The 144179-nt window shown below is 42.6% G+C and overlaps 1 protein-coding gene across 7 annotated transcripts; it reads right to left on the bottom strand.

Annotated features, from left to right (window-relative positions):
- Window positions 1-30808: 30808 nt before the first annotated feature.
- Map3k7cl (MAP3K7 C-terminal like) lies at window positions 30809-119851 on the bottom strand. Of its 7 annotated transcripts, none has more exons than XM_076549145.1 (5): window positions 119787-119851; window positions 68721-68829; window positions 54290-54351; window positions 41291-41406; window positions 30809-31912 (listed from the first exon to the last, which is right to left on the bottom strand). In XM_076549145.1, the coding sequence occupies exons 1-5, from the start codon at window positions 119826-119828 to the stop codon at window positions 31732-31734; spliced, it is 510 nt and encodes a 169-aa protein (XP_076405260.1). In that variant the 5' UTR covers window positions 119829-119851; the 3' UTR covers window positions 30809-31731. The 7 variants fall into 7 exon arrangements, with proteins under 7 accessions (XP_076405260.1, XP_006987995.1, XP_076405262.1 ...); XM_006987933.4 differs by lacking the exon at window positions 119787-119851 and adding an exon at window positions 71437-71707; XM_076549147.1 differs by lacking the exon at window positions 119787-119851 and adding an exon at window positions 71174-71248.
- Window positions 119852-144179: the final 24328 nt, after the last annotated feature.

The raw sequence follows: 144179 nt of genomic DNA, 5'->3' as shown, positions 1-144179 counted from the left end.
TGGATTAAGGAAGCAGGGTTCTAAAGGAGGTTATTTAGGCCATTGTAGGTACTGCCCTCAAAAGAGATGAACAGAGTTTTCCTGGGTCACTAGCTGTTCCCCAAAATGCAGTGAGCATAAAGAACATGCCTGGTCCCTCCCTGCATACCGGTTGTCTTGCCCCATGACCTCTGCCTCTCTCTTGTAATTCTGTCATGTCATTCATGGTGTGACACAACCAAGAGACCCTCACCAGCCAAGCATCAGGCCCCCAAGCCTCCAACACTGAGGGGGAAAGTACCATTTTTCTTTATACCTTAAAAAAACTACAGTTGATTATTTGGCTATAAGTGCTACCAAATATGCACCTATTTATAAAACTATCATGTCAGCATTCTTACTGCATGTGTGTATGTTCATTTTAATTCTTTTGACTTATAAACAATCTGCAGGGTATAAAATTTATAAGCGCTCTTCATGAATTTCTTAAATAAGATCTCAGACATAGATTCATTCAATATTTTTGCAGTTTTTGTATTTTACGACTTTACTTTTTATTAAAAATAATCTTCCAACATTCTGTATTCTCCTAAAGTGGGGATGTAATTCTTGAATGGCAGGATAAGAAATTGGCCTATCATGTGCTTTTCCATGAAAACCATGGAATCTCTGGCAAAGATTATCAAAATCAAATTTGAGCTCTAGAAATTAAAGTGTTGCAATATTGCGTTGTATGTGTGCGTATTTATGAAAAGTGACTGAATCTTGGTAAGAAGAATGCTTTGTGGCATTTTTACTTAACATAACCCCTTCTCTTCCCCCTAACTCCCTGGCTGCAAAGAGTGTGATAAACCAAGATCCTCGAAGATAGGGGAGCTGTCCTGGTTTGTGTTTGTTGTTGAGATAAAACACCGGCCAAAGGCAACTTCAGTTGGAAAGGCCTTGTTGCATCTTACAGATGACGGTCCATCATCACCAGAGAAAACCAGGACAGGAACTTGAGGCAGGAACCTCCAGGAGGCAGGAGCTGAAGAGAGGCCATAAGGAATGCTACTTACGGGCACCCAGGCCCATCTACTTAGGTATGGCTGTGCCCACAGTGGCCTGGGTCCTCCTATTACCATTAGCAATCAAGAAGTTGCCCCCACAGGCATGTCCATAGGCCAGTCTGGAAGTGAGGTTTCCTCTTCCCAAGTGACTCTAGCTTGTGTCAAGTTGACAGCCCAGCTTCTCAAAATAGCTATGAGAACAGGTAGTCAACAGAGTGATTTGAAACCCCCCAAAAGCCCCATAATGGACAAAAACTTACCTATGCAGCTGCTTGTTGCAAAAGAAAAGAAAAAGAAGTCAATGGCAAGCCAGGTTCAGTGGTACATGCTTCTAGTTCCAACTACCCATGATGCTGAAGTGTGTTGCTTGTTTTTTCTCCCTTATGGAGTATGCCACCCAGCTTCAAATATATCACACATGAAGGCTTATTCTTTTTTTTCTTATTTATTTATTTATTTATTTTGGGTTTTTTGAGACAGGGTTTCTCTGTGTAGCTTTGCACCTTTCCTGGAGCTCACTTGGTAGCCCAGGCTGGCCTTGAACTCACAGAGATCCGCCTGGCTCTGCCTCCCAAGTGCTGGGATTAAAGACATGCGCCACCACTGCCCGGCATGAAGGCTTATTCTTAATTATGAATGCCCTGCCTTATTTTTAGCTTAGTTTTTAGTCAGCTTTTCTTACTTAAATTATTCCATTTTCCTTTTGCCTCTGGGCCTTTCCTGTTCTCTTACTTCTGTAAATCTTACTCTGACTTCATGGCTTGCTGTGTAGCTGGGTGACTGGCCCCTGGAGTCCTCCTCCATCTCCCGATCCTTCTTCGCTTCCCAGAGTTCTCCCTCTATATGTTCTCTCTGCCTGCCAGCCCCGCCTATCCTTTCACCTTCCTTGCTATTGGCTGTTCAGCTCTTTATTAGACCATCAGGTATTTTACACAGGCACAGTAACACAGCTTCACAGAGTTAAACAAATGCAACATAAACAAAAGTAACACACCTTAAAATAGTATTCTACAACAGAGGTGGGAACACATGATCTTAAGAATTTGAAAACAGGTGATGGAGTGAGCAGGACAAAGAGACCCACATCCAGGCAGTCCGCCTAGAGCTTAGAGGACAAAACATGAGCCACCCGGTACCTCGAGGCATCAGGAAGACGGGCACTATTATGATGAGCAAACATATGGTGTGGTGAGAGAGAGAGAAAGAGAAAGAGAAAGAGAGAGGGAGGGAGGGGCGCACGTGGGGAGGGAGGGAGGGAGGGAGAGAGAGAGAGAGAGAGAGAGAGAGAGAGAGAGAGAGAGAGAGAGAGAGAGGAAATGATTCATTTCCTGTAGACAGAAGCAAATCTGAAGAGGTCAAAGTGGTGAGAAGCAGGCTGCGGTGGGTGACTTGATTGCTACCCAGGGCCATAATGATGTCTGGGCCTGGGCTACTGCTCGGGCCCATATCTGGGTTCATGGCCCTGATGCGACCATGGTCTGTGATGATGTCAGTGGCTCCTGATACCACCAAAGGCCAAGAGGATAGAGCTGCATAGAGTTGGCCCCGCCCCTCACTGGCTGAAACACTGGGGAGAAACGGTCCTGCCTGCCCCTGTCTGGCTGAAGCACTCAGGAGGGAGGGTTCTACACCTCCCCTGGGCAGCACAATAGAGCTGACCCTATTCACAGGGGCATGAGCAAGCTGGCCTGGAGGGGGTGAGAATGGGAGAGCATGTTGCACCCCTCTTATTTGTCATGTGGTGGCATGGGTGAGGGAAAGATGCCCTCCTTCCCTTGTCCCATATATGTGGTGGTATTGTGTTCCCCAAAATATTGTGCACGCTAATAAACTTATCTGGGGTCAGAGAACATAACAGACACAATATTAAACATAGAGGATAGGCAGTGGTAGCACACGCCTTTAATCCTAGCATTCCAGAGGCAGAGATCTACTTGGATCTCTGTGAGTTCAAGGATACAGCCAAGCATGGTGACTCACGCCTTTAATCCCAGAAAGCGAGCCTTTAATCCCAGGGAGTGATGGCAGAAAGCAGGAAGGTATATAAGGCGTTAGGACCAGAAACTAGAAGCATTTGGCTGGTTAAGCATTCAGGCTTTCGAGAAGCAGTTCAGCTGAGATTCATTTGCATAAGGACTCAGAGGCTTCCAGTCTGAGGGAACAGGATCAGCTGAGGAATTGGCAAGGTGAGGTAGCTGTGTTTGTTCTGCTTCTCTGATCTTTCACCAGCGTTCACCCCAATAACTGGCCTCAGGTTTGATTTTATTAATAAGTACCTTTAAGATTCATGCTATACACACACACACACACACACACACACACACACACACACACACACACACACGGGTTTTATGGGGGGAAACAGACTCATTGATACAGGATAAGGTAAATCCAGTTGGAAAGCTGGAAACTGATCACATGCTTCTTCACACTGCCTGATCCCGTCTTCACCACCCAAAAGAGTGTGACCCCCTTTCTCCTCCCTTTTAAGTGGTCAAGTAGGCAGACAAGAAGCAGTCACATATCAGGCCAGATAGCCCAAGATCATGAGCAGAGCGAATTCCCACTTGACACCTGCAGCAGGTTGGGGACCTGACCTAACCCCTCACCAGCTGCAGCACTCAGGAGAATGGGCCCTGAGCCTCACCTGGACCACACAGTAGAGTTGACCCTGTAGATAGGCGTGCGGGGTGAGCCAGCCCTGGGAGAATGAGGGGGGCATAGCTGGTACTGCCTCCCTCATCTGCAGTGTGGCAGGGGTGAGGGAAAGATGCCTTCCCCCCTTGCCCCTACCACCTCCAGATGCCACAGTAAACAGTTGTCACCGGGGCTTGATTGGTTGTTTGTTGAAGACAGGTCTTGATATGGTACCCCGCCTGCTTTCAAATTCTTTATTCTATGTGTCTTTCACATCATGCATCTTGATCCCATTCATTTCCCATCCCTCCATATCTGCCGTCTACCCTTGCAACGTCCCCCCAAAAATAAATGAAATAAAATTTGAGAAGAAAGAAAACAAGGAAGAAAGGAAAAAATCTTGTCATGGAGGCTGCAGTGTGACACAGTGAGTCACGCAGTAAACCCCTTACCTGTATATCTTTACCTGCAAATGTTCATTGCAGAGAATCACTGGTCTGGTTCAAGGCCTATGATTTCTGCTCCACTATCGATGCTGGACCCTCACTAGGACTCTTCTTGGATATCCTGTTGTTGCCCTGTGTCATGGAGATCCTGCAGCTCTGGGTCTGCAGGACCGGCCCCTTCACAGGCTCCAGCAGATCATAGATGGGGTGGGCCAACTCATAACCCTGGTTCTGGGTCTGGATTGGTGCAGGGTTGGTCAGCCCACCAGCTCTCCCCTGTCTTCACTACCAGAATGAGCTCTCCAGCATTGCTCAGGCTAGTTCACCCCTTCAGGCAGCAGTGAGCAAGGGATGGGGCCAATTCTCCTGTTTTCAGGCCCTCAGGGTCAGCTCTCCCACACCTATACCTTCAGGGCCATCTCTACTGTGTTGCCCAGGTGAGGTGCAGGGGCCATTCTCCTAAGTGCTGCAGGCGGTAAGAGGCAGGGACTCCTCTCCCACTCTTATGACCTCAGGGACAGCTCTCCCACCTGCTGCATGGTGGGGGAGCATCTCTCCCTTGCCCACATTACCATATGGCAGATGAGAAGTGGGGCCAGATCTCCCATGCTCATATTCCCAGACAGTGTTGCTACTCGGCACTAGGAGGAAACTGGCCAGTGCACAACTGAGAAATGAGAGGTCTGCAATGATCTGTGAAAAGTAAGCACATGGTAAGTCACAAGCATCCATATGTAACTCCAGTCCAAGGGGATCCAGTCTTTTCTTCTGACTTCTGAAGGCAACACACACACACACACACACACACACACACACACACACACACGGAACATATACATACACCAGACAAAAACTCATTCACATACAATGAGTAAATCTAATAAAAATTTTAAGTCACTTGACTGTATTAACAAAAATGTGAACTATTAGAAAGGGGAATCAATGACTTTGATAGTGCAATTGAGATTATTATGTGTCAGAGAGAACAAAACAGGAAAAACAGGCCTCAGAGACCTATACCTTATGACAGTTCCAGAGGTGAGAAATGGATTTTAATAAATAACAACAACAACAACAAGGAGAAGATAAGAAATAAGCCAAGTATGGTGGCACACATGTATAGTTTCAAAACTCAGGAGTTAGGGGGAGGGAGATTGTAAGTTCGCAGCCATCCTGGGCTTGTCTCAAAATGGAAGGGAAATCTTGAAGAAGATAAGGGCTCAAATTTTCCCAAATATGATGAAATATACTCACCTACACATCCAAGAATGTCAATAAATTAAACTCAAAGAGATTTGGCGTGCGACGGAATTGCAATCAGAGTACTGAAAGACAGACTCTTTAAAGAAGTGCAAGAGAAGGACGCATCGCATGCAAAGAATTCTCAGTGCAGCTAACAGTCGGGAGCTAGAAAAATGGCTCGGCAGTGAAGGTCGAGTGCTGCTTTCCCAGAGGACCTGAGCTGGGTTCCCAGCACCCATGTCAGGCAGCTCACAGGAGCTCAGAACTCCAGCTCCTGGAGACTTGTTGCCCTCTTCTGGCCTCAAGGGGTACTGCACTCACGGGCATCTAGCCTCATATAGACATATACACAATAATTTAAGTAAAAAATAGTTAAAGGCTAACACATGATTTCTTGTCAGAAACCACTGATATTTGAAGGAGGTGGAGTAATATAGGCAAAGTGCTAGAAGGAATAACTGTCAACTAGAACACCTTCATCCTGTTCACCACTGAGACCATCCTTTACCCATGTTTTCCCACTTTCCCTATTTCCCTAACCCTAGTGAGAGGTAATTCAGTCAAGAGGCTTAATGCACCCTCCCCTTCACCACAGCAATCACTGTGAGAAGTCTTATCACCTCCAGAAGGTTGGCTTTCTGTTGGCTGCAGGGACACCTCACACCATCCTTTAGAACCTCAGTAAATGGTGATAAAAACATCCCTGAAAACAAAAGTGTAAAACTTAGTCTACCCTGTGCATCCCCCGGGCACTTGGACACAGGCACATGCTCACACAGACTGGTGTGCTGCTGAGGTTTTACTGTCAACTTGACACAGCCCAGTGTCACCAGAGAGGAGGGAACCTCAACTGAAAAACTGCCCCCATCAGATTGGCCTGTGGAATGGGGCTGGGGGGCATTTTGTAACTGCTCTTTGATATAAAAGGGCTCAGCCCACTGTAGGCGATACCATCTCCCAGAAGGTGGACTTGGGCTATGTAAGAAAGCTAGCTGAGCTGGCTGCAGGGAGCAAGTCAATAAGCAGAATTTCTCCATGGTTTCTGCTTTACGTCCTGCGTGAGCACCTGCCATGACTTCATTCCGTGATGAACTATGACCTGGAAATGTAAGCCAATGAACCCTTTCCTTGCCGAAGTTGTTTTGGGCCACAGTACTTATCACAGCAACAGAGAGTAAACCAGAAGACACCCATAAAGGATGCATACACAGAAAACAGAGATGGCGTGCCCATTTCCGGGCAACCAACCAGTGTTATCTTACTCAGCCAAGGGCTTTTGATGTCTGTCCTTAACTCTACTGCTACTATTTTTAGATGAATGGATACCTACAGAAAAGCTCTGGGGGTATAGACAGAAAACTTAGCTCATGTGACCCAGAGCTAGAAAGTGCCACCCCAGCACAAGAGGAAGGATGGAACAGGGGCTTTCCTGGGGTGTGGCGACACCAAATGACTCATACCACTTCCTTGTTCTAACCCTTTCCATTGCTAGGGTGGAGAAGACTCAGACAGGCTGGGGAAGCGCTCTTATTCAAGGGGTGGCCTTGGTGTGGTGAGAGTTTTCTGATTTCGTCTTGCAACAATGCCAGGCAAGGAACTAAAACTGCAGAGCGAGATGGTGCAGCTTCAGAGCCATGGCAGATATAGTGCTTGGAAAATGCCTTCTCAAAGTGCTGTGCCACGCTAAGTACTTCCAACTAGAGGATGTTGGCAGCCTTCTGAAGCAGTCTCAGAACCTCCCACCTTCTTCCCTGAAGCATATCCTAAAAATGAGAATTCCTCTGCCCCACAGCAGGTGATGGAAACCAGAACCAGTTTTCATGAAGGCAAGGCATAGAGAGATAGCATGGTAGCCGTCTCCAAGCTCTCTGTAGGAGTGAGACATAAATAAAGGCTCTAGCCTACCAAATCATAAGAGCTCTACTCCAGAAGGGGCCTGCCATGTGCCCAGGAGGAAGGGATGATACACATCCAAGAAGATTCCCAACAGGCAGGTCTCAGTGAGTCTCCATACTTGGTATATTACACTCTTTCCACACATCAGTCCATTCTGCACTGAATCTAAACACACACACACACACACACACACACACACACACACACACACACACACAGAGCCATCTTTTCTGAGTCTTGTTAAATAAACCTCCGGTGCTTGTCTCTTATTTTGCCTTTGTTACAGGAATGTCAGCCATGACCCTTGTGAAAGACTCGAACCTTTTCACCCCAGCAGGTACAGGAGCCATCTCTGAGATCAGTTCAACGCGTTCTAAAACTAGTTACCCACTGTGTAGATACAAATTACAAAAAGAGTCAAGCGCAGCAAATTCCTCTTTGTGAAGCCAGGGACCAAAGGAACCTCAAAGCTCACAAGGCAGCTAGAGAGCCCAGACAAAGGAGACAGGAGAGAGGAGAGGGAGAAGAAGAGGTCAGCCTCCGTTAGCTTGGCAACCGAGGGAGCGCAGGGGCCCTCTCAGTGCCCCCAAGCAAGGTTTGATTTGCAATTTCATCCTGTGACTTTCTGAGATTTTCTCTCTCGACGGCTAGAGAAGATAATGGTTCCAGACACTAAATCTGTCTGAAAGCAAACCGCTCAAGTGCTCGCTCTGCTCACAGGCAGAGGAATAATTGGGCTCTTTATACCTCGGGAGGCTTCCAAATCGCCAGAGATTAAGCATCAGCAAATTATATAAATCCATCCATAATTCAAAAAGAATCCAAGCTGTTGAGGAAACCAGAGCCAAAACAGAATGGCTCTTTACTTCCATGGAGCCACGCTGCTTTTGAAATGCTATTATTGAGCTCATTCAGTAAAATTTGCTTGCTTAAAAGCTCCTTGTTGAAAAGAAGAGCGGAGAGTAAGGAAATTATAAAATGCTGTTTCATAAACAGGCTACGTGTGGGTATAAGGGAAATTACATTTAAAATTTTTGTGTGCGACACCTACTGCAGTGTGGGCACCTAGGGAGGGACCAAAGGGACGTGGGTGCTATTGTTATTGTGCTTTTTATCGTTGTTTTAACTACAGAGGTGGATTTATGAATTACAAATGCTCTTCAGTGGCTGTGTAACTCACCCAGACGGCTCAGAAGGCTTACAATTGACCTCGTGGTCCACAGAACAAACTAAGTTCTACGAAGAAGCTATGTCTGTATTAAAGATCCCGCAAGTTGTTTGACCCTGGCTGCATAGGATATCATGATGGCAGAGAGTGTGATTTCTGTAGACCTCATATCATAATCATCTTGGGCCACATTGTGACCTTCAGTGGCCACTTGCCTTCGTTTTTTTTTTTTTTTTTTTTTTTTTTTTCACGGACATTCTTGTAACTAATAGATAAACTCCTCAGGTAGGGATCACAGAGCTCAGCAGACGTCTCTCCTCTACCAACACAAAGCCAAGCCATGTTTTAACATCTGGCACCTTAAGGACAAATGTTCCCATTTGGCTGTAACCCTGATGATCCACCAGCATAACTGGGAAGCATACTGATTTATTGCTTCCTTGGTTCTGCGACTATGAAGATTCGTGTAACACCTTGCATGGTGAAGCACGTCCTTCAGTGCGGTGTGGATCCGTGTTCCTGGGTCACTCTTGATTGGCTTTGAATAAATGATTTTCTTATTTCTCTTAGCGGAGTATTTTATATTGGTACATATGGGGGAAATGTAATATTCATGCTTTGGACCAAATTATAACTAATGCCATGCCCTCAAAGGAATCTTTATTATTATCTAAAAATAATTACAACTTCACATATCTGAATGTATTATTTTTTATTGTAGGAATTCCTTATTGTGAATGTCTCTGACCTAGAGGAGACCAGAATACAGCCACCTCAAATATGCCGCTTTCTTGTTGTTTTGTTTGTTTTTTTTTTAAAGAGAGAGGGGGAAAAAAAGAGTGTGGAGTTGTATGAGGAGGGATCGAGGGAGGGAGAATCTGGTAGAAGTTAGGGTAGGGAAAAGTGTGATCAGAATACATTGTATGAAAAAGAATTTTCAGTTATAATAATAATAATAATAAGCCTCATCTCCCTGGTGCTTTAGGGCCAGTGTGAAGTCTTCATTTTTGTACCAGGAAGGAATGGCTAAGTCACCAGACCTTCTTATGAGTGGAAGAGGCACCAGTTTAAGCTATAATTCACCTCTGTGTTCTAGTTCAGCAGAACAGCAGCCAAACATGACTACAAGGCCGCATCTTTGAATTCCTGGGTATCCCCCATGCATACACAAGGTATACCGTTGCTGTTACACTAATAGACTGGTAGACTGATACTATAGTAAATGTGTACTAATACACTATCAAATTACTGTTGTTTTCTTGTTGGTGTGTCTCTTGTTTTACGGATCTGACCCAGCCAAGCACTCGGAAGTATAAAGAGGAACTTAGGTTTATCGCCTATAAATCCCAACAACTAAATCCATCCATTAGTTAATTTCTATCTTAGTTACCATTGCATAACTATCAGACATACCGAGAGTATCCTGTAAAGAAAAATTATACTAAAGATGTGAAAGAAGGGCTGTGGGGAGATGGCTCAGTGGGTAGAGCACTTGTTGCACAAGCGTGAGGACCGGGATTTGGATCCCAGTGCCCACATAAAACCCCGGGGTGGGGCCATGTGCAGACTTGTAACCCCAGTGCTCTGGGGAACAGAGACAGGAGGATCACTGATGGTTACTGAGCCCCCTCCTGGCTTCTGGTTCAGCGAGAGACACTATTTCAAAGAAACTATGCCGGAAGTGATAGAGCAGGACAACCAATATGCTCCACTGGCCTACACTCGCGCGCGCACATACACACACACACAGAGGTGCATACACACAAGAGGTACATATACATACACATGTGTACACACACACATACACACACACACACACACACACACACACACACACATGCACAAGAACTCTGTGAGTTCAAAGCCAGCTTGGTTTACATAGTGAGATGCGATCTCAAAAAGAGAAAAGTAAAAGAATTTCAAATGCACTAAGTAATCTGTATGGGCTACCTAAGAGTATTTACTCTTACTAGACTATTTTGCAACCCTTTAAATATACAAATTAGAGCTGGGGAGATAGCTCAGTAGTTGCGAACACTGGTTCTCCTCATACAGTTCTATTCCCAGCCACGACTTGGTAGCTTACAACTGACTGCAACCCTAGTCCCAGGGAATCGGAAGCCCTCTTCTGGCCTCTGCCAGTACCGGGCACACAAGTGGTGCACACACATGCCAGCAAAATACCCCTGATATAAAATAAAATAATTTGGAGAAACTAAAAATAAGCATAATTTGGAAAATTTTGATTGTCATATAAATAATGTCTGTGAAGAAATAAAAATTGGATTTTCATATCAGCAATACCCCAGCCTGTGACCTATAGGCCACATGTGTCCCAGGATAGGTGTGAATGTGGGCCCAACTATTAGATGGCAACATTACATCACAATGTCAAAAGTGCGGACACCTTTGACCTAAATAGCCATCAGACTTACATGGTTCACTCAAAAACAAATTCACTTTCTCTCCAAGGCCAAAAGCAGTGTCCTCCTTCCTGAAGCTTCTGAGTATTCGTCATCAGAGAATCTGTCCATCAAAGGCGAGTGACTAAGTTTATGGGGTAAAGAGCTACACCCTGCCAATCATGACCAGCATTTCCTTAAACGAGAAAAACAACGGCAATGCTTCTAAGTGTCTCGGGGGACATAGGTAAGCCATGAGCAAAGGAAGAAAGGAGGCCGCCTTGCAGAGAGGAGTCAGAAGCCAGACTTTATCTGAAGGATGAAGTCATATCAGCTCATCACACAACAGCATTCAAAACAAAGACTTGGCTCTGTTTTGAGAAAGTAAAAATATCAGAACTCCACTGTGGCTGTGGTTCACACTTTGCCATTGCAGTTGCATTTTTAAAATCACAGAAAAAGAATGATCCAGAAACTTTGCCCTAGGCGACATGTTGCTGAAATGTTGAGTCCTTGTTTTTAAACTTTAAATCTTCTATAATTACAGAACTTAACATTTTCCAGCTATAATGTCATTCTAGTTATGGAACATTTTATGCAGTTGAAATAATTATACAGGAAGGATTTAATTAGCCCATCCATTCAGCCATTAATGTCAGTTATAAAGAAACTTAAAATATATGCCTACATGACTGTGTGGTGTTTCTGACAAGAAAGACACCAAGTTATAATTTTATGAATAGCTGCTGATTCTAAATGATCATTATTTAGTGACGCAGCTAGTGTGTGATTCTAGGGAATGCTGGATAGGGAAAAAAAACCAGAATTCTGTCTGTGTGTTCAGTGAGGGACACTCAATGGAAAAGGGTGGAAAGCTTTTGATAATTAGAATGTCCTATCATGTCTATTTTAATTATTTAACTATAAAATTATCAATAATTTAATTGATAATGTGTTGATATTTCTTTTTAAAGGGCTTTTTAAGTGTGTGTGTGTGTGTGTGTGTGTGTGTGTGTGTGTGTGTGTGTGTGCCACTTGTGTGCATGGACACCCTCTGAGACATCTAATCACCTGGAGTTGGATTTACAGGTGGTTGTGAGCCACCTGATGTAGGTACTAGGAACCCAACTCAGATCTTCTTGGAGAGTACCATGAGCTCTTGAACACTGAGCCATCTCGTCTGTCTGCTATCTCCTTAGGAGTATCTGTCATTTGCTGCCTCTTCCTAAGGTGATCAGACAGTGAGATAATGCAGTCAACACTCCTCAGACATCTCCCTCCCACAAAGCTATCCTCAGTGTCCACAAGACAGAAGCATACATGTCCTTCTTTCTGCTCCTAGTATATCTGTGACTACAAAAAAATGGTGGCATTTGGGGGACAATATAGATGTGGAACCACACCATGTTTGGATTCCAAAATAACTAATAGCTTTTTGGGGGATTATAGATGATAAGTCAATATTGTGACTCTCAACAAGAGGTACATTTAAAAGGTTATAGTTAGCTGGGTGGTGGTGGTGCACGCCTTTAATCACAGCACTCAGGAGGCAGAGGCAGGTGGATCTCTGTGAGTTCAAGGACAGCCTGGGCTACAGAGTGAGTTCCAGGAAAGACGCCAAATCTACACAGAGAAACCTTGTTTTGAAAAAAAACAAAAAATAAATAAATAAAATGTTATAGTGTTACCATATAATATATATACATATATATTATAATGGCATTATAATATTGTTGTGAAGATCAAGGGCAATGCCATATTGCCATCTGGAATATAATAAGTGATCAATAAAGGTTATTTAAGCATTTCCTTCTCTTACCTAATCACCAGTGAGCTTTTTAAAGTATTACATTATATATATATGTATAAATATATATATATATATATATATATGTTTTTATATTTTTTAACTGTACGTGGCATGTGTTACATGAGGGCACTTCCACACAAATATACTTTGATCACTGAGTACACGTCTTCAGCATTATATATGTACTGTCTAAAGCTAGGTGGTTGCTATAACAGAAAATGGGCGCCAGTGAAATGACAAGAATCCTCAGAGTCACATCTCTCACACTGTCACCTCTTCGTTTGCTAAGCTGCTGTTAGAATTCACTTTTTCCTCAACTTCGCTCCTCTGATACCAATGTTTAAAAGCACACACACACACACACACACACACACACACACACTGAGCAATTTATAATGCTTGCAAAATGTTCCTGGCCTTTCCTGTTCGCTGTTTACAATGAGGGACGGATGTTCAAGCCTAATTAAGTAAGGAGAAAATATTTGCCCAGGGAGAAGGATCTAGTTCTGCCTGTACATGAAGACAGCGAAGGGGCGGAGGCAGTGATGCTCAGGAGGCCAAGACTGCCGAGTGGGAGGCAATGCCAGATCCTGCCTGACCATTCAGCTCCACGGTCACCCCCCTTTCACACACCTGTCAAGCCAGAGCTCAGCCAGCCTTGAAGATGCCGTTCTGGGTGCTTGTCACATAGGGGTTCTTCTCCCAGAACCACCCTTCCTTGCATTTTGACCTGTGATCGTTGCAAGTCTTTCTTGAGTCGCCTACTTTTCACCACTATCCCACCCTTCTCTGGAAGGAAGAGGAGGGAAAAAAAAGAACAGAAGTAATGTCTTATAGCCCATCTCCTTCACCCTAGAGATGGTAAAATATAGGTGGTCCCATCACATGTGAATTCTAGTAAGTGATAAATGATGTGTATGATGAGTCTGTCTCAGAAATTCCACAACAAAGCATGTACTACTTACTTGAATTCAAGTTTCATTTGGCACTCTGCATTTTTATTTGCTCAATCTAGCCTTACTGTTGCCCCTTGCTGTGGAATAATATTAGGCAACTTGTCCCGCGTAGCATCATTCTTTGTAAATATTATCATACTACGGTCTCTTTGAGGCCAGGAACTCTTGTGTCCTCACTGCTCTTATCTCACCCACTGAATTCCCGTAACACCGTCTTCAGTGTTGGGAAAGCAGGGATGGGATCCCCATTCATTCTCTCACTCCTTTGCATTGAGAAACAACTGCTAACATCTGACCAGCTGCCAGGCACTGGGCTGGTTCTGAAGATAACACTTTCAACAGAATCCAGCATCAAGAGGTTGCTCCCAGCTCCAACAGGAATGCAGATAGGTCAGAGCTCTTCCATCACTGTGTGAGCTTCTCCACCAGGGTGGTGATAATGCAGGTGAAAGACACCAGCTGCACTCTTCCAGGAGGGAAGAGCATCAGGCTGAGACTTGGTAACTCATGGCAGTTTACCAGAGAAATGGCAGAGAGAACAGCATGATGAAAGCTTGCAGATAGAGGCACGGAGCACCGATGATTGTGAACCCAGCTTCCTCTTATTTCAAGCTTGCGCTGACTTGGGACATCGCTTACTGTCTTGGAGACCTCAGGCTCTTGTTTGTTGTTTTCTTCAAGTACTTCCAGAACAATGGCTCTTCTGCCCTTCCATATCTTCCTCCTCTGAGCACTGGGCTGCTTTCTCTCCCTTCCTACAGTCTTGGCATCTTCAGGGACGCAGGGCTGAATGCTACCAGGTGTCTTTCCGGGCCTTGCCTCTCTCCATCCATCTTCCCCTCACTGCTCTATCCTGGATTCTTGTTTTCCTTTACTCCCTCCACCTCCCGTGGCCTAGCTGAAGCTGATTCTTGTGCTGCCTTCTGATCTTTTGAGCAGCACTGTCCACCTTTCATTCTGTATTTCGTGCATCAAAAAACCCCACATCTCAACGGTGGTGGACAATGCCCTTTGTAGGTTCCAACTCTAAAACTGTAGTCACAAGAGAAAGTAAAGCACTTCTCTAACGAGAGGCACACAATGTACAGGAGGAAGTTCTCAGGTAAACCTGTTAAATGGCACTTCCTAGGCCATGTCCTTGGGACGAGCCAGCTAGCTGTCCTTTCTTACCTGTTCAGTACTGACCTGTCTGTGCCCAGCACAAAAACAGCACCCGCAAAGCTGCCGATGCAAGAATTTACATGTAATTAAATCTTCAGTCCTAATTAAGTTGTTGATATAATTAATGTTCAGTGATGGCCAAGTGATAGAATTAAACAAATAACGAACTGCTTTCTGTATACTATGTGTTGAGCAAAATTTTACAGGGTTTGAACTGAGGTCTTACACAGAACCCAGTAAAGCTGATCAATTTAGAATCTAATCACAGCAACTAGACTCTCTTTGGCTTCTGGAGGGCCTGTAGCCAATTAACTAATGAAGCTATAAATAATTAACAGGTTAGGCTGTAATCAATTGTGTGATTGGCTGACTAAGCTGGGACCAATTAAGTTATTTTTCTGTGACATGCTTCTGTTTTCCCATAAATGCTATCAGATCACATTGTTGGGAGAGTTCCTGAAACCTGCTGTGACTGTCGCAGCTGCTGCCCAATTTGTGAATCAGTTGATTTTTGTTTTGGCGTGCTAAATGTAATTAGTCTAAGGTACTTTCATTTTAACATGGGGAGCCAGGAATGTTAAGTGCTCTGAAGAATTTGTGAGAAGAGGGTGTCTATGGTGGTTAATTTCACATGTTAGCTTGATGGTCAAACAATATTCTGGATGTTTCTAGGCGGGGAGTGTTTTTACATGAAATTGCTGGTATTTAAATAGGCTGAGGAAAGCAGGGTCCCCTGTCTTGGGTGGTAGACTTTGTTCAAAACAAAAATGCTAACTGTTCTCTGCGTATATAAAAACTTCCTCCTTGCTGCCTTCATAGAAGCCATGGGTATCCCCTGAGTCTTAAGCCTCCTGGTCTACAGACAGGATGATGCCTCTGGCACTTCCCAGTCTCAAGCTTGCTGACAACTCTACACACAGCAGGGCTTGAGCACTTTAATATCTATAAGCTAAATCCTTTTTACAAATTTATGTATGTAAGGCACATAGATGGTAGATGATAGATAGATGATAAATAGATAGATAGATAGATAGATAGATAGATAGATAGATAGATAGATAGATAGATAGATAGTCTTAGTTAAAGTTTCAATTGCTGTGAAAAGACACTATGACTACAGCAATTCTTATAAAGGAAAACACTTAATTAGGTGACTCACTTACATGGTAGGAAGCTAGGCAGCGTGCAGGCAGACATGGTGCTGGAGCTGGGAGTTCCTACATCTTGATCTGAAGGCAATAGGAAGTTGTAATCAGAGGCTTTTCTCTGTCCCGCCTCATCCTGCAGCCATTTCCAAATAATCACTCAGAAGCTTATGTTAATTATAAATGTTTGGCCAATGGCCCAGGCTTATTGCTAACTAGCTTTTATAACTTAAATTAACCCATTTCTATTAATCTATGTATTGCCATGTGGCCATGGCATTACCGGTCTGCTGGCATCTTGCTTCTTGGGCAGCTGGCTCTGGTCTCTCGACTTTGCCTTTCTTTCTCCCTCTATTCAGTTTGGTTTTCCAACCTAGCTATATTCTGCCTGGCTATAGGTTAAATCAGCTTTATTTGTCAACCAATGAGAGCAATACATATTCACAGCATACAGAAAGACCACCCCACAGCATTGGAAGTGATCTGAGACACTGTGGGTGGCTTGAACATAAATGAGTCTTCAAAGACTGGCTCTACAGTGACACACTTCCTCCAACAAGACCACACATCCTAATAGTGCCACTAGCTTTAGGGACCATTTTCTTTCAAACCACCACATAGATGATGATGATGATGATGATGAAGAAGAAGAAGAAGAAGAAGAAGAAGAAGAAGAAGAAGAAAAAGAAAAGAAGAAAGAAAGAAAGAAAGAAAGAAAGAAAGAAAGAAAGAAAGAAAGAAAGAAAGAAAGAAAGAAAGAAAGAAAGAAAGAAAGAAAGAAAGTAAGTGGTGATGCATGGATAGATATTGTAGCTTTACACATACACATACACACATACACCCTATTGGTTTTATTTCTGGAGAACCCTTATGCAATCTTGCTGAAAGCAAAGCAATAAGAAGCCACTTTGATTAGAAAACTGGTCTTTAATTTGACTGACAAAGCCTATTTTATTCTGATAAGCCTATCTCTCTTGGCTTCTCCCAGTGTTCACCTACACCAAATGCAGATGATTTCATTTCAATGAGTCATTTTTATTTCCATATTCAATGTCAAGGACTTTGGAAGAATATTTCTAATTAATTTAATCCTTAGCAATCCCCTAACAATAGGCAAATAAATATTTACCACATGTATACCTAAGACTTCAAAGTAGGCTAAGGGACAGAGTTGTATTTGAAGGAGTCAAAAGACAGGACAATATCTGTGAGTTCTGATATTCAAAAATCTAAAGAAAAAATCTGGGTAAAGCTAATTGAGACTTTCTCATTAGACCTCACAGTCCATGATAGTTTTTTTGTGTATTTATTTGTTTGTTTTGCAGAAGTAAAGGTTTTGAAAATGATGAAGAAATGAGAACTCAATGGGAGGGATGAGGGGAGTGCTGAGTAAGGTCTTCAATGGGATCTGGGTGCTAAATGCATTTCACTGAACAGCATCACTTTGTAGATGCGCTATAGTCAGATGGGTCCCGAATGGGCCAAAAGCTCTGCCACTGTGCTAGGGTGCTGAATAACATTTTAAACACATGACCTAATTTTTCTTTGTTGCACTGGGCCCTGGAAGTTTATTCAGCTTTCCATCTCACAGTGAGTTTGATAGCATACTAATTGTAAAGTAAATTGAGGTCTCACAGTCTCCTCATTCTCTCCACAGTAGGAGGAACAGCCAGCCAGCCATGAGAAGTCACCAACAGGAGCTATGTCCAGTTAGCCTTGTGCAGACATGAGAAGATTTGGAGTACCTATTCCCCCTTTTTACAAGAGTGTAGAAGGCTGTTTCCAAAAACCAAGGAGTGACATCATCTGCCACTAGTTAGTGAAATGCCTTTCAAGTCCCCAGTCTAGAAACTGAGTGATTTGGCAATAATATCCAAGCCTTCCTTTGTCACTCTGTCATTCCTCACCTCTGACAAACTTATAGCAACAATAAAAGGAGTAAAAAATTTGGTCCGTGTGTGTGTGTGTGTGTGTGTGTGTGTGTGTGTGTGTGTGTTACTTGATATTCAGGGGCAATCACTTTTAATTCCATACCAGGCTGAAGGCAGATCAAATAGCCTATTTCCATGCTACACAATTATATCAGTGAGCCAGGGGCAGTAGTTTACTTTGTAGAGATGTTCGTTATTTTAAGTACCTTGGATGTACAGTAAAAATGAGGGAGTCTAGGTCTAAATGATGACTTTATGAACTTTGATGGTGGATCAGAAGGCAACGCTGCTACCTGATATAATATGTAGACGCTCAGACTTTTAAGGTGACAGACTCAACCGTCTCCTTAAAGTAAAAGAATATTTGAGTATCACAGCTGACTACTCATGGCTACTCTGAAGGGTGTGAAATCTACTCATCGCACACATACACACCACACAGGCATACACATGGAGGGAAGGAGGGAAGGAGGGAAGGAGTTGAAGTTTGAATGTGGACTACAGCTGGAAGTTTTCCTGTGTCCCAGCCAGCTGGTGGTTGGGACAAATCTCTCTCACTCTCATCCCCCAAGTAAACACACAGAGGCCTATATTAATTATGAAACTGCAGCATTACTAGGACTAAAATAGCAGCTTTGGCTGCTGGATCCACCCACCTCAGCTTTCTAACATGGTAGAACTACATTTATCGCCAGCTCTGGGAGAACCATGCCTCCCAGAGACAGCGGGTCTATGCTTCCATCCAGCAGTGTGTAGCCCAAAAACTTTTCCTTTCTCTCTCTTTCTTTCTTTCTTTCTTTCTTTCTTTCTTTCTTTCTCTCTCTCTCTCTCTCTCTCTCTCTCTCTCTCTCTCTCTCTCTCTCTCTCTCTCTCTCTCTCTCTTTCTTTTTCCCCTGTACTACCAAAGGCTAAATCTGCCATGCAACGCTCTATGTAGCTTGGAGACGCCACTGTGTACCGAGATGGGGATCCACCATGCTGTGCTCAAGTCTGAATGCTGCAGTGTCTCACGACCCACATGAGACATGAAGCAGGAGCCTGTTTTGGGCTCCATTTAGAATCGCTTAAGTATTCTCAGGTTTCAGGTGGAAACTCGAGCCATTGGGTGCCATTTATAGTTGGATGTTTTCCTGTGTCCCGCCCAGCCCCCTACAGTCCAGACAAATCTGTCTTGTCCCCAGTCCTACAGCTAGCTACTTATAAAACAATCATTCAGAGGGTTAATATTATTTATAACTAACTGCTTGGCCATTAGCTCAGGCTTATTATTGACTAGCTCTTACACATAAATTAGCCCATAATTTTTATTTATGTTTAGCTACATGACTTGGTACCTTTTCTCAATTTTGCCCTGTCATCTTGCTTCCTCTCTGTCTGGCTGGTGACTCCTGACTCAGCCTTCCTCTTCTCAGAATTCTCCTTGTCTGCTTATCCCGCCTATACTTCCTGGCTGGCTACTGGCCAATCGGCATTTTATTGATCAACCAATCAGAGCAACACATTCACAGCATGCAGAGCGACATCACCCATCAGTGGAATGTTCCCCACAGGCTCTTGTTCGAACACTTGGTCTCCAGTCACTGGTGCCATTTTAGAAGGTTGTAACACCTTTTCAGGTAGTGTCCTAATCACATAAGATTCTATGCTGGTTTTATTCAACTCTGGATGGGTACTCCCTGTACTCTTGGAGACACATTAGAGAATGTCGTTTGACCAAATAACATGTGTACATCGTAGCTCAGTGAAGCTGACATTTCAAATTAAGCATCAAAACCCTGTCACTGGAGGCATCCTGTAGCAGCTGACAAGATGGCTGTCCCATTCTTCTCCAGCTTCCTTTTCTGGCCTGGATGATGTGCAACTAATTTGGGATGATAAGAGAGACAGACATCCCTCACTAAAGGCAGAGATACTTCAAGCCCAGAAGACTTCATGCAGCACAACCTGAAGATTGGTCCCAGATTTGACATCTCTCTTATTTGCATAAGAGAACCAAGAAGTGTTATCTGTTTAGAACACTGCCCTTCACATCTAACTCTCATTCCTTTTCAAGACTCCTACTGCCCACAAACCAGAATTATAGACTGGACAACAAACTAGAGGAAATACCTCTGTTCAAGTTTCATTTTTTATTGCTGTAAAAGAAAAAAATCCTAAAAACAAGCAAGCCAAGGAAGAAAAGGTTTATTTTAGCTTAGAATTCCAGTTTACAGTCCACCAATGCAGGAAAGTCAAATCCGCAAGAGCTAGCAACAGCTGGTCACATCACATCCACAGTCACGAGCAGAGACAAATGCTTAGTACTCAGCTCTCTCTCCTGTCACACAGTCCAAGGCCCCAAACAGGGAGTGTGCTACCCACTTCAGGCTGGGTCTTAGGGAAATTAAAAGAGTCCCCCCTAAGACATGCCCTCAGGCCAACCTGATTTTAGATAAGCCCTCATTAAGATGAGATGTTCTTCCCAGGTTCTTGGTTGCATAAAATGACAATTAGAACTATCACAACTATATTGTGACCAAATATAGAGAAAAAGTAAGACTGTCTAGTGAGGAAGTATCCCAACTGTACACAGCACAGTAACACATACACAGCCCGTCACATCGTTTCATATCGTCTCAAAGATGACTATAAAGAGCTGGCTGGTGGGGTTTTTTTTTTTTTTTCAATTAAAATTTTTTTTTCATTTTACATACTATCCCCAGTTTCCCCTCCCTCCCCCTGCCCCACCCCACCTACTTCTCCCCTTTCCCATCCCCCATCCACTCCTCAGAGAAGATAAGGCCTCCCTTGAGTAGTCAACAAAGTCTGGCATACCAAGTTGAGGCAGGGCCTAGCCCCTCCCCCCTGCATCAAGGCTGAGCAAGGTATCCCTCCACAAGGAATGGGTTCCAAAAAGCCAGTTCATGTACCTGGTATAGGTCCTGGTCCCACTGCCATGGGCCCCACAAACAGATCAAGCCTCATAACTGTCACCCACACTCAGAGGACCTAGTTCAGTCCCATGCAGGTTCCCCAGCTGTCAGTCCAGAGTCCGTGAGCTTCCACTCGCTCTGGCAGCTGTCTCCTGTGGGTTTCCCCAACATGATCTTGAGACCCCTTGCTCATAGAATCCCTTCTCCCTCTCTTCCACTGCTCTCCAGGAGCTCAGCCCAGTGCGTGGCTGTGGGTCTCTGTATCTGCTTCCATCAGTTACTAAATGTAGGTTCTATGGTGACAATTAGGGTAGATCATCAATCTGATTATAGGGGAAGACCAGTTCAGGCACCCTGTTCACTGTTGCTAAGAGTCTTAGCTGGGGTCATCCTTGCGGAATCCTGGGAATTTCCCTAGCACCATGTTTCTCTCTTGCTGGATAATGTCTCCCTCTATCAAGATATCTCTTTCATTGCTCTCCCTCTCTGTCCCTCCCACAGCTCAGTGTTTTTATTCTCATTTTTTTCTTTCTGAAGTGTTGATGATTGTCCCTGTTTTGACAATAATTGGGTTGTAATTGATTCTGCATAATAAGATAAACAAAGCTATTCTGTATCAAGCAAACAATCTAATATCCTATTAAATGGAAGGCTATCACTTTGGAATCTCTTATGGTGAGTTTTTAAAGCATCTTTAATGCATGTACATAAGCCCTTAAGGCAAGATTAGAAGATGAAGATAAAATTCTACTTTAGCATGATGGACGCCAAAGTGACTATGTTCAATTTAAATTGTATTTTAATGAAGACCTATGGTCACAGAAAAACAAAGACATGGTAAAGCCTGCTGTTTGTTTGCTGTGGTGGTTATTGTTACTGTTTGGTTCTGGGAATCAAACCCAAGGTCTGGCTCACCACTGAGTGATAGCCCCAGCATTTGGGTTTCAAACAAATTAAACACAATTATTGATACTCTGATTCATGTTAATATTAAATGCCCTAGAATTTCTCACACTGTGAGAACTCTTTTATTTATGTGATAGTTTTAATTTGACCATAAAACAGGGTTTGCTTTTTTCTTTCTTTCCTCCTCCTTCTCCTTTTTCTTCTTTCCAATATTCATTATCAATATTTTAGGCACTAGTGTTGAGAACACACATTTTCAGAAATCCCCTACCATACCCACTTCCAAAGGACTTTCTTCTCACCAAGCACAAGCCGGCGTAGGAGGCTGTGCAGGGACTGACATGATGACTGAACCTTCTCCACACTGGCCCCTAATTAGCACTGCTTACATTTATTAAAATGTACTGTTAATCCCACTCATCAAGAATAAGACAACTACCACAATTTTGAGCCAAATTTGAAGCAAGCTTTAATTAAATGCTGGCCATGCCGGGTGGCAGTGGTGCACGCCTTGGGAGGCAGAACCAGGTGAATATCTGTGAGTTCAAGTCCAGCCTGTCTCAAAAAAAAAAAACAAAAAAAAACAAAAAACTTAAATGCTGGCCAGAAGGGTGGGCTCCAGCCAGGAAATGGTCACAGTCACCTTTTGCAGAGGCTTAAAAAAGGCAAAACCACAAGGTATTTCCCACTAGATCCAATCAGGGGCAAGCATATATCCTGAGGTACTTCCTGCCTGCATACCTCCCACCTACATCCAATCAAGGGCAAGCGTACATCCTGACGTAAGTACCACCCTCCAATATTTGATCAAGCACATCTGGTGCAGATGAGTGAAATGACACAGGACAAACAGGGACTTATTCTTAACTGTTTTGACAGAAAACAGAACTCTTAACCTGCATAAGAGTTACATTTTCCTGTTTGATTTCATAGTACGCCGGCCAGTTAAAATTGGTTTTCAAATGAAGAGTAAGATCTTAAAGTAGAGATTTATCCCAGGCAAGATTGGGGACATAATCATACGAAAGGCATTAGCTACTGTCTGTGTGAGTCCTGGGATTTTGTTTTCACTAAACAGGCTGTATTTTCTGTGCCAACCCCACCTCTGATTGCCCCAAGAGCTGCTTGCCTTCTTCATTCAGTCTTGTGTGTGTAACAATGCTTTAGTACTAAAGGCTGTCACAGGATCAAAAGTGACAAATCTGAGCGTCCTGCCTTTTTGTTTGTTTTGGTTTGCTTTTTGCAAGTGTCTGCTTCCCCTGGCCGTCCTCCTGACTTTTCTGGTGCTGGGATTAGAATGGGCACCGCTGGCTGCAGCTGGCTCGTGTTGTGGACCCTTGCCACTGAAGACGGTCCACTTCTTGGAGTTGGTCTGTGCTAGAGATGCACCACGTCCTCTGCAACTCTCTCCTTTACCTTGCTCGGTGCCCGGCCGAGAAGCTGCTTGGGTTTAACAACCAGGCTCCTGGTCCTCTTGCTCTTCTTGGTCGGGCTTGGCCAATGGGAACCACCCGGAGAAGATTTCAAAGGGCAGAAGTGAGACAGATATTCATCTTCTCCTTTTCTCTTTGCAAAACCCTGATAAGCTGTAACTCTGCTCCACCCAAGGTCACGTTCTGGAGGCCGGTCAGTGGCCAGGGTGGGGTCGGGAACCCCTCCCACAGGCACGGCTCAAGCACAGCCCTCAGGAAGCTTCCTCCTTTGTTCGCCCTTGAAGGCCAAGCAACTTTCTCTGCACAGCCCTTCTGATCTCCCTGACTCTACGCCCCGTTCTTTAAACAGTCCTTCCCTGGGGTTGTCCTGGACCACCCCTTTGTGACCGTCCTCCTCTCCCTCTCAGGACCCTGACTTTCCTGATGGGACAGATGTGCAGCTGCGATTCCCAATCTCAACCTCAATCCTAAATGGCAAACTCACTCCTGGTGAAGTCACACACAGGGGGTACCAGCACCTCGATAACCACAAAGGAGGCCTCCCCCTCCCCACCATTTCTGAATGAATCGGAGACCAACAAATGCCCTTTCCACTGCATAGGCTGAATGCCAAATGTTGTTATGATGCTGGCCAGTGTTATCACCAGCATCCTCAATACCACATTTAGATTGAATGGTAGCTGTCGCCTTGGAGGTGAGGACCAGTGTTTTTAAGTGCATTCAGTGAGCATCTCCACAGAGGAGAATACTTGCCTGTGGACCGCTTGACAGGCTGGAGGTATGGGTCAGGGTAGGAGGGTGAGCCTTGCCTCATGCCTGGGGTCTGAGGTGAGACCAGCAAAAATTCAGTGTCCCTCTTCAGAAAGCCCAGAAAGCCCTGAGGTGTGGTTGTGAAGCTGTCCACAGAACACTTAGACATGAGGAAACTTACATGAAAAAACTGAAACAAACAAAAGAAGCCATCGGGAAACTCTCCCCCTGGCCCCCACACTCTGCCCCAAAACCAGCTATTTTTAAATAATCAAATCACCGTAGTATCTGTGGCATTTGGGAGGTTGCTGGGACTGTGAGTCATATCCGTATTTACAGGAATGATGGGAAGAGACGGCTTGTTCAGCAATCATCCATTTACGAGACGTGAACAGCAATTAAAATGCTGGGGGTGGGAAGAAGATGGGAGGAGAGGGAAGGCGAGGGTATTTCACATGCAATTGTACCTCGTCCCAATCCCTTTATCTTTCCCTTCTCAGGACTCTGACCCGAGAGAAGAGCCACTGCCCAGATATGTATGGTGACATGGTAGTCACCAGCCATCCTGGAATTTTGTCTCTGCTACAGAAACTTTGGTTCCTCCTAGGACACCCTGACTCAGTCCCATATGCTTAGGATGTCATTCCTGGCCCTCTTTGCCCGTAGCACCTGGTGAAAGTTCGTGAAATTCCGACTCCTGAGGGGAAAAACTCTGTGTTCCAGGGTGTGTGACTCAGGTGATCACCTCATGGCACAATCAGAGCCTCACTCAGTAAACAGCCCTCATAAAAGTGACCTCTTATCTACCTACCTTCCGAGCTGCTGGAGCAGGACATGCTTGAGAGACCCAAACACAATGTGTCCAACCTCTCACAGCAACCCTCTCCCCTTCCCCAAGGAGAGAACTGGCCTATACGATGAGAAATAAAAGAGCATGTTCCCACTTCGTAAGAGCAGAAGGTTGGAATAGGGAGGGGTCCAGAGCAGCGGAGGAGGAACGCTGCTGTCAGCAATGTGCTGTTTCCTTAGCCCGGGCAGGCTTGCATTCGCTGACCCAGGCTGACCTCAAACTCACCTCCACCTTTGCACTTTTGTACAGGCTTCCTGTGCTCGTGCGTGACGGTGTCCGTGTTCCCAGCTCTGACAACCGTCACGCTTCAAAAACAGCAAAGATGACAGCTGGGTGTGTGTGGGGGGGTGCAAGCCTGGAATCCCCGCACTTGGGAAATGCCCGCATTTGGGAAAGTGAGGCAGGAGATTTTAGGAACAGGAGGATTATGGATATCTCCACATGGAACATTGCTCATGGAAACAACAGAAACTCAAGACTCTTTATTCTGCTAGGCAATGTGGTGTTGCTAAAGGCTCATCTGTTCTCTCTAAGAAGTGTACTCATTAACCGACTTTACAAAATGCACATCAGTTCCGTCTTCTGTCTGTCATCCACCCCTCCATCTATCCACCAGAATATATACAGTACAAAAAACTCCACATAGCCTTCTAAGTAACCTAAAATGAGGTAAACTATCAAAGAAAACCCTTAAAAATCCACTATCCTAGCAGTAACATAACACACTTGAAATTCTTGCATAGTGCCGCTTTGCTGTTAGGATTAAGACCAAAACAAAAAAGCAAACAAAGCCCCATTCGGAAAATGTGGTTTGATCAAATCCACTCCCCATCCCATTCCATCTCCTTCAGTTCTTCCTTTTCCCTCCCAACTTCAAAGAAACAAAGCATGGAGTCCATTTAGTGTTGCCTGTGTACACATGGTGTGGGGCTTGATGGCCTCTTGGGGGACACATCTCTGGAGAAAACTGACTTACCTTTAGCAGCCATCAGTTACCAATGGCTTCTCAGGTAGTGGCTCATCTACACTGGCCTACCATCAACTCTTTAAAGTAGTTCAGGGCCTTTTCATGGGTGTCGGGGTTATTTTTGCTTGGTTGGTTGGCTTTTTTTGTTGTTTTTTCTTTTTTCTTTTCTTTTTTTTTTTTTTTTTTTTTTTTTTTTTTTTTTTGCGGTCTAGATCTTCTCCACCTGCCTTCTCTGCCTCCATAACTCTTACTCATCCATCAGATCTTATCTCATTACTCATTACCAAAGCATCAAAGATTCCTCATCTCATCCCTACTCCCTTTTTATATGCACTCATAAATGATATCTTTTTTCCTGTTTGGCTCTCACCCCATTTGGCATATTCCTTATCTTTTACCGATTAAACGATCACCCCAAAATTTAGTGGCTTAAAGCAACAAGTATTTACTGTCTCAAAATTCCCAGGAACCAGGAATCTGGAAGCAGCTTGCCAGGGTTGTGCTGGCTCAGTCTTTGATGAGCTTTCTGGCAGCCTGTAGACACCTGAAGTCCTGCCTAGGGCTGGAGGCTCTGCCAGGCTCATTTGGTCATTGTCAAGGACATCAGTTCTAACCCCTGGGCCTCTCCACTCTCAGCCCGACTCTTCACAGCCCAGCAGTATACTCACTGGGGAGAAAGGACAAGGATGTGGAGGCCACACCGATGCCTTCTGTGCTGTGTCTTCCAGTCTGACCCCTCCCTACATGCACACTTCAAAACACATTTTAAGTCAAATGTATACCATCAGAAAGGAGAATTGGTGTCCACTTCTTGAGGGAATTTTTTAGAAATATTGTAAGCTGCCCCACATGATTACTTAAATGAACATGTGTCTTCCTTCCTGGACTAAGGATTTCTTGGGAATAGGACCTCCTACACACACCACTCCCACTGTTCTCTGCCCGAAGCCCGAAAGTACATATGTATGGAAGGAAAGAGGGAGGGATGGGAGGCAAGGACAGAGAGATGGGGGTATGTGGGAAGGACATGAGTGAGAGTGGAGGTGGTCTCTATGTAATTGAATCCTAGATCTAGAGAGTTTTGTATACACTATGAAACTTTAATTTTCTAGTTTGAGTAAATGAGTATAAATATAGCCACTTGGCAGGGACATATGCAAATGGCATGATGCATCCGATACGACAGATATAATTTCTCTGCATATAGCATGAAACACAAGGGGACTCTAAGGGGGGAGGGTGTCTACAGGAGAGGGACAGCAAAAGAAAGTAGTTAGAGGGGAAAAATACAGAATTACAGAATCTAGATTTAGTTATGTATACTCACAGCTACATAGTACGTGTATGTGTGGGGGTGTTGTGTTTCATGACATGAAAACACAAGGGGGGTTATTCGGGGGTAGGAAGGGGACCAGCCGGCCACAGGAGAGTAGGAAGAATGAAGAAGCAGGGTAGGGAAGTAAATGTGAGCAGAGTACAATAAATGCTTTATCTATTTCATATGAAAATATCATAATAAACTCAGTATTTTGTGTTTAATTTGAAATTACTTCAAAGGTGTCTCTGTTGTGCAATATATAGCATAACGAACTTGTGAAAATTCTCCAAGAACTAGACAACACCCTGTACTTAAAGACACAATGTAGAACACCAGGTATTGTAGCCAGAAGTTTCTCAGTCCCGCCTGGAACTGCAGTCCCACAGCCACTTATAAAATAATTACAAAGAGGCTTATATTAACTACAAATTGTATGGCCTATGGCTTTTGCTTCTTGCTAGCTAGCTCTTACATCTTAAATTAACCCATCCCTATTAATCTATTTGTTGCCACGTGGCCATGGCATTACCAGTCTGCTGGCATCTTGTTGCTCCTTGGGCGGCAGGTGGCATCTCTCTCCACTCTGCCCTCCTTCTCCTCACTGTCTCTCTACTTGGATTTCCCACCTGGCTATAAGCTTTCTTTCCATAGGCCAAAACACCTTTATTTATTAGCCAATGGGAGCCACACATATTCACAGCATACAGAAAGACACCCCACAGCAAGGTATAGTGGCACACACCTTTAATCCCACCACTAAGGATGCAGAAACAGGCAGATCTTAGTGAATTTAAGGCTAGCCTGGTCTTCATAGTAAGTTCCAGGCCAGTCAGAGCCTCATAGTAACACCATGTCTCAAAAATAAACAAACAAAAAAGATAAGAATCTGACAGAGAGAGGCCACTGAATCTTGCTCTTCTCCTGTGTTTAAATCACTTATACCATCTATTTGATGTGGATTCCACTTCTGGTGTATTTCCCATCCCTCCCATCTATTGATACATTTCCATGGCTACCACTCCAGGACCCTTGCATATTCCTGTGAGCCTCCATCAATTCCTCCTCCTCCTCCTCCTCCTCCTCCTCCTCCTCCTCCTCCTTCCTCCTCCTCCTCCTCCTTCTCCCTCCCTCCCTCCCTCCCTCCCTCCCTCCCTCCCTCCCTCCCTCCCTCCCTCCCTCCCTCCCTCCCTCCCTCCCTCCCTCCCTCTCTCTCTCTCTCTCTCTCTCTCTCTCTCTCTCTCTCTCTCTCTCCACGGCAATCAACTCACTACAACCAGACTAGTTATCTGTAATTCTTTACACCATTTGCTTTTGCAGTCTCTTTTGCTGCTGTATTTGTTAAGTGTATAATAGATCTCAGGGGTGAATTGCACTTGGATTTCAAGTCCATTCTGTTCCTTGTTTGTACTGAATTGATAATACATCCAAGCCCTCTGTGACTTAGAGAAACAAGCTCTGCCAGTTCCAATAGATATGGCCACTAGCTATATTTGATCACATTCTTTTCATGTCTGCAAAAACTAAATGGCCCACAAATAGCAGATCTGTTAGTAGAGCAATTGCAAAACATAATGAGATTTTCATCGTTCTTTAATTCTAGCTCTAAGGCAAGCACCTTCACACTATTACTAATAAGGCCTCTGTGTTGATTTTTAACATTCTGTAATATTAACAATATTGCTATATTGGAATTCTTTCATTCTATTTTTCCTTTTTGTGTTGCTGGGGATTGGCCCTAGGGTCTCACTCAGTGCCTGGCAAGTACTATACTATGGCTTTCTAATGTGAAGATGGCAAATTCTCAGTGAACTGTAGTAGATAGATAATATGTGGTGGTAAGTAAGGTTTGTGGGAAGTTGTCAAATGAATGACAAATTCTGCCTTTAGGCTTCTCAGACTTGCAATAAAGTAGATGATATTTCATGTTTTAATAAACTGGAATCTACTGAAAATTCATACACTCAGGGCAAAGTTTGCTTCTGAGGAACAAATATGTATATTTTGGAAACATTGGATAAAGGTTCTCATTGAGACTAGCAGGGTTACAGGTGTTATTCATACAGTGATTCTGGGCCATAGCCTCAGTGACATCCTGTGGTGGTTTGAATAGGAATGCCTCCCATAGGCTCATAGATTTCAATGCATGGTCACTAGGGAGTCCTGCTACTTGACAGAGATTAGGAGGTGTAGCTTTGCTGGAGTAGGTGTGGCCTTGCTGGAGGAAGTGTGTCACTGGGGGTGGGCTTTGAGGTTTCAAATGCTGAAGTCAGGCCCAGTCTCTCTCTCTTCCTGCACCTGCCAATCTGGATGAAGAACTCTCAGCTCCTCTCCAGCACCATGTCTGCCTGCATGCCACCACACTTCCCGCCATGATGACGATGGACTAATCCTCTGAACTTTGAGCCAGCCCCAATGAAGTGCTTTTCTTTTCTAAGAGTTGCTGTGGTCATGCTGTCTCTTCACTGCACTGGAACACTGACTAAGACATATCCCAACAGTTTTGCCTCCTCTAATCCTCATCCTGCCAGAGCGGGGACTTGGGAGCTATTTCCCTCATCTTCTGCATGAGGTCACAACTGCATGCAGCGACTGAGATCAAACGCAGGGTTTGAAGCTTAGTGAGTCACTCTTCTGCTGCTGCTCTGTGAGCCCTAAACTGTGGAAATTTGGTGTGCAAGATCTCTTTCCTGTTAGTGCTTCCAAGCTTCACAGTTACTACAAAACAAACAACGAAAATAGGGTCTAGCCAGAATCACAAGGGCTTTGTTTTGTTTTGTTTGTTTTTTGCTTTGGGTCAAATACTAAAGCAACAAAAGGTGTTCATACTTCACAGTGGTAACGACCTGCAGAAAAGCTTCACTTCTGTAAGACGGAGGCCTCACAGCCTCCGAACCACATATGAAGGAGCCTCTGGCTACCCATTCTGTGCCCAAGATCCCCAGTGATTGGTTCACCATGAGGGAACATTGCTCTTTATCCTGTTGACATGTCACTGAATGGGATAACTCTTTTCAGGGAAGGCTGCCCTGAGTGTGGTATCATTCTTGGGCCCTGGCCTCCATACCAGTATTGTCCTCTACCCTAACTGTGGCGACCAAAGAAAAGGGCCAGCACGATGGCTCAGCAGGTGATTGCTGCCAAGCCTGAAGACCTAGGTTCAATTCCAAAGATGTACAAAGTAGAAAAAGAGAAGTGACCCAAAAGCTGTCCTCTGACAATCACATGGGCTTGATAGCACACACATACACACATTCACACACGTGTGCAGGCACATAAACACACAAATAAATAAATATATTTTTTAAAAGACAGAAATGTCTCTAGACACTGTCAAATATCCCCTAGGGGACCGTCATGCCTGATTGGGAACCACTATCAACATCTAAGGTCAACTTAGTACCTCATAGTATTAGTGCTCTAGTATTTTAGTGCCCCGTGGTCACTGTTAGTACTCTGAGTATTTTAGTACTTCATGGTCAGTATTAATGCCCTGAGTATTTTGGTACCTCATAGTCAGTATTGGTGCTCTGAGTATTTTAATACCTTATGGTCAGTATTAGTGCCCTGAGTATTTTGGTACCTCATAGTCAGTATTGTTGCTCTGAGAATTTTAGTACCTCATGGTCAGTATTAGTGCTCTCAGTATTTTAATATCTCATAGCCAGTATTAGTGCTTTGCGTATTTTAGTACCTCATGGCCAGTATTAGTGCTCTCAGTATTTTAGATGAGAACCTAATTGCTTCCCTGGAAAAAGACTTCATTTCTTTTTCAGCACATGCTACTGAGAATAAATTCTAACCTGGGCAACTCCTAGCACAAAGGGCTTAAGAATGAAACAAGACTCGGGGCTGCACTTTTGATCCATGTTTAATGAAAAAGAGGTCACGTGACTAGGAACAGACACAAAACAAAGATGGAATTCACAAGCACGTTCCTGTCAGTTACTACGGACCTAGCACATTTCCGGAAACCCCAAAGACCACAATAGTGATGTCATTCCACTGATATTCCACGGACACAGACCAGGGAGTGTCTGAACAGCCTCTTCCCATGTTCCCCAGGCCCAGAGCCCCAAGACACACACAGCCAAGGCAAATGTAGCCACTGGGTGTTGACACGGAGTGAAGAAAGGGCAGCCTTGAGTCTTTATTACACAGCAAATCAGCACTGGCCAGTGAGCTTTGGGCATGGACACAATGTCTGCTAACATTTTCATGAGAAAGCACTTCGGCAATGCCACCCACCTTCTATTCTTAGGACAATCAACCACTGAAGAATTACATCTGACTCTACCAACTTCAGCTATGTGGAAAGAAATTTCTATGGTTTATAGTTGAGTAGCATTGAAATATGAAAAGGCATAAAAATTTAAAATGCACAGCTGTGGAACTACAGTGAACATCCTACTTGTTTTATGACTTATGATTTTCAGTGGGACTAGTCAATATTCTACTTTTACTATTTTTTACTTTAATGTATACTATGATCATATCTTTCTAACTAAGATATATATATATAAATCTTTGGAAAAGAACTCTGATCTCTGAAGATATATACTGGTGATAGCTTTGCATTAATGACCTTGCTTAAAATAAAATATCCCTCTCTCAAGCTGGAAGCGAGTCAGCACTAAACTCATTCTAGACATTTGCCATGTGGGTAATAAAGAGAAGCAATACATTTTGCTCTCTGTCCCTTTAAGATACAAATTTTGCTGGCCAGCGCGTAACAGCCAGCAACCTTGTATGCTCACATTTCATCATCGGCTAGAGTTAGGAGGACCCTTGCCTCTTCTGATACTGGATTCTGAGTTTTTCCAGTTGTTCCACACACTGAGACTGGGCCATCTTCAGCGTCCGGTTCTCCTCCGTCAGAGCCTCAAATTCCCGAACCAGCTGAGCAGCATCCAGCTTCTGCTTTTCCGCCTGGTCCAGCTTGGCAATGAGCTCCTTTCTGAAATGCAGGGCACAGGGCAAGAAGCACAGGCTTCACTGCAAACATATCCAGAATCCGCACTCACACTCTGCACCTCTTGGTGCTTACCCTTCTGGCTGCCAACGGCATACCTTTATTTTCCCCTTCTTTTCTTCCTCTTCCCTTCTCTTTAAGTATCTTTATTTTTTTCACTAGTTTACAAAGCAGCAGGTTTCCTTTCACAGGGGATTTTCACACCTTTCTCACTCTCCCCTCATCTCCCACCCTCTATCCCCCACTGTACCCTTTGGCCCCCGGGCCCCACTTCCATTTTGTTCTATTGTCTTCTCCACACTTCCCTTAAAGCCTTTTCTTCCACTCTCATGGACCACTTTCCAGGTTCCTGGCCTTTACACATTTACGTCCTACCTGGATGTGTATATTTAACAATCAGAAGTTAGGACCCACAGACACTGTTTGTCCATCTGAACCCGGGTAGTTAGGACCCACATACAGTGTTTGTCCTTCTGAACCTGGGTAGTTAGGACCCACATACAGTGTTTGTCCTTCTGAACCTGGGTAGTTAGGACCCACATACACTGTCCATCAGAACCTGGGTAGTTAGGACCCACGGACACTGTTTGTCCTTCTGAACCTGGCTTACCTTGCTTGCTATGTTTTCCGGTTCCAGCTATTTTCCTAAAAATTTCATAATTTCATTTTTTCTTTACAACTGAATAAACCCCGTGTGTATATGAACCATCAAAATGACCTCTGAAGGAGCAAAAGTTAAATCAGAATAGAAATTCTAGTATTTTCTTCCCATGCCCAATAGACTCCCTTAGTGACTCAATTTGGTATCGGCTGAGCAAAACCAAGCATTGTAGAAGAAGGACCCAGCAGAACCGAAGGGGAGGGTGTGGGACACACAGGCACATACACTAAGTTCTTGGGCTCCAGCTGATCTCTGGATCTTGTAAGATGTTTAAAATAGAACAGGCTCCCAATAAATACTTGACGAATGAATAATTGAAGAAAAAAAAAAGTACTTCAGGGAAAGATCATTTATATCTTGAAAGAAAGGAAGCCTAACTCAAAGTGTTCCATTTAATTAAAAAAGCCACACAGCTAATGAGAAAAGGCAGAAATCAAGCCTGTCCTGACTAAATGCTTAGTGCTCTGTGTCCCTGAGCACAGTGAAAGCAGAAAATGCCGATAATTAAATATTGATTAGTAAAAGTTCTCTTGTAACGATCTCAAAGAAATTAATGAGAAAAAAAAAACTACATGGGGTTGCAAAAGAGAACTGTGGCAAATCCTTCACCTATCAGGTCATCCCTGGTCTGCCTGGGGTTCCCTGCCCCCTTTAAATTACCTACATCACATAAACCATTTAGGTCTAAATAGAGTTCTGCTTTCACCGCATGATTTGGGGTATAGTACCAGGTCTACCTGTGGCGTTTTCTTAACTCCTTATTTGACTTCAGTTATCCCCTGATGCCATCTATCTGTCTTTGTTTTGATTTTATCGTTGACCAACCACAGAATCATCAACTTTATAACTGCAAGGAATGGTTGAGACTGTCTCCTTCCATCTCTCTGCACTGGAGAATGTCAATAATAATTTCTTCTTTACTACAATCAAGAAGCCTCAGCTAATAGGTTTCTGAATTAGCCTCATGTAAGTAATTATATTGATAGCCAATAAAAACTGCCAAGATGTCTGCAGTCTCCTGTTTGGGACTTATTTATTTAGACATATTTATGTTCATCCATTAGCAAGTTGTGAATGAGCCTCAGCACATCAAGCTACTGAAACTATTTTATAAACGGATGATTCCAAGAAGAACTCATTATTTATAATGAGGTAAAATATGGTCCCAACTTTGATTTTCTTTCAGGCTACTATGTCTGTCACTCATACAGTGTCTTATGATGTGGGGTGGAGGGCCGTAGCTATAGGAATCTTGCTTTTATGCTAAGAATAGTCTATGTTGATGGACCTTAGCAGTCTGAAGGATCTTGTGGTGGTATTGTGTTCCCCAAAATATTGTGCATGCTAATAAACTTATCTGGGGTCAGAGAACAGAACAGACACAATATTAAACATAGAAGATAGGCAGTGGTAGCATACGCCTTTAATCCTCGCATTCCAGAGGCAGAAATCCCTCTGGATCTCTGTGAGTTCAAGGCCACATTGGAAACTGCCAAGCATGGTGACTCACGCCTTTAATCCCAGAAAGTGAGCCTTTAATCCCAGGGAGTGATGGCAGAAAGCAGAAAGGTATATAAGGCATGAGGACCAGAAACTAGAAGCTTTTGGCTGGTTAAGCTTCTAGGTTTTGAGCAGCACAGTTCAGCTGAGATCCAATTGGATAAGGACTCAAAGGCTTCCAGTCTGAGGAAACAGGATCAGCTGAGGAACTAGCAAGGTGAGGTGGCTGTGGCTTGTTCTGCTTCTCTGATCCTCCAGCGTTCACCCCAATACCTGGCTCCAGGTTTGTTTTCATTAATAAGTACCTTTAAGATTCCTGCTACAGGATCTACCACAAATCATCAGGTGTCCCCATCCTAAGCCACATACCTGTAAAAGTTTTACTTGTAAAGAAAAAAAGAGAGAAATAAAAGTGTGAGTAAAGAAAAGATTAAAAACATATGGAAATTAATTTCAAAATGGAGGAAATTCTTTAGGTTCCAAGAAGTTAATTCATTGATGGTACAAATATTTTTTTTTATCTAGAAGAATCACAATTGGGACTGGAGAGATGACTCAGCTATTAAAGGCTAGGCTCACAACCAAAAATACAAGAGTGGAAAGATCACTATCATGGTCCTCGGTGCTTGCAAAATTAATGAAGAATTTTTATGGAGAAAAAGTTAAAATTCTAGACAGTTTGGCTCTAATGAGCTAATAGGGTAAACTTTATTTTAAAAACATTCAGATCCTTGAGCTGGTGGTGCTTGTATGTTCAGAGGCCCATATTTATATGGGAGTAAAAAAGCAGATGCTGCAAGATGATTGGAGGATGGAAGATCTCACCTTCCCTTTTTTTTTATGATGGAGAGATAACAAATGGTGTTGAATTGAGGATTCCAAAACTCAACCTGCCAATGGTGCTAAAGACTCATGAATCATAAATGCATACATGTATTAAGATATGAGGAGGCAGAAGCGTGGCCAAAGGACAACACTGTACCATTGTAGGGGAGGAGGTCAGGGAGTGGACTGAGTCTAAACAAGGGTTTGTGTAATTTTAATATGATTGACCATTAGACCTGAAAAGTCTGCCCTAGACCATGGCATTACAGGAGGCTTAGCATCATCCTTGGCTTTCACTCACTAGATGCTAGATACAACTTTCTCACTTCCTGGTCATGAAATCAGACATTTCTCTAGATATTAGCCAGGTCCTGGGTTGGAGGTTGGGGAGGACAGTCCCCTTGTGAGAAACACTGCTTTAAGTAAAGAAAGCTGCAGGACTCAGTCTATCAATCACCCTGAGATGATCCTGGGGTGGGGGATAAAGTAAAAGGGATGATGTTTTCTTCTTCTGCTCCTCTGGCGATTGCATTGGCTCTGCCTCCTTGGGAAAAGTAATAACTAAGATATACTCACTAAGGGTATATAAATGTCATGTCCCTTTTAACAAGGTCTCAGGAAGAGGATGAGGAAATGAAATTCTAGTCAAGAAACTGGACAGCATCGGGTTAGATGGTATTAGAGAAACAATCATTTAAAGGAAAATATTATCTCACAGCCAGATAACATCTGGAATATTGATATTTAACACAGAACTAGCTATTTAAATGAAAAAAAAATTCCTTTTGCCCTTCCTCTGCCTCCTCAAGCAAAGCCTCCAGCAATCAATTTTCATGGTCCTCTAGTCACTTGCTCAACAAGTATTACATAGGCAGTGTGTCTATTCTCGCTCATGGGTTGGTCTCGGGAACCACACCCTCACTGTTGGGAAATAAACTCAAATTCCACACTTGATCCAGGAGGCAACGTGCACACATCAGACTTCATGAGAGAAAGAATAGATGTTTACCTCATGGGCCTACCTATTATTATAAACACCCGTGGAAAATTACTTCTTTATTGTTTTTTTTTTATGACAGTGAAAACCTAATTTCTAGACTGAGCAAATGTGTTGAGACCCACGTGCTTGGAGGACAGAGAGAGGTTTAGTTCTCCATGTGCTCACACGACACAAACTTTTTTTTAAACCTCACGCCCTGAGTGGAATGGAGCCATTCAAACTGGCCTTTCTTTGTTTGCTCTATGACAGTGGCCTGTTGATATCCTCTCCATTCCCAAACTTTGAGAGAATTTCCCCAGAACTTGGCTTAAAAATCTCTGCCTTTGACAATAATCTAAAGCAACAAATGTTTCTATTTAAATACAGACATCTCCAGTGGCAGTTTCAGAATGACAAAAGCAAACAAAAAAAGGGCTATTTATACATTAAAGTTTTACAAGTAACCTAAGTACCCCTTCCCACACTGCAATGTTCCCCTAGAAAATCACTTTTTATTTTAATTAGACATAAGCATGCAGGTCTTGTAATGTTTGTGGCTTCCCAGTACAAAAAACAAAAAACAAAAAAAACTTCTAATGGTTCACCTGAACCCACTAAAGTTATGACTCTTTTACTCAATTATAAAAAGAAAAGCCCTTAAAATTGGGCAATGTATCTAAATAAATATTTCTCCAAAAAAAACCATAGAAATGGCCCAAAAGTGCATGAAAAGTTGTGCAACATCATAACCATCTGGGAAATGTAAATCAAAACCACAGTGACACATCATTTCCAGCCACTAGCATTGGTATCATCAGGACAGACCAAGAACTTGCAGAGATGGGCAACAATTAGACGTTTCCACAAATGTTGATAGTGGCATTATTCAAAATACTAAACAGTACAAACAACCCAAATGTTCATTAACCAATGACAGGCAAATAAGACGTGGACAATAGAAAATTATCCACAGATAAAAAGAAGGAAGCACCGGTGTGTGATACATGGATGAACTTGAAGCATTATACTCTGACAGTATGAGAGTCACAGCAGAAGCATGTTACATGATTACATTTCATTTAGAAATGTCTAGCAGCAAGCTGATAGACACAGGAAACAGGTTTGTTTGCTAAAATAGCTAGGAAAGAAGGGCAATAAGAGGGACTGCTCCAGACTACAAGATCTCCTTCTGGGCTGATGAAAATCATCTACAACCATGATAACAGCCACACGCCACTGGAACCACTGCAGAGTTCAGAACTGTCAGAAAGGACATTTCAGTGAGAAGTATCTTCTCATCTTTGGTAACTACCCCTTTCTGATATTGTTCAGCTCCTCAGCATGGTTCTTATATAAATTGGGGAAATGCTTTTTCCACCAGACAAGATATGATCATGTCTAGACCTCAGCACCCTTTACAGCTGGTTGTAGTTTAGTTGTATATTTTAAATCATTTCTGTCTGGCAATTGGTGCTAGATTTCTAAAGCTCTATGATGTACAAAAGAAGCTATGTACACAGAATGAAAATTCTTATAAGATGTATCAAAAATATGTCATGCTACAATATATGCAACAATAAGGCATATGATCACATGCAAAAAGATCTAGATGTTCCATCTAAAGTAGGAACTGATGGTATACATCACTGGTCATAAGCCAGAAATAAATTTAAATAAATAGGATTTATGCCATAGTGAGTTTGCAATCCTTGAAAAAGTTTGACTATCTTTATTGCCCAATGGACATGACTAGTAACGGTTCCATCAACTCTTCCCCGATAAGCTCTTCACTCTAAGTTCTCTCAAACTTGATCCAGGGAGACCTCCTCTGGAGATATGAGAGAAGTTCAGTCTCAAGTTCAAACATCAGGCTGTGGACAAATGATTCCAATAAAGAAAATCTCTCTTCTAAAATACTAAAATCCTTGTGTCTCACTTGCATGAGGCAGTTGCCAAAGGCATCAAAGTCTGACACACTTTATGAAGTATTGGGAGAGAAATTCTCATCAGAATCATTTTTGGAAAGGAATGCTAATTACTTGGGTCAAATCCATATGGCCTGATTTATCTTGCTTGAAAACAAAGACTGTTCAGAAAAAGATCTGTGATAAAATGAACTGCTGTTCAGTAAAGCATAATGAAAAACAGTGCTGCTAACAGCCCTTAGTGGATGGATTCTGTACGGTGATGACTCCAACCATACTTTGTGATTTAACACTTTATCTTAGTAATCCTTACTGACATCAAATTCACATTTTAAACACAAGACCATAGCAACACAAACAGAATATGTTTATGCAGAGAGCATTACTGCAACCTATAAGGGCTACCTTAATCAACCTCACTTATAGTTGACCTCTATGAACATTTCCATGGTGGATGATAAGGATACAAAGAGATGCTAAAGTGTGTGCCTGCAAGAGAGACAGAGCATTTCCTTCCTTGATGAATTGCTGCCTGTAGAGCAGACACAGACAGAATCGAGCTCCATCCCAGGAAAGGTAACTGGCTAATGCAGTTGAGGCAGGGTCAAGGTAGGAGGTTCTATAGAGGTCCCTAGGCATATTGCAGTAGGTTGTGAAACCCAGGCCAGAATTGGGTGTGGGGGCTAGAAGTGTAGGACAGTTTGTAGGGTGCTTGCCTAGCATGCACGAGGTTCTGAATTTGACTCCCAGCACTTCATAAAACATGTGTGGCAGCACACGCCTATGATTGAACCATTAGGGAGGTCAAAGCAGAATGATCAGAAATTAGGTCATTCTTGGGTACATAGTAAGTTTGATGCCAGCCTGGACCCATGAAACTGTCTCCAGAGAGAGAAGGAGCAATGGAGAAGGAGAGGAAGAGGCAGAAGCTGCCACTAATTTTTAAAGAAATACACACACACACACACAGAAAGAGAGAGAGAGAGAGAGAGACAGAGAGAGAGACAGAGAAAGGAAGGAAAGAAGACAATTATAATATTGCACCAACCAAGATTTGAAGCAGAACATCTTAAACCCAGACAGAAGAACTGGGAATGGAGAAAGAGGAACTTGAGAAACTATATGAAAGAGAAAAAAAAGTAAAAGATTTGTCCTTGCCCTATATGTAGCCAATTATTTAGAGAATTCAGATACAATTGATAAAGGAATAAGATGACTTCTACAGAAACACATATGACCTTATAAATCCCAGCGGGGACAGGGGTTGCTCCTTACTTCTTTGAGATCCTGGAGGGGAATATAACATTTCTCCCCTAACCAGCTAGCTGCTTCTTTCTAAGACTAACTTAACTCTTCCTTACTTTGATGCTGCCGTGATACCCACAACTTATCATTTTTCTCAACACAAGCAGCAAGGAACAAGTTTCAGAGCCCTGACATTAGTCATTCTTATGTTATTGTCCTGTCATGTTTCAAAATGCAGTGCTGTGGGTTAACGCTCTTGTACACTGTAAAGATTTGTCACTCAAATTGGTTTAATAAAATGCTGATTGGCCAATAGCCAGGCAGGAAGTATAGGTGGGGTAGGCAGACTAGAAAAATACTGGGAAAAGGAAGGGCAGAGTCAGGAGTCACTAGCCAGATACAGAGGAAGCAAGATGAGGATGCCAAACAGAAAAGGTACCAAGCCACGGGGCTAATCACAGATAAGAATGATGGGTTAATTTATGTTTAAGAGCTAGTCAGTAATAAGCCTGAGCTAATGGCCAAGCAGTTATAACTAATACAAGCTTCTGTGGGGTAATTTGGGAAGTGGCTGCTGGGTATTTGGGGGTTAATGGCGGAACAGAAACTTCTTCCTACAATGCAGCACACAAAAATATGAACTATTAGAGTGGGCGATTCTCACATTGCCAGAAAAATGCCACATCTGAGGTTAAATTAAATAAGTCCTCCAGAAGATCCAGACCGAAGAGTTTATCAATAAAGATGAGCTACATAGGTGGGGTTTTCCCTGTCATGCCATCACAGCCCATGTGTGCACACGCACAAGTAAACACAGTACAGAGAATACACTCACAGGCTAAGTCCTCCTGTGGCTACAGCCCTGGTCACTCTCAGAAGCCATGCTGTGCTAGCTAATGCAATCAAATGTTTGGGACAGCTTATCAAGACTCTATGACCAGAAAGGAAGCCTCGGATTTTAAAAGTTGTGCTTTCTGATTTCTCAACAGTTTTTAATCCCTTTTAAGCAATAGTCCTAGTCAAATTTTGTGTTTGAAGTGAAGCGAAGCAGGGAATTTAGAAGAGACTGAGTTCATTTGGTGAATATAGTAGTCTGCTTACCAAATCCACAACTGTGTAGATATCCAGCCACTATACTGTTGAGTCTCAAGGGCCCTAAGATTTTCTTAAACAAAACATTTCACCTTCTTTCATTTAGAAGTTAAGTAATAAGTATATTGTGTCACTGAAGTAAGATGAAGGGGATGAAGAAATACAAGGTTAAAAAACAGCCATGCTTGTGAGTTCTATTTCATGTCCTGACAATAATGTGTTTAGCATTTAGATGTATATAACGGACAAGGCCTCAGGAACTCAACATTTCCTCACTATATTTTCATGGGATTACTCCCTAGTCAGAGATGTAAATACTACCACCGTATCTCCTAATAAGTATGTGAGGACAAACTGCAGTGGATGAAGACACGGTGTTATTTAATTTGATGCTTTTCAGGAATAAAAAAAAAAAAGTAAGAGTCGATGAGGATAGATGTTGGCAGAACCAAGCGCAATTAAAGTGGGTTTTGTGGAACAGTCAGTAAAATTAAAGTGCTCTAATTAATTGAATTGTATAACTTTCCATAGCAGACCTGTAATGATAATAAACGCTATCATGATTAAAAAAAAAAACTTACTGGGACTATAAAATGCAGCTAGTCAACTAATAGATTTCCATAACTCTAGATGGGTTTTCATTTAATGTGGGACTCCTACTGTTAAAACATCAATTAAAATTCACCCCAAGCTAAAGTGCCCTGAGGCCTCTAGGTACAGCCATAGAGAAAGAATATGGCATGGTTCTAGATGGTATTTTGACAATTTTAAATCTAAAATTCTTCTTCTAAAATCTCTCATTTAAAAATCAATAAAGTTAGCCGGGCAGTGGTGGCACATGCCTTTAATCCCAGCACTCTGGAGGCAGAGCCAGGTGGATCTCTAGGAGTCTATGAGGCCAGCCTGGTCTACAGAGTGAGATCCAGGACACAGAGAAACCCTGTCTTGAAAATAAAAAAATAAAAAAGTAATAAAATTTTGAGTGGGGAAGCCTGCCCACAGCTCTCTTGCCTAGTCCATAGGCAGAAGCACTTGATCGATGGAAAGTCTGTTGCTTGTTCCTACAATCCCCTCCCTTTCCACCCACCTACCGCAGTCTCCCATCAGTAGAAGAGACTCAGCGGGAAAGTACTTACTTCCTTTCCTCAAGCAAGGCGATCTCTTTTTTGACCTCATGGTACTCCTCTGCTATCTGGCAGTGTTGCCTAAACACCTGCATGGATTCTACGGAGTCGTGACGCGGCGGCAGAGGCTGCACAGACAAGGAGAAGCAGTCAGTCCATGGCAACAGAAAGCGGCGCTGTCAATCAACACGGCACAGGGTGGGTGAGGGGATCCTGCGGACATCGACTTTCCTGGGACATTCATGGACATCTCGCCCCTGAGCCAGAGCTACTGAGACCTGCTACTACCTGTCAGCTACCTGCCACGTGTGGGTGAAAATTAAGTTTCCCACTGATTTGGGATACTCCTTGGAAATTGCAAACTGCCATAGAAAAGATCAGGGGAAATGCTCCAGTTGTCTGTTTCCATTCCCGGATTTTGTCTACGCCCAGGGTCCTGAGACACAAGCCCACGGGAGTGGGGGGCCGTCCTACGAAACAGCTCTCTTCTGAGAAGCTGCTCAGCTCGGAGACAGGCCGCTAGGCTGCGGGTGGTGCTGGCGGGGAAGGAGGGCCAGACCCCTAATTCCTGCTCATGGCATCTGAGGGTGAACAGATCTGAGCTTCTTCTTTCCCCCCATCTATGAGGAAAACAGGTCCACGGGGCAAACTTTTCTACATAGAACATGAAAAAAATTCCTACCTCCAGAGATCATTTTTAACTCAAACTGCCATCCATGGGTTTTTGTTCTTATTTCTACATCAGCAATGTGTGATTTAAAACACGACTGCTTGGAATGGTAGTTGATTGTCTTTTAAAGTGTTCGTATACCATCGCCTAATTACTTCTGGAAAAGATATGTAAAATCTGAGAAGCATGGAAGTTTGTGATGAGACAAGTTGTCTGGTCTTATCTGTCGCTATGATCTATGCAGGTAATCTGTGTCTGACTGGTTACCATTCTCACTCACTTACACTAGTCAAGTGTGAACTAGTGGACGGCTTCCTCTTTGCTCCCATATTCTTCAAACACACGGATTTCTTCAGCTGTTGTATTTCCTCAGTAAGTAACAGAAATTCAAGTGTGTGCTCTGGCTGATAGCTAAGAGGAGCCTTCTCACTCAAAGGAAGTAAAAGTCTAAATGCATTATTGACATGTCACACTGAACTTTGCTAATATGCGCAATGAATACATCAAATAATAATAAGTTCTACAATATTTTCAAGTTCTGATTAGGGCAAAGTTTACATGCATGTGAACTCCTCATGTGGAGTCTAACAAGAATCACTTTATCTGGCTTCTTTCCCTGGATCCCTGTGAGCACATTCACAACATCAACCCAGCTGTCACCATTATCCTTCTTAACACCGAAATAAACGGAAAACCAGAACACAGTAGCACGACAATCTAATTCACCCCAGGAGATGAAGCCATTGCCAAAGGAATTCAGAATCCTGGCTCCTCCAGTTGGTGTCCCAGAAATCTCAACACACTCACCAATTTTCACCTGCTGTGCTGGCAAGTTACCAGGTGTAACAGTGAGTGGCATGAAAGCAACATCCCCGGGCTCCCCAGCCAAGCTTTTAAATCATCTGTGCCCTGTTAAAGGACTGGCCTCCGGGCAGACATGGGACTACGCATCCCGCCTTGCCCTCATGAACACCACAGAAGCCACACTTGTCCAAGCAGGGATTCAGCACATCACTCGCCACGTGCAAGTCCCTGAGCTGCAAATTCGGCAGCTGCCTAGTACCATAGCCCAAACAGTCTAAAGTTCTCCATAAAAGGTTCTGCACGCCTAAGAGACTAAAGATGGTGGCCGTCACGGCAGAATGTCCTTTCTACTGCGGTTTAAGAAAACTGAACATCACAAGAACGCTTCCTCCAGGCGAGGGAGGTTTCTCCCTCCTCCTCCCTTCGCTCGGCACCTTGCAATTCTTTTAGAGAACTGGGACGTCTTTCTCCATCACTTTTGATTTGTTCTCTTTTTAATTTTAATGAGTCAGAGTGTCTTTGCTTGAGTGTCTGTCTGTGCACCACAAGCATACAGTGCCTCAAAAGCCAGATGCTGTCAGATCCCCTGGAACCCAAGTGACAGACCGTGCTGAGCTGCCATGTGGATGATGGAAATCGAACTCGCACCCTCTCGAAGAGCAGTGACTGTTCTCAAGGGCTGAGCCACTTCTCCGGCCCCTTTACTTCTGTTTTTATTTGTACATTAGCATGCTGCCACTGAGTGACATCTCTGGGCCTTTCACGTTTTTTAATTTTTGGACAGTGTCTCGCTAAATGGCACAAACTAGCCTTGAGTTCATTCGCTATGTATCCCAGGTGATCCTCAAACCTGTCTCCTCAGGCTTCAGCCCCTCAAGCAGCTGGGATTACAGATGGACACCACTGCACCTGGCTAACTGGCGTCTCTTAATTGTAGAAATTAGATATTGTGTTTTGGGGGAGGAATGAGACCTGTGGGAGACAGGAGGAGGAAGAGGTGAGAATAATGGGAGAGGTGAATACAATCGAAGCACTTTATGTGCACAGATGAAAATGCCATAACGAAACCTAGTTTTTACAACTAATAGCAGCTTTCGAAAGTATCTGAAAGGATGTTTTTGGTTACCTAGGCAGTTTGGTCATATACTAAGGGCAAGTGGAACTAGCTAGGCAGCTGGACTGTATACTGGGAACTGACTACCATAGCAAGATTTATTTTCTTTATTTTAAACCATAATCCATGTTGCTGCAAAGACAGTTCTCTATGAGACTTTTCTCTTTCCCACTCCATCTAAGATGCCTTCCTTCTGGACTCTGCTGCCTGAGCTTGCCTCATCTGTACTCAGCTTTTGTCTTCCCCGATCCTTTTGCCAGGGAACTTCAAATTTCTCACCACTTTCAAATTTCAAGTCATTCACTACTTAACCACAAATGTTGCTGAGCAAATCAAGATGTTTTCTGGTCAGCAGAACCCATTGTCATTTGAAGACATTAGACATTTATCCCAGCCCTGAAAATTCATTGAAGAATTTGTCTACGTGCCTGCGGTTTGCATCCCAGAAGAAATTCCAATCAATGAAAGTTTTAGAACTAATGCAATTTAGAATAATGGTGTTCCCTCACCAACATCCCCTGTCCTGCAGGTGGTGATCATGTACATCTCTCTGTCCCGAGCACCCAGGCTTCCTTACCTTTTATTCCAACTCCTTTCTTTCCAACCCACTGGGTGAAGAAAGTCAGGAAGACACATTGAAAATTCCCTTCCCATTTGCTGGGACTTGTGAACTTGTGTTCTTTGCATAAGACTCCCTGGTTTTCCCTCATTCTCAGCAGCAATCTGGTAGATTTTTCCCTCAGAACCCCATATTCATTCCTCTTAAAGTTACACACCATGGGACAGATTCCGTTCAGGAGCCCCCTTCATTGGGAAGCCTTCCATATGCTTATTAGGACCACAGACAACCCCAGGCAGGTTCTACAATCTGTCTTGGTCTTGGTTTCCTCATCTGTCAGCTTCGTGGGATGTGCCGTGAGCACTGATTGGTCTGAACTACTGTAGTATAGTGTTTGGTTTTTCATTTATAAAATCGCAATCAGTGAATGATTTTTCTGGAAAAATCGTTTCCAGCTCCCTCCTATTGTGCACACATGATATGTGCTAGATGTATGGGAATGAAGAACACACACAATGGTGTGTGCACATGTATGTTTTTGGGGGATGTTTCCTTTTCCTGGCAAGGAAAGGCCTGAAAATGAGCCTGCTGTGAGGCTTGAGGACACAGTATACACTGTACCCCCCTCCCACTCCTGACTGCAGGACACCTCCAGGAGCCAGGAGGCACCCCTGAGTTCCATTTCACAGGAGAGGAGAGTACAGCCCCTCCCCAAATCCCTAGTGTAAATATAAAGCCAACACCCCCCAACCCTACCCAGTCCCCTCCTCCCACCCTATCAGGGGTATTTAATGTTTTCTGCTGTATGTTATCTCCATTGACTTAATGTGCCTGTGAGACTCTTAGTCATTTAAGCCTTGGGTCCTATTGGAAAGACTCACTTAGTGATAAAGATACAGTGGAGAAAGGCCGATTAGAAATCTGGCTCGTTTTAAAAGCCTTATTTCCCATATGGTTCTTTTCTTTGAGCTGGTTGGCCTTAAGTTTGAGACGTGACAAAAATCTACTTGTCAATGATCCTTCCAACTGTTTATGTTCCAGTAGCATCTAGAGCTTTTCCTTCTGTCCTAAAACAACTAGGGCATTATCCCAGTCCCTTCCCCTATGTGGCTTCATGCACCCCCCTCTCCCACAATGTGGTCACTGAGCTCAGGAATGGTATCAGATTTGTTTTCTAGTCACTCAGGCCAGGTATTGGGACTATGGGCGTGTCCCCTGGTCCCCAGTGGTGTGGCTGTGGCATCACTAGACTATGGGCAGTTTTGAGTACCAGGCTTTATATGCAGGTTGAAGGGCTATGGGTTGGTCATGGGTTGGGTAAACTGATACACTTTGGGACTCCTCCAGTCACAACAGTCATTGTGCTTGATCTTGACTGGGATGTTTAGTTGACCCAGCAGTCGAGTCCCCATGCTGAGGCCAGCTGCTTGGTCTTGGAGATGATTTTATGTTCTTGGCTTCCATCAGAATAGTTTTGCTGGGAGGGTGGTGAGAAAGGAATGCCAGCCTCTTGGTAGAGGTGGCTTTGAAGTGCTTTTAGAAATGGGAATGGAAAGGGTAGTCCGGGAAGAAGGTGCCAGTTCAGCAAAGGTGCCAGGATGGGAAAATGTAGAAAACAGGCGTAAGAAAATCCTTCCCACCCCCACCCCCACCCCCTGCTTTGTCTTTGCCCCTTTCTCGTCAGCTCTCAAGATAGACACCCTGATTTACTCTCTATTGTGTGCTGGGCCTCAGGTTTAGCATAGTACATTCCCAAAACAGTCCTGGGAGGCATAATTCCCCCCCCCCTTTTTTTTTTTCATTTTCAGACAGAGTTTCTTTGTGTCTCCCTGCCTGTCCTGGAACTCACTTTGTAGACCAGGCTGGCCTGCTTTCGCCTCTCGAGTGCTGTATTTCCCCCTTTTTAAGGAAATTGAGAATAAATTATACAAAGGAGGACACCTAGATTTAGGCTTAGATGTTTTGATGCCTTAATCTAGAAGCTGGACTGGAGTCCCTTGCTATGACTGGGTGAAAACCATGGGGCTCACATGTGCCCCACCCAGGTTGCTGTGAGGTCTCAGTGATGCCTATGAGCTAAGAGTGTTAGCTGAGATGGTCTAGTGGTCATTTTAGTTAAACTACTGGTCTCCTGTAGGGCTGCCTGTGTACTGAGGTTGGGAAGCCTATCTTAAACTAAAGACAGTTCTCTGTCCCATGGTCTCCCATGCTCACACGCTGGGTTTGGTTGGTCAGCCTGATGGGAACTGTGTGGTCTGGCCATCCCAGAACATAGTCATGACCATCAGTGGTATGCAAGATCTGACCAAATCCATTCTGGCTCAGCCTTGCCTGGTCTCGGGTTGTTCCCTAGAACAGGGATGGACTGAAAGGAGGTTTGGAGAAGTTCAGGCTGGAGACTCAGCCGTGTCTGGGTTATGAGGGTGATGGGGGAGGGGGACTCTTTCTTGTCTAATCATCCTGTATCTCCATTGCTTAGACAAGTGGGTGTTAATAAACAGCATCAGCTCAGAGTTCCTGGGAGGGCTGGGGGCAAAGCCCGATGTGACTTTAATAACAAGAGCCCTCTGCTCTCAGCAGTGCTCAGCCATGTATAGTTTCCTCTTTTGCTTTTTCCGAAAGAGAAGTACCCTGGATGTACTTAGTCAACAGGATTAGTTATTAAAATATGCTTCATCTAAAAAAAAAAAAAAAAAAAAAAAAAAAAAAAAAAAAAAAAAAAAAAAGAATAATGGTGTTCTACTCTGTGCCTCTGAATACTCATTGCCATGTTTTTTCAAATAGGCTCTTATGCCATCAAGTTGGCCATGAACTGACTATGTTGCTGTGGATGGCCTTGAATTTCATCTCCCTGCTTCTACCTCTCTGTGCCACCACACCTGGTGTGCCACCTCGGCTGGTGTACACAGTGCGGGGGATAGAACCTGGGGCTTTGGTATGCAAGCAGGGGACCAACTGAGCTCCAACCCCAGCCCCTCTACTGCCATAAGATAGATATGTACTGCTGTTATGTCCCCATTGATGGCAGCTCTCTCTGGCCTTCTTAGAGTTCCTCAAAAAGAGGAGGTGGTGTGACCAGCAGCGTTCACTAAATTACAATCCCCCTGAGGAAATACACTCCTAACATCCAATCATACATATGTGATGTATAGTTTAAAAACAGAGTGACCAAAATTCTCAGGTGAGGGCCATCCCACACCAAGGCAGGAAGACGGTGTTTTCAGAAAAAAAAAAAAAATGAAAAAGTCTCTGGAGTTGATCAACTCCAAGTTCCAACTTGTTATGAGAACTGGAGAGCACATGACTCTGAAGATGAGCAGATGGAAGAGAATGAAATTGCCCATCCTTGCCAACTGTCCGGCTTTGAGGAACTCTGACATAGAATATGATGCCATGTTGGCCCAAACTGGTGTCCATCACTACAGTGGCAAGGATATTGAACTGAACACAGAATGTGAAAAATAATACAGAATGAGCACACTGGCTGTCATGGATCCAGGTGATTCTGATATCTTTAGAAGCATGTTAGCGCAAGTTGGAGAAATGTAAACTAGTAAAGTTTTCAGTGAAAACTTACCAGAGCTTGTTTAAAAAATAAATATATAAAATTTAAAAGACAAAAACAGAACTACCAATAGGCTTAAGTAATGGAACATTTAAACCCAGGCATGTATGATTTATTTGGTTTTTGATCCCGCTTAACATATGTTCAAATTTAAAACTTAGGTATGGGTTGGGGATTTAGCTTAGTGGTAGAGTGCTTGCCTAGCAAGTACAAGGCCCTGGGTTTGGTCATCAGCTCTGAAAAAAAAAATTAAGTATAATCTACAAGAATTCCTGGAATAGCTAGACAGAAAACATTAACTTTGGGGAATAAAAGTAACAGTATCTGCCAGACATGGAGTGCACCTGCAATCCCAGTACTTGAAGGTCAGAGAACCAAAAGTTCAAAGTCAACCCTGGCTACTTACTGAGTTCAGCACAAAACCGCTACATAAGACTATTTAAAAAAAAAAAAAAAAAGCAAAACAACAATAAAAAATAATGCTGTTTTCATTCCCAACATTTGATTTAAACTACTTCCATTGGAGAGCTTTTCATTGAAATCCCATGCTGGGTGTGGGTGCTGGAGCAGTTAGTCAACTTCATGTCTGTGTTCTCCTCTTCCATCAAGAGGAGACACGGCTCTTACTATATGCTCTCATTATTATGCTGCACGTCCTACACTTTGACGCCCTTGGTCCACACTCCTGTCAAACGAATGAGGCTGCACTCCAAAGGAATCCCAAAATACTGAACAATAAAAAGATCCTAGAGCAGGCTGGGAAGCAGACAGTGGCAGAGCCCATGCCTAGCATTGGAGGCCCTGGGTTCAACCACTGGTAGCACGCCCCTCAACCTCACCCACCCACCCCCATCACCAAAATCAATTGTTTAAGATTCTACAACAGCGTCTGTGTTATCACAGAAACTGCTTTTCGATCTCCCTCCGCATGGAGGTCTCTTGCTGGAGGCTGAAGGGGGTAAAATCAAGATGTTCTCCCAGCCTCGCTTCAAGACAACTTTGAAACATAGGTTCCCAAGGCACAGATTGGGGCTTAGATGAGGTCAGAGCCCGGGGCGGTCACTTCCTCTTCACCCCCTTTCCTGACAGAACTGAGCTTGCAAAGGCTTTGAATTTCACCGCAGAGTCGGGGGAGCCGTTGCAATCTCTGGTACCCAGCCCAATCACCAGGACTAATTTAACACGATGAAGTAAGAGAGAAACCAAACCGCAGGCTCCTGATCCAAGAATGCGGCTTGAACCACACCACGCCATCTCAGCCATCGGTTCACAGCCTCCAGAAGTGTATTCCATCCTTTGGAAATGAGCCCGTGAGAAAGCATGTGGCCAAGCATCCCTCAGCAAGGGGCAAAGCCGGCTTAAGCGTTTCCGTTTGCTGCTTGGATACTTCAGAAACTACTGGCCGTGTCAGCTTCAAAAATGCAAGAACTGACTCTTCCTACCCCAGCTTCCCACACAGAAGATACATTTAGAAAGCCAAACATTCTACAGTGGTTGAGTGGAGTTTGTATTTATTCCTTGATTCTCAGGATTACCTATTTGGGGGGGGGGGGGGGGGGGAATAGAGGTTACACTCCATTTTAATGTCTCTCAAAATTAACAAGCATTGTCTGCTGTACCTAAAAGGAAAAACCCAGTCCAGACTGGAGAAGGAGCATCTAGAGTACATTCAATTATGATCACTCAAATTTTATTATTTTAAGACTTTAAGGATTTGAAAAAATATTATAGTCACTGACACTTCTATAATATATACAGTACACTCCTAAGTAAGTGCTGGAATTTATACCCTGCAACTTACACATTATACAGCTTGGAGTAAAACACATTTATATCCCTTCTGTTGATCCAAGGAACATAATAGAGCAAAGGAACTCAAGAATTCTCAGACCTTTCCCACAAGGTTTACCCTAACAACCACTGACCGGGCTTTCAAAAATTTACTTTGACAAAGTTCCAGAATATCTATATATGTTCTCTGAATGTCCACAGAATCCAAAGGATAACTCTAAGACACTCATCAATGTGTGGACAAGAGAGAAAATGCTGGCTGTCTCCAGCCGTCCCCATCCCCACCCCAGCCTTTACCGTCCACAGTTCCAGGAGGGTGTTGAGGACATGATGGGATGCTGGGCTTACTTCATCTTTCAACATTTTCATTTCCCAGGTGTCAAATGATATACTGAGGCAATACTAAAAGAAGTTTCTGGAGAGGCTGCCTGGATAACAGTATATTATGATACTCAAGGGAACCTGAAATTGTCTATTTGTAGAAGTGACATCAGAGTGTGGACTTACTGGATCCTGTCTGAGAAAAGGCAAGTTCACTATGTACCACGGAATCATCTGTCACTGCCATCCCATCTGATGAGAGGACTAAGGCTTTGAAGCTATTGCTCAATTTAGTTTGGGTTTTGTTTTGTTTTGCTTTGTTTTGTTTTGTTTTTAAAGATCATTGTTTTCCAAGTACCTGGGCCTGATGAAGAGAACATCCAAAGAAATTCAGAGGTATGCATGTTTGGTTTTGTTTTACACATATAGAAATAAATCACTTAATCTTAAATATTTTGTCCAATTAGGAATTTCACCAAGGACTATTTATGTTGATTGAGCAATTTTTTTTCAAGTACTTCATTAGGCCTCCTCAGTACCACACTTAATTCCCACCACAGTGTGAGGCAGCTTTTATTGACTCCAGGTACGGGCTGATGAGAGTGAGTCTTGGAGAGAGAAAGTTTTGAGTTAAATCATAGTGACTAAAACATAACTCTTCTACTTGGACTGTAGGATGGACTTGGTCTTGCACTGGACTGTGAAAGAATTTCATCATCTTCCCAGATAGAGAAAAGTCAAGAAGTCCATCAACACTGCTCCAAATAGAAAACCACTTTTCCCTAAAGAAAAGTAATAAATTCCATCCGCTCTCAAAGTGAACAAAAAATACCATCCTTTTCCCCCTTCATATAATCTAAACCTGCTATATACCAAATATTGCTCCTGATGCCCACAAGAGATTTGGAAACTTAGTCCCAAGAAAAGAATGTAAAATTAGCCTCCACCTGCCCTTCAGCAGAGGCTCAGGGCCTAGAAATGAACATTGTAATGTTCATTTAATTCCACCTTACCCTGAGGTCTCTGACCCAGAATTTTGCATTAATAGAGACATCAAGAGAAAGGTTTGTCATTGCTATTCTTGCCCAGGGCTTTTTTTGGCTTCTGTTAAAATAGAAGCATCATGAATTACATGTTCAAACACGTCCACATTCTTGGCAAAGCAACGGAAAAATCGTGGGGGTCAAATTGATGTTAGAGCATCTACCAAATAGATATTTTATAGCTACACTTTATAAATCACCAAGGAATGTGTAAAGCCTATCAGAAAGTCCCAGCAAGTTTTACAAGGCGGTTCTAGAACTACATCACGGTAACCTTGCCAACCAGAAACAAAACAAATCTCAGCTTATCAAACTAATTTAGACAGCCGATGTGCCCCACATAAAGTACGAAGAGAAAGATCAGCAAATTGATTTAGACCAAAATTTGACCTCAAGTTTCTCATGTAGAAAGTGGAGACGGAAGAGTTAGCTTCTATAATTATTTCAAGAACCAAATGAGATCACATGTAGGAAAATGGCCCTTGCCTGCTCCAGAGTCCATGTGCAGTGGTGGGACCTCATTCCTGGGTTTGCAGGGAGCACTGGTAGTAATGTCTGGCATTGGCTGCTCTCTGCTTGGTGAGGTTTTGAGTCTCCTGTATAAGTGACATCCACAAGGTTCTTCTTTCTAACTGGTGTTTATTTTCCCATAGTGGGTTATGACAGTCAATAAATAAATAAATAAAATTACAAGAATGAAGAACTCAAGTCTAACTGTAAAGAAGACTTGTTCCATGTTAAAAACAAAAACAAAAAACAAAAAACCCAAAGATGATTCCTTTTGTACATAAAGCATTTTCAACGCTGTTAATACAGGACTTCCTGAGGTAGAATGGCTTCCAATGTGCGTGCTTCTGCTAAGCATGGGAACAGAACTGTGTTCTCTCCCTCCTCAGTCCTCACTGTCTTGCTTTTTTTTCCCTCATGCCCTGGAGGATAAAGATTATAAGCAACAGTTCTAGACAGGGGCTGTCCTAACCAAAAGTCTTGACAACTGGTAAATGTTACTAACAAACCCAATCCCATCTCACCTCTCACCCCAGGAAGAGGTGATGTCATAACCACACTGAAGGAGATAATCAAAACCCCGAAGGCAGAAACCATGCACCCAGATGTCTACCCTATCAAAGACCAATCAAGACAGAAATTTCTCACTAGAATAAAATAATCACATAGATTTAATTTCTAAGATATGTCAAATAGAATTAAAGCAATAAAATTCAAATGGACTTTGTGATGCTCTAACAGAAAATTATCTGGATAATCACCAGGGGTGATTATCTACAGACTGGATCACAGGCTAAGGAAGACTACTGATATTCCAAGTAAGAGGAAAATGATTTTTCCACCACTGTCCACAAGGGAAAACAACAACCAAAAAAAAAAAAAAAAACCCTTAGAATTCATTATCCATAACTTCATGAATTGACTCTCTGATCTATTTTTAAAACATGTTAACCCCATTTCCACGATGTCAATGATGACAAAACAGCTTTGAGGTGACAGTATGATAAAGGAGGGTTCCGTTTACAATCCCTGCTCTATCACCAGTGGTACATTCAGAGACAAGCCCTGGAGGACGGCACTGAGGGCATGTGATGTGTAGGATGAGAGTAACAGAAAGAAAAGGAGCCTTGGAGAAGAGCGCTGAACAGTTCTCCATGCTGAAAAGATGCTGAACCAGAGCGGGAGTAAGGGGAGTGGGATTAGATGTCATCAGCCAGAGAGCCAGGCTGAAGAGCCTGTGTGGAGCACAGAGGAACAGAAGATAGAACTGATAGCTGGGGAGCACATCTCTGGGATTACAGCACCATCTCATAATAGCTGTGTGGTAATCATATAACCCACCCACCGGCTAGGCAATGTTGAGTGAGACCTGCATAAGTGATCACGATCTGTTCAGCAGGCTGGCTACTGGAAGGGAGTAATGAGACCTCCACATCTGAGCTGCTTTAGGTTGGTTCTGAGGTGCTACCCCAGCAGCTAAGAGAACCGACTGCTCTTCTAGAGGACCCAGGCTCAACTCAACCACGTGGTGGCTCTGAACCATCTGTAACTGCAGTTCCCCGGCACCTGACAATGCCGGGCTCAAGGGTAGTACACAGACAGACAAGTAGGCTGAAGCCCGCTCACATAAAAATGTAAATCTAAATCCTCCTTTGCCTAATGCCAGAATGTACCATCTAAAAAAACTAAAAAGTAAATAAGTGAGCATCTTTAAAAAACAAAAAAATTCTGGCCAGGCGAGGGTGACACACACTTTTAATCCTACAACATGAGAAGCAGAGGTAGGTAGATCTTTGTGAATTCGAGGCCAGCCTGCTCTGCAGAGCAATTCCAGGACAGCCAGGGCTACACAGAGAAATCCTGACTAGAAAAAAAAATTAAAAAACAAACAAACAAAAACCAACAACAAAAACCATTCTGATGCATTCTACTGATGTGGTCTACTGGGATGACCTTTTCATAGGTCATCTAGAAACTATTTTCTCATAGGCTGGACCAACAATTTTCTGAAGGTCCTAACTCCCACTTCTACATTCCACTAGAGCAGTGCTTCTCAACCTTCCCAATGCTGTGACCCCCCAATACAGTTCCTCATGCTGTGGTGATCTCCAACCATAAAATTAATTCATTGCTACTTCATAACTGTGATTTTGCTATTGTTATGAATCATAATAGAATCTGATATGTGAGCCCAAAGGGGTTGTGGCCCACAGGTTGAAAATCACTGTACTAGACATTGTCAGCGAACTGGGAAAGAAGCAGGTAGCAGGGGAAAAAAATTATTATTCCAAAGACTTGGCAATATGACAGATGTCTCTGCAGGGTTTAATACTAAATCATTAACCCAAAATGGAGCTAAAATCCAATAGCCCAGAGACATCATAGCAAAGGAAAGCGGGACCAGGCATACTCTCAGCTGTAGCTACTTTACTCTCAGCGTTTGAAGTCCAAGTATTATGATAACCAGGGGCATTCTATAACTGCTTCTGTCTGACCTTGGAGCTCTGAAGCACAAATGTTCATGACTTAAAAGTCCTCTACCCTGTGTATCAATCCATCTTTCCCACTTAGCCACTTCTTGGCTCACTATATTTGTGGAACTACAGAAAAGCAGGCATATGTTTTTAGAATCCTTACCTGGAGTTGCTGCTCTAACTCTGGAAAGACCAAAGGAATGGCATCTTCAGACGGTGTATCATCTAAAACACAAAAATACAACCATCACTCAGCATGTCCTGTATCTCATGTGCATCACCCTTCATTTTCTTTGCATATGGAGGCACAGAGAGCTTAGTTGGTCTGACACAATTTTTTTAAGTGTGTGTGTGTGTGTCCTCAATGTCTACTCTAATAGCTCTCCAATTTAAAAGGGCTACTTAATACTCTCACATTAGCCCAAACCAAAAAATATGATATGCATGTAAGTGCTTTAACAAGGTGCTAATGGGATGGCCTGAGAACTTCAATGGGCCAGAAGGACATGTGTGAAAAACAGGAGCCTCGCCGAGATAGTGTTGCCCTTTACCCTTATCACAAACCACAATTTACAAGCAGCTCTCCAGAAATCACCCGGAGTTACTGGGTAACAGCCAGCAGCTCAACAGGGAATCTCTCCCCATAGTGTCGGACAACACTGCCAACCTGGAGCAGACTCCACAGCTGTGTTTCCAGACGAGCCTGAGCAGCCCACACAATGGTGGAAACTCTGTCCTCAGTGGCCCGAACATTCCCTCAAACAGACACGGAAGCAGCTTGATGAACCATACACAGCTCTTGTTCCTTCAAAAGATGCAGACATTCTTGGAAGACTGGAAGGAAACCTGGCAGAAATGTTGCCTCAGATATTCAAGTTACCCCAAATTTCTTCAAGAACAGGCTGCTAATCCAGCCTTGGTGCTTCGTTAAACAGGATCTGTCTCTCTGAACTTTGGCTCCACAGGAACATTGACTAATCATTTCCAAACCTTTCCCCCAGTACATGCCTGAGAATACAACACACACACACACAAAACCAAAGCCATTTCAAGTCAAAATAAAGCAAGGAAATATATTAGTTTTTATATTCTCAATAACATAATCAAATTCACTGATAAAACTAATTAATATTAATTTTTAATTATGTAGATCATATACAACAAAAAGACAAGGACAGTCATGATTGGTATTCATGGAGATTTATTTCCATGACCCCCTCATGGATAAAAGTCTGAGGATGCTCAATTCAAATCCTTTACATGAAATGGAGTGTTTATATATAACTTAAATGTATCCTCATACATACTTTCATTTCTTAGTAACTCCTAAAACAATACAATGTGATTGCTGTGGAAATAGTTGTACTAGAAAGATTAAGCAATAACAAGAAGAAGCCTATAACAGTTCAGTACATACATGGCTTTAAGTTTTCCCTATCCTTGGTTGAATCCAGATACAGAACCTCAAAAACATACAGGGCCAACTATATCTCTCCCAACTCACTAAGAATATGGTCCAAAATAAAGTGTAGTAAATACACAGGGTATTTGTGGCTTCTGCGGCACTACAGCTCTTTGAAGGCATGGAAGACAATCACCAGAGAGATGATTTAAACAAGGATAGTATTAACCTCTACCAAACACCTCAAGGGTCTAGTCACTCAATAGCAGTTGGTATATTTTGGTCAAGAGTACTGAAATAAATACTCCCACTTAAAAGTGGCCTAAAATAATGGCAATACATCACCAACATGAGCCTCTCTTTGAAACTGCAGTTGTGTTAGTCAACGGATGCCTCGGATTCACTGATACTCCTAAACATGGGCTTTGGAGAAGGGTAAAGCCTGTGCCCCTTCCTGTCAGAATAGGAACAGCAAATTCTAGCCAGTTCCTGTGGCTTTCTCAATCCACATCATCATTGTCAAAGAAACCGGACGAAATTATCACTATCTGACACATTGTAGAGAAGTCTTCCATTATAAAGTTTAGAAGACCAATTTGGGTCCTTGGTGCACTTAATTTACTTCAGTACAGTTTCAAAAGCCTAGACATCATGATTATTTAAGCTCATCGGGTCCAGGACCAGAGTGATTTGGCACAGTAAAGAGGAGCATATTAAACATTGGCATCCCAACCCTGATAACCACAGATGAGGAGGCAATAGGAAGGAGAAACCACCTCCATAAAATACAAACAGACAGGGCATGCTTGAATTCTAGAAGATACTGAGGCATGGAGCTCAGGGCTTCTTAATATTTAAGCCATCGTGCCCACGGTACAGTCACACTCTTTCTTGCTTCATTATAAAAGAAAAGGTGGGGGGAGTGGAGGGTAGTTATTCATTCACTCAGCTGCCATATTGTAAACAGCCAGTACCTGAGGTGACCCAGAATGAATGAAGCAATGTAGAAATCCATGTCTTTACACACAGCCACACCACGCTGGGGCACATGTGACTATGAAGTTAATTTGCGGCTAAATGGAGGCTTGCAATTGGACCTCTTCGACTGAAAGGAAAATCTAATCAACATGATGGATGCTTTACAGACAAGCAGAATGGAAGCAAGACTTTTGCTTCAGAATGGATCAAGCTGGATTAACCCAAGCAGGAAATAGCAGCGGAAACAAGAAAAACCAAAGACAGATGCGAGGAGTCTACCAGCTCTGAAAGCCAACCGGCATCTCCTGCTCCATGCCATCTGCTTTAGCTGGCAGCCTCGCCTGCCAGAAATTTCAGGGTTTGAGAAGCTGCTTACAAAGCTACCCCATGTTGGTGTGAGGGGTGTTTACTTTTAAACAGTGGCTGCCTTCTTTGACTGGTTTTAAAAATAGGCAAATATTCTAAAAGCAGAATGATGAATCACAGGATTGGGCCAAAGGGAAAGAAGGGGAGTGACTCAGGAAGGCTAGTCACAGCTGTCGCACAAACATTTGGCCAAACTGTGGTAAAACATTTCCACCGTGATGATGGTTCAGAGTCCCCGAGAGTGCGCAAGTTTACTATGACAATCCCAGAAGCACACAGCAGACCACACGGTAGCAGCACCAAAAGACCCCTGGGCATATTTAATTGTTTTTTTTTTTTCTAATAGAGAGAAAAGGAACATTTACTAGATATATTTATAATGGGACAAAATTCCAGAATAACTGCATTTTTATTATTATTTAACGGCCAGATATTTACTGTCCATCGTGTATACAATAAGGAATCAGACTCCATGCTGAATTGGAAAATCGTTTTATCCTATTTTATAATGCATTGAGAAAACAATATCAAAGCAATGTGGACTTCATAGACCAGATTAAGACAGTGGTAGAATATTCATCTAACGTACACAAGAGCCTATAACCTAGCAGAACGACCAACCAAAAATCTAAAGTCATTTCTTTTTTAAAAAATATTTTAAACACTTTTGTCTGTTTTGTGTGTGGGTGTTTTACCTGCATGTATGTCTCTATACCGTATGCATGCGTGTTGCCTGCAGAAGCCAGAAGAGGGCGCCTGATCCACCAAGACTACCATTACAGACAGTTGTGAACCACATGTGGGTTCTGGGAATTGAACCAAGGTCCTCTGGAAGAGCAGGTAGTGCTCTTAACCACTGAACTCTCTCTCTCCAGCAAAGATAAAATACACAAATGAATGAGTTGGAAAGGAGAGAGAAAAAAATTTTAATAAACAGATGTTCACTGCCTGCTTGGCAGTTGTGACATGGCTAAGCCAACACGATCCCCAATATAGAACTTTCACGTTGGTATTCTAGCCACACCGACACACCACGGCCCATTTTATGATGGGCTCATTTCAGCATCTATTGAGCAGCTCTTGGTTGGTTTTCAAGGGTGTTCTCTTTCCAGATTCCTTTAAACCACTTGATGTATGTTTTTCCATGAGACAGATAAAGGAGATTGACTGAGTGTGTAAGCTAAAGCTTCACTGGTATCTAGGAATTTGTTACTCCATCTGAGTTATGACAGAATGCTGAACTGAAGGGGCTGAGTGAGCATCTGGCCCAGTCCACTGAGAGAAGAGTAAGGAACGAGTCCTGAGAGGAAGGAGGAGGAGCTCTCTAAAACGCCATGACCAGTGACCTTGTGCGATGAGGTGTCTCCTGGCCCGGGGTTCTTTCCCCGGCACTGCCCTGCTGTTCCCCTTCTGGCCAATGAATTCCCAGACTTGCATTTCATAAACCAGAACAAATTCTCCCGAAATATTGGAAACCGTACCTTAGATTGCATGCAAGTTTTTATTTAGCTTGTGAAGATGATTCAGAAACGATTACTGTACACTCTTCGTTTCTCTGTGCATCAGAGAGAAAGTTTTAATATAAAAATTATATGAAACTTAGAAGAAAGTGGTGGCCATTGTATTTGGTAAATTTTAGTTTTGTATGCTAAAGCAGTGTACTATAAATCCTCATCATTACATCTGCTTCTATTTTGTTTCAAATGAGAGGTGAAAACTCTATCAAACCATTCTGCAAACCAATATTTGAAAATTGCTATCCTAAACACTCTCTTGATTGGGCAATATTTTTATTGGACTTTGGGGTCAATTATTCCCTCACAGACACTGTTTTCATCATAAACATAACTGTAGTGTAGACTAGAAGACTTGTTATAAAGACCTTAGGTTTTCATACAGGGAGCCCAGAAGAAGAAGATCCACATTGAGAAGACACTCCAAAGCGCATCCCACACCCCATATAGACTACAACAAGTTGTCCTGTTCTCAGTCCTCTGAAGAACTCTACTTTGTGGGCGAGGGAGATAGCACAGCTGGTACATTACTAGTTGTACAGGCACAAGAGTCTAAGTTTGATCTCCAGAACTCATGTGAAGGGCTAGGCAGTATGGCTCCGTGCCTGTAACCTGGGTACCTGGGAATTAATGAATTTCAGGTTCAATGAGAAACCCTGCCTAAAAGAATAAAGGTAGATCAGGAGGTGGTGGTGAATGCCTTTAATGCCAGCTCTAGGAAGGCAGAGCCAGGTAGATCTCCAAGGTCAAGACCAGCAAGGTCTACAGAGTGAGTTCCAGTGCTGCACAGAAAAATCCTGTCAAACACCAAAGTAAATAAATGAATGAATGAATGAATGAATGAATGAATAAATAAATAAATAAATAAATAAATAAATAAATAAATAAATGTGGAAAGCAGTAGAGAGAAATACTTGGTATCTACAGCTGTCCTCTGCACTCACACATGCATACATGTACACCCAAGTGCATATCTGCACACACCTGAATTAGCATTTATACACCACACACACACACACACACACACAACAACAACAACAACAACAACAACACAGCACTCATACCATACCATACATATACACCAAAAAGAAAAGACTGGGACTAAGGAGATAGCTCAGTAGTTAAGAGCACTGGCTGCTTTTGCAGAGGACCTGGATTCAATTCCCAGTACCTACATGGTGGTTCACAGACACCTATAACGCTAGTTCTAGGAACAATTCTAGTGCCAGGAGACCCAGAGCCCTCTTCTGTGCTTCCCTGGCGCTCAGAATACACATGATGCACAGATATATATATGCAGGCAAAATACCTATATACCTAAAATGAATAAAAATGTAAAATATTAAAAAAATTCTGGGTGTGGTGGCACAAAGAGGCAGGTTGATTTCTGTTACTTTGATGCCAGCCTAGTCTACATAATGAGTTCCAAGATAGCCAAAGACAAAGATAAAATGGCTCTGTCTCAAAAATTAAAAAAAAAATACACAAATGAATAAATAATACTATTTTTGTCAGTCAGAATGGCTTCATATAGCTCTGATCTGTGCAGCCACTAAGAGTCATAAGACCAGATGAGCTGCATTTGTTTTATCATTTTTCCCGTGGTGTCTTGATTTTTCTTGAGAGTATTTGAGTAATGCGTCCCACATTTTTGTCTTGTGCTGCACACCCAGGCAGTGTGCAGCTAGTATGACCTGCAGAATAACTTCCGAATGCTGGTGACCTGGAGGCTGTTCTGCAGGCCAGCAAGGATAAGGTGATACTCAAGGGGCAAGTAGCCTAGACAATAGCTTCAGATCTGAAGGCCATGCCCAAATTTTTCTGAAAACTGTTTGCCTATAAGAGCTCCTAGCATACGACCAGGGAACACAACAGCACAGGTCTGTATGTGAACTGTAAGTCCACATTAGCTGGGGAAGGTGAATAGTGGGGGTCTGTATGTGAACTGCAGGTCGACCTTAGCGGGTGAAGGTGAATAGTGGGTGTGATGTAAATAATGGGTGTGATGTGAATAATGGGTGTGATGTAAATAATGGGTGTGATGTGAATAGTCTGTGTGAAGATGAATAATGGATATGAGGTCAATAGTCTGTGTGATCGTGAATATTGGTTGGGATGTGAATAGCTGGTGTGATTTCTTTGAGAGGTGGTTTTCTTTCTGCAAATGGGCAGAGTAATTTGTTTCAGAGACTTGTTATTAATGAAGAAATACACATGTCAATCACTTAGCCTGAAGCTTCACATCTAGGAAATAATCATTAACAAGGATGAGTTCTTGATATAATTGATTTTCTTTTCCATTCCTTCCCATTATGAACCCAACCGATGTGTGGAAATGGGGCAGATGTATGTGTGCACAGGTGTCCATGCACATATGTAGGGTTGAGGACGTTCTCATCTAAAGCAAAAGAGAATGTATGTGGGTCAAGGTCACTGTCTTGGCTTACTTACTTTTCCCCTGACAGTTGAGGAGACTTCCCAGATGTAGCCAGCACCTCGGCTCTTATGATTTACTCTCTTCATCTAAACTTGAATTGAAGAAGTATCTCTCCTTCATTCCCCCCGCCCCCAAAGCAAACACTTCTTTCATGAAATGTTATCTGAAAAGCTGAACTCACATGGAAAAGTTCTTTAAGTTGTTTTATTTAAAATGAAGATGGCCCACACTTTTCTAATACATCATCACCATCAACAGCAACAAAACCTTTTTAAAAATAGATACCCCAGCTCTTATAAGAGCACCACAGTTTTAAGCTACCTCAAAATACTTTTGAAAATTTTGCTTCCTGATTATTAAACGTTCTATGTGAATTCTGTAATGTGTGCTGGATTTTCAGAGCCATGGGACTAAAAGCACCACCAGAGATGGATAGGGTGAGAATAATGACCTGGTAAAGAGAGAAAGCTAGTAGCACATCCAGTCCCTGTTGGTTCTTTATCATTAACAAGCACCCTATCACCTCTGCCACCGCACGTGAATAAACCAATGCTATTTCTCTGCAGAGAAGGATTTGATGCAGCTTACAGCAAATTTTCTGTTTCTTAGAAGCATTCCTCTATTCCCTATTCTGACATTTTCCTAATTCCACCATTTTTCCTTTTTCTCTCAGAATGTTCTGATGATAATCAAAACATGATCTTACTCAGATGGTTGGTACTCAGGTATCCAAAGGCGTCAAGCATCAAGTGTTACACACAGCTGGCCCGCTATGTGTGTGTGTGTGTGTGTGTGTGTGTGTGTGTGTGTGTGTGTACATACATATATGTGTGTGTATGTGTATGTATATATGTGTGTGTGTATACATACATATATGTGTGTGTATGTGTATGTATATGTGTGTGTGTGTGTGTGTGTGTGTGTGTGTGTGTGTAAGTTCCATACCTGTAAGTTCAGCCAGTCACAGACTGAAAATATGGGAGAAAAAGAATTATGTCTGCATTGACAAGTTGCTATTTCCTAAGTAATAATCAAAGATGGCAGGTATTTACACAGCCTCCACACTGTATTCGGTAAAGTTATCCAGAAATGAAATATGGGAAGATGTACATAGGCCATGTAAACACTACACCACTTTCTGTAAAAGGCTTGAGCATCTGCAGAATTTGGTGTTTTCAGGGGTCTGGAATCAAAGACCTCAGAAACTTCCAGAAGAGGACACTTATTACTCAGTATCCCACCAAATACATTTTCACTTCTCTTTTTCCTCCTACTTCCAACAGCATACCAGAAATATCCTCCTCCCTTCTCCCTGTGACTACTGGGGAGCTATTTGCTGGCAGGAACATTCATGCATTTAAAAAAGACAGGGTCTTTATTATATAACTTGAGCTTTCCTGGAACTTGTGGAAATCTTCCTGCTTCTGTCTCTTGAGTTCTGTAGGTCTGCAGAACCATGCAGCAGCTCATGAGTTCCTCTCATTGTATGGGCCTACTTCTGACTGGGGAGTGATACAAAAACACCCAGGGCCTGACTTTGAAGCACCCTATTTATTAATTGATGGTTGGGTTCCTTTAGGCAGCATTTGTACAAACGGTTACAAAGTCTCCTGTGGCCTTGTTAATGGTATGAAACAAGTACAAACTTTACATTCTGTTGCAGAATATTATTTTAAGGTGTGTTACTTTTGTTTATGTTGCATTTGTTTAACTCTGTGGAGCTGTGTTACTGTGCCTGTCTAAAACACCTGATGGTCTAATAAAGAACTGAACAGCCAATAGCGAGGCAGGAGAAAGGATAGGTGGGGCTAGCAGGCAGCGAGACTATATAGAAGGAGAAATCTGAGACAAAAGAAGGAAGGAGGGCTGGAGAAATGGCTTGGGCGTTAAAGGCTAGGCTCACAACCAAAAATATAAGAAGGAAGGAAGTAGCCAGAGAAGGAGGAGGACGCCAGGGGCCAGCCACCCAGCTACACAGCAAGCTATGGAGTAAGAGTAAAATTTACAGAAGTAGGAGAATGGAAAAGCCCAGAGGCAAAGACAGGCAGGTTAAGTTTAAGTTAAGAAAAACTGGCAAAGGGGTGGTGGTGGTGAATGTTTTAATCCCAACACTCAGGAAGCAGAGACAGGCAGATCTCTGTGAGTTCAAGGCCAGTTCTAGTCTACAGAGGTAGCTCCAGGGCTACACAAAGAAAACCTGCATCTCAGAAAAAAAGAAATCAAAAACAAAACAAAAAAGAAGAAGAATTTCAGGGCTGGAGAGATGGCTGAGTGGTTAAGGGCTGTTCTTCCAGAAGACCTGGGTTCAATTCCCAGCACCCACATGGCAGTTCACAAGTGTTTATAACTCCAGAACCACAAAGGAAAAGAAAAAGAAAAAGAAAAGCTTCTAAGAAACAAGCCAAACTAAGGCAGGGCATTTATAAGTAAGAATAAGCCTCAGTGTGTGATTTGGGAACTGGGTGGTGGGCCCCCCAAAAGAGCAAAAAACAAACAATAATGTACTCCATAAACATCCACTTCCTTTATAGCCTTTCTTTGAAACCTTAAGCAACAGATTTTAACCAAAATAAATAAAATCTGATTGCATCTCAAAGTATTTTCATTGATAATAATGGACTCCAAGCGGCTATAGATACTGTATTATTGATTTCATAAGTGTGTGGTGAGTCTCTAACATTAAAAATGGTTGTCATGGTGCCTCTCTCCTTGCTGGGTTTACCAAGCATCCAGAATTCTAGCAGAACTTTCCTTTTGCTCTCTATTAAGTGAATGGGTAAAACAATTGATGAACAGACTAGTGATTAAAAAAATAAGTCTCAGCCGGGCGGTGGTGGCACACGCCTTTAATCCCAGCACTCGGGAGGCAGAGGCAGGCGGATCTCGGTGAGTTCGAGGCCAGCCTGGGCTACCAAGTGAGTCCCAGGAAAGGCGCAAAGCTACACAGAGAAACCCTGTCTCGAAAAACAAAAAAACAAAAAAAAAAAATAAGTCTCAATGTTCACTGTGGTTAGTCTTCCTGGAGAAAAGGGATTAACAGTGAGGAGAGGAGAAAGTACTAGAAACTTCTGGGCCCTAAGGAGAGAGAAAGATGTATTATCCAAAGCAGGAAAGGTTGGTGGGAGGAGATGATGGCAGGGACATCTGGAACAGTCTGTCTGACAGTCACGTGCACCTGACCAGGAGAGCCACTGCCCTATGACAGAGTGCCCACGGCGACAGCTGCTTCAGCTAGTCTGTGGAATTCCCTCCACTAGACGCAACATTGGATTTTTGAGATGAAAACAAATACTTTTAGTGACTCTGATATAGTGGATCCTGGGTTTTGTAAAAATAAGTGTTGTGTGGTTAATTTGTGCCCTAATGTGAAAAATTCTAACAACTTAACCTTTTTAAACAAAATATTAACAGCTCCTCATGTAGGCTGATGCCAGTATCCTTGGAGAGAGAGGGTGGGATGAAAAGTCTAAATATATATGGGAGTATGCCACCCTTGTTAACTCAGTTGAAGATAAAGAAAACTCTGTAATTAAAGGAAATCCTAACATCTGTCCCATTCTAAATTCTCCCCCATTAGAAAGGAGCCTGTGATTCTCACAACTACTCAAGGAGGAGGTTTCATATTTCTTTTCGGCACATTTGCTATTATGAAAACTATTTCAGTGGAGGGCCTCATTTAGGAAGTTAACATTTTGGACTTCCTGGTTTGGATATAATATTGAGCTTATTGAAGGCAGAGATAGCTGCCTCCAGGGCAATTATCTAAGTATCATTTAGGGAAGGGCTCTGACAGTTGCCTGGAAGAGGTGACTGACTCCACATATTTCTCCTGAAATCCTGCTTCTGTACTCAAACAATATAGCACAAGCCACTCACTGGATTACTAATCCCCCAAACAACAGCAGGCAGCTACACTGTGAAGTATATCTTGGCATCAGGGAGCAGTGTGGAACGTCCATGGAGCACACGATCCCTAGCAGTTTATATTTGTCTTACTGTTCCACAATCAGTTACCGTAATGATGGGGACAAGTTGAATATTTCATTTGTGTCAAGCACTTTGCTAAAAGCTTTTCCTATAAGGTGGCCTTTCACGCTTACCTTCCTATGCCACTGAAGGAAAACTGAATTCCGACAAGGCTGAATAGGTAGCTTATCCCAGACCGTGCTAATAACGATGAAGATGAGCCCCAAGTCAACCTTCTCTAGCTTCAAAACTAGACCTCTATGTTAAATTTTCATGCTGAAAATTCTAAAATTAATGAAGTCCTAACTATATTCGTCCCACAAGAAGTGACTTCTTGGGGGCCCGAGGGATGGAGCACTGGATAGAGCACCTGCTGTGCAGTCATGAGGACCAGAGCTCTCATCCCGTCACCCCCCACACACACGCTGGGTCCTGAAAATGCCTAAGATTCTGGCTGTAAGAGACCCAGTGCCCACTTCTCGTCTCAGTGCGGCACATATACACACATAAGTAAAAGAAACGAGTGGATGTGATCAAGATACATTGTATACAAGTATAAGATTGTCAAAGAATAAAGGATCTTCAAAAAGAGAAACGAATATCACTATTCACAAGTGACGATGTCTCCCGTTCCCTTTGCCTCTGCATGTTCATCAATAGTAAATCCAACAGTGAGGAATCACTCCTCCAAAGGCCAGCTTCCTTCCCCCATTTGCTATTAAAGAGTAGGATATTTCCCTTTGCTTTTTTTTTCCTTCCTAAATATGTGGTCCACAGAATACACACACTGGAATTCAAAAGGCATGTGTAGCTTGCATGATGGCAAATGTTAACTGTGTGCCTGTGGGACACTCCACACACTCCTTATTCGAGAATTCAGAGGGAGTGTCCCAAATATCTGCAAAGCATCCTTTGGTGAACTGACAACTTTGTATGCATGGAAAAGTCCCAAGTCCTCGGCCTCTGAGTGACTCTTGAAATGTTGCATGTCTGGTGTGTATAAACAGATAAGAGGACTTTCTTCTTCCTTAAAGAGAAGTAGCGAGTCTCTAAGAGCAGCATAACAGGAGTAGTACCTTTATACATGTGTTCTTTTTCCTTAATTTTTTATTTATTCTTTCATGATTTCACACATTTATACAATGTATTTTGAGCATACCCATCCAATATTACTTCCCTCCAAGTCCCCCTTGTGCCCCCAACCAATCTCCCTCACAATTTCATGTCTTTCTGTTTTGGTTTTGGTTTTTCTAGGCATGTGTTCTTGATGGATGCTCTCAAGTGATATAATCAGACAAGGTTGAGACACACAGAACTATCCTCTGCCTTAGAATCAATAGTCAATCATCCTTCCTAGACAAATTGAAACACATTGGTCATAAGGTTAAAATAACAAATCATGGTAGATTATTTTCTTATTGGTTTGTTTTGTTTTGTTTTGTTTTTCCAAGACAGGGTTTATCTGTGTAGCCCTGGCTATCCTGGAACTCTCTCTTTAGATCAGGCTGGCCTTGAACTTAGAGATCCTCCCTCTGCCTCTGCCTCTGCCTCTGCCTCTGCCTCTGCCTCTGCCTCTGCCTCTGCCTCTGCCTCTGCCTCTGCCTCTGCCTCTGCCTCTGCCTCTGCCTCTGCCTCTGCCTCTGCCTCTGCCTCTGCCTCTGCCTCTGCCTCTGCCTCTGCCTCTGCCTCATATAAGCCTTCCTAAGCATCTTTTTGTGGAAGTAGAGGGTAAGAATTACTTAAAGTGTAAACTGTTTTTAAAGAGCTCTATTAAGAAACATGAATTTCAAAAATGGACATTTTGAAAACATTTAAAATTAAAAAAGAGACTGAAAATGTAAATTTAAATGTATTAATTAAAAATGTTCAAGAACTCTCAGCTAAGATCAAGAGCACTCAAAGACAATGCCAAACAAATCTCAAGTTACCATTTTGGACTTCAAAGAAGAGTTTATTCACTCAGCCCAGGGATGAGACTCACCTCTCTGTGGCTCATTTCTGGTATGGTACATTTCACTTGGCAAAGCAAGATTTATGGACTGAAAATTTCTTTGTAAACCTTTTTATTATAATGGGACATATTCTGTTGTACCTAAGTAGAAGGGAAATGAGACACTTCCTTTCTTCTTGGATTATAAAATTGCATGTGTGTGTCTTGAGGACTACTCACTGTATACAGGCCATTCCTTGAAATTTGGAGCTATGAAGAGCATTAAAAACTGGAAGGAATTTTCTTGTGCTTTTTCGAGAAGTAACAAGACGTAATGAAGGGACTTAGACTTGTAAGTCTAAGGACTTGTATTTGGACCATAACTCCATTATTTAACTAACAATGTGGTCTTGAGGCCTCAGAATTCCACCCTGTAGATACGGAATGCTCATGGCTACATTGTATGATTGTTTAAATTAACACAAATAGCCAAGATCAGTTAGTTCCTAGTGCAAATAGAATCAGAATGCAGTGTTTATTTCTATGTTGGAGTGGATCTTCCTCGTGTGAAGGTTTCCCCTGACCAGTGTCTTACGGAATAACCCTTGAGTGGGAGAGACGGTACATGAAAACAGGTCATGGGAGACTGTCAGAAAAACACAATAAAGAGTCAAGGTTTTATCTCTTCATACTCTAATACATGCTCCATTGGTGACCACAGGCTGGGAAAGTTTAGGGTGATGAATAGCTATATAATCACCCAGCATATGGCTGTGTCAGGCCAGAATTTCCAGAGCCAAATTTCTTACTTTACATTATTTTGGAATGATTCTGCCCCTTTTCACACATAAATTGTGTGTGTGTGTGTGTGTGTGTGTGTGTGTGTGTGTGTGTCCGTCCAGGCCAGAGGACAACATTGCTCAAATACCACCACCTTGTTCTTTTCGCAGGTCTCTTACTATCCTGGAACTCACTCACTGACGAGGCTGGGCCGGAGAGCCCAGGGATGCTTCTGTTTCTACCGCCCAAGTGCTGGGTTGACAAGTGTGCACCAAGTGTGCACCACCATGCCCAGCCTGCTCACAAGGCTTCTAGGGAACTGGACTCGGGTCCTTGTGTTTACATGGCAAACACTTTACTGGCTGAGCCCTCACCCCAGCCCTGAAACGCTCATTTTTAAAACATCACTCCTCTGTGGACATTACAGCGAGAGAAAGAAAAATAAGACTTGGTTCTCAAAAGACCTGAAGTTTACATGGTAATGTCTGAGCAGGTGATTTTAACAGATGGCGCTAAACTTGAGCAACGCTGATGCTCTAACCCAGACCTTCCTCTCGCAGCCATCGTGACCTCCCACCGCTTGAGCCCCTTGTTCAAGGGTGGTGCAATTCCATATGTGTGTTAAGAGGTCACTGAGGGGAGCCATGAGGAAAGGCTCTAAATATGGCAGGCTCACCTCAGACCTTGCTATTTCGAGAGGCCCCTCCTCACCTGTCCCATTCATCATTCCTGGTGAAGCCTGTTTATTTAGCCGGAAGTGTGGGAACACCAGTGAGAAGCAACATCACACACACACACACACACACACACACACACACATACACACACACACACACACACGGCTGGAATGGGGACAGTGATATTTTTATATTATCTAACCAACTGCCAGCTCTTAATAACCATTTCCTCCTGCCATTTTGACCATGACGCCGTTTTCTATCCTTAGAAACGGTTCCATCTCTATGGTTCTTATCCTAAAAGAAAGCTAAAACGGGGAAGGAGAAGAAGTTAAAGCAACCCAACCGAAGTGGTGGGGGGAACTGCCAGAGGCGTTTCTGGAAGCTACGGTCTAACCGTGTGTGGTGGAATAGCCTACACTTCTCATCATCGGGTCGTGCAAACATGCAATTGGAAACACTCTCCGCGGGAATCTTCACGAAACACAGTGAAGGTTCTGCAAGTGTGGGAGGCAGCCCTTCTTTCCTCTGAAGCCAAGTGTACCTGGGGCATCACTGAGGCTGAACGCGATGCGCACCGGCTTATCTGCAGGCACCCTGGCTGTGCTGATCATGTGGGCACCTGAGGCCCGGCCTTCTCCTGGGTCTTCCAGCTGTAAGGACAAGAGACAGCCGTTGTCACTTTACCCAGCATCGTACTTCCACACCCCAGAGACCCTCAGTAATTAGAAGGGAAAGCTAGCAAGTTGCCTTTTCCCATGTTGTAAATACCTAGTCCATTTTTAATTTTTTTTCTGGCTTCTACAAAAATTACTTTGGTAATAGTCATTGAGGATGAATGAAATATGGTTTTAAAAATCTCTGCTTCGTATTTTTAATATCCCTTCCCATTGATCAGTTTAATCCTGGCTTTGAGGGTCACCTATATTGCTTTTTTTTTAATGAGGACAATATAAAAAAGATACAGTGTTGGGGGCTGGAAAGATGGCTCAGGGATTAAGAGTACTGACTGCTCTTCCAGAGGACCTGGGTTCAATTCCTAGCACCCATATGGCAGCTCACAGCTGTGTGTAATTCCAGTGCCAGGGGACCCAACACCCATGGCAAAACACCAATGTGCATGAAATAAAAATAAATACTTTTTTTAAAAAAGATACAGTTTTAATAGACTTTCAGATAGCTTCAGACTTAGCTACTTTTCCATGCTTAAAAGCCCAGTTAGGGGATGGGGAGATGGATCCACTGGTGAAGTGCCCACCACGCAAGCAGAAGGATCAGATTTCAATCCTCGTATAAAACGGAGGGGCAAGGTGGTACACACTAGCGACCTCAGTAACGGAGAGACAGAGACAAGCAGATCTCGGGGCCCCCGGGGCCACTAGCCTGCAAGCCCTATGTACTAGTGAGAGACCAGATCTCACAGAACAAGGAAGACAGATCCTGAGGAACGACTCCAAAGGTTGACCTGTGACTTCTACATGCATGTGTACACCTGCACACCTGTGTAGACACACAACACACATACACACAATGCCTAAATTAAATACAACGCTTTGTTTGGGAAGTAGTAAAGGATCAATATGATGGAATCATTTAAAGTAAGCCCCAAACCATTTTTAACCGTCTTACAATTGTAGTATAAACATGGCATTCTTAACTATCTAATGACCTAGAAATCTATCAAACATTTATGCCTAAGGTTTCACCTCTTAACAGCAGGCTACAACCAAAACAAAACTTGTCCACGGGGCACACACCTAGAATCACCAACACTTGGGGTGTGAGGAAGGAGGATCAGCTGATCCAAGGCAATATTTACTAAATAGTGAGTTTGAAACCACTTGGGCTACATGAAGTCCTGTCTTTAAAACAAAACAAAAAAAACCCCAAAACATCCTATGAGTGTTTGGCTCTACCTATTCAATTATTACCTAGTTAGTAAACTTAAAGATAATTAGTGGAAAACATCCTTTGCATAAGATGGAAGAGCAAAAACTGTTCTTAAGAGAATTTAATACAATTATACTTTGAAGAAGGTATTTGATAATTTCATGTTCAGTGGGACTAGAAAAACATGTTATAATAAACCCATGATATGGTTATTATTTAAATACATATATTTAACATTTCTATTTTTGGTCATGCCTCTCCTAAACTCTCTCCTCTCCATCTCATGTTGGCAGCAAAGCAAAAAACCTGCATGATATTTTAAGGAAAATGTCTCCAAAAATGGCAAAACATAAATAATGTCTTTAGCCATCCTTGGCAGGATCCTGGGAACCGCTGTAGCAGAACATTTTCTCATGGTCAGGTTTTTTTACTCTTTCCCATGGCTTTTCTGTGTCTAAAAACAGTCTCCAGAACACTGAGTGTTGTTTTTACAATTACTTATGTGGGCAAGTTCAAGGCATACATTTGTACAAGTGCATTCAGATATACATACGTTTTGAACCATCCTAGACACCATATGCTTATATTAAAGAGAATAGGCTTATATTAACCATCCAGTGAAGCTTAAAAACACAGTGACCATTTATGAGGCACTTAAAATTCTGTTAAGCCCATGAAGTTAACCCTACAAATAGCTATGAGCACCAGACATTCTACACACCGTGGAATGTAATTATAAGTTACAGAAGGATGGTATCCTGAATTTGCCATGACTTAACACAGGACTTCTTGCTTTTACAAAAACAACCCTCCGGCATACTTCTGTGCAGATTCCTCTGCTTAGTATCAAGTGTATTCTCTTAGCCACCTGTTTCTGAAGAAATAGCACAGATCGTCTCAAACTGAATAAAACCAACCAAAGCCCCCAAAGTTGTAGCTGAAAGGAGAAGTCTTTCTTCTGGACATCCTACAGCACCCAGTCCACCTGAGCATGACTTCTAGGGATGGGAAGCTCTCTCCTCTTGAGGTGCATCCCTTCACACTTTCCCGCGTCAAGAAATGAGGCGCGTGAGGTGGAAATCTACCCCTGGGGTTTACTCAACGGACCTCTGCTCTGCTCTTAAGCTGGAGGAATAAAATCGATGAACGCCACAGCTAAGGACGACGACAGCACAACAGGAAATATCTGTCTCCTGCAGAGAGAATGATGCCGAGGTCCTGTCGATAACTGCGTCTAAGAACTTGCCTTTTCATCACACTTCCCCGGGGAAACGGGCTGCTGGTCCCTTCTCCTGGCCACTGTGACAGAGCCTTAGTGAAGCTGCCGGTGCTCAGAGCGGTCAGTTGAGCCTCACACCTGCTGCCCTTACCTCAGTGGGTTGAGAGGCTGCGCGCTTGTGTAATCCAGGGCCAGCCACTGCCTGGGCCAGTTGTTGCGCGTGTGGAGTCAAGACTCAGCGAGAGACCAGTCTGCACCTGCTGCATAGCAGCCGCTGACACTCTGAGGCGCAGAGACAGCTGTCCACGCTACATACGACTACCTGCTCTGCCCCAGACCCCGGCGTCCCAGCCCACGGGACCTCCCTGTTCCGCTTCCTTGCACAGCCCCTCTCTCCTTCCCTCGCCACTCCAACAGCCAGGATGTTGTCATGTTTCTAGAAAAAGCAAGAGCAAAAGAAAAACCCTCCTCCTGTCAGAAGCATTGATAAACAGCGAGTTGTAGAGAGTCCAAATGTTTTAATTCATTAGTCCTGGCAAACCTAAAATAAACAGACTTGCTTCACAAGACAGGAATGTCTTCGTGGTGACCCAATCCGTGTCTGTGTCTATTCCAGCAAACTGGCAAAGATAGCATGACTCTAGTCAGCAAAAATGTCAGCTCAGCTAGACCCAGCCAATTTGGACAGGCCACTAGCTGACTCTTGGATCGTAGTTGTGATGATCCCATTAAGAAGGCCAGGTTTGAGGTTGAGCCTGGCCTGAGCTTGATGACTTGATCCATTCTACAAATGCAGACATTCACAACAGGGGTCAATGGTGAACAGGGAACATGACGATCCTTCAAACTTTTTTTTTACAATTGTAAATTTGGATGTCTTGGGTATTTAAAAATAACTGAACCATGATGTTAAGGTTAGATAGTTAAATACGAATAATATTAACAGAATGCAAGACAAGCCACAAACTGAAAGAAAATATTTACAAAATGCACATGGGAATTCAAAGTATTCAAGGAAATCTTAAAACTAAACAATAGGAAAACAACCAAGTCCAAAAAGGGAAGACAAGAGTTCTGAACAGATATATCATCAGCAAAGGTAAACAAGTAAACCTATGAAAGATGATCATCTCTTGTCATTAGAGAGTTGCAGACTTCAACAATGGTGCATCACTGTGCATCTATCCCCATGGTCCACATCCCAAAACAAATGGTAAAGTACTTATGTAGAAGAATGATACTTCTTCACTTCTAGTGGGAATACAAAATGGTAAAGGAACTTTGGAATGCAATTTGATCATTTCTTACTAAACTAAATACATTCTTACCATGTAATCCATCAATCACAGGCTGTTTAATGGTCCAGCATTCCAGGTTCACATGACATTAGATTGTAATTATCATGATGCACACATTTAGTCTCAGGAATAGAAGTGGTCCATCTTTTATGCACTGGGAAGTGAATAGTTGTTGTGTCTTGAATTTTAAATGTCATCCAAAGGTCCATGCATTGAAGGCTTGCTCTGCTACCCACAGTATGACTTGGATAGGTAGTGGAAACTTTCAGGGGTGGGGTCTCAATGAAGACTTTAGGTGACAGAGGTGTGCCCTTAAAGGAGATTATCAGTGTTCCAACCCCTCCTCTTCTCTCTCTTTGCCTCCTATATATAGTAATGTGAGAAGTTTTCCTCATCACATGCTTCATGATAAATTGCCTCTCCGCAGTCCCGAAGGCAACAGGACCAAGTGAGTATGGGTTACCACCTCTGAAACCATGAGACCAAATTAATCTTTCAGTTTTATAAGCTGACTTTCTTAACTCCTTTGCCAAAACAATGAAAACTAATGCAATACCATATCTTTATTAATTCCCACACCAGCTCCCTAGGCCTGCCTCTAGAAAGGCTGCTGGTGACACTGATGTTGCTAATGTTATCAGTAACTGCTAACCTCTGGATTCCAGTGAGGCTGACAGTTAGGGATGGGAAAAAACAGACCGAGGTAGCATCTTCCTTAAAGTGATAGTTCACATTAAACACATGGAAATCATCTCCTTCCATGATCATGTAAATAGTACCTGACAGATACATCATCTCTCTGTCCCAGAGTCACAAAAGTAATCCTGGAGGCTTCAGAGAGCATTGGCTGTAATGCCAATGGCTCCATCTTCTAGATGTCAAAGATGACTTCAAGAGAGAGGTGGTGTAGCTGAAGTTTTCTCCAGTCCTGCCTGGCCCACAGTCAGGACAAATCTCTCTCACCCAGCAGTCCCGCAGCCGCTCAGACCCAACCACGTAAACACACAGAGACTTATATTGCTTACAAACTGTAAGGCTTTGGCAGGATCCTTGCTGTCTGGTTCTTCTATCTTAAATTTAACCCATTTCTATTAATCTATGAGTTGCCACATGGCTTGTAGCTTACCAGTATCTTACATGTCAGTACTTATGGCAGCGGCTGGCAGCGGCTCTCTGCTTCAGCCTTCCTGTTCCCAGAATTCTCTTCTCTGCTTGTCCTGCCTATACTTCCTGCCTGGCTACTGGCCAATCAGCATTTTATTTATACAGAGCGATATCCCAGGCAAGGTGGGGCAGATGCCATGGAGGAAAGACTTTAATAAAGGATAGTTTGACAACAATGAGTAAGGAATAAATAAGAAAGTGTCTAAATACTCTAAATATGCTCTGCCTGAACCTGATAACATAAGTTGAACCTTTTCCAGCCATAATACCTACTAACTCTTCTGTTGTCTTATGAATGATGGTGCACTTCTGGACTTGTTACTCAAAACACACTCAAGACAACAACAAATAGGAAACACAAGTGAAATCCATTTCCACAGCTGAAACCCAAAAGAACCACATGGCACTTGAGGAATGCAAAAAATATAGAAATTCAATCCAGAAAGGATATATGTGTACATAAAAATATTAACACAGTAACAGTATGTTTCTGAGTGGTACCATTACCCAAAATTTTTGTTTTATTCTTTTCAACAGTAAGTATTTCACTGTTTGTGTTAGTCAACTTTCCATATCCATGACAAAATACTTGAGATAAATCAAGTTAAAGGAGGAAGGGATTATTTTGTCTGTTTCAGGGGCTTCCATCCATGGTCACTTGGGCCCATTGATTGGAGCCTGTAGAAGAACAGAACATCTTTGCAGGCGTATTTTGTGGAGATTGTGTTCTCCCTCACGGAAGGAAGCAAAGGAAGAAAATTCAACAGTCTCTTAAGTGCCCCAGCTGAGGATCAAGTCTAGAGCATAGGGATCTTTGGAAACATTCTAGGCTCAACCTAGAGCATTGTTATATGGGAAGTTATTTTTAATAAAGATACTTTTGGCTGGGTATAGCGCGCATGCCTTTAATTTTAGCACTTAGAAGGCAGAAACAGGAGGATCCCTGTGAGCTCAAGGCTGGTCTGGTCTACAAGGTATGTTCCAGACTAGCCAGAACTGTATAGTGAGACTCTGTCTCAAAGGTGGGGGGCAGGCAGTAATCTTAGAAATTTCTTATATGAGCTTGCTTCTGAATTATGACTTAGGATATGCTTATAGTATAGACTATTGTCATAATTTCATGACATAAATCTCTCAGTATAAAACAAGCATTCCTGAACTTACTTGGTTGCTCAGGAGGCACAGTCAAGACTGGTAAGGTCATCTGCAGACCAGCCTCTCCTCCTGCTCCTCCCCACAGTCAAAGTCCCTAGAGCCTCTTCCTGCTTCTTTTTGGTTTGGCACAGTAACACAGTGAAAATTCAAAACAAAAACTTCAAGGTTCAAGAGCAAATGCAAGACATTGCCCAGTTAGCTTTGCTTTTATCTTTTTTAATAACGTACAAAAATTGCATAGACTCTTTAAATTGTATTGTAGTGTGTGTGTGTGTGTGTGTGTGTGTGTGTGTGTGTGTGTGTGTGTGCCTGAGCATATATATGTGCACCACATGTGTGGAGGAGCCCTTGTATGTCAGAAGAGGCATCAGATCTCCTGGAACTAGAATTACAGGCAGTTGTGAGCTGCCACATAGATGCTGGGAACCAAACCTGGGTCATCTGTACAAACATGGTCTTAACCACTGAGCACCACCCTCCAGACTGTACAGATTTTTGATGTAAGAATTTCTGATCCTATCATGTCACCATCTTTCACTTTGAGGGAGACGAAGAACTGATTTCACTAATCCAAGTTGACTTGGGGTTAAGTTAGTAGGATGATCAACTTTAGATGGTTGTTTTCTGGAGGCTCAAGGTTAGAATGAAGGATGAGAACCACTAAGCTACCCAGTGGTTTCTCCTTCACGAATCTTACTAGAAAATGATGTTTTTCTATCCACTAAATGTTCTAACTTGGGGGAATTAAGAGGAAAGGTGAAAAGCTGTAGCCTATGAGTCCAGTCCAGGCTTCTATCTGTGTAAATAAAGCTTCATTGGAACCCAGCCCCAACCACCAACATTCACTCCCTATTTTTCTCACTGAAGATGGAGCCAACACACAATACATAAGAATCTAACATACAATACATAAGAATCTAACACACAATACAAAGGAATCTAACATACAATACATAAGAAACTAACATATAATATATAAGAATCTAACAACCTGGCTGTCTAGGTCCTGGTCTGGCTCTTCCCTTAGAGCTTCAGTTAAATCAATCAAATAATCTATGCTTCAGTTTCCCCAAAGTGGGGGATAATTTATCATTATTAAGATTAGAGTTAAGCCGGGCAGTAGTGGTGCATGCCTTTAATCCCAGCACTCGGGAGGCAGAGGCAGGCAGATCTCTGTGAGTTCAAGGCCAGCCTGGGCTACAGAGCAAGATCCAGGACAGGCACCAAAACTACACAGAGAAACCCTGTCTCAAAAAAAAAAACCCAAAAGATTAGAGTTAATATAAGTATATACAATAATGCCAGAAATACAATAAAAATTATCCTAATTAGAAGTTATTATTTTAAGGAGACAAAAAAATTGTTGAAAAAAATCATAAGAAGGACATTAATACTACCATTTTTAGGCTCAGGGAGCACTGTAGAAGAGAGGTCAGAAAGACTGTAAGAGTAACAGAAACAAATGATACAACTATAACACACACACACACACACACACACACACACACACACACACACAAGCTTAGGAACCATCCAGAATGTAGGGAGAGAAAAATTTCAAGAGCAAGAGGTTTAGGAAGACAGGAGCAAAACAGTGTCTTCGGGACATGATGAGACCAGTGCACTCATGAACTCAAAGCGGCTGTGATGGCCTGACCAAGACTTGTAAAGATCAAATCAGGCAACAGTCTAGTGTGGGACTCCTAACTAAGGAGCTATGGACAACTGATGGCTACTGGTGAAGGGAGACATTCTCTTCAAGGGTGCAACCCTTGGCAGGTCAACCATGCTCCAGTAGATGACCCCCAAACCCAGTAACAAATGGACAGCACAAACTGAACTCAATATGTCATTTTAAAAGAGAGGAAGAAACTTCACAAGGTAGCGCACACCTTTAGTCTCAGCACTTGGGAGGCAGAGGCCGGCAGGGACCTCTGTGAGTTTGAAGCCACCCTGGTATACATAGTGAGTTTCAGGACAGTGGGCTTCATAGTGAAACATGTTTGTGTGTGTGTGTGTATGTGTGTGTGTGTGTGTGTGTGTGTGTGTGTGAGAGAGAGAGAGAGAGAGAGAGAGAGAGAGAGAGAGAGAGAGAGCGAGAGAGCATGAAGTTGGAAGGGGGACATGGGAGGTGTGGCAGATCTGTGAGAAATTAGAGAAAAGAATTGGGAGTAGTATGATCAAAATGTATTGATATTGTATGGAATTCTCAAAGAACTAATAAAAGTATTTTTAAGAGAAGAAAAACTAACAATGATAAAAAGGGGGATATAAGAGGCAAAAGGCTATGATGGGTTCTGGGGGAGGAGTGGCCCTTTTGTCCCCACTGATGAGGCCACTGGGCTCCAAACCCATAGTCACATGGATGGCCCTGATTAAACTTAATAGATCACAAACAAACAAGACAAAAATACATGAATATAGGAAAGACGTTGAGGGGGGGAGCTGATAACAGGTTGGTGGAGAAGTGGAGAGGAATGGAGAGTAATCAGAATGTACTATATACATGTATGCAATCGTCCAAGAAAAAAACACATTAAAGCCACTTTTTTTTTTTTTTTTTTTTGGTTTTTCGAGACAGGGTTTCTCTGTGTTGCTTTGCGCCTTTCCTGGGACTCACTTGGTAGCCCAGGCTGGCCTCGAACACACAGAGATCCACCTGCCTCTGCTTCCCGAGTGCTGGGATTAAAGGCGTGCGCCACCATCGCCCGGCTAAAGCCACTTTTAAAAGGCAAAGATTAAAGGATATACACTCACTAAGACTAAACCAAGGAATAGTAAATAAATATTTAACACAGGAGCTATGAATATTTATGATCATTGGAACCAAAAAAACTAATAATGCACACACACACACACACACACACACACACACACACACACACACACACACACCTATGTGAGTGTAAATCAGACACTTCATAGCTCCATGCCCTAGTTTGCTTGACTAGGCCAGCAAATTTGCTGTAAAGAGTCAGTGAATGAATAAAAAAAATGTTCAGCATCCTTAGCCATCAGGGAAATGCAAATCAAAACTACTTTTGATATTCTATCTTACACCTGTCAGAATGGCTAAGATCAATAACACAAGTGACAGTTCATGCCAACAAGGATGTGGAGCAAGGAGAACACTCCTCTATTACTGGTGGGAGTGCAAACTTGTACAGCCACCATGGTGATCAATATGGCAGTTCTTCAGAAAATTGGGAATCAATCTACTTCAAGATCCAGCTATACCATTCTATATATACCCAAAGGACATTCTTCCCATCCTACCACAAGGACACTTGCTCAACTATGTTCATTGAGACTTTATTTGTAATAACCAGAAACTGGAAACAACTTAGATGCCCCCTCAACAGAAGAATGGATAAAGTAAATGTTATACATTTACACAATGAAGTATTACTCAGGTGTTTAAAAAAATGACACCATGAAATTTGCAGGCAAATGGATAGAACTAGAAAAAATCATCCTGAGTGAGGTAACCCAGACCCAGAAAGATAAATATGGTATGTATTCACTTATAAGTAGATATTAGCTATTAAGTAAATATTAACCAAGCCACAATCGGTAGACATAGAGAGGATAGGTGAAGAGGAGGGGTCTAGGGGAACACATGGATCTCCCTGGAAGTGGGGAAATAGGGTAGATTTTATAGGCCAACTGGGGGCAGGTAGGGACGGGAGCATGGAGACCAAGTTGGGGGGAGGAGATGGGGTGGAGGAAGAGAACGTGGAGAGAAATGGCTGGAATTGGGGGGGCATTTAGGAGGTGTGGAAACCTAATGCAGCAGAAACTTCCTGGGATCTATAAAAGTGATCTTAATGAGAACTCCTAGTAATGGGGGATACTGAGTGTCAACTGACCATTTCTGTAGCCAGGTGAGGCTTCCAGTGGCTTGACTGGGGTTGCATTTAATTGAATTCTTAGCCAAGGGGGTCCCATGGAAATCCCCGAACTACTCAAGCTGTTGCTAAGACAATGAGTTGCTCTCCCCAAACTGACAGTGGGGCCCCACTTCTGAGGACAACACCCACTCGCTCAGCATGGAGGAGTTGAGCTGGTGCCTACGTGGTAGCCTTCACTCCTACCTTCTGGTCTCTTTGGCAAAGACAGGTACTCTGCAGGCTACTCAAAGAGAATCGTGGACACCAACCCAGCCACAAAATCTTTGACCACAATCTGTCCTGCCTGCAAAATATGTTAGGGCAATGGTGGCCCAGAACTTGTAGGAATAGCCAACCAGTGTCTGATTTGACTTCATGAGATGGAATCCATGCCTAACATTGCCTGGGCAACCGAGAACCAGAGATTAGATATCCCAGAGACCAAGGGTAAAACCAAACACTACTAGTCCAAACAACAACAACAATAAAAAATCAGCAAAGTAATTCCTAATGGTGATATTCTGCTATACTCATAGATCAGTGCCTTGTCCAGTCATCATCAGAGAGGCTTCTTCCAGCAGCAGATAGGAACAAATGCAGAGACCCACAGCCAGACATTTTGTAAAGAGAAAGTCTAAATTGGAGGTCTCCATTAAATCCCTCCCCTCAGAGCTCACGGAATCCCACAGAAGAGGAGGCAGAAAGAATGTAAGAACCAGAGGGGATGGAGGACACAGGAGAACAAGGCCCTCTGAATCAACTAAGCAAGGTACACATGACCTAAAAGAGACTGAAGCAGGAAGCACAGGGATTTCATGGGTCAACACCAGGTCCTCTGCATATATAGTATAGCTATTATCTTAGTGTTTTTATGGGCCTCTTGACTGTGAGAATAAGTGAGTCTCTGACTCATGTGCCTGCTCTTGGGACTCTCTTCCTCCTGTTGGGTTGCCATGTCCAACTTCAAGATGATAATTTTTGCTTCATCTTACTATATGTTATTTTGTTGTATTTGGTTGTTATATCTCAGAAGCCTGTTTTTCTCTAATGAGAGATAGAAAGGGAGTAGATCTGGAGGGGAGAGGAGGTGAGAAAGGGAACTAGGAGGAGTAGAGGGAGGGAAAACTATAATCAGAATATATTTTTATGAGAAAAGAACCTATTTTCAATAAAAAAGAAAAAAAGAGTCAGAGAATGACTTCGGGTAACTTTTGTAAGCCACACAACCTTGGCCATAATTTCTCATTCCCATCCTAGACTGAATAGACATAGACAATAGACAAATTGGAAGGACTCCTATAAAATTTTATTTGGAAAAACAGTAAATAAATTTGTTCAAAAGAATGCCAGGAAAACTGCATTTTACACAATAAAATTAGTATTTCTTACAATTTTCAAATGTCACAAATTTTATTGTCCCCTTAGATTTTTTTCAGTATTTAAAAGTGAAAAAAAAAATTTCTAAGTGCGAGGCCATACCACAACAGATGGTGGAACAAGCTTTCATCTGAGGCACTTGATCTAGGAAGAATTAGCCATTTAGCCTACATTAGCTAAATCAGGGTTCTCCCAACTGGAACAAAGTGATATTTTGTCTTTGGCTTTTAAAAAATGATTTATCTAAAAAAAAATTAAAAGGCTTTATATTCCCCAAGGTTTTCAGTTGTCATTAATTAAACCTGACATTTGTGTTCCTGTTCTGACAACAGCTTAGACATTGGGCTCTTGGAGAGAAAATGAAATTTCCTCTAATGTTCTTAGCTGATAAGAAAATCATATTTATCTTACGTAACCCAATGTCCACATTTCCCAATAATATAACCTAGAAGGAATAGTATAACTAGGTCTTACATTTTTTCTCTTATTACAATATAGTTAGATTTACTTTTCTAAATGCTGTCCTAAGGGTAGTCTAAATTTCTTATCATCTGTAAATATTCCAATGTATACTCCCAAAAGGCAACAGCAGCCTTTTTTTAACATAACCAAAGAGTAATATTACATCAAGCAACGATGTTGAAAGCAATAATCCCTAGAATCATTAATTTTATGGTTAATTTATTATCCAGATACTTCAAACATCTACTTTTCTTACACTTTATTTTCTCAATGCATGTTTAATTTTTAATGTAAAACCCAAATGTAAGGTTGCTATGTTTCTTACATTTTTAAAAGTTTGCAATTATCCACTGCCTACTTCTTTTTTACATTTTTTTAATCTGTTAAAAAAAAACCCTACAGTTTGTCACATACAGCCATGTCTTTTAATATGCTTCTTTCTACATCTTCATTATAAACTGATAAGTAGACACAGAAAGTTGGGCACATTCTCATATGGATGTATGTACTTATTTTATGTGTATGGGTATTTTGTTTGCATGTATATTTGTATATCAAGTATGCCCTGCTATGTGCCTGGTACCTGTGGAGACTAGAAGAGGTTGTCTGATACCCTGACACTGGAGTTACAGATAGTTGTGAGCTGCCATGTGGGTGTTAGGAATCAAGCCCAGGTCCTCCAGTGTTCTTAACCGCTGAGTTATCTCTCCAGGCCCCAGAATTTTTTTTAAAACTACTTCACATGAAGTAAGCACTATTTCTGTCTCCAGTTTTGATCTAGATTCCAATTTTGATGATAATGTATATTAAACATAAGAGTAAGACTACACCTCCTCCACTGCTGGTGGGAATGCAATCTTGTGCAGCCTCTCTGGATATCAGTATGGTGGTATCTCAGAAAATTGGGGATCAACCTACCTCAAGACCCAGCAATACCACTCTTGTGCATATACCTAAAAGATGCTCAACCACACCACAAGGCCATTTGCTCAACTATGTTCATAGCAGCATTATTCATAATAGTCAGAACCTGGAAATAACCTAGATGTCCCTCAACCGAAGAATGGATAAAGAAAATGTGGTACATATACACAATGGAGTATTTCACAGTGGTTAAAAAAAAAGTCACCATGAAATTTGTAGGCAAATTGATGGAACTAGAAAAAAATCATCCTGAGTGAGGTAACCCAGACCCAGAAAAACAAGCATGGTATGTACTCACTCATAAGTAGATATTAGACGCAAAGCAAAAGAGAACCAGGCTGCAATTCCACAACCCCAGAGAAGCTGGGTAAAGAGGAGGACCCTAGGGGGACACGCATGGATCGCCCTAGGAAGAGGAAAGGGTTAAGATCTCCTGGGTAAACTGGGAGAGGAGAGGGAAAGGAATGGTGGTGGTGGGGGAACATGAGGGTTCAAGATGACTGAGTTGGGGAAGGGATGGAGAGGGAGAGCAATGGGAGAGATACCTTGACAGAGTGAACCATTACGGGGTTAGGGAGAAATCTGGAGCTAGGGAAATCCCCAGGAACTCAAAAGGATGTCCCCAGCTAAGACTCAGCAATGGTGGAGAGGGTGCTTGAACTAGCCTTCCCCTGCACTCAGATCAGTGACTACCCTAATTGTCATCATAGAATCTACAACCAGTGACTGATGGAAGTCGAGGCAGAGTCCCACAGCCAAGCACTTGGCTAAGCTCCTGGAGTTCAGTTTAAGAGAGGGAGGAAGGATTATAGGAGCAAGGGGGTTCAGGATCATGATGGAAAAAAACACAGAGATAGCTGACTCAATTTAGTGGGAGCTCACAGACTCTGGACTGACAACTGGGGAACCTGCATGGGACCGCACTAGGCCCTCTGAATGTGGGTAAAAGTTGCATGGCTGGGGCTGGAGAGATGGCTCAGAGGTTAAGAGCACTGACTGCTCTTCCAGAGGTCCTGAGTTCAATTCCCAGCAACCACCTGGTGGCTCACAACTATCTGTAATGAGATCTGGTGCCCTCTTCTGGCCTGCAGTCATACATGCTGTATACATAATAAATAAATAAATATATTTAAAAAAAAAAGAACTACAGAGTAATCCCTATTTCAAAAAAGGAATGGGATATGATATATGATGGCTGCTCACATTTAAAAAAAAAAAAGTTGCATGGCTTGATGTGTTTGTGGGTCCCCTAGCAATGGGACCAGGATTTATCCCAGATACAGGAACTGGCTTTTTAGAGCCCATTCCCTATGGTGAGATGCCTTACTCAGCCATGATACAGGTGGGAGGGGCTAGGTCCTGTCCCAACTTTGTATGCCAGCCTGTGTTGACTTCCCATGGGAGGCCTTACCCCCTATGAGGAGGGGATGGGGTGGGATGCAGGGGTTGAGGGAAGCAAGAAAAGGGGAGGAGAGGGAACAGGGGTTGGTATGTAAAATGAAAAAAAAATTAAATAAAAAAAGAGTAAAACTACACATACTCTTTCAGAGCTCCTATAAAATCAGGTCTGTTATTTAAATATAAACAAGACAACACATTCAAAATACAACTCAACCAAACACACTTGAAATGAAACAAATGAACAAAGCATGAACACAGGACATTCAGACATGCAGATTCCCTGGATTGCCTCCTGCCAACACTGCATCCTATATGAAGACTACATCCTTATGGGACTTTCTCACGATGGCCTTTACAGTCCATCTTTGGCTGGTGCCTGTGACATCCTTGGCAGAGCAACACACTATGTGGACAGCACTGAGCACCTGCTGTCCATGAATGCTGTTCATGATCTTTTCTAACCACCGCTAAGCTAACCAATGAAAACAAGCCTCTTAGAATCAAGCCTTAATCAACTACATTCTCTGGGTCTTTGAGACAATCCTCAAATGGGCCTCATTTTTAAGGTCTTATTGTTACTTGGGTTTATTAATGAAAATCATTGAACTGTTCCTTAAAACCCCAAATTGAGTGAATCTAGGAACTCCTGTTTCCAAAGTGAATCTAGACTTGTCAAGCTGACAATCAATGTGAATGGTTACAATAGTCTGCTGCCTTTTAGGTGTGCATCTTTTTATGGAAACTCTTCTATTTCCAGAAAAAATAAAAACACAATCCAAACCTTCCAAGTGAATGATAGGAAGGAAAAAAAAAAGGAGGGTAGATCTGAATAACCCATTTCTCCATTTCTAACTTGTTGCTAACCAAGTTAACATGACCTTAACTACTACAAGGCACAGTTGGGCTCAGAAACCTGGGAAATCCAGGAACCTTTTAGTTCTATAAGCAGATTTTATATACACTGATATAAAAATTATATAATCTGGCTTTCTTTACCTTTGGGACAGCTTTAGTCTATACTGATTCCACTCCCAGATGCAGTTTTCCCATGATGTGGCCACTACCTGCCTGCACATGCCTTCAGACTTATAAGCCCAAAGGGAAGAGAAGAACTCTTTTCCTGAGCCTTTAGGTGGAGCTTGAATGCCATGGTCTTCACTGTGGTTGAGAGAAAGTATTTCATCAGATGAGACTTGTTGTGGGTTCACATGTGAGGTTGAGTATGGAAAGAATTATTCTTTCAATTTCTGTTGAAGGAATTTATGTTAGGAAGGGAGGAGGGATAAAGGAAGAAGGGTAAAAGGGAACAGGAAGGGAGGGAGAAGGAAGGATGGAAATGTGTGAAGAAAAGGGACATTCAAAAGCTCTAAGCTAATACCTTCATGGAAAGAATGTGTCAGTCTCATGAAATACTGTGGTTTCAAGGTAAGGCTGAGACTCTGTATACATGAGGCGAACATTAGCTGCCAGATATTCAGCTATCTGTTAATTCACATGGTATTTAGTGTGCAGGGCTGCCCTTTAACATTCCTGTTTTGTAAAGGAACAGAGAGAAAGTTTCAGATACTTGCCCAATGTTCCAGAACTCAGAAATTACACTCAATTTCTTGCCAAAAATAAATCTCTTCAACAACACACTGGGATCTTTTTCAAGTCTAAGACTGCCTTTGAAGGAGATGTTTTCCAATTGCTAGAGCTTCTTGAGATGTTCTTTCTTTTTTTCTTTAAGTATTTTTATTAATTCTGTGAGAATTTCATACAACGTATTTTGATGATATTCACTCCCACTCTCCCCCAGTTTCCTCCCAGATTGCTGCAGGCTGCAGGAATTTATCATAAGAACCCAGCTGGTTATGGCAAAGTCACTACCTGGAGGAATCAGGGAATTCCTCCAGATGAAGCCAAATCCCAAGGAGTTTTTGATGTTACTTGGCTTGTTATAAATCAGCTGTCTTCTGTTATGAAAATCATGTGTGCCTTCATAGTTTTCCCAATTGACTTTTCCCTAAGAAGGGCTAACAGTATGGACTGATCACTCTCTGGACATACACATTCCAGGTATTTGGAGAACAGCCTCAGGAAAGGCTTTCTCTGGAATCAGCTATCTCCCTTGGCCACTTTCAAGGACTAGCAGTAATAACAGTCCACATGCAAGACAAATTCCACAAGGAGACACCGCCTAGATCAGGTGGATGTTCAGTAATAGCTTTACACAATTTAGCTCAGACCCTCCTTTCTTACAGCCTTACTAATTTTATAGACCTCTAACTCCTTATCTAACAACTTCTAGGAATATTTGGATAACCTTCTGCACTGACAGCTATGCTCAGCCAGAACCCCAGTTCAAGCCTCCCTGTAATTATCATCATTGGCAGCATCCGGCCAGGTCCATCCCCAGATGGAGGAAAGTACTTTATCAGAGATACCTCTGTACTCTCTAAAAACAGACTCAAGCATCTAGGCTACCTGTTTGAGAAGGCCTGGTGGATGTGCCAATTAAGCCTTACTTCCTCCTTTCCCAGACCTTGCCTCGAGTTCCAGATCTCCCTTTAACTATCACCAGAGGCATCTAGCTGTACACAGGTTGCCTAGCGACTGAGCACACTTTCCCCCACCCGCAGAAAAACAGCAGATAGCTTGGACAGATAGGAGCCACAGGAAAAAACAAGGCAGTTTTATTTTCTCCCATTGACCTAGCAACTTATAGATTCTTAACATTTTTCTACCAATCACATTTAAGATTATAGTTGAGCACATAAGAGCCCTCATCCTAGATATTACCTGAATTTAGCCTTTAGTTAATTCATTTCCCCGTTGGTCACTTCCCTTTGGGGTTGCAAATGATAATTAATGGTTATTGCCTCCCTATGTGATTCTTATCACCCCTCTGTTTGACCCTGGAAGCCTGGCTTTGCACTGCTAAGGGAATACTGCTTGTAAGTGTATATATACCAGGACTTTCCAGGGCACGTGGAGGACAGAGAAAAGAGAATGGAAGAACTAGATGGGTAAGAACTTGAGAGGAACAAACTGAGATGGGGAAGAACTAGACTGAAGGGCAAAAAGAGAGGACTAGAGGAACAAGATGGAAGATGAGGAAGAACCAGATGGGGAAGAACAAGATGAGGAAGAGCCAGATGAGAGAGAAGGAGACGGGAGAGGAGCTGATAGGGGAAAGAACTAGATAGATGAGAACCTAGAAGGGACAGAACTAGATGAAGGAATTAAGATAGAACCTAGAGGGGACAGTAGATAAATATAGAGAAATCAGGCAAGAAAGGAGCTAGACATGAGAACAGAACTGAAGCTATGTATAAAGGATGTTATGCCAGGGGAATTAAAGCAAGTGGACAATAGAGCTCAGTGTGCTGAGATTCTATTTCCCGAAAATAGTCTTCGCCATTAGTACTTCTCTCTCCTGAGCCCCTGGGATGTATAATATTAAGTCTGGTCCCGCTAATATTATACAAGACCAGATCTACTTCCCACAACCTCCTAACTTCATGTCCCTTTTTAAAAATAATGACCAGAGTCCAGTTTGTCCTGCCCATATGCTCCTGGATCTGGGGCCATTCACTGAGACATGGTTGCCCTATCAGAGGAGACACCCTTAAAGAAAACAGACTTACCTTCCCCAGAAACCATCAACTGTTAACACCTTCTCAGCTAGTGGTGGAGACTCGTGAGCCCCTCTCCCCTCCATGCTTGAATATTGACCGTCTTGACCTGGTACAGCTCTTGTGAAGGCTACTATGAGTTCATGAGTACAGTGGTCCTCTCATGTCCCAAAAGCACTGCTGCAGTCAGATCCTCTTGGACCTTTGGGGTAAGCAGCTATTTCTTAATGAAGGAAGAATACAAAGTCTGAAGGAATGCAAAGGGGCTTGTTTATTTCAACAACCAAATACTATGGATACAAATCTGACAGCTTCCTCCAGTGAACTGAATCATGAGTTATTCCTTGTGTAAGAATTTACTGCGACGTCCCTGTAGACCAGTAGTTGTCAACCTTCATAATGCTGTGACACTTTCATACAGTTCCTCACATTGTGCTGACCCCCCAACCATAACATTATTTTTGTTGCTGCTTCACAACTGTAATTTTGCTACTGTTATGAACTGTAATGTAATTATCTGATATATGACCCCAAAGGGTCATGACCCACAGGTTGAGAATCACTGCTATAGATAAAACAAAATGGAATCTTAGTCAAATACCTTCTTCAGGAAACCATAGACTAGAGAACAATAGGACAGTGGCTGAGCACTGAATTCCACACTTTGAGGGAGATTTCCAGCAGTGGCCTGGTCCTCATCAATTTTACTTTCTGTAAATGTACATGTACCACCAAACATTACCTTTGAAAGCAAACTATGACCCTGAGAAGGACAGGTTGCATAACATTTAAATTTTGAAAGGAAGGTAGGAAAATTTTCTAATCTCATTGAAATTGGGATTTCCTTTCCTTTACCTCTCTACACAGAATCATCAGCTAAATCTCATTAATTCTTCTCTAGAAAGGCTGCAAACATAACACCACATCTGTGATTTTCTTCCAAACCCCACTTGTTTGAGCCTCTTCCGGTTCACCTTTGTTGTGTAGGCAGAAATGGAGTAGATGGAAGTAATGTTTGAGACTATCTGAGGAGTAGTCTACGTTTGCTATCCACATGTTTTTACAATTATCTCAGTATAGCGTTCAGAGTATGTTATTGGGCTTTCCCATGTAGAAATGGCACCTAGAATTAGCCCCATCACTATTCCAAGAGAAAAGACTTAGGATACTAAGAGTCATGGTTGACACAGACTGTCAACTGAAAGGATCTAGGATCGCCATGAGACAAATCTCTGGGCACATATATGAGAATTTCTATATTAGTTTAATTGATGTGAGAGATACGCCCCAAATTTAGAAGGCACCATCAGCAGGAGGAAGTGGGTTGAGCACAGCAGCATTCATCACGGTCTCTTCACTAGGATGCCATGTAACAGCCAGCCTTCTGTTCCTACCACCATGACTTCACTATCTCCTACCATGTCTTCCTTATGGTGGTGGAATGAGCACCTTGAACTATGAGCCAAAATAAAACTTTTTTTTTTTTTGATTTTTCAAGACAGGGTTTCTCTGTGTAGCTTTGCGCCTTTCCTGGAACTCACTTTGTAGACCAGGCTGGCCTTGAACTCACAGAGATCCGCCTGCCTCTGCCTCCCGAGTGCTGGGATTAAAGGCATGCACCACCACCGCCCGGCAAGCCAAAATAAAACTTAATCTCCTAAATTACTTTGTAGATGTAACCAACCATCTTATTAAATAAGAAACACAGAACCAATGCAAAAGAGAAAGCCAAGAGGTCAGAGCTCAGAGCTAAAACCTTACCCTTGCTCCTGCGGTGCTGCTACCTCTCCAAAAAAGACCTACTTCCTGTGTGTTTGTCTTTAGATAGTCTTTCTGTTCTGCCCTCTCACTGGTTATATACTGAAACACATGACTGCCTCGTCACTGCCTGTAAGTACAGCCCTCCAGGTCTTAAAGGCGTGTGTCTTCAATGCTGGCCGTATCCCTGAACACACAGAGACTTACCTAGCTCTGCCTACCAAGTGCTGGGATTAAAGGCGTGTGCCGCCGCCGCCGCCGCCGCCGCCGCCGCCGCCGCCGCGGCGCTGCCACCACCACCATGCTCTTGCTATGGCTCTAATAGCTCTGACCCCCAGGGAAACTTTATTTATTAACATACAACTAAAATCATTTTTCAGTACAAATAAAATACCACCATATTACTTCTTGTCAGATATTGGGTCACAGCACTGAAAAAAAGGAACTAACTCTAAATGGAGATGTGTTTGTGGTAAGCATGCAGGCGTGGTTCTGGGGCCTTTGGAACATTCACAGGAGGGATATGGATGAATTTGGGACCTTGGGATAGGAAGTTTTGACAGCCATTCATTCTTGTGGGTGTTTGGAAGAGAGACACAAACAGTAGAGGCCTGGATGATGAGGTTCAGAGAGGGAAAAGGACCTGTCTTAGAATTCTGTTGCCGTCAAGAGACACCATGACACAACAACTCTTACAAAAGAAAGCGTTTAATTGGGCCTGGCTCACAGTTTCAGAGGTTTAGTGCCTCATCATCATCATCACGTCAGGAAGCATAATAGCACGCAGGCAGACATGGTGCTGGAGAGAGAGCTAAGAGTTCTACATCCAAATCCATAGGCAGGGAGATGAAGGGAGATGCTGGGCCAGACTTCAAATTTGAAACCCAAAAGCCCACCCCTCAGTGACACACTTTGTCCAACAAGGCCACACCTACTCCAAAAGGCTACACCTCCTAATCCCTGTCAAGTAGCAACACTCCCTAATAACCAAGTATTCAACTACATGAGCCTATGGAGGTCATTCCTATTCGGACCACCACAGGGCTCTATCAAGAACAGAGCTACATTCTAGCCAAGAATCTGGTTGTTGTTCTTGGGTTGTTGGTTGTTTTTGTTGTTGGTGGTGTTGGTGGTGGTTTTTTTGTTTGTTTGTTTGTTTGTTTGTTTGTTTTGTTTTTTTGTTTTTGTTTTTGTTTTTCGAGACAGGGTTTCTTTGAGTAGCTTTGCGCCTTTCCTGGAACTCACTTGGTAGACCAGGCTAGCCTCGAACTCAAAGAGATCTGCCTGCCTCTGCCTCCCGAGTGCTGGGATTAAAGGTGTGCGCCACCACCGCCCAGCTGGGTTTTTTTTTTTTTTAATTCTTTTTGGGTGTTGAAAACTGAACCTGGTTCCTCTGCAAAAGCAACATGTTTTCTTAACCACTCTCCACCTCTCCAGCCCCTATGGTAATTTAAAAAAAAAAATCATACTCCATACAATTTTTTTTCCCAGAAAGTCACTGGGTAAACCAGGAAAGAACCAGCCTGAGACACAGGAAATAGAATATTCCAATGCAAGTGACCCTTCGGATGGCATAATAGTGTTCTCATGAGCCAGGCGAAAAGAGTAGCCTCTCCAGGCACCACAGAAGGAGGTGTGATGACCACAGGAATGGCTTCATTGGGAAGAGGAAGTGTTTGGACTCCTTGGCTGCTATCATGCTAAGAACCTGTGACTTGATGTCTTCAGACATAAGCTCAAGTGTAAAACCACATGGAGGGTGTGGTAGGGAATAAATGCTTTAGCTATTCACTACAGAGTGAAGACATCCTTAACATAAAATATAGGGAAGACCAGCTTCATGTGTGCTATCACACAGTGTTCTATTAGTCTTTCACCTCAGTTTGGTCTCTTGCTCATTTGGCTATGTGGAGACTGTTACCTAGCATCTCTCGGCCTTGTCTTCTCTTTTGGAAGAGAGAATTAAAAGTGATAGTTTACAACATTTCTGATCATTCTGGCTTCGTTAATTTTAGGAGACAAAGCTGGCTCTTAATTGAAAATGTGATTATTCACAGAATTCTTCCCTCTGCTTTGGTTCAATATAAAGAGTGAACCGGTGTGTAATAAACCAAAAATACATTTTATAGCAGCCATCAAGAAAAGCACAGAATGGAGATGATCCCTCCTTTCCCTGCTGAAGGCAGCTACCAACACAGCCTCCAGTTTCGCCGCCAAGCCCACTTAGTCATCAAATATCTGGTCTCCAAGCAATATCCATTCAGTCCCTGATTATACCGTGAAACCTGAGGATGTCCAAAAAAACTGACCAGGAAGTGATGATGCTTTGTCCATCAAAACACTTTTCAAATGAAGCCATTGCATCCTAAAATAGTGTATTAGAATCATCCATCAGGACATCTTCCTGAAGGCGGGGCATCAAGTACTGTGCAGATACAAAAATGACTAATAGCAGAAGCCTAACAAGACACCTGTCAATCCGCCTTTTTTTAGCTCAGCTCCTTTCCATTCATACGGGTTGTCTGACACAAACAGCATTTTGCTGACAGTCCCGTGTGTGCCTGAGCAATGACACCATTCAAACAAAAGCGGAGTTTGGGCTATTTCCACCCACTTCTTAAAAAGGACATTTTAAGAATTACAGTGTTAACCACAAATGAATGGCTGCCCAGCCTTTCAACTGAAACACGGAAATAGCATGTTCAGCCCATCTGTGGGGGCCCAGCTCCCCACTGCTGCTGCAACTAAATGAGGCTGAGGATTTCCTAGAGGAGCCCAGGAATAGAAACTGACATTTTCCTGGAACAGAAGAATCCAGGCAAAGTCAGGAGATTATCTCCTTTAGGGATTTAAGAACCTCAGATCTTACAATTTATACGAATATTAGTTATGTTGAGTAGGAGGAAGACACCGGTGGCTAGGATGGGTTTTGTACATGCTTCTCTGTTGAAATGGCAGCATAGCACTCAAGATGAGCAAGACCACAGTTCAAAATCAAAGAGGCATTTTTGCAGGCTGCCAGATTAACCCAAACAATTTCCATTAAGCAAATCTCTACTGTCCTCTACAGTCTCAGTTCCACGAAAAGGAAGGTTATTTATGTATCAGGAAATCATCCCTGCACATAATAGTGTGCAGCTTGAAAATGTCTCCTGGACTAACTATAGCCAATTCACAGCCCATATGGTAAAATCAGTTACACATTCAAAATGTTCAAAGTGCTTTCTGCACAGCCTAATTAACATGATTTTAGAATCTTCCTTCCAAATTTGGATTCTGAAATTCACAATGAACAAGAATGGCATTCTCTTACAAGAAAAAGCAAACACAGACAAATTAGATTCCCTTTGTAATTTTTAAATGACAGTTTCAAGAAAATTTTATTACCCATTGATCTGAGGTTTTTAAAAATAACTCCTTTAAGGCTATATTAGGGCAAAATACAGTAACAATTCTTTAAATGAAGTCCTCCCACTTGTATCCTCATGAGTGATGGGAAGAACTGAGACAATGGTTATAATAGCGTTGCTGGAGCCAGACTTCCTTCAGCATATTTCATCATCCCTTCCTTTAACATGACAAGACTTGCCTGTCACCTATACTTTTTACATATTTGCACTTAAAAGTTTTCTTCCGTATTTTGATACTCAAGTCTTAATGACATTTTCCTCACTCTGGTGCTGGAGAGATGACTCTGAGGTTAAAAACACGTGCTGTTGTTTCAAAGGACCAAGGTTTGGCGGTCAGCACCTACAAGGTAGCTCGCACCTGCTTGATACTCCAATTCTGGGGAATCTGACACCCCTTCCGGTCTCCATGGACATCTGCATGCACATGATGCACATACATACACTCAGGCAAACACATATACATTAAATAAATAGATAAATAAATCATTTTTTGTAAAAAGAATCATGTGGCCATTAAGTAGCAGAGTGATTCTATCATGAGATTTATTCTAACATGCTATAGTAATGTAAATAAAATAAATCACATAAAAATCATGAGCTACAAATGACCACTTTTTTTTGTACATGGAATAAAGAAAAGCATTCAAATACGATGTTTGGAAAAATCCCCGTGATTGAAGAGAGTAGTGCAATATCCATGAGTAAACTCTGCTGGGAGCCTTCAGGCACAGCCCAAGTCTAACTTCACTGTCACACTGAACTACTCATAATGCTTCTGGTTCCCACACTATTCAAGCCTCATCTTCGAGTTAACTGATATTTAGAGAATGCATAAGTACCAGACACTACTTTAAAGGTTTCCAATACTAATTCACTGAGTTCTTACAACAATTTTGCAAATAGGGCCACCTTTCTGGGCAGTGACATATGATCTCCCTCCCAGGGGTCCCCCACTTGTATGGTGTTCTGATGTGGTCATCTTAAAATCTGAGCAGGGGATCCCAATTTCCATTTTATTCCAATGTGAACCGAAGGCCCTAAAAGTGATGTAAATGATCCTCTCCAGGTCGAAAACTTCAGCATTTTACAGCTGTGGATATGAAGGCAAAGAGAAGCTAAGCCACTGCCTGAAAAAGGACCATTATCAGATCCAGGAGGCACCCCCAGTTTTCTCTAACTTTGACCACAGCACGTAGGGGAGACGGTGAAAGCCATCAATGCTCAATTCCTGAGCAGTTCCATGGAACGTTTGCTTCCCTCCCAGCCCCTCCGTCAGAGCTTCTCAGAGGGGCAGAACTGTGGTGGATAAAGAAAAGGACACACATTCATCAACAAGTCAGATCTGAAAAGAGAACTGCTTAGCGGATGAAAGGTGAGAGCGTTTGAAATGGTCGTGGAAGGGGCTTAGCTATTTGAATGACAGGCTAAACAGGATACCTTTGGGGCTATTTCAGACTCTGATCCCCAAATTAGAGCTTTTAGGAGTGGGATCTAGAGCCCTACATGGGGAACACCAAGTTAGCTAGGAATGGAGAGGCCAAGCCCAAGCGGGTCACATCAAAGCACTCTACACTGTCTTTTATAGTCCTGCAAGCAGCCCAACCACCCTGTTGTCCAATGGGAAAACATAAATCAAAGACTTGCATCAGCTGAGGATCAAATACTAAAGAAAAGAGGGCTCTGAGTCAAGGGCCAAGTCCCCTGTGGAGAGCAGCATCCGGCCTCAGAGCAGAGTGTCTGGTCCAGCCCTTCTATCTCACATTCTACCTAAAGTAACTGTGGGTGTCTCACAGTGACTAAAATCTACAACTCAGAGGAATGGAATGTGAACATCTCCACTAATCCAGGTCCTGATCTACCCATCCAAACAGGAAAATTTTTAGGATCATCAGTACGATTGGTTATTTTGGTTTTCTGTCTTCACTGGTTTTGTTTTTGTTCTTTTAAGATGTACCTCTGGCTGACCTTGAACTCACAGAGATCCACCAGCCTCTGTCTCCCAAGTGCTGGCATTAAAGGTATGTGCTGCCACACACCCCCACCCCCACCCCACTGCCTTTTTCATAAACAAAGAAATCTCTCATTTTATTTATTATGTCATAACTTCCAAAGGCCAATGAATCCACCTCCTAGATATGGTCCAAGGAGAAATAAAAATCCATTATTCTAACCAAACACACTCCATTGCCATACACTTTGCCCAGCACAGACCAGAACCAAATGAGAAATGCTAAACAGACCTAGAAACTAGAAGTAAAGCAAGAACTATGTGAAAATGAGTAACATGCACGTCCTCTGTTTGAATTAAGTGAAGCCAGTAGAAACCCAACCCTACTTATGCTATTATGATTTTTCAAATAGCCAACAAGAACCTCTTTGTATGTTAATAGTTAATCAATTAATGATTTAAGCCAACCATAGTCTCCTTATGAAGTTTCCCAATATATTACTCTGCTCACAGAATACAAAGATCAGGTGAGAAAAGGGTCTTTCTTGGCTTGAAATATACTCTGCATTTGTCGCTTACAAGACAATCTAACATGGAATCCCCTCAATAGCATCCTTGTTTTGTGCATAAACAAAAGTTCGAAAACACTAATCCCAAAAATGCTGTGTAGAAAATGCCTGAATGAAGGTCCTAGTTGGCAGCAAACCACTTAGAAAAAGGTTGTCTCCTCTGGATTTGTGAATGCTGAGATCCTCTGCAAAAACACAAATTCAGAATGGATTTCAAATCAGGAAAGGCTCTTGGCAGATTCTTACCTGGCCCTTGGATGTGTTGAAGACCTCACTACATGCATTAGCATCACCTTGCTCTTTAAGGAAGTTCTTGGTCAGAAAGACATAGTTGAGAATAATTTGAATGTTCAGGAACTTCCATAAATTATTGTGTCTATTTACTGCCCTACTGATAAATGCTAATCCCAGGCGGGGTGGGAGGACAAGAACAATAGATCCCAAAGCCAGGTTTATACTAATGGTTTGTTTCCTGACTGGTTAGTTACTTCCCTCATCGCTGTGACTAAAGCAACATGAGGGCTGGGCAGAGTGGCACACTCCATTAATCCCAGCACTCAGGAAGCAGAGGCAGGCTGAGCTCTGTGAGTGGGAGGACACCTGGTGTTGTGGGAATTCCTTCAGCCAATGGCTTGGAGGGTACAAACCCTAGGGTGTGGCTTTCTGTCTGCAAATGCGACCCCTTAAGAACAGAGGGAGTCATGTGCTCTCTCTGGTGGTGGCCAGAGATCGGTGGGCTGGTCCCATTCACCCCCAAGCAGAATGGAGGACCACGGTGGATGTTTACTTAGTTCTGTATCCGTGAGTGTATTTTTTCTCCATTTTATATCTTAATAAATCCTCAATACCCTTTAACAGGCTCTCGTGGTTTCGCTTACACCCTTGTCTACAGAGGGAGTTCCAGGCCAGTCAAGTCTACATACATAGTAAGACCCTGTTCCACCCCAGGAAGGCTTTGCTTTGGCTCACAGTTCAAGGGTGTGCTCATCATGGCCAAGGAGGTATAACAGGGAAGTAGCTCTAGCCGTGGTAGCAAGAGGATGAGGCGGTGGGCCACGCTGTGTCTACAGTCAGGATGAAGAGACAGGGGTGCTTTCTGCTTTTCCCTCTTTTCATTCAGTCCACAGCTCCAGCCTGTGGGATGGTCCTGCCTGCCACCAGGGTAAGCCTTTCCTCCTCAGCTAAACTTCTCTGGGATCATGCCTACAGACATGCCCAGAGATGTGTCTCCCAGGTGATTCTGAATCCAGTCAAGTTGACAATGAAGAATAATCCTCTCAACAAGTGTCACAAATCTTACTATGTGCTCCAATACTGAGATATCATACAATGAGCTGATTGATGTGTTTATCTAATTATTCTTTATCAATAAAAAAAAAAACAGGAGTCAGCTATTGGGGTGAGAGCCTGAATGATCAGAGAATCAGTGGGGAAGCATCCAGTGACTTCCTATCTCTCCTGTTCCTCCATCCAAAAAAGCTGAGATCCGCTTGATCTGTTTAGGAGGCAACTAGGCAGTGGGACCAAGTCCTGTGCTCATTGCATGAGTTGGCTGTTTGAAACCTGGAGCTTATGCAGGGACGCTTGGCTCAGTCTGGGAGGAGGGGACTGGACCTGCCTGAACTGAGTCTACCAGGTTGATCGCAGTCCTCAGGGGAGGCTTTACCCTGGAGGAGGTGGGAATGGGGAGAAGGGGAGGGGGTGGGAGGGGGAGAACAGGGGAACCTGTGGCTGATATGTAGAACTGAATGGTATTGTAAAATAAAATAAAATAAAAAAGCTGAGATCCTCTCGCAGCTCCGCCTTACTATTTCCTGTCTCCTATCTGTCCTCAGTCCTCCAAAACCTCTACAGTTAATTTTGGTGAGCTAGCGGTTATCTCTGCCCCTCTAACTCAAAGCAAACTTTATTGTCAGAATGCAATCAGAATATCACACAACAACAAACTTGGCCTAATCCCAATCACCAAAACCCAAGACACACACATTGAAAGATACTTTAAACCAGACTAGTGAGAATGCCACCTTTGTTTTCCCAGCCACAGAAGTCATTTAGACTTTGCTTTGTTTTATGAACATTTTTTTTAATTGTATGGATCTTAGCATTGGGTACTCCTTTCCCTTCCAGTACCAACTCCAATCCCTTTGTCTCTTCCAAGCACACAAATGCCATGGCACAAGTGCCTGGGTACGAGGAAGGTATTGTACTTGCACTCTATGATGAGGAACCAGGGTCAGTTTTTCCCACTGTAAGTTAAGACAGAACCTGAAAACAGGCACAGAAGGATGGAACCCTCCCTGGTGGGTTGGGACAGGACATGAAGACAGGCATGAAGGACCCAACTTGACCTGCAAAAATATGCAACCCCCCATGGAAATGACCTTCCTATACTTCCAAAGGTTAACTAGCCATGGCCTGGTAGTGCAGATCTACAATCCTAGCCAGTTAGGAAACTGAGGCAAGACAATCACTAGTATAAGGGTTGACTAGACTACAAAGTATATTCAAGGCTAGCCTGGACACCTTAATGAGACTCTGGCTCAAGATGAATAAAATTATAAAACAATGAAGGATATAGCTTACTGACAGGGGGTTTGTTTAGCCTGTCTGAAGTCTACCAGCACTGAAAAAAAAATAATAAGGTGGGGAGACCTAAGCCATCCTTGAACTTGAGTCTGGAAGAACCTAAGAAAAGCAAAGGGATTTTATTCAAGTGCCTCAGCAGTAAGTCGCCCCTTCTTATCTCTTTTACTTTCTGCCTGCCCATGAGACAGGGCTGCCAGCACAAATGAAACTATACCACAGTGAAGAAGGTCAGAGAAAAACAATACAGAAGGAGGCCCAGCAGTCAGAGGGGGGGGCGGGGGAGGGGACCACATTCAGTCAGAGTGTTCAGATTTAGCACATGGCAACAAAAATAGAGACAGAAGAGAATGCCTAGGGAAAACAATGAAGGAAGTCCAAACTCAGGTCTAAGAACATCCCAAGGCTAAAAAGACAGAATTATAAACTCCCAACTCACAGTGCATGAAATGAGTTAAAAGAAAAGAAGACAGTGCTGCAACCCCAAAATAGTAGCGGAAAATATCTAATGGAATAAATATCTTAAAGCAAAAGTGAAAATATAACTAGGTACAAATTACAAAGGAAAACAATTTTGGAGGGAAAAATGATTGCAGGCCATAAATCCTAGATTCAAATCACCTGCCATACACATCACGACAATGGTTCCGAAGCACAGAAGCAAAGAAGAAAAGGAAAACTAAAGAAGGTAGATGATGAGCAATTGACAGATGAGTGTGTGTGTGTGTGTGTGTGTGTGTGTGTGTGTGTGTGTGTACAGAATATAGAGTGCCATAAGGTGACTTAGGAGATTATATTGGAACTCACAATAGTAAGAAGAGAGATACATGGAATTGCACACAGAGATGGATCCATGCATACCTTCATAACATTGTAAATGGATAATGATGCACCACCTAAGAATGTGTATAAAATATTAATGAGCTAATACTAATTTTCTCACAAAATCTCTGTAAGGATGAAACCACAGTAACCCCATGCACCAAGGAGGAAACTGAGGTAAGAAGCAATTAATTAGCTGACCCATGAACTAGAATCAGGGCATTGCAGAGCCAGGATTCATTCGAATCCAGATCATCTGGCTTCAGACTCAAAGTTTTCAAACAGTGTCCTTGGGGTATTCTTTATTCTCAAATAGGGACTCTTAAAAGACAAATATAGAACATGAAGAGATTGGAGGTGAACAGGGTACATTTGTGTGTGTGTGTGTGAATGCTCATGTGTATGGTGTGTGCTCATGTGTATGGAGGCCAAAGGTTGATGCCAAGTTCCTCAACCACTGTTAATGTTTAAATGTTTTATATTTACTCATTTATTTTAGGGTGTGTGTGTGTGTGTGTGTGTGTGTGTGTGTGTGTGTGTGTGTGTGTGTGTGTGATGTGCATGTGTGTTTACACATAGGCCCTCATACACATGTAGAAGTCAGAGAACAACTCTCAAGAGTCAGCTCTCTCCTTCTAGCTTTGGGTTCCAGAGATTGAATTCACATCATCAGCCTTGTCAGCAAGCACTTTTTATCTGCTGGCCCTTAAGGAATTTTTTATTATCATTTATTTAGTGTGTGTCTTAGTTAGGGTTTCTAATACTGTGCAGAGACACCATGACCCTGGCAACTTTTATAAGGAAAACTGTAACTCGAATCCTAATTGGACTTATAAGGAAAACCTGGAGCCAGATATCAATGTAAATGCTGAAAGATCAGAGGAAACAAGGGAACAAGCGGCTAGAGAGACTTTGCATCACTACCGAATCCTCAGGCTAAATAGAAGGTGATATCCTATCTCCATGAATCCTCAGACTCCACGCCTCTGAGTCCTCAGCTGAAAAGGCTCTAGTTCCTGTCTCCTCACGCCTTCTATGCCTTTCTCCGTCCAGCCATTTCACTTCCTTCCTAGTGCTGGGATTATTGGCACCTGTGCTTCCCAAATACTGGTAGCAAAGGCATGAGATCTCAAGTGCGGGGATTAAAGGTGTGTGACTCTCAAGTACTGGAATTAAAGGTGTGTGCCACCATTGCCTGGCTCTGTTTCTCTCCTAGACTGAATCAGTATCATGTAGTCCAGGGTGGCTTTGAACTCACAGAGATCAAGACTGATCTCTGTCTCTTGAGTGCTAGGATTAAAGGTGTATACCACCTCTGATCCTCAGGCAAGCTTTATTTGATACACAATATATCACCATAGAAAACATTTCATTGAGGGGGGCTCACCAACAGATTCAGGGATTCAGTCCATTATCATCATGATGGGGAGCACAGCAGTGTGCAAGCAGATATGTTGCTGAACTAGTAGCTGAGAGTTCTACATCCTGCAGGCAACAGGAAGTTGACTGACACACTGGGAGGTATCCTGAGCATAGAAAACCTCAAAGCCCACCCCCATAGTGACACACTTCCTCCAATAAGGCTATACCTACTCCAAAAAAGCCACACCTCATAATGCCATTCCCTATGAGATTATGGGGGCCAGTTGTGATGCCTTAAGTATTACTCTTTGTGTGTAGACTTGCTCTGATTATCGTGGGGAGGGACTATCTGTTGTGATTCCATATGAATTTTAGGACTGATCTTTTCAGATTGGCAAAAAGTATCGTTGGGATTTTGATAGAGATTACATTGAACCCGCAGATTGCTCTTAATATTAATTCTGATAATCTATCAGCATAAGCGGTCTTTCCACCTTCAAGTGCTTCTTCAATTTTTCCCTTCATTATTAATTATTAATAATTATTATTATCATTATTAATTTTCATTGTAGAGCCATTTTCCTCTCCTTGGCTAAGTTTACTCCAGAGTCTTTTGTTTTGTTTGGGTCTGAAGTTACTATAAATGGAATTATTATGGTTTTTTTTTTCTCTCTGCAAAACTACTGAATTTTATTTTGTATGTTAATTTTGTGTCCTGCTACTTTGCTGAAAGTTTTGACCAGATCAGTTTTCTGGTAAGGCCTTTAAGATTTCTAGGTACAGGATCCTGTCATCTGATTATGCCTTCCTATGTTATCCATTTCTTATTTCTCTCACCTTATTGCTCTCCCTAAGAGCCCATGCACTCTGGCGCAGTTCCTGCCTTAGAGGAAATGCTGTAGATTTCCCCCCATTTAGTATATAATGTTGGCCGTGAGTTTGTCCTGTGTGGACTTTATTATGGTGGAGTGCGTCCCCTCTACGTTACAAGCAGCTTCAATACTGTTTCTATTCCTGAGATTCCATCTTCCATTGCAGATCAATTTCCTTTATAAGTCAGACTTGCTCTGCCTCAGATCCTGCTAACACTGTCCTCCTCTTAGCAGTCAGCTGGAGAAGGAAGCACACCCTGGCTTCTTTCTTCCCCAGTAAATCAGACCTTGCATGGGGCTGGTCAAAGCGTCCAGAAAGAGCAAAGCAGGATCTGGGGCTTCAAGGCCTGGCAGCAGAGGAGAGAGGTTCTCCACAGGTGGCTGAGAGACACAGTGTAAAGCTGAGTGTGTTTCAATGGGTCGACCACTCTGTGGAGTCTGGGGCCCATGAGAGCTTGGGGTCTTAGACTAAGCAGAGGCAGGGACTGGCCTGAGACTGTGTATGTGAGTCCGCGTATGTGCGTGCGCGCGTGTGTGTGTGTGTGTGTGTGTGTGTGTGTGTGTGTGTGTGCGCGCGCGCGCGCACCCCACATGCACACACAGACTTGGTAGTTACGATTTCAGTCTCAGTTCTGAGTGTCAGGGGCTCAGTGGAGAGCAGCAGGAAGAAGTGTATCTTATAGGCTAATCATCGTCAGTGGGAGTGGGCCATCAGAGAAAGCGGACATGAACTTGTAGGTGAATTTTCCAAGGAAGCGCAACTTGTAGTACTGGAGCTACAGAAAGCAGGGGTCAGGACCAGCCCAGGACTCATCTGCAACTCGGTCTGCTGGGAGCTGCACAGAAGAGCAGAACTCACACGGCCCCCAGCAGGGGCAGAAGCTTCCAAAACAGTTTCTTTTCTTCTCCTCAGGAAACACAACCTTCCCAGCATGAGACAGTCCTGCCTATGGTCACCAGGCCTTTGCACAGTGTCTTTCAAAGGGACCTGGAGTTTCCCCCAGGAGAGATAGTGACCTATTAACAACTCTTAAGGAATGTGAAGGAACATGGTATGTATGGGGGAGGTGGTGTCTTAGTTCTCTGCACCCGAGAGAACAGGCCATCAAATGTCCAAGGCATGAGAAGACTGCAGGAAGGATGCTTTTGGAAAAAGATGCGCATGCAGAAAGAATCTCACTAGGTGGATGGGGATTAGCTGGAGGACTCACCGCAGGTCATAGCAATGGTACCTTAGGCATGATGCTTCCTGGAGTGCTGTAACGGGAGAGGCTGTGCACACATTCTGTACTCAGACAGGTCAACAAATACCCAGGCCTTTCCTGTGTGTAATTCCAAACACGTCTGGCTCAGGACAGTGTCAAGTTTCCATCCTGGACTCTTCTAATCCAGACAGGCTTTCTCTGCTTGAGAAGGGAAGGAAGTTCTCAGATTCAAAGTGAGTAGGTAAGGCTGTGCAGAGTAGCGTCACAAACAGTTAAGCTGGTCTTCACAAGAATTCTTTGTTCCGTCCACAGCGGAGTGGGAAACGGAACAACTGCGATGCTCATCACCAGGGAAGAAATCGATACATTTAGAATTATGGAATGCGGCTCTTCCTTTGAGAAGATATGAGAGATAACTCTGATAGGAAAACAGAAATAACCTCGAGTTAAAAGGGAAAAAAAAATAGAGACACGGGTAAGAGCACATGCTACGCTTCCAGAGAATCTGAGTTTCAGTCCCAGCACCCATGTCAGGCGGCTCACAATGGCTCATAACTCCAGTTCTAGAGGCATCTGACACCTCTGCACTGGCACTCATGTATGTGTGAACGCACATTGCATGCACACACACACACACACACACACACACACACACACACACATACACACTTTTAAAAAATAAAAATATTTATAAGAAAAAATATTAGGTTATAAGTGTATCTCAGCTAATACAGCCTTTGCCTAGCATGGGGCCATGGGGTTGAGCCTCATCTCTGCACAAGCCCGCCATGGCGGTGCACACCTGTAGTCCCAGCTCTTGAAAGGTAGAGGTAAGAAAATCAGAAGGTCATCCTCGAATCTACTTGGGCAACATGAGACTCTTTTTCTAAGGGATTGTGTGGCAAGGTGCTGATGCTGAGACCATGGACCACTATTTCAGGAACAGTGCCGGGAGAAGAACAATCCTGAATCTGGTTTGTAGGAAAGCATGGATCAAGAAGAAAACATCGGCAGCATCATAGCAGGAATCTGTGGAGATGGAAACTGTCAACCCAGGTCAAAAGCCCTGGGCAGGCTGCAAGGCTAGAGAATGGATGGTTCTTTTGTTGCTCTACTATAGATACCTAATTCATAGACATCTGATGAACATTCTTGAGAAACAGAGAATGTTCTATTCACCTTGATTTTGTCACAGGTATCTGTGACCCCTGGGTCAGAGTTAGTCACCAAGAAGGAAATCAAGAGACCACCCTATGCAAGCAGAAGAATCTCCAAGTTGATTTATGGGAAGGGAAAAAAAAAACTGGCCCAAGCGATAAAGAAAACACAAAATAGAAAGTCCATACAGCCTAATAAATGCCAGGACAGTGACAGGCTTAGCCCTGCCACCAGCTGAGGTCCTCTCTGCACCCTTCAGATCTCTCATTAGTCAAAGTGAAGGACAGATTCCAAGGTCATCCAGGAAGTACTGAACAGGACACAGGCACTCAGGTCTATTCTTTGGACCCCTTTCCAGTTTGCCATGAGTGTTCTCAGAGGCCCTGCAAATCCAGCCCAGCTTGGTCACATGCTTGAGCCTTTTCCTGTGGAACCTGATGCCAGACTGGAGGAAGGGAGGCAGCAGTGATTAGTGGGGAGGGATCTTGAGGTGGAGTCAGTTTGAGGTTTGGTTGTAAAAGCCTTATACTGCACCAAGCTCCACACTTCCCCTCATTTATCAAACTAATATTTTCGAGAGGAGTCTGGCTGGGGAACTTTGTTCAAGATGAGAGTTATACACTCAACACAATGTTTAGATGTGAATAGCTCTAAAGCACAGCTCAAAGACTAAAGCATTCTGGGAGTTTTCTGTTGAGTAATAAGGAAAGCTGAGTAGGGTAGCAGCAGGGTGGTTGAGTCAGTGGCTTGGTAATGTCATCACATGTGGTGATAATCTAATTGTACTGAATTATTATTTTGATTGTATGTTAATAAATAAAGTTGTCTGGGAGTCAGAGCTATTAGAGCCATAGCAAGAGTGTGGTGGTGGTGGCACACGCCTTTAATCCCATAAGATCTCTGTGTGTTCAGGGATACAGCCAGCATTGGAGACATATGCCTTTAAGACCTAGGGGGCTGTACATTCAGACAGTGACGAGGCAGTCATGTGTTTGGGTTTACAACCAATGAGAAGGCAGAACAACATACTTTAAAAAAACGAACCGACAGGAAGTAGGTCTCTTTTCACGAAGCTGGGACAGCAGGAGGAAGGGTGAGATTTTAGCTCTGAGCTCTGACTTCTCGGCTTTCTCTTTTACATTGTTTCTGTGTTTCTTATTTAATAAGACGGTTGGTTACATCTACATCTGGCGCCCAACGTGACAAGAATCCATTAAAAACCGCTTGGCTTGACGGCAGGTCCGCTTTCCCGCAAGGGCGGCAGGCGGTGGCAGGCGGTGGCAGGCGGCGGAGGAAGCGGCAGGAAGCGGCCGGCGTCTTAGTCCGAGCTGCCGGCGTCCTAGTCCGAGCTGCCAGCTTCCTAGTCTGAGCTGCCGGCTTCCTAGTCCGGGTAGCAACTTCTAGCCCGGGCCTAGGTCTGTGAGCAGCTTGCCTAAAGCCGGTGCTACAAACAACTCAGACCTGCCCTGCCGAACAGGGCCCTGCCTGTAAAGCCAACGCATGTGGTCGGAGCTTAAGGAAGCCAGACCCAAGCCTTGACTCGGCACAAGAGGGAACACGTGGCTGCATTTAAGCTTTAGCCGGCTCCGCTTTCTTGTGCATTCTCTCTTTCCTCTCTCTCTCTCTCTCTCTCTCTCTCTCTCTCTCTCTCTCTCTCTCTCTCTGGATTTACACCTGGGACACTAGGTGGCTGCTTTGAAAATCCCCTCGGATTTCTACTGTTCTATGCAGATTTGGTAAGTCATAATATATCAGATATTTTAAAGGAAACTATCTAAAAGAGAATTTTTTCCACATTAAAAAACAAATGGGTTTTATGTGTACATTGGAAGAAAATTGGTTTTTGTTCGAAATTTTAGGCAGTCTGGCAATGGAACAACTATATAATATTAGTATTGGTGGAATTATGCACCTTATCACTATAATAATCCACATTTTAATATTTAAAAAGATAGTCAATTTAAGTGCCAGGATAACAGCTTTAGAAGAACTTGTTAAACCTGTAAAAATTCAGACAGAAGAAATTAACAGTGAAGTTGTTTCAAGTCGGGATCATAAGGTTGCAGAAAGAAAGCCTGTTTTCACACAGTCACCCTTAATTTATCCTGTAACTGTAGAGCAGATGCCTGATCAAATGGCTACACAAAATACTTAGGCTCCAATTGAAATGTTGGATTTAAAAAGGTTTAAGGAGGCAATAGTATCTTATGGCATGCATTCCCCATATGTAAAGCAAATGTTAAACACTTGGTCAACATATAATAGGATAGTACCACAGGACTGGCGGGACCTTGCACAAGGTGTTCTGGAACCCAGCCAGAGATTTCAATTTCTGACTTGGTTTAAGGAGGAGGCTAAAAACATAGAAAAACAATGGAGGGATAAAGGAGTACAAGTTTGCCAGGATCAGCTTATGGGCGAAGGCCAATATGCTTCAGCACAAGCACAATGTTTATATGATGTCCAAACCCTAATTTTATGTCGAACGGCAGCCTTGAATGCATGGGACAAAGTTGAGGAACCAGGAAAAAAATCTGAGTCATTTACAAAGGTGAAGCAAGGCCCAAAAGAGTCTTTTACAGATTTTTTACAAAGACTGACTTCAGCAGTAAAGAGAATGGTCTCGGATTCAGAAGCTGGTAAGGCAATAATTGAATCTTTGGCCTTTGAGAATGCGAATGCAGCATGCAAAAGAATAATCAGGCCATTAAGGGCAAGATCTGCACCTATGGAAGATTGGATTAGAGAAACAATTAATGTTGAAGCTGATGAGCATGATGATACATGGGTAGGAGAAGTAATTTCAAAAGGTTTGAGGAGTGTTAGATGTTTTGGATGTGGAAAGCAAGGACATTTGAAAAGGGACTGTAGACAGGTCATTTCCAGAAACAATGTTTCTTCAAGGAACAATGGCAACAGAATGCCCCTTCCTTCTGGAGTATGCAGAAGGTGTGGTAAGGGAAAACACTGGACCAACGAATGTAGATCAACAAAGGACAGACAGGGTAATCCTTTGCCTCAGTCTTCGGGAAACTCCCAGAGGGGCCTCAGGCAGGCCCCCAGTGCAAATCCAGTTCAAACCTTTCCGGCAGCCATAGAGGAAATGCCCGCTCTGGAGAGCGATTAAATAACCAAATGCCTATTGGAATAAATCATGCTGGTCAGGATGATGAAACAGAGAGAATAGAAAATTCAGGAGAAAACATAAAGAAAATTTTTTGGCAAACTTCTATTAATGAACAAAGACCAAAATTAACGATAAAAATAAATGGTGTTTTGTTGTCTGGTCTGGTAGACACAGGTGCGGACGTTACCATAATAGCACCAGAATTTTGGCATCCAACTTGGCCTCTTCAGGAGGTAAACGTTCAACTGTTAGGAATTGGGACATTATCTCAGGTGAAACAGAGTGCAAGATGGCTCGAATGTATAGGTCCAGAAGGACAGAGAGGAAAATTAAAACCATATGTGGCTAACATAACTATGAACCTGTGGGGTCGAGACTTGTTGCAACAATGGAATACTCAGATTAACATCCCTCCAATCTCAGAAACAAATCATAAACTAGCACATGTTACTGAGAGAAATATTAGAAGATATTGTTCTAATGAGTGGTCACCAGCCATCCATATTATACAAGAACAGGGCACAATAACTGATGATCTTCCAAAGACACCAACAGCTCTACCTTTAAAATGGTTAACAGACAAGCCTGTATGGGTCCAGCAATGGCCTTTAACAACAGAGAAACTCCAGGCTTTAGAAGAGCTGGTAGAAGAACAGTTAAATGCTCAGCATATTGAAGAATCAACCAGCCCTTGGAATTCTCCTGTATTTGTTATTAAAAAGAAATCTGGTAAATGGAGAATGGTAACAGACCTTAGAGCAATTAACAAAGTAATTCAGCCAATGGGCTCTCTACAATCTGGGATGCCTTTGCCTACTCTGTTACCAAAAGGATGACCTCTCATAGTTATTGATTTAAAAGACTGTTTCTTTTCAATACCCTTACAAGAAAAAGACAAAGAAAGATTTGCTTTTACAGTGCCTACTTATAATAATTCTCAACCGGTTAAAAGATTTCAATGGAGGGTCCTCCCACAGGGAATGTTGAATAGCCCAACTCTGTGCCAATATTTTGTACAACAGCCATTGGAAGTGATACGTAAAAAATTTCCTAAATCTATAATTTATCATTATATGGACGATATTTTACTAGCTGACTCAAATGCAGATACTTTAGAAATAATGTTTGAAGAAGTAAAGAAAATTTTGACTCGCTGGGGATTACAAATTGCTCCTGAAAAGATACAAAGAGGAGATTCTATTAATTATTTAGGATATAAAATAGAGCTACAAAAAATTAGACCCCAAAAGGTGCAAATTCGGAGAGATAGACTACAGACTCTTAATGACTTTCAAAGATTATTTGGAAATATTTCTCATCTACGAACTATTGTTGGGGTAAAAAATGATGAACTGACTAATTTGTTCAAAACCTTAGAAGGTGACAAGGACTTAAATAGTCCAAGAGAATTATCACCTGAAGCTGAGAAAGAATTAGCCTTGGTAGAAAAGAAAGTGCATGAAGGACACATGAATCGTATTGATCCAAAGCTGGATTGCATTTTGGTTATCTTACCTTCTAGGCGTTCTCCTACTGGAATATTAATGCAGAGGGAAGATATTATATTGGAATGGATATTTTTACCAAATAAACCAAATAAAAAATTAAAAACTTATGTGGAAAAAATCTCTGACTTGATTTACAAAGGAAAACTGAGACTTCGTCAATTAGCAGGCATAGACCCAGCAGAAATTGTCGTACCATTAACTAAGGAGGACATTGAAAAATTATGGACAGAAAGTGAACCTTGTCAAAGAGCTTGCAGTAATTTTTTGGGAGAAATTAACAGCAAATATCCCAAAAGCAATAGAATTGATCTTATAAAGAGAGCTGATTGGATCTTGCCTCGAATTGTACGGCAAAAACCCATATGTGGAGTTCGTACATTTTATACAGATGCCAACAAAGAAGGAAAGGCAGGTTACAAATCAGAAAATTTAAGTAAAGTGGTTCAAAGTCCGTATAATTCAGTTCAAAAATCAGAATTGTATGCTATTCTGTTGGTATTAATGGATTTTTCAGAACCTCTCAACATAGTAACTGACTCTCAGTATGCTGAAAGAGTGGTGTTACATATTGAGACTGCAGAATTTATCCCTGATGCTTCAGAATTAACTTCACTATTTATTCAATTACAAGATACAATCAGGAAAAGGAATCATCCTTTATATATAACTCACATTCGATCCCATACTGGTCTGCCAGGCCCTCTAGCACAAGGCAATGATGAAATTGATAAATTATTGATAGGAAATGTGCTGGAGGCCTCAGAATTTCATAAAAAACATCACGTTAATAGTAAAGGTTTAAAAAAGGATTTTTCCATAACCTGGCAACAAGCCAAAGAAATAGTAAAGAAATGTCCTACTTGTTCCTTCTACAATCAAACGCCATTACCAGCAGGATGTAACCCAAAGGGTACTCAGAGAAATGAAATCTGGCAGATGGACGTGTTTCACTTTGCAGAATTTGGAAAATTGAAATATGTACACCACACTATCGATACTTATTCAGGATTTCAATGGGCAACTGCTTTGAGTTCTGAAAAAGCTGATTCTGTAATCACTCATTTGCTAGAAGTTATGGCCATCATGGGTATACCTGCACAAATCAAAACTGACAATGCTCCATCATATGTCTCTGTTAAAATGAAACAGTTTTTTGCTTATTACAATATAAAGCATATTACAGGCATACCACATAATCCTACAGGTCAAGCAGTTATAGAAAGATCAAACAGAACTCTAAAGGATATGCTAAATAAACAGAAATGGGTAACAAAAACCCCCAGAAATAGACTGCATAATGCTCTTCTAACTTTGAATTTTCTGAATGCCAATGAGAAAGGAACAACAGCTGCAGAGAGACATTGGATAATAGAAAAAACTACAGAATTAAATCAGCCTATATACTTTAAGGATGTGCTGACCTCAGAATGGAAACCAGGGTATGTATTGCATTGGGGACGTGGTTTTGCTTTTGTTTCTACAGGAGAAGATAAGCTGTGGGTACCATCAAAATTGATAAAGGTTCGATTTGAACAAGAGAGACCTCTTAATTAGAGGAGGTGATAGTTCATCAACCAGCATGAACATCCAATTTAAACTAACTTGTATCAATAAAACATGCCTTTTCATTTCATCAGATAATAACTTGCCAAAAAGGAACATCCCCAAAATTAGTCTTGGGGAAAGGTTTTTGTTTTTGTCTTTTAGGAGAATGAAGGTTAAGGAATCTGAAGAACACTGGACAAATGAGACAACTGAAGAAAAGGGACAAATCATCTATCCCAAGAAACAGAGTGAAACGGTGTATGGGTATATATTATCTAAAAAAATTTTATGTCTTCCTAAATGTTTGTTTCTGATTTTCTCTAAAGATTTAACACTCTTGGTTTTCTAATAGTCCCAGTTCAATTAAAATTTAAAGCTGACTTTGGAGTTGGAGAATGGCTCTCTCCTTCTTTAAAATCAAGCATGTTGTTAAAAGGAAAATGCAAACTCCCTGTATCATGCCAGAATAAGAGCCATCTTATGCTATGGTACAGGACAAAAGCAAAATTAATTAAGGGACTGTTCTATTACTAATCTCAACTCTTTGATTCTATTCTGATTCTTTAAACTTTTCTCAAAGTATAAATTTTATATCAAAATTTACAAGATTAATATATATATATATACATTTTAAACTTTGTTAAGATATGAATGGTCACATAGAGTACTAACTAATTCTAGAAAAAAGGCTAGCTGCATATATATGTTTTTGTGTTCGAGTCTCTTATCAGTTTTCTGCAGGAAATCATGGCCAGGCCTAACATCAACTGAAGTCTCCAGAAAGAAGATGGGGCCCCACAACAACAACAATTCCACTTGGACAATAATAATATCATTAAGCTGACAAACATCATCCATAGATCAGCTTTGAACTACAAGGTGCTCAGAGCAAATTTGAGATGACTAGCTGAGATGATCCAGTCTCAAAGACTACTTGAATAAGGACTTGAGATAAACCCTCAACTTTGGCATTATACACAGACTGGATAATGAAGGATATAGTTACCTCTCCTAGAATTTGACAATTAACCTAAAATTTTTCTTTCAGGATAAAGAAAACTTCGCCCATACCCAGCAGGAAGCAATTTTAAGAATACGACGCCCACATTCCCAAAGAGGTGGTGTGGGGCGGGTGGTTTTTTGGTCTTTTTAATGGGTTTTGGGTCTGGGATAATTTTCAGTATTTAGGGGGGTTGGTTACAAGTTATTGTCAAGGGTTAGGAAAAAGGCTAAGCAAAGGAGATTAGATTTAAGGTTCTTGTTTAAAAAAAAGAAAGAAAGAAAGAAAGAAAGAAAGAAAGAAAGAAAGAAAGAAAGAAAGAAAGAAAGAAAGAAAGAAAGAAAGAAAGAAAGAAAGAGAAAGAAAAGAGAAAGACAATTACTAGTTTTAAATACTTTACATTGGATTGAATTGTTTTATATTGTACACAAATTTGAAACTGATATTGTTAGAAAATGCTATATGTATATTTCTAATTGTATTTATTCCATCCATTTAACAATGTAATGCAAATTTCTGATCCTTGAATGTTATTATTATCAACTATTAGGATATAAAGAAATGAAAGCTAGTAGTTAGACATTATCATAGAACTTGTAGTCATATTGGATATGTTTTAAAAATTGAGCAGAGATGTTTTAGACAGGTCATCTTCAAACCCTTCAGAGATCTACAGAATATGGCATTTAAAATGTTTTAATAACTTAGAAAATTTTTCTTTTTTGAGACATGTCGGCTCCTGGCAGTACCAATCTACTTTAGAGAAAATATGGGCATTGAAGAAACTGCATATGGAGTCAACTTTCATTCTGGCAAAAGTTAGCCACTGGACAACAAAGTATCCTCGAATCAACAGGACAAAATGGACAGACAGATCACGAAACAAGGGACTACTGATTCTTGCCAAAACAAGTGTGGTTATGGCTTTATCAAAAGGCATCTTCTGAGGCCAGGACAATATGGCCCCATCCCTGAAGTGGCCTTCGCATCCGGAAAAGGTACGGTGCCCTTTTCTTCGAAGGCAGCTTAACAGGCAGAGGGCCGATGGATTCTGTTGTACAATGGAACAGCAGCTGAAAGCTCATGCCTCTCAAAAGTAGACTGGCATTTAATAGAGGGATGTGGAGAAGAAGGGGATGCTGAGATGAAGCCATATATACACAGCCAAGAAGAATGGACAGCTGAATTAAAAAACTGTCAACAATTTCCAGAATTTAAAATCCTGAATCATGACAGGACACTAGTGGAATTCAGGTGTTTCTGGTACGTGGACTGCTCTCACCCAATGTGAGGTTGAACTGTTGACCTTGTGTACATCCTACTTCACAAATGAGTCTGTCAGATACGCTAAGCCTATAGGCTGAAGATGATGCCCCAACACTGCGGAGAAACCTCAGGTGACTGCCCAGGCAGCTGGCTGTTTCTGTCATCTCACAAAATTTTTTGGAAGTTGCTTGCATGCACTTCCTGTTTTTATTTTTGTTAGCTACTATTATTCCCTTCTTGGGTCTCTGAGGGAGTTGAAGATTAGTTAGTTATGGTTGAAGATTAGTTAGTTATAGTTGAAAATTAATTAGGATAGAAAGTGCATTAGATACATCTTGGATTTACCAAAATAGGATAGATAATGGAATTGTTTTCTCTGATTTGTCAAATACCTGTTTAGGTATTTATTACTTGTATATATTGTATATAGTTATTGTACTTTTGTATATAGTTTTTCTTTTGTTAGTTATAACGTTTTGCTTTCTTTTTCTTTTTATTAAAATAGAAAAGGGGAAATGTGGTGATAATCTAATTGTACTGAATTATTATTTTGATTGTATGTTAATAAATAAAGTTGTCTGGGAGTCAGAGCTGTTAGAGCCATAGCAAGAGTGTGGCGGTGGTGGCACACGCCTTTAATCCCATAGATATCTGTGTGTTCAGGGTCAGAGCTATTAGAGCCATAGCAAGAGTGTGGCGGTGGTGGCACACGCCTTTAATCCCATAAGATCTCTGTGTGTTCAGGGATACAGCCAGCATTGGAGACATATGCCTTTAAGACCTAGGGGGCTGTACATTCAGACAGTGACGAGGCAGTCATGTGTTTGGGTTTACAACCAATGAGAAGGCAGAACAACATACTTTAAAAAAAACGAACCGACAGGAAGTAGGTCTCTTTTCGCGAAGCTGGGACAGCAGGAGGAAGGGTGAGATTTTAGCTCTGAGCTCTGACTTCTCGGCTTTCTCTTTTACATTGTTTCTGTGTTTCTTATTTAATAAGACGGTTGGTTACATCTACAATCACAGACCCAGGTTCAGTGAGAAAAGCTGTCTCAGAGAGAGAGAGAGAGAGAGAGAGACAGACAGAGAGAGAGAGAGAGAGGAGGAGGAGGAGGAGGAGGAGGAGGAGGAGGAGGAGGAGGAGGAGGAGGAGGAGAAGAAGAAGAAGAAGAAGAAGAAGAAGAAGAAGAAGAAGAAGAAGAAGAAGAAGAAGAAGAAGAAGAAGAAGAAGAAATTGAGGAAGACACCCAGTGTCAACCTCTGGCCTCCCTGCACACATACATACTAGATAAATAGATAAATAAATATCTGTCTTCATAGGTTTCTCCCAGTAATCAGATGCCTTTATTAGATATCTTGTGAAGACAGTGAGAGAAACAAAAAAAAGCAAGAGCCTCTGCTTCAGAGACAAGTTCAGGAGAGACCCTGCCTCAAAGGAATAGGTGAAGAGTGATGTGGAAGACACCTGCACACTGGTGTTCATGCATGAACATAGGTACATGCACCCCAACACACATATATGCACACACTCACATAGAAACACACTAAAATAAAATTTAGAAAAGCTTTTAAAAAGAAAAACAAAGAACAAACGCAGGCAACAGGCTGAATGAGGGCTTAGTGCTGTGCTTTGCCAATCTCTGGCTTAAAAGAGCAACCATCAATTAGCTCAAACAGGTCTGTGGGTTGGGAATGCAGGCAGAGCTCAGAAGCTGGTCTGGACCCACTTTCATGAGGCTGCTGTGCTCTGAACGTTTGATCATGACTGGCCTTTCAAGCTACTGCCAAGCTGGCATCTTGGTAACTGCCAGCAAGACACCTCCCTTCCCATTATGTGGACTTTATCACAGGGCTACTCAAGTATCCTCACAACATGGCGCCTGTGTCCCCAAAATATGTGATCTGAGAGAAAGGGATGGATGGGAAATCTGTGATGTAGTCATACTCAATCCACTATAGCCTATGTTTTGAGAATGCAGTCATTTATCTTGAGAAGAAGAATTAGTCTATCCATTCTGAAGGGCTGACCATGGAACCTTATTGGTGAAATTATTAAGGCCACTCCATGTCGTTAAAAGGGAGGTTTATTTAGTGGAATGACTTACAAATGAAGGGATATGTAGGTTACAGGGTCTGGGGAAGACGTAGCACTGTCTGGCGGTGTTCTCTGGAGAACTCTGCTCGGTCTACCTCCAGCATCCAGGGTCCAGGAACCAAGAGAGGGCGGCGCATCCAGATCTTGGGTCTTCAGGGCCCTCTTGGCCCCGCCTTGTAGGTGTGACAGTTGCTGAAGCCTCAATGGAGGTTGGAACTTCCAGATCAAAGCTGGAATGGCTACCCACTACAGAACCTGCCTTAGTTAGGGTTTCTATTGCTGCAGTGAAGGACAAAATCAGAAGCAAGTTGGGGAAGAAAGGGTTTGTTTGACTTACCCTTCCACAATGCTGTTCATCACTGAAGGAAGTCAGGACAGGAACTCAAATAAAGTAAGATCCTGCATGCAAGAGCTGATGCAGAGGCCATGGAGGGGAGCTGCTTATTGGCTTGCTTCCCATGGCTTGCTCAGCCTGCTTTCTTATAGAACCCAGGACCAGCAGCCCAGGGATGGCACCACCCACCACAGGCTAGGCCCTCCCCCATTGATCGCTAATTGAGAATGCCTTACAGCTGGATCTCATGGAGGCATTTCCTCAGCTGAGGCTCCTTCCTCTCTGATGACTCTAGCTTGTGTCACGTTGACACAAAACCAGTCCGAGGAAGTACAATGTCATGTCAGTCATGATGCTGTGGCCAAATGTGGCTCCATTTCTAAAAGCTGAAATTTAGTCTTTTTCCTGAGGCCTGTTTCCACCAGTTATCAACTTCCCTGATCTTCAGGCTCAGTTACATCAACTAAACATGAAATTGCTAAGAGTCTTTTTGCCACTAGGAAGCTACAGGTCTGCCATGCGTAGTTACACAGTTTATGCCTGAATAAGATGCATCAGAAAGGAGGCAAATGGTGACTAAAGTCAAGCCTACACCCAAGTCCCACAGAGAAAAGAAATGATTTTGTCTTTCTTCTGCCCAGATGGATCATCTCTGTAAACTCTCCACAAGATTTCAGAGCACTGGCCTTGGGATGCTAATTGCTTGCATGATTTACATACACCTTTCTTGGCATAGTGTACAGATCCTGACTTTCACATCCATCCACCACATTCTCCATCTCTCAGTCACTTCCTCTGCCAGTGGGTCATACAGAGAGAGAAAGAGAGAGAGAGGAGAGAGAGAGAGAGAGAGAGAGAGAGAGAGAGAGAGAGAGAGAGAGAGAGAGAACCTTTGAAGTAAAAAGTAATGGAAAGCCTATTTATATATTTTTTAATCTACAGCAAGAAAGAAAATATGCCTTACCATTAGTTAGTAGACTGACACAGATAGTTTGTAAACATATATTAAAATAAGTACTTTGAAGTTTTTATTAGTACATCACACTGAAGAACTAAAACCATTGTTTTTTATGATCATTAAGTCACAGCTAAAATGATTACATTTGCTGTGTGTGTACACATACATGTGTGTATTGTGTGTGGGCATGCACATGCCATAGCTCATGTGTTTTCAGGAGTCAGGTTTCTCCTTTTTCTTACAGGTCATGGGAATAGAACACGGGTCCTCAGGCATGGCAGCAAGTGCTTTTACCTGATTAGGCCATTTTTCCATCCCTGATAAATTTTTTTAAGTGAGATCAGGTAGAGAATATAGAGAACAGATGCTTTGGGTGAGCATAGATCACATAATCTGATCATGCACTCAGTGTGACCCTGTGTCCTAGCTGGTTTTATGTCAACCTTGAAAACTTAACACAAGCTAAAATCATCTGATAGGAGGAAACCACAATTGAGAAAATGCCTCCGTGAGATTGGGCAAACTAGTAGAACATTTTCTTAGTGACTGATGAGGGAGGGCCCAGTCCATTGTGGATGGGGCTACCCTGGGGTAGTAGTTCCAGGTGCTATAAGAAATCAAGCTGAGCAAGCCATGGGGAGCAAGCCTGTAGGCAGCACTCTTCTATGACTTCTGCATCAGTTCCTGCCCTCTTTGAGTTCCTGTTCTGACTCCCTTCGATAATGAAGTAGAAGTATGAGCTAAATAAACCCTTTCTTCCCCAGCTTGCTTTTGGACATGATGTTTTATCACAGCAATAAAAACCCTAACTGAGACACCTGGCATCTAATTCCAAATCTACTGTTAAGCAGCAAGAACTCTCCCAAGCATCCCAAAATATGGTCACCAATGAACATGAATCACCTCCTCTTATTCACATCATGCAAAAGATATTTTGTATGACTTTGTCACAGATCCTGAACCAGAGGTATCCAACTGAACTGCACTCAGCTTCCTGACCCACAGAAAATGAGAGACGAGAAATATTTGCCATTTAAAACTGCTAGACTTAAAGTCATCTGTAATGCAATGATGTGAAACTAACACATTCTTGTAGGTGATGTGCCAATTGTAGCACCAAACTGGCCGCACCTAACAACCTCACCCAGGTCAAATTACCTCCTTTTATGGAGAAGAAAGCAGACTCAGATTATTTCAGTGAGATCCCCTGAATTCAGAGCAGCTTGGAACTTGGAACCAGACTGTCTCCAAAGCAGTCTTTTCCTTTTTCAATAGACTACCCCCCCTCAATTGGGCAAATGATTCCAATCTCTTAGTTTCCGCTTACATGACTTTTATAGTAAGGAATGCTGAAGAGGGAGGCAGAGGACTTAAAGATTACATGATTTAACTGAGAAGCAGCTGAATCCAAAAACTGTGAGACTTGTGCACCCTGCAGCAGGTGTGGTAGCTCATTGTACATTCTGGTGCTGCCATGTAGAGGATACAGGAGGGAGAGTTGGTCTACAAGGAAAGAAAGCCAGCATGGGGATGCATACCTGTCACCCTAGCAGTCAGGAGCCTGAGGCAGGAGGATTCTCAGTTCAAAGCCAGACTGGGTTATACTGCGAGACGCTGTCTTAAGAATACTACTAGTAGTACTAGTATACTATTAGTATTAGTAATAATAATAATAATAATAATAATAATAATAATAAACTAATAGGACAGGCTAGTGGAGGAAGAGATTAACATGCTCAAGAGCAACTGATGTTCACTGAGATCTTCCCAGCTGCAAGGAACATAATGAAAGGAATCAAACTTTCTTTTGCTCTAATTTATGTACAGCTCTGAGGGCAGAGGGTTGGTACACATGGAGCCACAGAAAAGGAGGTAACACTACGTCAAAATAGAACAGCGTGGTCAACAGTGTGGTCACTATCACTAGGTTTACCTGCTCTGAGGCATTTTAGGTTATTTTGATTGGTTATCATCATCGGCTTTGTGTATGAGCAGCAATGACTCTTTCAATCCCTTTCACTGTGCCTTCAAGTCTTCTAACATGTTTAAATTTTATCTCACACTCAAAATGAGAAAACCAGTTCACTGGACCTTGGGTCCAGGTTGTTGGAGGTGGGAATTCTGCACAGAAGCAATGCCCAAATCCTCCCTGCTGTTCTGGCATCTTTAAACTTTAAAGGACACTTAGGGTCATGAGGATGGTGTTCTCAACACAACCAAGGGTGTAAAGTCCCATGAATGCACAGGTAAGGCAGATATGCAGGAGTCTTTGTCTTCAAAACAAAGGAACCCAGCAACAGATGGCCTTTGCCAGGCAGCCCAAGTGATGCCTTCTAAACTTGGCTGTCATAGCTATCAAGGGTGTCATAATTATCAGGCACTTCCTCAACAGCTCTGCCATTTCATGGTGGGAGAATACAGATAAGCTATTTGCTTCCTCTGGAATTTCATTTCTGTCTTTGGAAAGAGGCAGGAATGGTAACATCTTTCTTGTGAGTTGTAAGAATAAAGATGACTGATTTTTTAAAGATAGCGCAAATTATAGACTGTGAAAATGGAACGACCTTTTCACTCTCTTATTGCATATTTCTTTTTGCTCTCTTTGAGAAATTTAAACCTAACATATGCTTTTTGAAATTCATTTCAAGTGTAAACACACATGGAAATAATAGGAGAATTTTGGAAATTGTCTAGATTAGAAACTGTATTAGTCCATTTTCTGTTGCTATAGCAAAAGATTGGAGTCTGGGCACTTCACAGATAAAGAGTCTTATTAGCTCACAGATTGAAAGATCCAAGATCATTGCAGCAGCTCAGTTCTCACAAAGTCTTCCCGACGACATCTCACCATGGCAGACGGTATCATGTCAAGGATCCATGCAAGCCAAAGACCTTACAGGATAACACAGGAAGCCAGAGGGAATCAGGGGCCAGGCTTGTTTTTTCTTTCACAAGCTGTCCTTGTGGAAACTCATGAGAGTCTCACAACATATACATTACATCCGAGGGAACACCCCCATAACAAATCCACCTTGCACCCCACCTCTTCAAGAGTCCACCACTCCCAGCACTTGCCACCAAGATTCCAGCAAATGAAACCGGGAGCCACACTCAAATCATATGCAAAGTATAGCAGAAGTCAAAATGGGCAGAGTTGTTACCAGCAAAAGAAAGAGAGGGGCTGATTTGGAACCTGTCATAAAGGGAGATTTGACCTTGCTTACAGTGGGGCACAAGGAAAGAAAAACCCCTACTAAAAGCTTTTTTCGGGGTCTAGAAAGATGGTTCAGTGCTTAAGAAACACTTGTTCTTACAAAGGACCCAAGTTCAAGTCTCATCCTCCACACAGTGGCTCACAACCATCCATAACTTCAGTTCCAAGAGATCCGATGTCCTCTTCTGACCTCTGCAGGCACCAGGCACACACAGGGTGAACATACATACATTATGCAGGCAGGGAAAAAAAGTATACATATAAAGTAAAACCAATCTTTTAAATATTGTCTTTAAAAGAAGTTTTATTCAATTTCTTTCACTTCAAAGAAAAGGGGTGAGTTACTGATGCTATCAGTCAGCACCATCTAACAGAACAATGAAGGCAGTGTTCAGTAAGGCGGATGCTAGGTTTGGTTTGGTTTTGAATAGGACCCTCACAGGGACCTGGACCTCACCGATTTGGCTAGGGTGGCTGGCCAACAAGCCCAGGAGATCCTTTGTCTATACCTCTCCAGCAGTGGGATTAAAGCTGTGTAACTTTTTCCTTTGGTTCTGGGGATCAAGCTTGAGTCGTCATGGCTCCGTAGGAAATACTTTACCCAGTCAGCTATCTCCCTAGCCCCAAGAACTAGCTACCATATTGAGTAGTGTAGGTCTAAGTAATAATGCAGCCTAGATAATTTCCTTACGGGTTCCTTAAACTGGGGAAATCACTCCGCGAGAAAGAGCCTTTCCTACACAAGCATGACGGACCGAGTTCGGATCCCCACAACTGCACAAAAACAAGCCAGGGCACAAACACAAGCCTGGCGTGACCATACATGCCTGCAGCCACAGCACTGGGGGAGGCAGAGACAAGAGGATCCCTGGGGCTTGCTGGCCACCAGTTTATCTCCAGGTTAGTGAGAAGATCCTGTCTTAAGGGACTGTGGGATAGAAGCCTAGACAAGGATACTTTGCATGCTCTTCTGGCCACTGCTTTTATATGCGGTGGGGGGGGGGGGGTATGCACCTGCATCTACGCATGTACACAAACAACCACAAACAAAAATGACACACATACTCTCACACAAAAAAATAAAATAAAATAAAATGAACTCCCTAAATATGCAGACAGAACAATTCACCAAGACTGAAGTTTGCTTTGATAGATACTTCCATGATCTTGTCCTATGATAACTGTTTAGTGCATGATATCTGAGCTAAAATCTGGGCGGGGGGTGGGGGGATCAGCTCCAATATTATGGCATTAATGGCTAACCCCTTCGACCCATTGTAAACATGCATAAATTACAGCTTTGCAGGTTTTAATTAAGTTGGAATACTGCTCCTCTGCTTAATTTATGAGAAATCAATTACTGTAACTATATATCACCTTATTTGACCATAATGCTTATGAGAGAAATGATTGATTTCAAAAGAACTCAGAAAGAAGGCTATGACCTAAACAAACTCACAATAAATCTGTCTCCTGGCCCAAGGACTGCGTTGCCATCATACTCAGGTGCCAAGGGCAGTCACAGTAACAATTGTGATGAAAATAAATTTTATTCTTATGCCATCTCTCTATGTTTTCTACATGACAATAACCTGTACAACTTACAAAGGCTTTTTTTCTTCCTTTCATTTCCAAGCAACTTTCTGCTCCCACTTAGTACAGATAGCCTATCAGAACTCAAAATCAAACCTTTCATTTAAGATGCAGTCAGAGAATGTCCAAGGCTGGATGGTGTGATGGCATTTCTAGGAAGTATAAGGAAGATAGATTGTTACAAGTTCAAGGCCAACCTGGGCTACAATATGAGACCCAGCCTCAAACGAATGTAAATCTAATGTGTAAAGAGATGCTCAACGGTTAAGAGCACATACTGCTCTTGAAGAGGACTTGAATTCAGTTCCTAGAGCCCACATCTGGCAGCTCATAGCCACCTATAACTCCAGCTCCAGAGGATCCAGTGCCCTCTACTGGCCTCTGCAGGCACCTGCACTCAATGTGCACAAACACCCCCACACAGACGTGCGTAATTAAAAAATAATAAAAATAAGTCTAAGAAAGTTAAAATTCAGTGTGTGAATATGGTGTGAATATGCTCTCCAGATTGCTACCACATACTTTGTGGAGTCAGTCCTCTCCTTCTACCTCTCCATGGGTTTCAGGGATCCAATTCAAGTTGCCAGGCTTCTTCAGGAAATACCTTTAGTCACTGGGCCATCTCACTACTCGCTCCTACTGCACGCTTGGAGCGTATTCCTATCTATCTGCCCAGCACTCTGCAACATGTTCTCCTGGTAACTGAAATTCTTTTCTCCATAGCACATTACAGCATCCTGGTGATTCTTGTGCGTCAGGCAAGCTTCAAGACTCCTCTCCCAACCACAGCCATCGGGCTAGGAGTGCACATAGAGCTCATCAAGATCCAGTCAGAATTCTTGGGGATTTTACTAATGTATTCATTCTGGAACAAAGGAGTCCTTACCCTTTCTTTGCAGCAGTGAGAGCAGGAAATTGCATCTGTCATGTCCCCCAATGCCGAGAAGAGGGCTTGTCCCAGAATCAACACCTGACAAATAAACAAGCAAATGGATGCTATTTTCTCTTCTTCTTTCTCATGGGAAACTGACAACAAACCAATGCTTTTGTCAATATATTTCTGAAGCACGGTACATATTTTCCACTCTACTTCTTAACAGAATCAGTTTTATAGATATCAGGTTCTCAAAGCCCCCCATAACTCCCAATCCAGCTCGCTTCTCACTAGAAACGTCTGCTTCCAAAAGTATTTTTCCATGCAACAAATAATAAGCTCCACTGTGGAGCCAGGGTTAAGTATCACTGTTGTAAAAAATCAACATATTTATTTCTCTTAGGAACAGCGACCGGTAGAATCACTTGGTTTTGTTTTGTTTCTTCGTGGCAGTTATAATTATCCCCCTGAAAATCATCAGTTACTTCAAACTTTAGTCTTGCCGCTCCAAACACAGTTCTTGTACCAGCAAAGTCAACATCACCTGAAGACTCACTCAGAAATGCGGGCTCACAAATCCCACTCCAGACCTGCAGAATCAGAAACTGCTTTTTCACAAGAACTCCAGATAACACCAGGGAATAGTTCCCAACTCTTTCTGGAGTGACAGGCCGGACCCGATACTTTGAACCATAAAACTGGTACTCACTGTGCACGGGGTGAGGCCATAGTGAAAAAGGACAAGGATGACAAGGTGACATCAGCATGGGTAGGGACTGACTTTTCCTTTTCTTGCTTTCTTTGTTTGTTTGTTTTTGTTTTTGTTTTTCAAGACAGGGTTTCTTTCTGTAGCCTCGGCTGTACTGGAACTTGCTCCAGGCTGGCCTCCAACAGAAATTCACCTGCCTTTGCCTCCCAAGGGCTAGGATCAAAGGCTCACAACCACCAACACCTGGCTAGGATTGACTTTCAAGCAGAAAGAACCCCTAAAAAGGCTCCTGCCTTTCTATAGACCCTTGGGCCAGGAAGAGAGGAGCAGGGCCAGGAGTGGAAAATCAAAATGAGTAAAAGTGGGGTCACGGGCTTGGGAGAATATGGGCCCTTGTCCTTAGGTGCATCTTTCTTCAGAAACCTGTAGTGCACTGGACAGCCTGTTATAGGGAGAGCAGCCTGTGAGGCTGCTTTATTTGAAGCAAGCTTTAATTAAATACTGACCAGGAGGATGGGTTCTGGCCAGGACCACTCCAGGGTTACCAGGAAATGACCAGGAAGTCACGTTTTGCAGCTTAAAAAGGGCAAAACCACAGGGCCACTGTATTTTCCATCAGGTCCAATCAGGGCAAGCATATATCCTGATGTATTTCCTGCCTGCATAGCTCCACCCTACATCTAATCAGGGGCAAGCGTACATCCTTGATGTACTACCCCCCCATCTACATAGGACCAAGCACATCTGGTGCAGATGAGTAAAATAAACGCAGGACAAACGGGAACTTATTCTTACCTGCAAACGGAACTCTTAACCTGCAAGGTATATTTATCCTGTTTTGGACTCACACTCTTCCAAAGGATAGGGTTTGGTTCCCGGCACCCACATGGTGGCCCACAACTATCTGTAACTTTAGTTTCAGGGGATCTAACACCCTCTTCTGGCCTCTTTTGGCACCAGACATGCATGTGGTGCACAGACAAAAATGCAGATAAAACACCCATACACATAAAATACAAAAAAAGAACCTTCAAAAAACAAGAAAGAAAAAGGAAAGTAACCCAACATTCAAGTATTAGTATAAGGCAAGTAAAGAATCAGGTTACTTGATGTGATCAACAGTCACAGCTAGAAATCAAATAAGGTGCTTGCTTTTCCTAGATAAAGACAATTGTCTTGTTAAGTGAGTAATGGGGATAGGGCCTCTAGTCTCATTGTATAGCCCTGATTATCCTGCAATCCTGGAACTTGCTTAATAGACTAGGCTGGCCTTGAACTCACAGATAGAAGCCCTGCCTCTGCCTCCCTAGTGCTGGGATTAAAGGCATGTGCTAACATACTCAGCAGGGTCTCTAGACATAACAAATCTATTAACCAAGAAACAATAGCTGTAGGAAGACTTAAACAGATTGGTCAACAGGATCTATTATATGACTCACAATCAGTGCAAAACCAGATGATGGCCTGAGTTTGTTTTGAGACAGGATTTCCCTGTGTAGCCTTGTCTGTCCTGGAACACATGCTGTAAACCAGGCTGGCTTTGAACTCACAGAGACCTGCCTGCCTCTGCCTCTGGCTTACTACAATTAAAGGATTGCGCCACCACTGCTGGAAGAGGGTCTGAGTTACACTATGAGCTAACATTTCAAAAGAAGTCTTTTGACAGTCGCTGATCCTTAAAAGTATCAGAATATTTGTACTCAAATCAAAGAAATAAAAAAAAATACAAAGTATTTAGGAACAGTCTTTCTCTTTCAAATCGCACCCTTTGATGGGAAAGTGCAAGTGGAGTCCTGAAGCATCAATTAACCCACCGAAATGGATGGACAACTCAGAGCTCCACGGGTTTGATTCTAGCTGACGACTCTCATCCAGGCCCGCACAGTCTTGGGTTCTTACGGAGTAGTGCACAAAAAGCCTGCAAAGCCTGTGACTTTCGGAAAGTGGCTGCAACATCATCCCGAGGTGAGCTGGGGATTTCCACCGGCCCAGTAATAGACCCTGGCATCCGGGTGAGGGCCCAATCACCAGCAGCCAACTCGCTGACCTTTGGATGGTCCTCCAACATGGCCAAACTTGTTGCAGAACATAAAACTAAAACGCTAAATAAAGATCAAGGCCAAGTCAAAGTCGCGATGGGACCAATGACCTCACGCAAACCTTTTCATGGCAGTTCTTTTTTGCTCTGGGAAGAATCTGAAACCTCTCGCTTCCTCTTTGGACAGGGTCATTAAATGGTCTTTATAAACTAGGGTTTAAATCTGGAAACATTTCTAATAAAGGGAAAGGGCATCAAGGTTGAGTTAACAGCATGAGCGCCAATCCTGGATGTTCATGGGAGAAGCCACTCAGCCTCCCTCCACCCCAGGCAGAAAAGTGGTTTTTCCCTAAAAAACAGGAAGGTCTGATTACAGGATTGATTACCCAAGTCTTGCTTTTCTTGCCCGTTAGAATAACCACCACTTACTTGGGAGACACTATTAGTAAAGCTACAGACCTTAGATTTGGAAGTGTCCATATCCAGCCTGAGATCTCAGCTCAGCAATCTTCTAACAACACCTCTCGGGCTCCTCTGCTTGCCTTCTCCTCTTTAAAACAGAGGGTATAATAAAAATACCTAAAAGGATACTGTAAACAACAAATGGAATTTGATGTGTGAACAGTTAATTAGACACATGCTCCAACACATAGGAGAGATCTGACAGATGGCAGGCTGTATGCACTTGCAAATGAGTTCTCAGGAGAATAAAGGGGGCACCTCATCTTGTGAAAGAGGGGATTTGAGCCCCTGAAAAACTGACTGCCTAAGAAATGCTACTTCCATCCTAGGAAAAAAGATTACAGATGTTGGTTACAGTCTCAGAAGAAACTCAGGTGGTTTCTTGTGTTTCCTACACTATCCGAAATGGTGGATACTTCGACATGAGTGGTTTCTGAATGCAAAGCATTTTTTTGTAGTGCTCTGCTTTCCCTTAGCGTGGTTAGGGATGAGGCAACTGAATGAAAGAAGGAAGTTAGAGAGAGAGATGTGTTGTCCAATACAGTGGGTGCTTTTCCCATGTGGCTATTGAACAATGGAATGTGATCATTTTAATTTGGAATGTGCTGTAAACATAACTTACCCACCAAAAATAATATTCATTAATATTTTTGTATTGTCCATGTATGGAGATGATTTAAAAAATAACGTAAAATTAATAAAATATATATCATTAATGTCACCTGTTTCTTTTTGCTGTTTAATGTGACTATGAAGATATTTTAAATTACATATGCAGTTTACATTATATTTCCATTGGATAATACCCATACAGAAAGAAGGACAAATACAAGCAGATTTCAGCATGAAAACAAAGAGGGGGGAGAGAGAGAGACAGAGTATGATAAAGGTTGAGTATGGTGGCCCACACCTTCAATCCCAGCTTTCAGGAGGCAGGGGGAAGCAGATTTCTGTGAATTCAAGGCCAGCCTGGGCTACATAGCAAGTACTAGGTCAGCCTGGGCTACACAGTGAGACCCTGTCTCAAGAATAAAAATAAATTAATGAAAAGAACAAGGTAAAACAGGAATTGCAGGGAGGCGATGAGTTGGAAAAGAATCAGTCCGTGAATGAGATCACAGTTTTGTTGGGAATTTCACACTTGAGTACTGTATTTACATCATTTCCACCATATCCTTCCATCCTTTCAGCTCACATCTTTCCCACTTCTGCTCAAATTCATGACTACTTCAAACTGTATAACCTACTAAGGGTCCTTAGCAAGAGAAGACTGGTTCTCCCTTACTCAGTAGCCATGTTTGTCTGTAACTCTTTCATCTAAGGGTGGAGCCTTTCAGATTCCCCTCATCCACTCTGGATGTCAACTGCTGTTGTCTCCTTGTTTAGGTGACGGTATTGTTAAGATTTCATGGGTGTAGCTTCCCTACACTATCTTATAGTAGGTAGGCATCCTTGCCCTCTGGCTGTTACAACCCACCTCTTCTGCTGTGTTCCCTGAGCCTTAGGGGTTGGGATTGGATTGTCATGTGTTGTGATATACTGTATTGTACTGCACTGGACTGTGTTGTACTGTATTGTATATGTATCCATTGCATTTTGACCACTTGTGGATTTCTGTGATATAGACTACAGTCTTGAAATTGATTTTTCTGTTACTGAAAAAAATCTAATAAGAGACTGCCTTCACTGCTATACTTTTTGCATATTTCACTTTCCAACATTTAGTAAAGAGAAAAAAAAAGAGAAGTTGAACCTCTCTACTTTTTCGCTGGAAAATTTTTTTAATCTTATAAAACTTCCTGTTCTTTCCGCTCAAGTATGAGGAGGGGCAAACATGGGGAAAGTGCGCCCTCTGCAGGTTACTTAGGATACTTTAGAGAAAAAACAGGCACAATTGTGTGACCATGTTGCAAACAATGGAGTTGGATTACAATACTTATCTCTATATATTGATATATAAGTGATATATAGATATATCTATACGGATAGATATGCAGCTTTTACCACTGACTTAATAACGATGTAATGAAGACAAGGGAAGTTCAGTGGGTTGTGGCAATCCTTTCCTTTCTTCCCTCCTCCTTTCCTTCCTGATCCCCCTCCCTTCCTTTTTCCACAGAAAGACACAAAAGGGATGATAGCACTTGTTTCTCTAGGTAGCCCTGGCTGTCCTGGAACTCATTCTGTAAACCAGGCTGGCCTCGAACTCAGAGACCCACCTGCCACTGTCTCCCAAGTGCTGGGATTAAAGGCGTGTGCTGCTGCCACCACCTGAACTGCTTGCTTTTTCTTAAGCTGCTGTTAAACTTTTGAGTCATGAATCGTTGACAGTGAAACTGTGTGCCTACTTGAGTTTCACTTCTGCTGGTGAAAACCGTCGTGGCTTCTGCCTTGGTGATAGATGTTAAGTGGGTGTTATGAGAACATAAGTGAAATGTGTTTGCGGCTCTGCTCTCTCCTGAGCGCACAGACATTTCTCAAGTTCAGCACTAGAGAAATACCGCTGTATTTCTCTCTGATGTAGAGTCCTTCTGTCAAGCGTTGAGAGGGCTGGAGATGAGCCAAAGTCAGTAGAATGCTTGCTTAAATGCATGAAGCCACGGGTGCAACCCTCAGTATCACACAAAAGCAGGTGTACATGTGTTTAATGCCAGCACTTGGGAGATAGGAGAACCAGAGGTTCAAGGTCATCCTCAGATACACAAAGATTTTGAGACCTTATCTCAAAAATTAAAAAAAAAAAAAAGCAAGACAAAAAAAAAACTTCAAGTGGATGCAGTCAGCTGGCAGAGTAGTTGCCTCGAATGATCAAAGTTGCCGGATCTATCCTCAACACCATATAAGTCCAGGTCTGTAATTCCAGTACTCAAAGGGTAGAAGCATGAGGATTAGAAATTCAAGGTGGGGCACGTCTTTAATCCCAGCACTTGGGAGGCAGAGACAGATGGATCTCTGTGAGCTCAAGGGCACCTGGTTCTACAGAGCGAGTTCCAGGACAGCCAGGGCTACACAGAGAAACCCTGTCTCAAAAAAACAAAAATGGAGGAGAAGGAAGAGGAGAATGTAATGGGAAGCAGAGTTTCTGTCCCAACAGCCTCTTCCCAAATACCTGGCAGCTGCTTCCCAAATTATCACACAGAGGCTTACATTACTTATAAATGTTTGGCTGATGGCTCAGACTTATTACTAACTAGCTCTTACATTTAAATTAACCAATTTCCATTAATCTATGTATTGTCCCACATGGCTGTGGCTTTACTGGTCCTCTGACATCTTGCTTCTTGGGTGGCTGGCTCATGTCTCCCTCAACTCCACCCTTCTTTATCCAAGACCTCAGTTTGATTGTTCCACCTAACCTTATCCTGCCTTGCCATAGGCCAAACAGCTTTATTATTAACCAATGAGAGCAACACACATTCACAGTGTAAAGAAGGATCATCCTACAGCAGGGGGAAAAGTAGTAAGAGTAGTGGTTGTTGTTCAAGGTCATCCGCACCTACCTTGCATGCAAGTTCAAGGCCAGCCTGAGCTACATCAAAACTTGTCTGAAGAACAACATCAAAACCCTACCACCTTGGCAGGAAGTGGTGGGGGGCACACCTGCAATCCAAGCATTTGGGAGTCTGAGTAAGAAGCATCTTCTATTTGAGGCCAGTCTTGGCTACACAATGAGACTTCACACACACACACACACACACACACACACACACACACACACACATCTAAATTTAAGTTTTTATCTCTAAACTTTACATATTGCAGGCGTCTTGTCCCCTCTCTCTTGGTGAGTGTTCCTCAAAACTTCAGATTTGTTGTTAAATATTTGCCATGTCTTAGTCACTATTCAAAAAAAAAAAAAAACCTACTAGATCAAGAAACAGAAAGAGAAAGGGGGAGGGAGGGAGGAAGGGAGAGAGGGAGGGAGGGAGGGAGGGAGGGACAGAAGGAGGAAGGGAAGACAGGAGAGAATTGTTGGAAGACATTGCTGGCTGGTAGAGGTCGCAGTCTACCATAGCCTGGCAGCCATCTCTAAGCTCGGCAAGATGGAAACGCCTTCTCTCCCTCCCCAGCAAAGCTTCCCACTCTCTACCCAGCCTTAACTGGAGGATGTCTCTAGGGCCAGGATGCCTGACTTATCTCAAGGGTGACACTTGACACAGTTCTCCGCAAACGCTCTTCTCCTGATGATGGTAATTAGGCAAGTGCTCTAGCCATTTTGATAGGACCCTGCTGCCACATACAAAGCCTTGTGGTAGGAGCGTGCCACTTAATGCAAATTAGGGTTTGTCCCCAGGCTCCCCAATCCTATATATTCCTTATAGTCTCAAATAAATGTGAGCTGATTCACCGACGTCTGTGTCCTGGCGGGCTGTCTTCCTTCGTGCTCATGGGCTGCTACAAAGCCTTCTGTCACAGCTGCTGCCTCTTGCCCTCTTGACCTGGTGGCCAACAGGCCGAGAGGGAAAGAGGTCCCCCCAACAAGGAATAAAAAAGAAAGAAAACATTGTAATAAAGAAAAGATTTTATTCAAATTACCAATAAGATTGAATTCCAACTGGTAGGAATAAAAAGATCTGTTGTTTCTGTTTTAGAGGAGGGGGGATTTATTTTGGTTCATGATTTCAGGAGGTATCAGTCCATCAGGATGAGAAAGGCATGGCTATGGGAGCATGTCAGTCCGTGGCAGAGTGTTTTTAAGAAACATGACATTTTACCGGCAGTTCTGATGAGGTGGCCCAGGAGGCAAAAGCCTAGTGTGGTGATATGCATGTAACTCTAGCTTTCAGAACATGGAGGCATGAGGATTAGAAATTCAAAGTCATCCTCAGCTACATCCTGATCGTCTAAATTCAACCCTGAGAACTCGCATAAGGTGGAAGAGAACTGACTCCTGAACATTATCATCTGACCTCTACATGCACACACACACACACACACACACACACACACACACACACACAAATAAATAAACAAATAAATAAATATAAAATTTTTTTAAAAGAGAGAAAATTTGCTGGTTTACAATTGTCCTTCCACATCTATGAATTTCCCATTTGTGAGTCCAACCAATTTCAGACAGAAACTATTTTTTAAGTTGTGTCTGGAGAAAACATGTACAGACTTTACTAAACGATACATAGGACAACCATTTACATGACATTAGCAGCTCTCAGTAACAGAGATGACACAGAGTGTACAAGATGATTTGTGTTACAGCAAACACTGTACTGTCAACTATAAGGGCCTGAACATCCATGACTTTGGGTCTCTGGAGAGAGACCCCAGGGCCCATGCCTGCAGATTCTAAGGATGACATGTTAGGTGTTAGAATGAAAATAAAACAAGGTGATATGAGAGAGATTAATGACATCTTTTAGACAGAGTTTTCAAAGAAATTCTCTGTGGCTCTGAGGTGAGATTTGACGCAGCACCTGAATAACAGGGAAGAGGCCTCTATGGTAAGGTCTGAAAGAAGGGCCGTCTGGACAAAGGGAAGCCAGGGAAGAGCCCTCTGGAGGGAATGAGTTGGAGAGGGGCACATTCCGAGGCTGTGAAGTACACACAGCTGTGGTGGGGAGACTGGAGAGCACGGCACAGAAGAAGGCAGGCATGGCTCGTGCTGGGCCCTACACACCCTCATATAGAGCGTTGGCTTTATTTTAAGTAAAATGGGAATGCGTTGAAAGCTTTTGTCAATGTGCTTTTGAAGATCAAGCGAAGTAACTTTCACAAAGCCCTCAGCACGGAAGCACTTGGCATTTAGGGATGCTACACCGTCGGCACCATTATACGATGGAACCCTGAACTGTGTACCATGAAATTCAAACGCAGTAATTCTTCTATAAAATTCAGGATCCAGTTATTACAAGATAAATGAAGTGAGAACAGAGTCTGGGGAGCAGATAGGCGTCAACTGCCCATTACCATATGGCCAAATTACTGTGAGCATGCTTTACTACGTATCTTACCGTCATTTTCATTTTCACCATTACCATGATCATCACTGACACTGAAGGCCAGCTCTGCCCATCATTTCAGTGAAACAGTAATTTGCCTGTGGCAAAATGACTCTGAAGGAGCACTCATAATAGTATGTTCATCGAGAAATGAGATCATCTCGCTGGGCATAGTGACACATGCCCTTAATCCAGTACTTTGGAGGCCAAGGTAGGTAGGTCTCCATGAGTTAAAGGCCAGCCTGTTCTCTACAGGGAGATCCAGGCCAGCTAAGTCTATATAGCATGTCCCTGTCTCAATAGAAAAGAAGAAGAAGAGAAGAGACCGGCCCCCAGCTCCCAGCCTGCCCCTGACGACTTCCCTTCTGGACCAGAGGTGAGTGCCTGGGTCCAGCCCGGACCCCATCCCTGGCCACCAGCCACCCCGGGAGGACCTGCCCAGCTTGGCGCCGGGTTCTGGCCACCGGGCAGCTCCCCTTCTAGCCCCACCGGGAGGGATCCCCATTTCCAAGCCCCCGGCAGCCCCTGCAGTCTCCGCGCCCTGCCCCCACGCCCATCTGCCCAAGACCCCACCCACTTCCTGAGACTTAGAGACCGGCCCCCAGCTCCCAGCCTGCCCCAGACAACTTCCCTTCTGGACCAGAGGTGAGTGCCTGGGTCCAGTCCGGACCCCATCCCTGGCCACCAGCCACCCCGGGAGGACCTGCCCAGCTTGGCGCCGGGTTCTGGCCACCGGGCAGCTCCCCTTCTAGCCCCACCGGGAGGGGTCCCCATTTCCAAGCCCCCGGCAGCCCCTGCAGTCTCCGCGCCCTGCCCCCACGCCCATCTGCCCAAGACCCCACCCACTTCCTGAGACTTAGAGACCGGCCCCCAGCTCCCAGCCTGTCCCCGACTGCCATTCTGGACCAGAGCTTGCCCCTGACTTCCCTTCTGGACCAAAGAGTTGGACAAGAGAACTCCCTTTTGGACAAGAGAGAGAGTCTTCCTGAGTCTGTCAGATCTTTGTGAAACAAGTCCACTGATAAGACCAAGAAGGAATCACAAGGAGATGGGCAGACGTCAAAGCAGAAGTACATACAGCAAAATGAAGAGCAATACAGCATCACCAGAACCTAGCTCGCCTCCAACATCTAGACCTGAACACCAAAAATTGGAAGAAGCAGAAGAAAGTAGCCTTATGAGTAACTTCATGAAGAAGGTAGAGGCTTGTGTAGAGGAAAAGACAAGAAAATTGGAAGAACGCTGTAAACAACTAGAGGAAAGGGCAAACAAATTAGAAGAAAACAATAAAGCCCTCCAAGAAAACAATAAAGTCCTGGAAGAAAACATTAAAATCCTGGAAGAAAACAATAAAGCACTGAAAGAAAATCACGAAAAAGCAATGAAACAAACAAAGGAAACAGTCCAAGATCTGAAAAGGGAAATTGAAAAAATGAAAAAGACACAAACAGAGGGAATGCTGGAAATAGAAAACCTGAGTAAAAGATCAGGAACTTCGGATGCAAGTATAACCAACAGAATGCAAGAGATGGAAGAGAGGATTTCTGGCATTGAAGATACAGTAGAAGAAATAGTTCCATCAGTCGAAGGAAACACTAAAGCCAACAAAGTCATGAACCAAAATGTCCAAGAAATCTGGGACACCATAAAAAGACCAAACTTACGAATTATAGGGATAGAAGAAGGTGAAGAATACCAACTCAAAGGCACAGAAAATATATTCAACAAAATTATAGAAGAAAACTTTCCCAACTTAAAGAAGGAAATGCCTATGAAGATACAAGAAGCCTATAGAACACCAAACAGACTAGACCCCCAAAAAAAGTCCCCTCGACACATAATAATTAAACAACTAAATGTACAGAATAAAGAAAGAATATTAAGAGCAGCCAAGGAAAAAGGCCAAGTGACCTATAAAGGTAAACCCATCAGAATAACACCCGATTTCTCAATGGAGACTTTGAAAGCCAGAAGGACCTGGACAGATGTAATGCAGACACTAAGAGACCATGGATGTCAGCCCAGACTAATATACCCAGCAAAACTTTCAATCATCATAGACGGAAGGAACAAGACATTCGAAGACAAAGCCAGATTTAAACAATACCTATCCACAAACCCAGCCCTACAGAAAGCACTAGAAGGAAAATTCCAACCGAGGGAAGTCAGATACACACTTGAAAACACAGGCAATAGATAAAGCCACAACAGTAAACCCCAAAGAAGAGAAGTACACACACACTACCACCAAAAATAACAGAGATGAAGAATCACTGGTCATTAATATCCCTTAATATCAACGGACTTAATTCACCTATAAAAAGACATAGACTTACAGAATGGATACGAAAGCAGGACCCATCCTTCTGCTGCATACAAGAAACACATCTCAAATTCAAAGATAGACACTACCTAAGAATAAAAGGCTGGGAAAAGACTTTTCAATCAAATGGTCTTAAGAAACAAGCAGGGGTAGCCATCCTGATATCCAACAATATAGACTTCAAACTAAAATCAATCAAAAGAGATCAAGAAGGACATTACATCCTCGTCACAGGAAAGATCGACCAAGATGAAGTTTCAATTCTGAACATATATGCCCCAAACATAAGGGCACCCACATATGTAAAAGAAACATTACTAAAGCTTAAACCACATATAAAACCCCACACATTAATAGTGGGAGATCTCAACACCCCACTTTCACCACTGGACAGATCTCCCAAATCGAAACTTAACAGAGAAATAAAGGACTTAACCGATGTCATGACCCAATTGGACCTAATAGATATCTACAGAACATTCCATCCTAACAAGAAAGAATATACTTTCTTCTCAGCACCCCATGGAACTTTCTCTAAAATCGACCACATACTTGGCCACAAAGCAAATCTCAACAGATACAAAACAATCAGAATAACCTCCTGTGTTCTATCAGATCACCATGGTTTAAAGCTAGATTTCAACAACAACAAAAACTACAGAAAACCTACAACCTCATGGAAACTGAATAATGCTCAACTGAATCACCAACGGGTTAAGGAAGAAATAAAGAAAGAAATTAAAGACTTCCTAGAGATCAATGAAAATGAAGACACCACATACCCAAACTTATGGGACACTATGAAAGCAGTGCTAAGAGGGAAATTCATAGCACTAAATGCCCACATAAAGAAGTTGGAGAAATCGCACACTAATGAATTAACAGCACATCTGAAAGCTCTAGAACAAGAAGAAGCAAAGTCTCCCAGGAAGAATAGACGCCAGGAAATTATCAAAGTGAGAGGTGAAATTAATAAATTAGAAACTAAGAGAATAATACAAAAAATTAATGAAACAAAGAGTTGGTTCTTTGAGAAAATCAACAAGATAGACAAGCCCTTATCCAAACTAACCAAAAGACAGAGAGAGAGAATCCAAATCAACAAAATCAGAAATGAAAAGGGGGACATAACAACAGACATTGAGGAAATCCAGAGAATTATAAAGTCATATTTCAAAAACCTCTACTCCACAAAACTGGAAAACCTAAAAGAAATGGACATTTTTCTGGATAGATACCACATACCTAAGTTTAATCAAGACCAGATAAACTATTTAAATAGTCCAATAACCCCTAAGGAAATAGAAACAGTCATTAAAGGTCTCCCAACCAAAAAAAGCCCAGGACCAGATGGTTTCAGCGCAGAATTCTACCAGATCTTCAAAGAAGAGTTAATACCAATACTCTCTAAATTGTTCCACATAATAGAAACAGAAGGAACATTACCAAACTCCTTCTATGAGGCTACAATTACCCTGATTCCTAAACCAAACAAGGATGCAACAAAGAAAGAGAACTACAGACCGATCTCCCTCATGAACATTGATGCAAAAATACTCAATAAAATACTGGCAAACAGACTCCAAGAACACATCAGAACAATTATCCACCATGATCAAGTAGGCTTCATCCCAGGGATGCAAGGGTGGTTCAACATACGAAAGTCCATTAATGTAATACACCATATAAACAAACTCAAAGAAAAAAACCACATGATCATCTCACTAGATGCAGAAAAGGCATTTGACAAAATCCAACACCCCTTCATGATAAAAGTCTTGGAGCGATCAGGAATACAGGGAACATACCTAAACATAATAAAGGCAATATATAGCAAACCAACAGCCAACATCAAATTAAATGGAGAGAAACTCAAAGCAATTCCACTAAAATCAGGAACGAGACAAGGCTGTCCACTCTCCCCATACTTATTCAATATAGTACTTGAAGTTCTAGCCAGAGCAATAAGACAACATAAGGAGATTAAGGGGATTCAAATTGGAAAGGAAGAAGTCAAGCTTTCCCTATTTGCAGACGACATGATAGTATACTTGAGTGACCCCAAAGATTCCACCCAGGAATTGATAAAGCTTATAAACACCTTCAGCAACATAGCAGGATACAAAATCAACTCAAAAAAATCAGTAGCCCTCCTATATACAATGGACAAAGAAGCTGAGAAGGCAATTAGAGATACATCACCCTTTACAATAGCCAAAAATGACATAAAATACCTTGGGGTAACACTAACCAAGCAAGTGAAGGACCTATATGACAAGAACTTTAAGTCCCTGAAAAAAGAAATTGAAGAAGATCTCAGAAAATGGAAAGATCTTCCATGCTCATGGATAGGCAGGGTTAACATAGTAAAAATGGCAATCTTACCAAAAGCAATTTACAGATTCAATGCAATCCCCATCAAAATACCAACACAATTCTTCACAGATCTGGAAAGAACAATACTCAACTTCATATGGAAAAACAAAAAACCCAGGATAGCTAAAAGAAACCTGTACAATAAAACAACTTCTGGAGGCATCACAATCCCCGACTTCAAGCTCTACTATAGAGCTACAGTAATAAAAACAGCCTGGTATTGGCATAAAAACCGACATGTGGACCAATGGAATCGAATTGAAGACCCTGACATTAACCCACACACCTATGGACATATAATTTTTGACAAAGAAGCCAAAAGTGTACAATGGAAAAAAGAAAGCATCTTCAACAAATGGTGCTGGCATAACTGGATATCAGCGTGTAGAAGGCTGCAAATAGATCCATATCTGTCACCGTGCACAAAACTTAAGTCCAAGTGGATCAAAGACCTCAACATAAATCCAGCTACTCTGAACCTGCTAGAAGAAAAAGTAGGAAATAGTCTTGAATGCCTTGGCATAGGAGATCACTTCCTAAATATAACACCAGTAGCGCAGACACTGAGACAAACAATCAATCAATGGGACCTCTTGAAACTGAGAAGCTTTTGTAGAGCAAAGGATACGGTCAACAAGGCAAAGCGACAGCCTACAGAATGGGAAAAGATCTTCACCAACCCCACATCTGACAGAGGACTGATATCCAGAATATATAAGGAACTCAAGAAATTAGACATCAAAAGGACCAACAGTCCAATTGAGAAATGGGCTTTAGAACTAAACAGAGAATTCTCAACAGAGGAATCCCAAATGGCTGAAAGACATTTAAGGAATTGCTCAACTTCCCTAATCATCAGGGAAATGCAAATCAAGACAACTCTGAGATACCACCTTACGCCTGTCAGAGTGGCTAAGATCAAAAACACTGAAGACACTTTATGCTGGAGAGGATGTGGAACTAGGGGAACTCTCCTCCACTGCTGGTGGGAATGCAAGCTTGTACAACCACTTTGGAAATCAATATGGCGCTTTCTTAGAAAATTGGGAATCAATCTCCCCCAAGATCCAGCTATACCACTCCTGGGCATATACCCAAGGAATGCTCAATCATACCACAAGAGCACTTGCTCAGCTATGTTCATATCAGCATTGTTTGTAATAGCCAAAACCTGGAAACAACCTAGATGCCCTTCAACTGAAGAATGGATAAATAAATTGTGGCACATATACACAATGGAATACTACTCAGCAGAGAAAAACAACGACATCACACGGTTTGCAGGCAAATGGATGGATCTAGAAAAAATCATCCTTAGTGAGGTAACCCAGACTCAGAAAGACAAATATGGTATGTACTCACTCATAGGAAGATGCTAGATGTGGAACAAGGATGACTAGACTGCTACTCACATCACCAGTGAGGCTACCTGGAAAACGGGACCCCAAAAAAAGACACGGAGAAATGGACAAGATCTACATGAATAGCCTGGTCATGAGTGGGAACAATGAAGGGCGACAGTCGAGGGAAAGAGTGGGAGATCCTAGCTGAATCAAGAAAAGAGAGGGAGAACAAGGAATAGGAGACCATGGTAAATGAAGACCACATGAGAAGGTGAGAAGGGGAGGAAGCAGAGAGCTAGGGAGGCCCACGGAGATCCACAAAGATACCCCCTCAAAAGACTGCTGGCAATGGTCGCGAGACGGCAGGAACTGACCTACTCTGGTGATGGGATGGCCAGACACCCAAATAGTGGTGCCATAAACCCCATCCAAGGACTGAGGAATCTGAAGGCAGACATCCACGGCTGGGCCGCTGGTGGAGCACTGGGAGTCTAATTAGTGAGTAAGAAGAGGATTTATATGAGCGAGAATTGTTGAAGCCAAGGTTGGATAAAGCACCGGGACAAATAACCAAATGAATGGAAGCACAGGATCTATGAACCAAAGGCTGAGGGGCCCCCAACTGGATCAGGCCACCTGAACGGGTGAGACAGTCAGTTGGCTTGATCTGTTTGGGAGGCAGCTGTGCATTGGTGCCAGGTCCTGGGCTCGTTGCATGAGTTGGCTGTTTGAATCCTGGGACTTATGCAGGGACACTTGGCTCGGTCTGGGAGGGGGGAATGGACCTGCCTGGACTGAGTCTACCAGGTCAACCCCGGTCCTCGGGGGAGACCTTGATCTGGAGGAGGTGGGAATGGGGGGTGGGCTGGGGGGAGGGGTGGGCGAGAGGGGGAGAACAGGGGATTCTGTGGCTACTATGTTGAACTGAATGGTGTTGTAAAATAATAATAATAATAATAATAATAATAATAATAATAAAAAAAGAAAAAAAAGAAAAGAAGAAGAAGAAAAAAAGATACCATGACTTAATAGCTAAGAGTGATTGTTGCTTATTCAGAAAACCAGGCTCCATTCCTAGCATCTGCATGTGGCAATTCACAACCACCTCTAACTACAGCTCTGGTGGATCTGACACCCTCTTCTAGCCTCTAAGAGCACCTAAATTCATGTGAGCACAAACACACACATATACAAATAACTAATATCAATAAACATTTTTTAAAAATAATAAAGAAATGGCACCATCATCCCCCTAAGAGTTGTTGGTTAGTAGACTATCCATTTTATAAGCTCAGTGAGAATCCTTCCACCCATCCTCATGGCTGGTGGCAACACTCACTGGGCTGCAGACGTGGAAATGCCCATTTCCAGTTGGAAATCATGTGGCTGTGCCAAGGTGGTTTTTTCGTTTTTTTTGTTTTGTTTTTTTTTGGCCTCACTTTATCTACTATGCCTTCTCTCTCTGTAAGGACTCCATATAAAGATGTCCTTTCCCCATGGATCACTTAGTTTACTAAATCATGGTTTATTTTTTTCCTCAGGATATCACATGCTATTTTAGAGTCAGTTTTCAAAAGGTCTTAAATGACTTGGCTCAAAATTGGTTTTATATTAAGGGAAGGAACCGGTGTCCCAGTGTCTCAATCAGCACCTTAACAAATAGGCTATGACCTCCCTCCATCGCCCAGGGTTGCCAGCAGTTGTTAGCTGAGAGACAGCACAGGTTCATATCTTCCCAGGATCTTCTACATTTTTTCTACTCTATTACCAAAAACAAGATTACAGTTGACAGTTTTGGGAAGCAGCATGAGGAGGTTAGGTGAGTCCACTGTAAAATCATGCTGCCTCTTCCTAAAGAGCTTTTACAGGTGCAATTAAAGAAACTACCTGGGTGCTCTGATATTCACAGACAATCACTTTAAGCGATTTAAATGCAATGGCTCCACTAACTGGTGTTGTGTGATATTTTGTTTGTGTTCTGACAAATAAAGTTTGCCTGGAGATCAGAGGGCTGAGCTAGCCACTAGTTAACCATAGAAGCTGAGCAGTGGTGGCTCACACCTTTCATCTCAGCACTCGGAGGCAGAGACAGGAAGTGATGAGGTGGGACAGAGTCAGGATCTCACCCCTTTTCGGTTGGAGGATCTGGAGAGGTAAGAAGTCACTGGTGGCTGCTCCTCTGCTTCTCTGATCTTTCAGGTTATTATCCCAGTACCTGACTCCTGCTTTTTATTGCTAGGACTATTTAGGTTCACACTTCAATTATGTTCTTAATAATGGCCTCAATTATGCTCTCTAGCTTTGGGGTCTTCTGTACGTATGACAAGTCCTTGTCTGAGTACCAATCATTACCTGTCATTTCTTGCTACTATCAATAAATCTGACTCTTCTTAGTTTGTGCATGCTCATATCTGTTCTCGGAGGTAGGACACTCAAGGCTTATGGAAATTAAAAGTATTTTACGACATTTCTTGATCCAAAAGGCTTTGGTGAAGGGCCAATGATTTATTCCATATTGCAGGTGGGAACGAAGTATATGGGCTTAGAGAAAGACATTTTCCTTACTCACTTTTTTTTTCTTTTCTTTTCCGTTGGGATTTTTTGACAAAGCTGAGTGTCATCTTAAGTGACTGTGATTAGATCTTCTAAATATATATCCTTGTACCTCTCCTTTCTCACTTACATATTCTTTTCTTCTCACAGAGTTCATTTCTAATTATTAGACTTCATTTTCCTATGTCGTCATTGTGTAACAGAGCTAAAGAGATGACCATCTTTGGGAAGGCAATTTTGGAAGCCATTACCCTCCATCTGCACAGAGACTGCTAGTGTGATTTAATAGTCTCCTCCGTGATACAGCTGGACATGCGGTCAGAAGAGTGAGGATCTATTAAGAAACAGGAAGTGGGCTGCCACATAGCAATGAGAAAATGTAATTGCTCTAGCAGACTGCTACATAAATAGACACATGGATCCTTTCTTAATTTTACTCCCTGAGACTAATGACTGACTCCACTGAAAAGCCTGGTGGCGATCACTGCAATAAAAATAGCCAAAGCATGAACAGGACAAGTGAGAATAACAATGGCTAATAAGCATTTGAACCATCAGGCATCCTCACCAATCCACTCACAAAAACATACTATCTCATGGGCTAAGTACCCACAAGACACTATGGACCAGCTGGACATGGGACATATGCCTACGATCCCAGCATTTGGGAAGTTGAGGCAGGAAAATCACACATTAGAGATGAGCTTAAGCTACATACTATGACCCTGTCTCCAAAACCCAAGCGCTGACTGTAGCTCAGTGATGATAGAGAGCACTTACTCAGCATGTACAAAGGCCTGGGTTTGCTCTCTAGCAGTGAGGAAAGGATGGAGGGAGGGAGGAAATGAATCAGGAGCTAGCTTATATGCACCAACTAGTGAGTAGGGAAATTCTAGAGTGATTTTAATGACATCTATATGTAAAAATGTAAGACCCTCTCAAGTTTTATACTTTGGCATTATATTACTCACAGTGTGGTTGTGTTTCTTAGTTCAAGCAACAAACTGTAAATTAGGTAAGGGCACTTCCAGCCAAGCTTGGTGGCCAGAGTTCAATCCCTGGGACACACAAGGTCAACGTTAAAATCAACTCCCTCAAGTTGACATGAACACGTGCCCTCGCATGCGCGTGCATACACACACACAGAGAGAGAGAGAGAGAGAGAGAGAGAGAGAGAGAGAGAGAGATAGAGAGAGAGAGAGAGAATAAATAAATGTAATTAATTTAAAAAAAATAGTAAATTCGTCCTATGTTAAATGTTTAAAGTTCTGAAATGAAGATTCTAATTTTTAAATCATCTGTTAACTTATATACTAGTAAGTTTGAAAATGTGAATATCCCATTGAAATCCATCAAAGATCTAATCTAGCTTATAACAAAATCAGTCAAGATGCTTGGCTTTTGTTATTTTTGAGAAAGGGTGTCTTAGTTACTTCTCTGTTGCTGTGACAAAACAACATGACCAAGGCAACTTATAAAAGAATTTCCTTGCTCTTTCACTTTCAGAGGGTTACAGTCCATGATGGCAGGGCAAAGCTGAGAGCGGGAATATGGTAGCTCACATCTTGACCCACACATAGGAAGCAGGAGAGAGAGCATATCAGGAATAGCTTGAGTATTTTATAACCGCAAAGCCCACCCCCAGTGACACACCTCCTCCAAGGCCAGACCTCCTAAAAAACACCACATAGGATTTCACTCTGCCAGGTTGGTCTGGGACTTAGCATGCAGCCTAGGCTGGCCTTGAATTCATGACAGTCCTGCCATAGCCTTCCAGTGCTGATATTATAGGCATGTATCACTGTGCCTGGCAAGATTGTTTTTAAACTGAGATAGCTGAGGCAAAAAGAGATGGAAAAGCAAGAAACTAAGGACAAATATTCAGAACAATACAAAGAAACGTTGCGTCAAAGCCCTAGAAATGGTAAAAGTGGGCTACCCTCAGCTCTAAAACAAAAAGGTAGTTTAAGACTCATGGAGACCATAGCATTAAAAACAAAAGTTGAATGACAAAACACATTTTCCTATAGATTATGTAAGAAAGATGCTATGTAATAAAATGTTCTACAACCACAAAATCAGGCATACAGAAAAGACAATGGTCCACTTTTCTTTTTTCAGTTGCACGTGCGTGCGTGCGTGCGTGCGTGCGTGCGTGCGTGCGTGCGTGCGTGCGTGTGTGTGTGTGTGTGTGTGTGTGTGTGTGTCTGGCCAACCTTTGGTACAATTCCTCAGGAGCTGTCTATCTTGTTTTTTGAGATAGGGTCCCTCATTGCCCTAGAACTTGACAGTTAACCAGCAAACCCCTGGGATTCACTGTCTTCATATCCTCAACACTGAGATCACATTCATATATACATGGTCTGTTTTGGAGATGAACCTCGACCCTCAAGCTTCCTTGGACTGAGCAATCTCTTCAGACTCTTTACTGTTTCTCTTCATTTTCCATATTGTAAGATATGATAGGCCGGGTGGCAGTGACACACGCCTTTAATCCCAGCACTTAGGTGGAAGAGGCAGAGGCAGGTGAACCTCTGTGAGTTAGAGGCCAGCTTGGTCTACAGAGTTAGTTCTAGGACAGCTAAGGCTACACAGAGGAACCCTATTTAAGAAGAAAGAAAGAAAGAAAGAAAGAAAGAAAGAAAGAAAGAAAGAAAGAAAGAAAGAAAGAAAGAAAGAAAGAAAGAAAGAAAGAAAGAAAAAAAAGATATGATAGAAGATAGAAAACAAGGCAACTTGTGGCCTGGAGAGACGGTTCAGCAGTAAAGAGCACATGTTGCTCTTGCAGAGAACCTGGATTCACTTCACAAGCACCCATATGGCCACTAATAACTATCTGTAACTCCAGCTCCAGAGGACCAAATGTCCTCTTCTAGCCTCCATGAATGCTGCAAATATGAAGGGCATAGACAAAAATGCCAGCAAAATGCCCATACACATAAAAAATTATTTTTAAAAGGACAATTTATCAAATTTAATTCTCCAAAGAACAAGACCTTTGATGCCTGGCTTGACCCAAAGGCAAAGTTACAAATTTATCACCAAATAAGAAGTCAGCACATGGCATCCAGAAAATTTCATTTTTTTTAAAAGATCTATTTATTTATTATGTATACAGTGTTCTGCCTACATGCATGCTTGCAAGCCAGAAGAGGGCACCAGACCTCATTATGGATGGTTGTGAGCTACCATATGGTTGCTGGGAATTGAACTCAGGACCTCTGGAAGAACAGCCAGTACTCTTAACCACTGAGCCATCTCTCCAGCTCGAAAATTTCATTTTTAAGACAGACTTCTGCAAGTAGAATTCTGTTTTTGTTTTTGTTTTATTTTGTTTTTTGTTTTTCCTTCGAGACCGGGTTTCTCTGTGTAGCTTTGCGCCTTTCCTGGAACTCACTCTGTAGCCCAGGCTGACCTCGAACTCACAGAGATCTGCCTGGTTCTGCCTCCTGAGTGCTGGCATTAAAGGCGTGCACCACCACTGCCCAGCTGCAAGTAGACTTCTAACAGGGAATGGAGGAAGGATGCTTAAAAGATGTGTTACCAAGTTCAAATCCAGATTATGGATATTCCATGCAACAAACTAGGGCAGAGAACATTGAGACATGAACAAAGGTGAACAAGCAAGTAAGTACCTTTAGGAACGGCTGACAGGGTACCCTCCAAAATGTTCTGAATTCATCCTGGAACATAAAGGTAGAAAAGAAAGACAATACAGCCCACCAATAATGACTGCACTGGGCTAGGAAGATGTAAGCCTGAGGACCAGAGTTCTGACTCCAGCACCCAGCACCCAGCTGGATCCACATCTGTAACCCTGCCTGGAGAGGGATAGAGACAAGAGGCTTCCTGGAGTCTGCTGACTGCCAGGTCAGCTTACAGAATACAAGTTCCAGGTTTCGGGAGAACCCTGCCTCAAAGGAATAGGGGAGAGAGTAATAGTGTGCACACAGGCACAGGTACCCACCTACACATACACCTGATAACACGTACTTTCATTCATGTAAAAATGACTATACTAGGGGCTGGAGAGATGACTTGGGGGTTAAGAACACTGCTGCTCTTTCAGAGGACCCCGGTAGCAGCTCACAGCCATCTGTAACTCCAGTTACAGGGGATCTGATGCCTCCTTCTGGCCTCTGTGGGCACTGCACTCTCATGATGCACAGACATACATGCAGGCAAACACTCATACACACAAAATAATACAATAATTTTTAAAATTTCTTTTTTAAAATAATGACCATATTTCATTTTGTGGAGTATTTTTTTCAACATAGGTCTCACCCACTGTGACTGAAAAAAAGAAGTTCCGTAAAACACCCAAAGGGCATCTTTATTTGCTGATTTATTGAAAATCCTACAAGGTCAATGGCTTACAATATTTCTTGTGATGGCTTGCTGAATGGAATTATTGAGAACAAATTAAAGATAATGCTTGAAATTTCTTAGCAGAAAGGCTGATTGGGGTTATGTAGCTATGGTAACTGACTGAATTACTGTCCTCCACATTCCTATTTCCTTCTATCTATACTCTTTGATTTTCCCATCTTACAGTAACTCAGGGTCGGGTCAGCTGACCTACTTTGACTAAGGAGATAGCAGCAAATTTGTCAAGGCAGTTGTACATTTCCTCTTCTCCCTTGGAATCTTCAATTTCCTTTAGAGCAAGCCCCCAAAGCGTGCTCAGGCATAAGACACTGAGGCATAAGACACTGTGAGGCAGAGCTGAACAGTCCCAGCAGAGGTCTCCTCACTTGTCATCTCCAGGCAGACCACTCACCAGCCGACTGCAGATCCCTTCCTTACTCTGCAAAGCCCTGTTTTATCAACAAAACTGCCCAACCATGATGTCCTGAGGCAGGCCCCAGGACAATGGAACCAGCTGACCATGGGCTGAAATTTCTTGAAACTGTGAGCCAAAATAAGTACTTCCTCTCTTTATGTGGATTATCTCATGTGTTTTATCATAGAAATGGAAAGGTAACCAAGACATCTCTAATGATAGGTTCTCGATGGCTGCAGTAAAAACAAATTCAGCTTTGTTTTATCTAACATATTACCCTTGATCCTTGGCCATGTTTTAGCAGCCAGAATTCTTTAAGAGCTGGGAAAGAAGTCCAGGTGGTGGTGGTGCACACCCTTGATCCCAGCACTTGAGAAGCAGAGGTAGGTGAATTTCTGAGTTTGAGACCAGCCTGGTCAACAGAGTGAATTCCAGTACAGCCAGGGTTGCACAGAAAAACCCTGTCTCGAAAAACAAAACAAACAAAAGCAAACAAACAAATAAAACAAGGGCAACAAAAGAGTTGGGAAACAACTGAGCAGCCAAAGAGGGTAAGATGTCGTGCAGTATGAAGCTCGAGAAATACTGCTTCAGAAGAATGAACAAGACAGGAAAGCATCCCAAAGACTTGGCATGGCAAAACGTTCCTCAGTGTGGCCAAGACTCACCACTAAACTGGAAAGAAATGGTTCTGCTCTGAAGTGGGGGTGTCCTTACGTGGACCCACGAGGCCATGCTAATCTGAGTCTCAGGAGAATGCTGTATGATCCTACAAGAGCACAGGGCAGAGGCCTGCGAAGAGATGCTCTTCAGCCATCTCTCTCACCTCCGCCACAAGGCAGTTTCTTGTTGCCTCCAACATTTTAATGAGGTGTGTGTCTTCTTGCCCCACTCCTTCCTTTCGTAACAGAATTTAAAGACATCTGGTTTCCATCTAGAGGTAGCTTGGGGAGAGGTATCATTAAGACCTGAATTTCAAGTCCCCTGGTCCCTTTCTTTCAGAATCACTCCTTTTGCTGTGGGAAATCTTGACCTCAAAGAGCCCGCACATTTTGCTAACTGCATCATAATCTGATTATCAAAGTGTCCTGTTGCTAGGCGCACACTTGTAGTCCTGGCACTTGGGGGGCAGGGGCCAGACAATCAGGAGTTCAAGGTCATTTTCGGCTACACAGGGAGTTTGAAGTCAGGCTGGGTTACATGAAGCCCTGCGGTAGTTTGAATGAGAATGGCCCCCATAGGCTCATGTATTTGAACATTTGGTCTCCAGTTGGTAGAACTGCTTGAGCAGGATTAGGTGGGGTCCTGTTGGAGCTGTGTCATTGGGGATTCCCGGTCTTTCTCTCTGCTCTTGCTTGTGGATCCCACATAAGAAAGTCTCAGCTGCTGCTCCAGTACTGCTCCATGCCTGCCTGCCTGTCTACCTGCCTGTTACCGTGTTCCCCGTCACAATGGTCATGGACTCACCCTCTCAAATTTTAAGCCCCAAATAAATTCTTCCTCCTATAAGCTGCCTGGGTCATGCTGTCTCTTCACAGCAGTGGAAAAGTAACTAAGACGAACCCTGTCTCAAAAAATAAAACAGAAGTGTTTTTTTTTTTTGTTTTTTTTTTTTTGTTGTTGTTGTTTTATCTTTAACCTGGACAGTCCTTTAAGACTTGACTTTGGACTGGCCTTATGACCTGTGTGCTTGACAGAAACTAGGTCAATGAGATGGTGAGGCTAAAATCTCTTCCCTGGGGAGACAGAGAGCAACATCTACACCTCCTCCCAAGGTCCCAGTGACAAATGGAGGCAAGATTCTACCCAAGTTCACTCCGAGGAACCAATGAGTTTATTAGGCTTCCTTACAGAGCCG

Source organism: Peromyscus maniculatus, chromosome 12 (assembly GCF_049852395.1).
Source record: "Peromyscus maniculatus bairdii isolate BWxNUB_F1_BW_parent chromosome 12, HU_Pman_BW_mat_3.1, whole genome shotgun sequence".
Lineage (NCBI taxonomy): Eukaryota > Metazoa > Chordata > Mammalia > Rodentia > Cricetidae > Peromyscus > Peromyscus maniculatus.
Note: the sequence above shows the minus strand (reverse complement) of the source record. Positions and strands in the feature narration are given on the sequence as shown.

Bases quoted from the DNA above. Each gene is read 5' to 3' on its own strand.
- Map3k7cl (XM_076549145.1), bottom strand. From the start codon at position 119,828: ATGACAGATGCAATTTCCTGCTCTCACTGCTGCAAAGAAAGG. The intron at 54,352-68,720 runs GTACACTTGGCT...TTTGTGTTTTAG, and splicing joins CAGCCTCAGTGATGCCCCAG to ATGATACACCGTCTGAAGAT. The intron at 31,913-41,290 runs GTAAGTACTTTC...CCTGCATTTCAG, and splicing joins GCCTTGCTTGAGGAAAGGAA to AAAGGAGCTCATTGCCAAGC.